The following is a 141,672-nucleotide window of genomic DNA, read 5'->3' on the forward strand; positions in this document are numbered from 1 at the left end:
TGGGACTCCCACAGACTAGTCAAGCAAATTCCTGATGTAGTCATACTTACCGAATCGTACCTTACAGCCAATGTCCCAGACTCCTCCATCATCATCTTCCCTGGGTATGTCCTGTCCCACCGGCAGGGCAGACCCATCTGAGATGGTGACACAGTTGGGAGGGAGTGGCCCTGGGAGTCTTCAAAATTGAGTCCAGACCCCATGAAGTCTCTTAGTATTACATCAAAATAGACAAGGGCACAATAGTTATTCTGTATCTGCAACTTCTGCACATTATCAAGAGTGGCTCGGTAGCACCACGACTGACCGAGCTGGCGGAGTCCTGATGGACATAGCTGTCAGACTGGGCATGTGGCAGGTGGTAAGAGAGCCAACACAAGGGAAAAGCCTACATGACCTCTTCCTCACCAACCTGCCTGTCGCAGATTCATCTATCCATGACAGTAGCCACTGCACAGTCCTTGTGGAGACCAAGGGTCAGGTTTTCCCAGGCCACAGGAGGTGAGTTTGGGGGGAGGGGGGCACAGGAAAATTGTAGAAAATTACGTCCAGTCGGGATCCTGTCCCTTTCTGGTTTTCTCAGAGGTGGTTGGGAGTGCATTGGGAAACCCCCATGGCTGAGGCGGGAAGCCAATTTAAGTACTTAGAAAGATAATTAGGAGCAATCTTTTGCATGGATTCTCTCTTTCCCGACAGTGCAGGAGTTTCATACTGTAGCTGCAACCTGGCAGGTTGGAGAAGGCAAGTGCACAGCGGGAAAAACGTCCTCAGTGAAACTGACAAGCTGTGAAGGTTTTGATCAGTTACACCGAAGAGGTCCAGCCATGGCCATTGAGAGACTGCTGTGCAAAGCACTCATTCTGTCAAAGAGTGCTATCACTACTTCACAGGTGATTACCAATTGCTTGGAAGGTACTTCACCTGTCCAGCACCTCACCCACCTTCAGCTGCACTTCCCTCCTGCCAGACTTTACAGTGGCATGGGAACTGGTTATGCTGCTTCCTTGGCCACCTCTGCTGAGGGTCAAGGGCAGGGTACTTACCACTGCCAACTGCTGCAACAGCAGCACCAGCTGTCTTCTCCTCAGCCACATGACCCTCCACAAGGCACAAGGCATGGACACTAAGATACAGCCGACAGAAGAGGAGACCCCTAACAGAGGATCTACAAGCAGAGGATCAGCTCTCAAGATATATCTGAGCACTACTGCCTCAGGAAGCTTAGGCTATCATGGCAGGCCATTGCTGACATCTGCATCTTCATGGAACAAGACCTCCTTCCCAGTGGACCAGGTATGCATGCATTGCCAGTGTCTGCCAAGGTGTCCATCACTGGAGGCCCTTCCCTCCATCTCCCTCTAACCACTTGCTACATGTTGAAGAAAATCCAGATTGTGCCCAATTGTTGAACAAATTCTCCGGACTCAGACGTTGAGAACAAACTTTTTATTGCATGATATCATGGGGGAGCACACCTTACCTAAATGCAGTCCAGTGCTGCTCCCGCCAACTACAAATCGCCTTGGACTTATATAGTATAAAAGAAGCAGAGCTAGCAGTTTCACAATTAAGCATAGACCACAGGACAACCACAAGACCACCTGCAGCTCTGTGCCCTTTGCAATGTCCGAGGTCAGTAGAGCGTTAGTTCGAGCATAACAAGCTATTGTTCCCTATTTAACGTACACACTCCAGGTACTATATTTGGCCGTTACTTCTGGCTAGGTTGCACAAACATGATAAAAACGGAAGAGTCAGTAACGAATACTCTGCTTTCACTTCCCCAAAATCCATCATGAGCTCTGTCCCTTCCTAAGCCAGATGATTGTGGTCAGTTGCTCTGTCTACATTTCCTGATCATTGGTTAGGTTAGCTACAAGCTGCGTCCTGTTTCCCTATTTTTACAAAGTTAAGAAATAATTAGCAAAGCTCAGAAAATTCTCCAACACTGCATAAAGAAGTTTTTCCTCATCTCGCCATTTGTTCTTTTTCCATTCACCTTATATTGGTGTCCTCTGGTCCTTGATCCTTCCACCAATGGAAACAGTTTCTCTCTATTTACTCTGCCTAGACCTCTCATGATTTTGAACACCTCTGTCAAATCTCCTCTTAACATTCTCTTCTCTAAAGAGAACAACCACAGCTTCTCCAATCTATTCGCGCAATTGAAGATCTTCATCCCTGGAACCATTCTCGTAAATCTTTTCTGCACCCACTCTAAAGCATTCACATCCTTCTTAAAGTGCAGTGCCCAGAATTGTACAGAATACTCTAGTTGAGGTTGAACCAGTGTTTTATAAAGGTTCAACATAAGATCCCTGTTTTTGCACTCCATGCCTCTATTTATAAAGCCCATATGATTGTTTTGGATTGGATTGCCAATAGTTGAGTTATACTGTCTGTGGGGCAAGGTTGATTATCTCAGTTGGCTAGACGGTTGGACTGTGATGCAGAAAGATGCCAACAGCGTGGGTTCAGCGCGCGTATTGGCTGTGGTAGTTCATGAAGGCCTGCCTCCTTGCCTTACCCCATTCTTGCAGAGTGGTGACCCTCAACCAACTGTTTCTTTCTAATGGGGGAGATGCCTATGGTCCTTTGTGACTTGTTGTCGTTGGCTGCCCCTCGACTCGAGGATGACATCTACTTAAGGTCACTAGTTTCTGCCTTCGGTCTTCAGGTGACTGAACAGGTCGATTCTCGACCCGAGCACATGGGCACATGGAGCAGGACGTCCCACAAGGTAGTGGGATCTGGAGTGCAGGATTTGCTTCCTTTTCTTTCCTTCTCTGCCACCACTCTGCCTCATCACTAAGGCATTTGGACTTAAAAGCATGTCGCAGCATGATGGACAAGTTGTCGCCATTTTGAACGATTGGTAGCTTATACTTAAACTCTAATTTGGTTAACGCCTACAGATACATGCCACGCCCCATGTCAGCATGCCTACAAGATACGCACATGCAAATAGGGACAGAAAAGAGCAGAAGAAAAATAAAATGAAGAGGTTTAAGGCAATATCAGAAGAGTTTCTTGTTTGCTGTGCTTTGAGCTTACTGTCGTCATTTTGTAAGTAGTCTTTCTTTTCATTGGGGTACAGTATTCTTCTTAAACCTTGTTCACTGTAGGAGATTTTTCTCTCTTTGGGTTCATATGTCTTCAATGGTTTCTGAAGCTGGTGAGAACGAGATGGGGCAGATGGAGAGAGGTCTTTTTAATCCAGGAGCAAACAGCTTTCTGAGTTTACAATTCTGTTGGAAGTTCAAATTCAAAAAACGCCAACAGTCAGTTAGTCATATGACCCAAACATGTCTGACCACGTCTGTTTGTATATTCGGCCATCTTAACAGTTAACCTGGAATGCTAGCCTTTCCACCTTCAATGTCTGCTAATCAAAAGTCCTTTGTGGATTAAATTGGAGCAGGAAATAGCCCCTTTGCCCTTTGAAGTACTGTCTGTTGATATGCTAATGCCTCTCTCCAGCCAAAGTCTTCAATTGTTTTTTAAAGCAAATTCTTTCTTCACCAACAACAGTCCAAAATCAATGTTCATGGGGTGAAATTAATGTTCCTCATTCTTGGCAGGTGTGGGGCTTGCCTGACAATATATTGTTAGTCTATACCCATGCACAAATTTTGTGAGCATAGTGTCATAGTGTAGTTTTTTCAGAATATGCAGTTTGCCTTTAAGGCTTGCAAGTGATCAGTATTGCTTTAAGAGCCAGCAAGCCTTAGGAATTATAGGAAGGTGCATCTTCGTTGCCTTAGAAACAGCCATTTGGAGACTGCGATTCAAAGGGTGCATTCTCGATTTCATGGAAACAACCACTGGGAGTGAACCTGATGCGATACGTTTGTTACAATTCAGTTTTGAACTGGCAATTGAAGACAGTTTGTCCAAACTGAACACAGACAGAAGACACAGACAGCTGTGGTGTCAGCAATGAAAAAGAGCTCTCAACCGTTTAAACTGAAGGAAATAGGATTTTAGTCTGATTATTATTATCTCTTGAAATTCTAAAAACATCAAGCAAAGGCAGAGGTGTCTGGTAATTTAAATTGAAGAAAGGGAAGTTAGACGGTGACAATCTTTTATCCCTTAAAAAACTCTAAAGTCAGATTGATTCCATTGAAAGTGTTTGCAAGTTGTTAATTGTTGAAATTTGCTGGACTTCGAACAACATTCTGTGAGGACTTCGAAAACATTCTGCATGGACTTGGACAACATTGGACTGTAAATTTGCAACAACTCTAATTTTTCTATTTTTAAATGTTCATAGTATTTAAGAATTTAATTTAAGAATTTAAGAAGTTCTTTTAATTAAATAGTTAATTTGTTGATTTAAAGACACCTGGCTTGGTTAGCCTAATTCGGGGGTTAATAGATGGTACAATTTGGCTTGGTCTTTCTTTAATTTGAAAAGTTTTAAATGGTATGTCAGGCAATCTGTGGAGTGACGGGATTGAAATATCAGTGCGTCTCTCCAAACACAATTAGAATCGTATATTTCGATTGGGGGGCTTTGACAGGAACAGCCGGTCATAACAATAGAACCAACAATATTAATGTGCGAGGACAATAAATTAGTTTAAATAGAACAAGTACAATTGAGTCTCATGACAAGCAGGCAGGCCCCCACCTGCCAAGAATGAGGCACATTAATTTTGCCACATGGACTTTAAACTTCAAATTGTTGCTGGTAAGAAGAGAAGGCCTGTTACAAGTGTTATGATCCTGTAGATTTTTTTTTCCTGGAAGAATGCGGTGTCCTTTCAGGCTGGAAAAAGAGCAGTACTGCTTTAAGGCAACAAGCTCCAGAGACGGAGTCAAAGAATGCATTCTCGTTGCCCTGGAATACAGCCACTCAGAGATGAGGATCGAGAGATACATTGTTGCTAATTGACATTTGAAACTAGTTGAAAAACTGGCTTTTGAGTTACAGTTAACAGAGACAGACACAGAATGTCAGCCAGCATATACTAAAGGAAAAGAGAGCTCGCTCTTGGTTTATTTAAACTTTATTTATTATACTTGAGATGGCTTGGCCATGTGAGCCGCATGGAAGATGGCAGGATCCCCAAAGACACATTGTACAGCGAGCTCGCCACTGGTATCAGACCCACCGGCCGTCCATGTCTCCGTTATAAAGACGTCTGCAAACGCGACATGAAATCGTGTGACATTGATCACAAGTCGTGGGAGTCAGTTGCCAGCATTCGCCAGAGCTGGCGGGCAGCCATAAAGACAGGGCTAAATTGTGGCGAGTCGAAGAGACTTAGTAGTTGGCAGGAAAAAAGACAGAGGCGCAAGGGGAGAGCCAACTGTGCAACAGCCCCAACAAACAAATTTCTCTGCAGCACCTGTGGAAGAGCCTGTCACTCCAGAATTGGCCTTTATAGCCACTCCAGGCGCTGCTTCACAAACCACTGACCACCTCCTGGCGCGTATCCATTGTCTCTCGAGATAAGGAGGCCCAAAAGAAGAATTTATTATACTGTCAGAATTCTGATATCAAGCCTGATTAATTTCTTAAAAGAAAATAACCAAATTCCTTTAACTACTGAACTGTAATTGTTGAAATTCATCGCTGGTAAATAAGAGCATCAATTCAACTGCTGTATTTTACGGACTCTAAAAGACAGAAGAAGAAAAGGTTAAAATGTGTGCAACACAGGAATTTGGCAATGTTAAAGGGTATTTATTTAAATGGAAGGAGTATTGTAAATAAAGCAGATGAGTTGAGATCACAGACAGACACATGGCAACAAGATAGCATTGCTATCATGGAAACTTGGCTTAAGGAAGGGCAAGAAGGGCAGCTCAACATCCCTGGATATAGAGTATTCAGGTGCGATAGAGAAGGAGATAAAAAAGGGGGCGGGGGTGTAGCATTATTAGTCAAGGAATCAATACAGCTTTGAGGAGGGATGATATGCTAAATAAATCATCAAACGAGGCCATATGGGTGGAGCTCAGAAATAAAAAAGGGGGCAGCCACATTACTGGGAGTGTACTATAGACCCCCAAATAGTGAGAGGGAGATAGAGGAACAAATATGTAGGCAAATTTCTGAGTATAATAACTTCAGGGCGGTGATGGTTGGGGATTTCAACTACCCCAGTATCGACTGGGATACAAAAAGTGTGAAGGGCACATAGGGACAAAATTCTTGAACTGCATTCAAGAGAACTTTTTTAGCCAGTATGTAACAAGCCCAATGAGAGGGGGCGCAATTCAAGATTTAGTTTTCGGTATTGAAGCTGGGCAAGTGGATGAAGTGACAGTGGGTGACCATTCTGGAGATATTGACCATAATACAGTAAGTTTTAGCATAATCGTGGAAAAGGACAAAGATAAAACAGGAGCAAAGGTTCTAAATTGGGGGAAGGCAATTTTTATGAAACTGAGAGGTGACCTGGTGAAGGTGGACTGGATACAGCTACTTGAAGGAAAATAACCAAATTCTTTTAACTACTGAACTGTAATTGTTGAAATTCATTGCTGGAAAAGAAGAGCATCAATTCACCTGCTGAATTAGACTATGGACCATTCTACTGTTGAAGAACCTTTCTTCCCCCCATCGGCTGGCTGTGAGAACTTCAAGCAACCTTGGAATGTTTCACATTCGAAGATTTCACTTCAGCAGGAGTGTAAATATGCAAGGATACTAATTGGCTTTGATTTTCTTTAATTTGGAAAGTTTAAAATGATATGTTAGGCGATCTGTGGAGGGGCAGGACTGAATCAACAGTGTGTTTCTCCCACCAAAATCAGAATCATATATGATGATTGGGGGCTTTGACTTGAGCAATCGGTCATAACAAAGGCATGGCCAGGCCCCTGGCCAGAAATATATTTTTGCATATTGACAGACAGTGTTGGAACAAAGGAGCTATCCCCTGCTCCCAATATACAGAACAGACCTGGTCAGACCAGTTTAGTAACATGACTAACTGGCTGTTGCAGAGTTTGAACTGAGAGTTTTAAATTGGAGAAACAGTGTTTGAAGACAGAAAGCTCTTGGCTCCTGGATTGAAAAGAGCCTCTCCTGTTTGCTCCCATCTCTTTCTCACCAGCTTCTGAATCCATTGAAGACACATGAACTTCAAGAGAGAAAAGTCTCCTGCAGTGAACAAGGTTTAAGAATACTAGGTCCCAACAAAAAACAAGAATTACCTACAAGCAAGGATACTACAGTGAGCTCGAAGAACTGTAACAATTCTTCAGCTATTGCCTCAAACCTTTCCACTTTATTTTTTTCTTCTGCTCTTTTCGGTCCCTATCTACATGTGTGTATCGCATATGCATGCTAGAGTGGGCGCATCGTGTATCCGTAGCCGACAGCCGAATTAGAGTTTAAGTTTTCATAAAATTTCACCTTTATTCTTTAAACCTAAGAATGCCTATATGTGCTCATTTCTTACACGGTGTGTTTAAAATTAAACCCTGTTACAGTAAGACCAGGTGAAGGCGATTGGGACCCCTAGACACCTCACCTAGTTTTAACATTCATCTTATATTCTAATGTTGAATATGATTTTGTTTACACAGCTCCATCAACTGCTCCTACTATAACTACTCCTGCTGAGACGCCTTCTGCACCTGTACAATCAACAACTACAACACCAATCCTTACATCCACTTCAGCACCAACAAACACACCAGAACCAACAACTACAGAGAGATCCACTCAGCCAGCAACAAGTGAATCCACAACAACAAGCTCAACCACAGGGATTAGATCCACAACAGGAATTAGTAAGGATTGGACACTTTCTATCAACTATACCACACTGTTGGCAGTGTAACTAATTCAACTCATGTCAGAGTTTCTGTTTGAGTTAAAAACTGGTTATATTTTGTTACTTTATACTCACCGTTGGAATAAGAATGCTTAACAATGAAAGTATACAAAGGCATCCAGATAGGAAATTGTAATATTGTATTTGTCAGATTTAACATCCTACCATTTATGTTGGACAAGTAAGATTGAGTCTCATGTTATATTCTATAGCTGAATTTTGATTTTGTTTACACAGCTACATCAACTGCCCCTACAACTACTCCTGCTGGGACATCATCTGCACCTGTACAATCAACAACTACAACACCAATCCTTACATCCACTTCAGCACTAACAAGCACACCAGAACCAACAACTACAGAGAGAACCACTCAGCCATCAACAAGTATATCCACGACAACAAGCTCAACAATAGGGATCAGTTCCACAACAACAGGAGGTACTGAGCGAGAAAAATTGTCTTTGTGTGGCATTTTAAACTTCATGTCCTGGGTAGAAACCTATTGACAAATGACTTTGATCAGAAATGTAAATAGTATATAGATTTTTGTTCTATACTCATGCTCATATTTTATGAGTATGAAATCAACAACATAAATGTGTGAGGACATTAATGTAATTTACAAAGAAGAAGTAAGATTGAGTCTCATCTTAAATTCTAAGGCTGAATTTCCATTTTGTCGACACAGCTCCATCAACTGCGGGATAGCACGTTTCAGGAGGTAGTCAACTGGATGCCTAAGTGAGCGCAGTCAGAGAGAGACTGGATAGCTGCCAGATGGACAAGAAAGTCAGGGCAGGTAGTGCAGGAGTCCACGGAGTGTATCCCACTTTGTAACCGGTATTCAGTTCTGAGTACCAATGGGAAGGAGGGTTCCTCTGTAGAGTGCAGTGAGGGTCATGACCGGAACATCGTGGGTCACTCAGCTGTGCAGGGAGGGAGGAAAAAGGACAAGACAGCAAAAGTGATAGGGGATTCTATGGTTAGAGGAACAGGTAGGTGTTTTTGTGGTCGCAGACATGATTCCAGGATGGTTGTCTCCCTGGTGCAAAGATCATAGATATCACTGAGCGGCTACAGAGGATTCTGGAGGGCAAGGGTGCACAGCCGGACGTCGTGGTCCACATTGGTACCAACGATATAGCAAGAAAGAGGGATAGGGTCCTGCAAGCTGAGTTTAGGGAGTTGGAAAAGAGATTAGCAAGCAGGAAACCAAGGGTAATAATCTCCGGATTACTCCCAAGGCCACGTGTTAGTGAGTTTTGTAATAGGAGAATACACCAGATGAATGCGTGGCTGGAGAGATGGTGCAGGAGGGAGGACTTCAGATTTCTGGGACATCGGGAGCAGTTCTGGGGTAGGTGGGACCTGTATAAGCTGGATGGTCTGCACCTGAACAGGACTGAGACAAATATCCTTGCAGGAAGGTTTGCTCGTGCTGTGGGGGATGGTTTAACCTAGATTGGCGGGGGGATGGGAACCTGAGCGTGTCTTAGATTGGACAATTTCAGTGCAGGGAACAGGATGCAGAAAATTAGTGAAATTGGCGAGTGACTCTAAAAGACAGAAGAAGAAAAGTTTAAAAAGTGTGCAACACAGGAATTTGGCAAAGTTAGAGGGTAGTTATTTAAATGCAAGGAGTATGGTAAATAAAGCAGATGAGTTGCGATCACAGACAGACACATGGCAACACGATCTCGTTGCGAAAATGGAAACTTGGCTTAAGGAGGGGCAAGAATGGCAGCTCAACACCCCTGGATTTAGTGTATTCAGGCGTGATAGAGAAGAAGATAAAAAAGGGGGAGGGGTGTAGCATTATTAGTTAAGGAATCAATAACAGCTTTGAGGAGGGATGATATGCTAAATGAATCATCAAACGAAGCCATGTGGGTGGAGCTCAGAAATAAAAAAGGGGGCAGCCACATTACTGGGAGTGTACTATAGACCCCCAAATAGTGAGAGGGAGATAGAGGAACAAATATGTAGGCAAATTTCTGAGTACAATAACTTTACGGCGATGATGGTTGGGGAATTCAGCTACCCCAATATCGACTGAGATACGAACAGTGTGAAGGGCACATGGGGACAAAATTCTTGAACTGCATTCAAGAGAACCTTTTTAGCCAGCATGTAACAAGCCCAAGGAAAGGGGGTGCAATTCTAGTTTTAGTCTTCAGTAATGAAGCTGGGCAAGTGGATGAAGTAACAGTGGGTGACCATAATACAGTTAGTTTTAGCATAATCATGGAAAAAGACAAAAATAAAACAGGAGCAAAGTTTCTAAATTGGGGGAAGGCAAATTTTAAGAAACTGAGAGGTGACTTGGTGAATGTGGACTGGATACAGCTACTTGAAGGAAAATCAGTGGCAAACCAGTGGGAGGTATTCAAGAGCAAGATACTACAGGCACAGTGTAGGCATATCCCCACAAAGATAAAGGGTACTGCCAAATTTAGAGCTCCCTGGTTATCTAGAAGCTTACACGGTAAGGTAAAGCAAAAAAAGAAAGCTTATGATGATCACAAATATTTTAATACTTTAAAAAGCCTAGAGGAGCATAGAAAGTGCAGGGGTGAAGTAAAAAAGGAAATTAGAAAAGCAAAGAGAGGACATGAAAAATTATTGGCCAGTAAAATCGAGGAAAGCCTGAAGTTGTTTTATCAGTACATTAAGAGTAAGAAGATAACTAAGGAAAGGGTAGGGTCTATCAGAGATGCACAGAGGAACTTATGCATGGATGCAGAAGATGTGGGCAGGGTTCTTAATGAGTTTTTTGTCTCTGTCTTCACAAAGGAGAGAGTTGATGCAGACATTGTAGTTAAAGAGGAGGAGTGTGAAATATTAGATAAGATAAACATAATGAGAGAGGAAGTGCTTGAGGGTCTGACATCCCTGAAAGTGGATAAATTTCCCAGACCGGATGTGTTGCATCCCAGGCTGTTAAAGGAAGCCAGGGAGGAAATAGTGGGTGCTCTGAGGATCATCTTCAAATCCTCATCAGAAACAGGCAAGGTACGAGATGATTGGAGTCTGCAAACATTGTACCATTGTTAAAAAAGGGTGCGAGGGATAAGCCAGGTAATTATAGGCCAGCCATTCTGACTTCGGTGATGGGTAAGTTGTTAAAATCTATTCTGATGGACAGGATAAACTGTATTTAGAAAGGCACGGATTAATCAGGGATCGTTAGCATGGATTTGTTAAGGGAAGGTTATAAGGTCTTACTAACTTGATTGAGTTTTTTGAGGAAGTAACAAGGAGGATTGATGAGGGTAGTGCAGTGGATATGCGTTACATGGATTTTAGTAGGGCATTTGACAAGGTCCCGCATGGCAGATTGGTCAATAAAATGAAAGCCCATGGGATACAGGGGAATGTGACAGATTGGATCCAGAATTGTCTCAGTGACGGGAAACAAAGGGTAGTAGTCGACGGATGTTTTTGTGAATGGAAAGCGGTTTCCAGTGGTGTTCCACAGGGATCAGTGTTGGGTCCCTTGCTGTTTGTGGTATATATTAATGATTTGAACTTAACTGTGGGAGGCATGATTGGGAAATTTGCTGGTGACACAATAATTGGTCGTGTAGTCGATAGTGAGGAGGGGAGTCGTGGACTCCAGAATGATATCAATGGTTTGGTTGGGTGGGCGGAAAAGTGGCAAATGGAATTCAGTCCTGAGAAGCGTGAGGTGATGTATTTCGAGAGGGCAAATAAAGTGAGGGAATATACAATAAATGGCAGGATATTGAGAGGTGTAGAAGAAGTGATAGATCTTAGAGAGCATGTCCACAGGTCCCTGAAGGTGGTAGGACAGGTAGATAAAGTGGTAAAGAAGGCATATGGATTTCTTTCCTTGATTGGCTGAGGTTTGGAGTACAAAAGCAGAGATGTGATGCTGGAGCTGTATAGAGCGCTGGTTAGGCCACAGCTGGAGTATTGCGTGCAGTTCTGGTCACCACATTACAGAAAGGACATAATTGCTCTGAAGACAGTGCAGAGGATATTTGCAAGAATGTTGCCAGGGCTTGAGGGTTGCAGCTATGAGGAAAGATTGGATAAGTTGGGGTTGTTTTCCCAGGAATTGAGAAGGCTGAGGGGTGACTTGATTGAGGTGTACGAAATTATGAGGGGCCCAGATGGAGTGGACAAAAAGACCTGTTTCCTCTGGCAGGGAAGTCGATTACAAGGGGACACAGATTTAAGGTGATTGGCTGAAAGATTAAAGGGCACATGAGGAGAAACTCTTTCACCCAGAGGGTGGTGGGTGTCTGGAATTCAATGCCAGGATCGGGGATGGAGGCAGAGATCCTCAAGTGGTTTAAAAGGTACCTGCACCTAAGATGCTGTAAGCTGCAGGGCTATGGACCAGGTGCTGGAAGGCGGGATTAGTTTGGGTAGATAGCTATTCAGCCGGCGCGGACACGATGGGCTGAATGGCCTCCTTCTGTGATGTATTTTGTTCTATGTTCCAATTGCTCCCTCTATGACTTCTCCTGCTGTGAAATCTTCTGCAGCTGTACCATCAACAACTACAACATCAATCTTTACATCCACTTCAGCACCAACAATCACACCAGAACCAACAACTACAGAGAGATCCACTCAGCCATCAACAAGTGAATCCATAACAACAAGTTCAACAACGGGGATCAGTTCATCAACTACAGGAGGTACTGAGCAAGAGAAATGGTCTTGGTCAGGCATTTAACACGTCAGGCTCTGGAAGGAAATCTATTGCAGGATGACTTTTATCAGAGACATAGTAAGAACATGTATTGTTAGTCTATTCCCATGCACGAATCTTGTGAGCAGAGAATCAACAATATTAATATGTGCAGACAATAATGTAGTTTAAATAGAACAAGTACAATTCAGTCTCATCTTACATTCTAATGCGGAATATGGTTTTGTTTACACAGCTACATCAGCTGCTCCTACGACAACTACTCCTGCTGTGACATCTTCTACACCTGGACCATCGACAACTACAACACCAATTCTTACATCCACTTCAGCACCAACAAGCACACCAGAACCAACAACTGTAGAGACATCCACTCAGCCATCAACAAGTGTATTCACAACAACAAGCTCAACAACAGGGATTAGTTCCACAACAGGAATTAGTAAGGATTAGACAATTTATATCAACTATACCACACTGTCGGCAGTGTAAATAATTCAACTCGTCAGAGTTTCTGTTTGAGTTAAAAACTAGTTATATTTTGTTGCTTTATACTCACAGCTGGAATATGAATGCTTAACAATGAAAGTATACAAAGGCATCCAGATAGGAAATTGTAATATTGTATTTGTCATATTTAACATCATGGTATTTATTTAGGACAAGTAAGATGAAGCCTGAAGTCATATTCTACAGCTAAATTTTGATTTTGTTTGAACAGCAACATCAGCTGCTCCTGTGACAACCAGTCCTGCCTTGTCATCTTCTACACCTGGACCATCAACAACTACAACACCAATCTTTACATCCACTTCAGTACCAACAAGCACATCAGAACCAACAACTACAGAGAGATCCACTCAGCCATCAACAAGTGAATCCACAACAACAAGCTCAACAATGGGGACCAGTTCATCAACAACAGGAATTAGTAAGGAATTGACCTTTTCTTTAAAAGCTATATCAGACTAATAGTGCTGAAAATAATTTTCAAGTCATGTCTTACTTTATGATAAGCTTAAAAACCAGTTATTTTTGCTTTGTAATCGCAACAGGAATAAGAACACTTAAAAAAAAAATATACAAAGTCATCCCGATTGAAAATTGCAATATTATATGTGCCAGATTTAACATCATGCAATTTATGTAGGACATGTAAGATTAAGTCTCAAGTCATATTCTAAGGCTAAATTTTGATTTTGTTTACACTGCTACATCAGCTGCTCCTACGGCAACTACTCCTGCTGGGACATCTTCTCTACCTATACCATCAACAACTACAACACCAATCCTTACATCCACTTCAGCACCAACAAGCACACCAGAACAACCAACTACAGAGAGATCCACTCAGCCATCAACAATTGTATCCACAACAACAAGCTCAACAACGGGGATCAGTTCATCAACAACAGGAGGTACTGAGCAAAAGAAGTTGTCTTTTTCAGGCATTTAACATTTCATGTTCTGGAAGGAAATCCATTACAGGATGACTTCTATCAGAGATGTAGACAGAACATTTATTGTTAGTCTATACCCAGGCACAAATCTTGTGAGCATAGAATCAACAATATTAATGTGTGAGGACAATAATTTTGTTTAAATAGAACCAGTACATTTGAGTCTCACTTACATGTTAATGCTGAATATGATTTTGTTTACACAGCTACATCAGCTGCTCCTCCGACAACTACTCCTGCTGAGACATCTTTTCCACCTGTACCATCAACAAATACAACACCAATCCTTCCAGCCACTTCAGCACCAGCAAGCACACCAGAACCAACAACTGTAGAGACATCGACTCAGCCATCAACAAGTGTATCCACAACAACAAGTTCAACAGGGATTAGTTCCACGACAGGAATTAGTAAGGATTAGACACTTTATATCAACTATACCACACTGTTGGCAGTGTAACTAATTCATCTCATTTCAGAGTTTCTGTTTGAATTAAAAACTGGTTATATTTTGTTGCTTTATACTCACCGTTGGAGTAAGAATGCTTAACAATGAAAGTATACAAAGGCATCCAGATAGGAAATTGTAATATTGTATTTGTCAGAGTTAACATCATGGGATTTATTTAGGACAAGTAAGATGAAGCCTGAAGTCATATTCTACAGCTGAATTTTGATTTTGTTTACACAGCTACATCAACTGCTCCTGTGACAACCAGTCCTGCCTTGTCATCTTCTACACCTGGACCATCAACAACTACAACACCAATCCTTACATCCACTTCAGCACCAACAATCACACCAGAACCAACAACTACAGAGAGAACCACTCAGCCATTAACAAGCGAATCCACAACATTGACCTTAACAACAGGGATCAGTTCATCAACAATAGGAGGTACTGAGCAAGAGAAATTGTCTTGGTCAGGCATTTAACCCTTCAGGCTCTGGAAGGAAATCTGTTGCAGGATGAGTTTTATCAGAGATGTAGATAGAACATGTATTGTTTGTCTATACCCATGCACAAATCTTGTGAGCACAGAATCAACAATTTTAATGTGTGAGGACAATCATGTAGTTTAAATAGAACAAGTACAATTGAGTCTCATCATACATTCTAATGGTTAATATGGTTTTGTTTACACAGTTCCATCTGCTGCTCCTACGACAACTACTCCTGCTGGGACATCTTCTACACCTGTACCATCAACAAATACAACACCAATCCTTCCATCCACTTCAGCACCAACAAGCACACCAGAACCAACAACTGTAGAGACATCCACTCAGCCATCAACAAGTGTATCCACAACAACAAGCTCAACAATAGAGATCAGTTCATCAACAGTAAGAATTAGTAAGGAATAGACCTTTTCTTTAAAAGCTATATCAGACTAATAGTGCTGAAATTAATTTTCAAGTCATGTCTTACTTTATGATAAGCTTAAAAACCAGTTATTTTTGCTTTGTAATCGCAACAGGAATAAGAACACTTCAAAACAAAAGTATACAAAGCCATCCCGATTGAAAATTGCAATATTATATGTGCCAGATTTAACATCATGCCATTTATGTAGGACATGTAAGATTAAGTCTGAAGTCATATTCTACAGCTGAATTTTGATTTTGTTTACACAGCTACATCAGCTGCTCCTGTGACAACCAGTCCTGCCTTGTCATCTTCTACACCTGGACCATCAACAACTACAACACCAATCCTTACATCCACTTCAGCACCAACAATCACACCAGAACCAACAACTACAGAGAGAACCACTCAGCCATTAACAAGTGAATCCACAACATTGACCTTAACAACAGGGATCAGTTCATCAACAATAGAAGGTACTGAGCAAGAGAAATTGTCTTGGTCAGGCATTTAACCCTTCAGGCTCTGGAAGGAAATCTGTTGCAGGATAAGTTTTGTCAGAGATGCAGATAGAACATGTATTGTTTGTCTATCCCCATGCACAAATCTTGTGAGCATAGAATCAACAATATTAATGTGTGAGGACAATCATGTATTTTAAATAGAACAAGTACAATTGAGTCTCATCATACATTCTAATGCTGAATATGATTTTGTTTACACAGCTACATCAGCTGCTCCTACGACAACTACTCCTGCTGGGACATCTTCTACACCTGTACCATCAACAACTACAACACCAATCTCTACATCCACTTCAGCACCAACAATCACACCAGAACCAACAACTACAGAGAGATCCACTCAGCCATCAACAAGTGAATCCATAACAACAAGTTCAACAACGGGGATCAGTTCATCAACAACAGGAGGTACTGAGCAAGAGAAATGGTCTTGGTCAGGCATTTAACACGTCAGGCTCTGGAAGGAAATCTATTGCAGGATGACTTTTATCAGAGACATAGTAAGAACATGTATTGTTAGTCTATTCCCATGCACGAATCTTGTGAGCAGAGAATCAACAATATTAATATGTGCAGACAATAATGTAGTTTAAATAGAACAAGTACAATTCAGTCTCATCTTACATTCTAATGCGGAATATGGTTTTGTTTACACAGCTACATCAGCTGCTCCTACGACAACTACTCCTGCTGTGACATCTTCTACACCTGGACCATCGACAACTACAACACCAATTCTTACATCCACTTCAGCACCAACAAGCACACCAGAACCAACAACTGTAGAGACATCCACTCAGCCATCAACAAGTGTATTCACAACAACAAGCTCAACAACAGGGATTAGTTCCACAACAGGAATTAGTAAGGATTAGACAATTTATATCAACTATACCACACTGTCGGCAGTGTAAATAATTCAACTCGTCAGAGTTTCTGTTTGAGTTAAAAACTAGTTATATTTTGTTGCTTTATACTCACAGCTGGAATATGAATGCTTAACAATGAAAGTATACAAAGGCATCCAGATAGGAAATTGTAATATTGTATTTGTCATATTTAACATCATGGTATTTATTTAGGACAAGTAAGATGAAGCCTGAAGTCATATTCTACAGCTAAATTTTGATTTTGTTTGAACAGCAACATCAGCTGCTCCTGTGACAACCAGTCCTGCCTTGTCATCTTCTACACCTGGACCATCAACAACTACAACACCAATCTTTACATCCACTTCAGTACCAACAAGCACATCAGAACCAACAACTACAGAGAGATCCACTCAGCCATCAACAAGTGAATCCACAACAACAAGCTCAACAATGGGGACCAGTTCATCAACAACAGGAATTAGTAAGGAATTGACCTTTTCTTTAAAAGCTATATCAGACTAATAGTGCTGAAAATAATTTTCAAGTCATGTCTTACTTTATGATAAGCTTAAAAACCAGTTATTTTTGCTTTGTAATCGCAACAGGAATAAGAACACTTAAAAAAAAAATATACAAAGTCATCCCGATTGAAAATTGCAATATTATATGTGCCAGATTTAACATCATGCAATTTATGTAGGACATGTAAGATTAAGTCTCAAGTCATATTCTAAGGCTAAATTTTGATTTTGTTTACACTGCTACATCAGCTGCTCCTACGGCAACTACTCCTGCTGGGACATCTTCTCTACCTATACCATCAACAACTACAACACCAATCCTTACATCCACTTCAGCACCAACAAGCACACCAGAACAACCAACTACAGAGAGATCCACTCAGCCATCAACAATTGTATCCACAACAACAAGCTCAACAACGGGGATCAGTTCATCAACAACAGGAGGTACTGAGCAAAAGAAGTTGTCTTTTTCAGGCATTTAACATTTCATGTTCTGGAAGGAAATCCATTACAGGATGACTTCTATCAGAGATGTAGACAGAACATTTATTGTTAGTCTATACCCAGGCACAAATCTTGTGAGCATAGAATCAACAATATTAATGTGTGAGGACAATAATTTTGTTTAAATAGAACCAGTACATTTGAGTCTCACTTACATGTTAATGCTGAATATGATTTTGTTTACACAGCTACATCAGCTGCTCCTCCGACAACTACTCCTGCTGAGACATCTTTTCCACCTGTACCATCAACAAATACAACACCAATCCTTCCAGCCACTTCAGCACCAGCAAGCACACCAGAACCAACAACTGTAGAGACATCGACTCAGCCATCAACAAGTGTATCCACAACAACAAGTTCAACAGGGATTAGTTCCACGACAGGAATTAGTAAGGATTAGACACTTTATATCAACTATACCACACTGTTGGCAGTGTAACTAATTCATCTCATTTCAGAGTTTCTGTTTGAATTAAAAACTGGTTATATTTTGTTGCTTTATACTCACCGTTGGAGTAAGAATGCTTAACAATGAAAGTATACAAAGGTATCCAGATAGGAAATTGTAATATTGTATTTGTCAGAGTTAACATCATGGGATTTATTTAGGACAAGTAAGATGAAGCCTGAAGTCATATTCTACAGCTGAATTTTGATTTTGTTTACACAGCTACATCAACTGCTCCTGTGACAACCAGTCCTGCCTTGTCATCTTCTACACCTGGACCATCAACAACTACAACACCAATCCTTACATCCACTTCAGCACCAACAATCACACCAGAACCAACAACTACAGAGAGAACCACTCAGCCATTAACAAGCGAATCCACAACATTGACCTTAACAACAGGGATCAGTTCATCAACAATAGGAGGTACTGAGCAAGAGAAATTGTCTTGGTCAGGCATTTAACCCTTCAGGCTCTGGAAGGAAATCTGTTGCAGGATGAGTTTTATCAGAGATGTAGATAGAACATGTATTGTTTGTCTATACCCATGCACAAATCTTGTGAGCACAGAATCAACAATTTTAATGTGTGAGGACAATCATGTAGTTTAAATAGAACAAGTACAATTGAGTCTCATCATACATTCTAATGGTTAATATGGTTTTGTTTACACAGTTCCATCTGCTGCTCCTACGACAACTACTCCTGCTGGGACATCTTCTACACCTGTACCATCAACAAATACAACACCAATCCTTCCATCCACTTCAGCACCAACAAGCACACCAGAACCAACAACTGTAGAGACATCCACTCAGCCATCAACAAGTGTATCCACAACAACAAGCTCAACAATAGAGATCAGTTCATCAACAGTAAGAATTAGTAAGGAATAGACCTTTTCTTTAAAAGCTATATCAGACTAATAGTGCTGAAATTAATTTTCAAGTCATGTCTTACTTTATGATAAGCTTAAAAACCAGTTATTTTTGCTTTGTAATCGCAACAGGAATAAGAACACTTCAAAACAAAAGTATACAAAGCCATCCCGATTGAAAATTGCAATATTATATGTGCCAGATTTAACATCATGCCATTTATGTAGGACATGTAAGATTAAGTCTGAAGTCATATTCTACAGCTGAATTTTGATTTTGTTTACACAGCTACATCAGCTGCTCCTGTGACAACCAGTCCTGCCTTGTCATCTTCTACACCTGGACCATCAACAACTACAACACCAATCCTTACATCCACTTCAGCACCAACAATCACACCAGAACCAACAACTACAGAGAGAACCACTCAGCCATTAACAAGTGAATCCACAACATTGACCTTAACAACAGGGATCAGTTCATCAACAATAGGAGGTACTGAGCAAGAGAAATTGTCTTGGTCAGGCATTTAACCCTTCAGGCTCTGGAAGGAAATCTGTTGCAGGATGAGTTTTATCAGAGATGTAGATAGAACATGTATTGTTTGTCTATACCCATGCACAAATCTTGTGAGCACAGAATCAACAATTGTAATGTGTGAGGACAATCATGTAGTTTAAATAGAACAAGTACAATTGAGTCTCATCATACATTCTAATGCTGAATATGGTTTTGTTTACACAGCTACATCTGCTGCTCCTACGACAACTACTCCTGCTGGGACATCTTCTACACCTGTACCATCAACAAATACAACACCAATCCTTCCATCCACTTCAGCACCAACAAGCACACCAGAACCAACAACTGTAGAGACATCCACTCAGCCATCAACAAGTGTATCCACAACAACAAGCTCAACAGGGATTAGTTCCACAACAGGAATTTGTAAGGATTAGACACTTTATATCAACTATACCACACTGTTGGCAGTGTAAATAATTCAACTCATGTCAGAGTTTCTGTTTGAGTTAAAAACTGGTTATATTTTGTTGCTTTATACTCACAGCTGGAATATGAATGCTTAACAATGAAAGTATACAAAGGCATCCAGATAGGAAATTGTAATATTGTATTTGTCAGATTTAACATTATGCCATTTATTTAGGACAAGTAAGAGGAAGTCTCAAGTCATATTCTACAGCTAAATTTTGATTTTGTTTGAACAGCTACATCAGCTGCTCCTCCGACAACTACTCCTGCTGGGACATCTTCTACACCTGGACCATCAACAACTACAACACCAATCTTTACATCCACTTCAGCACAAACACGCACACCAGAACCAACAACTACAGAGATATCCACTCAGCCATCAACAAGTGTATCCACAACAACAAGCTCAACAATAGAGATCAGTTCATCAACAGTAAGAATTAGTAAGGAATAGACCTTTTCTTTAAAAGCTATATCAGACCAATAGTGCTGAAATTAATTTTCAAGTCATGTCTTACTTTATGATAAGCTTAAAAACCAGTTATTTTTGCTTTGTAATCGCAACAGGAATAAGAACACTTCAAAACAAAAGTATACAAAGCCATCCCGATTGAAAATTGCAATATCATATGTGCCAGATTTAACATCATGCCATTTATGTAGGACATGTAAGATTAAGTCTGAAGTCATATTCTGCAGCTAAATTTTGATTTTGTTTACACAGCTACACCAGCTGCTCCTACGACAACTACTCCTGCTGGGACATCTTCTACACCTGGACCATCAACAACTACAACACCAATCTCTACATCCACTTCAGCACCAACAAGCACGCCAGAACCAACAACTGTAGAGAGATCCACTCAGCCATCAACAAGTGTATCCACAACAACAAGCTCAACAACAGGGATTAGTTCCACAACAGGAATTAGTAAGGATTAGACACTTTATATCAACTATACCACACTTTTGCAGTGTAACTAATTCAATTCATGTCAGAGTTTCTGTTTGAGTTAAAAACTGGTTATATTTTGTTACATTATACTCACCGTTGGAATAAGAATGCTTAACAATGAAGATATACAAAGGCATCCAGATGGGAAATTGTAATATTGTATTTGTCAGATTAACATCTTGGTATTTATTTAGGACAAGTAAGGTGAAGCCTGAAGTCATATTCTACAGCTGAATTTTGATTTTGTTTACACAGCTACATCAGCTGCTCCTGTGACAACCAGTCCTGCCTTGTCATCTTCTACACCTGGACCATCAACAACTCCAACACCAATCCTTACATCCACTTCAGCACCAACAATCACACCAGAACCAACAACTACAGAGAGAACCACTCAGCCATTAACAAGTGAATCCACAACATTGACCTTAACAACAGGGATCAGTTCATCAACAATAGAAGGTACTGAGCAAGAGAAATTGTCTTGGTCAGGCATTTAACCCTTCAGGCTCTGGAAGGAAATCTGTTGCAGGATAAGTTTTGTCAGAGATGCAGATAGAACATGTATTGTTTGTCTATCCCCATGCACAAATCTTGTGAGCATAGAATCAACAATATTAATGTGTGAGGACAATCATGTATTTTAAATAGAACAAGTACAATTGAGTCTCATCATACATTCTAATGCTGAATATGATTTTGTTTACACAGCTACATCAGCTGCTCCTACGACAACTACTCCTGCTGGGACATCTTCTACACCTGTACCATCAACAACTACAACACCAATCCTTACAACCACTTCAGCACCAACAAGCACGCCAGAACCACCAACTACAGAGACATCCACTCAGCCATCAACAATTGTATCCACAACAACAAGCTCAACAACGGGGATCAGTTCATCAACAACAGGAGGTACTGAGCAAAAGAAGTTGTCTTTTTCAGGCATTTAGCACTTCATGTTCTGGAAGGAAATCCATTGCAGGATGAGTTTTATCAGAGATGTAGATAGAACATGTATTGTTAGTCTATGCCCAGGCACGAATATTTTGAGCACAGAATCAACAATTTTAATGTGTGAGGACAATCATGTAGTTTAAATAGAACCAGTACATTTGAGTCTCATCTTACATTCTAATGCTGAATATGATTTTGTTTACACAGCTACACCTGCTGCTCCTACGACAACTACTCCTGCTGGGACATCTTCTACACCTGGACCATCAACAACTACAACACCAATCTCTACATCCACTTCAGCACCAACAAGCACACCAGAACCAACAACTGTAGAGAGATCCACTCAGCCATCAACAAGTGTATCCGCAACAACGAGCTCAACAGGGATTAGTTCCACAACAGGAATTAGTAAGGATTAGACACTTTATATCAACTATATCACACTGTTGGCAGTGTAAATAATTCAACTCATGTCAGAGTTTCTGTTTGAGTTAAAAACTGGTTATATTTTGTTGCTTTATACTCACAGCTGGAATATGAATGCTTAACAATGAAAGTATACAAAGGCATCCAGATAGGAAATTGTAATATTGTATTTGTCAGATTTAACATTATGCCATTTATTTAGGATAAGTAAGAGGAAGTCTCAAGTCATATTCTACAGCTAAATTTTGATTTTGTTTGAACAGCTGCATCAGCTGCTCCTACGACAATTACTCCTGCTGGGACATCTTCTACACCTGCACCATCAACAACTACAACACCAATCCTGACAGCCACTTCAGCACCAACAAGCACACCAGAACCAACAACTGTAGAGACATCCACTCAGCCATCAACAAGTGTATCCACAACAACAAGCTCAACAACAGGGATTAGTTCCACAACAGGAATTTGTAAGGATTAGACACTTTATATCAACTATACCACACTTTTGCAGTGTAACTAATTCAATTCATGTCAGAGTTTCTGTTTGAGTTAAAAACTGGTTATATTTTGTTACATTATACTCACCGTTGGAATAAGAATGCTTAACAATGAAGATATACAAAGGCATCCAGATGGGAAATTGTAATATTGTATTTGTCAGAGTTAACATCTTGGTATTTATTTAGGACAAGTAAGGTAAAGCCTGAAGTCATATTCTACAGCTGAATTTTGATTTTGTTTACACAGCTACATCAGCTGCTCCTGTGACAACCAGTCCTGCCTTGTCATCTTCTACACCTGGACCATCAACAACTCCAACACCAATCCTTACATCCACTTCAGCACCAACAATCACACCAGAACCAACAACTACAGAGAGAACCACTCAGCCATTAACAAGTGAATCCACAACATTGACCTTAACAACAGGGATCAGTTCATCAACAATAGAAGGTACTGAGCAAGAGAAATTGTCTTGGTCAGGCATTTAACCCTTCAGGCTCTGGAAGGAAATCTGTTGCAGGATAAGTTTTGTCAGAGATGCAGATAGAACATGTATTGTTTGTCTATCTCCATGCACAAATCTTGTGAGCATAGAATCAACAATATTAATGTGTGAGGACAATCATGTATTTTAAATAGAACAAGTACAATTGAGTCTCATCATACATTCTAATGCTGAATATGATTTTGTTTACACAGCTACATCAGCTGCTCCTACGACAACTACTCCTGCTGGGACATCTTCTACACCTGTACCATCAACAACTACAACACCAATCCTTACAACCACTTCAGCACCAACAAGCACGCCAGAACCACCAACTACAGAGACATCCACTCAGCCATCAACAATTGTATCCACAACAACAAGCTCAACAACGGGGATCAGTTCATCAACAACAGGAGGTACTGAGCAAAAGAAGTTGTCTTTTTCAGGCATTTAGCACTTCATGTTCTGGAAGGAAATCCATTGCAGGATGAGTTTTATCAGAGATGTAGATAGAACATGTATTGTTAGTCTATGCCCAGGCACGAATATTTTGAGCACAGAATCAACAATTTTAATGTGTGAGGACAATCATGTAGTTTAAATAGAACCAGTACATTTGAGTCTCATCTTACATTCTAATGCTGAATATGATTTTGTTTACACAGCTACACCTGCTGCTCCTACGACAACTACTCCTGCTGGGACATCTTCTACACCTGGACCATCAACAACTACAACACCAATCTCTACATCCACTTCAGCACCAACAAGCACACCAGAACCAACAACTGTAGAGAGATCCACTCAGCCATCAACAAGTGTATCCGCAACAACAAGCTCAACAGGGATTAGTTCCACAACAGGAATTAGTAAGGATTAGACACTTTATATCAACTATATCACACTGTTGGCAGTGTAAATAATTCAACTCATGTCAGAGTTTCTGTTTGAGTTAAAAACTGGTTATATTTTGTTGCTTTATACTGCTTAACAATGAAAGTATACAAAGGCATCCAGATAGGAAATTGTAATATTGTATTTGTCAGATTTAACATTATGCCATTTATTTAGGATAAGTAAGAGGAAGTCTCAAGTCATATTCTACAGCTAAATTTTGATTTTGTTGCCACAGCTGCACCTGCTGCTCCTCCGACAATTACTCCTGCTGGGACATCTTCTACACCTGTACCATCAACAACTACAACACCAATCCTGACAGCCACTTCAGCACCAACAAGCACACCAGAACCAACAACTGTAGAGAGATCCACTCAGCCATCAACAAGTGTATCCACAACAACAAGCTCAACAACAGGGATTAGTTCCACAACAGGAATTTGTAAGGATTAGACACTTTATATCAACTATACCACACTTTTGCAGTGTAACTAATTCATCTCATGTCAGAGTTTCTGTTTGAGTTAAAAACTGGTTATATTTTGTTACATTATACTCACCGTTGGAATAAGAATGCTTAACAATGAAAATATACAAAGGCATCCAGATGGGAAATTGTAATATTGTATTTGTCAGAGTTAACACCATGGTATTTATTTAGAACAAGTAAGATGAAGCCTGAAGTCATATTCTACAGCTGAATTTTGATTTTGTTTACACAGTTACATCAACTGCTCCTGTGACAACCAGTCCTGCCTTGTCATCTTCTACACCTGGACCATCAACAACTCCAACACCAATCCTTACATCCACTTCAGCACCAACAAGCACGCCAGAACCACCAACTACAGAGAGATCCACTCAGCCATTAACAAGTGAATCCACAACAATAAGCTCAACAACAGGGATCAGTTCATCAACAACAGGAATTAGTAAGGAATTGACCTTTTCTTTAAAAGCTATATCAGACTAATAGTGCTGAGAAAGATTTTCAAGTCATGTCTTCCTTTATGATAAGCTTAAAAACCAGTTATTTTTGCTTTGTAATCACAACAGGAATAACAACGCTTAAAAACAAAAGTATACAAAGGCATCCTGATTGGAAATTGCAATAATATATTTCCCATATTTTACATCATACAATTTATTTAGGATAGCTAAGATTAAGTCTCATGTCATAATCTACAGGTGAATTTTGATTTTGTTTGCACAGCTACATCAACTACTCCCCTGACAACTACTCCTGCCGTGTCATCTTCTCCACCTGGACCATCAACAACTACAACACCAATCCTTTCATCCACTTCAGCGCCAATAATCACACCAGAACCAACAACGACAGAGAGATCCACTCAGCCATCAACAAGTTTATCCACAACATCAAGCTCTACAATAGAGATCCGTTCATCAACAATAGGAATTAGTAAGGAATTGACCTTTTCTTCTATCGCTGTGTCAGACTAATAGTGCTGAAAATAATTCTACTCATGTCTGACTTTATGACTCGCTTGAAAAACATTTTTTTTTGCTTTTTAATCCTTTTGGCCTCCTTGTCTTGAGAGACAATGGGTAAGTGCCTAGAGTTGGTCAGTGGTTTGTGGAGCAGCACCTGGGGTGGCTATAAAGGTCAATTTCTAGAGTGACAGACTCTTCCACACGCGCTGGAGATAAAATTGGTTGTCGGGGCTGTTACACAGTTGGCTCTCTGCTTACACTGCTGTCTCTTTTCATGCCAACTGCTGAGTCTCTTCGACTTGCCTTCCTTCAGCCCGGCCTTTATAGCTGTCGGCCAGCTCTGGTGATCGCTGGCAACTGTCTCCTACAACTTGTGGCCAATGTCGCAAGACTTGATGTTGCGTTTGAAGCGGAGACATAGACGGCAGGTGGGTCTGATACCAGTGACAAGCTCACTGTACAATTCGTCCTTGGGGATCCTGCCATCTTCCATGCGGTTCACATGGCCAAGCCATCTCAAGGGCTGACATACGCTGTCAAGGCCTCGCTGCCGTAGAGCAAGGTTTTGAGGACACAGGCTTGAAACACTCGGATTTTTGTGTTCTGTGACAGTGTGCCATTTTCCCACACCTTCTTGGCCAGTCTGGACATAGCAGCAGACACCTTTCCCATGCGCTTGTTGATTTATAATCGAGAGACTGGTTACTGGTGATGGTTGCGCCCAGGTAGGTGAAATTTTGAACCACTTCCAGAGTGTGGTCACCGATACTGATAGATGGAACATTTCTGACGTCCTGTCCCATGACGTTTGTTTTCTTGGTTAGGCCAAATTCGTTGCAGGCAGCCGCAAGCCTGTCGATGAGTCTCTGCAGACACTCTTCTGTGTGGGATGTTAATGCAGCATCGTTAGCAAAGAGGAGTTCCCTGGTGAGGACTTTCCATGCTTTGGTCTTTGCTCTAAGACGGGCAAGGTTGAACAATGTGCCACTTGATCTTGTGTGGAGGTAAATTCCTTCTTGTGAAGACTTGAACGCGTGAGAGAACAGCAGTGAAAAGAAGATCCCAAACAGTGTAGGTGCGAGAACACAGCTCTGTTTCACACCACTCAGGATAGGAAAGGAGTCTGATGATGCACCGCTATGCTGAATTGTGCCTTTCATATTGTCATGGAATGAGGTGATGATACTTAGTAGCTTTGGTGGACATCTAATCTTTGCTAGTAGTCTGAAGAGACCACATCTGCTGACGAGGTCAAAGGCTTTGGTGAGATATGTGAAGGCAACGTAGAGGGGCATCTGTTGTTCGCGCCATTTATCCTGTAGCTGGCGAAGGGAGAACAGCATGTCAATAGAGGATCTCTGCTCGAAAGCCACACTGTGCCTCAGGGTAGACACGCACAGCCAGCTTCTGGAGTCTGTTTAAAATGAATCGAGCGAAGGCTGTCCCCACTGTGCTGATCAGGGAGATTCCATGATAGTTGTTACAGTCACCTTGTTCTTATAGAGGGTGATGATATTGGCACCGCGCATATCCTGTGGTAATGCTCCCTCATCCCAGCATAGGCAAAGCAGTTCATGGAGTACTGAGGGTATAGCAGGCTTGGCACTCATGATTTTTTCAGGGGTAATGCCATCCTTTCCAGGGGCTTTTCCTCTGGCTAGACAATTATTGGCGTTACTGAGCTCCGAATTTGTTGGCTGTTCGTCCAGCTCATCCATGACTGGCAGAGACTGGGCTGCTTTGAGGGCGATATCAGTGACATCATTTTCCCTGGAGTACAGTTCTAGGTAGTGCTGCACCCAGCAGTCCATTTGTTTGCGTTGGTCAGTTTTTCCCTAATTTAGACTTGAGGGGGGCGATCTTCTTGATGGTTGGCCCAAAAGCTCTCTTAATGCCATCATACATTCCTCTGATTTTTCCCGTGTCGGAGGCCAGCTGAATACGACTGCATAGGTGTTGCCAGTAGTCATTTGCACAGCACCTGGCTGTTCTTTGTGCAGTGTTTTTGGCGGCTTTAAGTGCTATGGATGTTAACTTGCTGGGGGCTTTCTTGTAGTTCAGCAGTGCAGTGCGCTTAGCGGCTATGGCAGGTTCCAGCTCTTGAGATTGAAATCAGTCCACATTCTGCTTCTCACATTTGCCAAAGGTGGTCACTGCTCAGTCATAGATGGCGTCTCTGATGTGGGCCCACTTGGTCTCTGCATCCCCTGCAGCAGTGTTTTGAAGGGCTTTTTCAAGCGAATTGAGAAACTTTTGTGACAGCTGTGGATAAGAAATTCTGGTAGTGTTGATGCGTGCGCGGCCGTTCTCCTTGGAGTTATGTAACTTCTTTGGTTTGAGTCTAACTTTGCCGCACACCAGGGAGTGGTCAGTGTGGCAGTCCACACTGTGGAAGCTGCGTGTGATTAGAGCACTGTTTATGGACGCTCGCCTTGTGATGATGAGGTCCACTGGTGCCAACGACATGATCTGAAGAAGGGTCACTGACCTGAAACGTTAACTCTGCTTATCTCTCCACAGATGCTGCCAGACCTGCTGAGTATTTCCAGCTTATCTTGTTTTTATTTCAGATTTCCAGAATCTGCAGTTTTTTGCTTTTATGCCAATGCCATGATGTTGGGTGTCTCCATGAAACCTGGTGACAGGATTTAGTTTGAAAGAACGAGTTGGTGATGCAGAGGTTGTGGTAGATACACAACTCCAGCAGTCTCTGTCTATTATCATTCATCCTTCCAATGCCAGAGCACCTGAGGCAGGAGTGCCATGTCTCATGGTCGGCCCCTAACCTGGCGTTAAAGTCCCCCAGCAGGAACAAATGTTCAGTATTAGGAATGCTACTAATGATATTTTGGAGTTCCGTGTAGAACTGGTCTTTAACTTCAGGTGGGGAGCAGAGTGTTGGAGCATAGATGCGGAGTAGGTGTACTGGACCAGAGGTGGTGAGCAGTCGGATGGACAGTATGCGTTCCGAGCCATTTGTAGGTGGCTCTATCATGCTGAGCAAAGAGTTTCTGATGGCGAAACCCACTCCATGCTGTCTTGGTTCTTCTGGATCCCTACCCTGCCAGTAGAAGGTGTAGTCTTGCTCCCTTAGTGATCCACTCGCAGGGAGGCGTGTCTCCTGAAGTGCTGCAATGTCCACATTGAGTCTACTAAGCTCGTTGTTAATGCTGGCGGTCTTCCAAGAGTCGTCGATTTGTGTAAGATCTTCTGACAGACCAGGGCACATAGTTCTGACGCTCCAGCTTGCAAAACGAAGGGCTGGTACCTTCTTTCCTTTTTTTGTCGTGCTGTTTGGTGCGGTATTACAGTCCACTTGTCAGGCAATGACCCTGAGTCCAAGCACCCATTGAAGCAGGTGGACTGTGGCGGGACAGAACCTTTCCGAACGGGAGCTGCCCAGTTTGAGGCAGGCGGTAGCCGTCCAATGAGATGTGACGACCTCTCCCACCGACAAATGCAACCTGTGATGTCCAATCTCTACGCCAATTGAGCTGGACTTAAAACCCGTAACTGCTGCCTGGCATGTTGTTTTGGTTGCTGTGACGCGACTATGGAGTGACCTCTCCATGGCGCATGCCAGGGTGGAATATATGGAGGTTGTGAGTTGACCAAGCCTCAAAGTTCCCCTCTCGGTCTTCCTTGTGGGATCCAAAGGAGTGCAGAGCACGATGTTTGGCACAAGTTTGCCTGCAGGAACTGCAAGAAACATGCCAAAGGTGGCACATGACGGCCTTAAGGGCTCTGCTCCGGATTTTCTGTTAGGGTTTAATCCCTTAGCCTTAGTCTCTCCCAAGATGCCCACAAGGCAGTGGGGTTGTTAGCTCATATTCCTGAGCAGGGGCCCTAACAAGTAGAGTACACACTCTATGCTGAAATACCCTCCACCATCCACAATCTTTGGCCTCCTTGTCTCGAGAGACAATGGGTAAGCGCCTGGAGGTGCTCAGTGGATTGTGAAGCAGCGCCTAGAGTGGCTATAAAGGCCAATTCTAGAGTGACAGACTCTTCCACAGGTGCTACAGGTAAAATTGGTTGTCGAGGCTGTTACACAGTTGGCTCTCCCCATGCGCTTCTGTCTTTTTTCCTGCCAACTGCTAAGTCTCTTCGACTCGCCACACTTTAGCCCCACCTTTATGGCTGCCCGCCAGCTCTGGCGATCGCTGGCATCTGACTCCCATGACTTGTGATCAATGTCACAGGACTTCATGTCGCGTTTGCATATGTCTTTAAAGCAGAGACATGGACGGCCGGTGGGTCTGATACCAATGACGAGCTCGCTGTACAAAGTGTCCTTGGGGATCCTGCCATCTTCCATGCGACTCACATGGCCAAGCCATCTCAAGTGCCGCTGGCTCAGTAGGGTGTATATGCTGGGGATGTTGGCCGCCTAGAGGACTTCTGTATTGGAGATACGGTTATGCCACCTGATGCCAAAGATTCTCCAGAGGCAGCGAAGATGGAATGAATTGAGACGACGCTCTTGGCTGACATACGTTATTCAGGCCTCGCTGCTGTAGAGCGAGGTACTGAGGACACAGGCTTGATATACTCGGACTTTTGTATTCTGTATCAGTGCGCCATTTTCCCACACTCTCTTGGCCTGTCTGGACATAGCAGTGGAAGCCTTTCCCATGCGCTTGTTGATTTCTGCATCGAGAGACAGGTTACTGGTGACAATAGTCCTAGCAAAAGCCCCGAATATCCACGGCCACTTGGCCCATCGAGTCTTTGCTATCCCCGGACATAATTTGAGTCAAATGAGCGCTGAATGAAGAGAATCTGCCTTCACCCGGAGACATTTCCCCAGCAAAGCCGCCCCCTGCATCCCGGCTCACCGAGCCCTCGAAATACGACTCCCAGACCCGGCCCCGGAATCACGGTCGCACTGGAAGCTGCCGAGACCCCAGACGAAGTTGGTACAGTGCTGGGAGAAGGTGGGCTTGGTCAATGTCACTTTCCTCAGGTGGTGCCCTGCTGGCGGTGGCCGCTACACATACAACGTATGTAAACAAAGGCATCCCGATTGGAAATTGCAATATTATATGTGCCAGATTTATTATCATGCCATTTATGTATGATCTGTAAGATTAAGTCTCATGTTATATTCTACAGCTGAAATTTGATTTTGTTTACACAGCTACATCAGCTGCTCCTATGACAACTACTCCTGCTGGGACATCTTCTACACCTGGATCATCAACAACTACAACACCAATCCTTACATCCACTTCAGCACCAACAATCACACCAGAACCAACAACGACAGAGAGATCCACTCAGCCATTAACAAGTCACTCCACAATAAGACCAACAACAGGAGGTAATAAGCGAGTGAAATTGCCTTTGTCAGGCATTTTAAACTTCATGTTCTGTGTCAAAATTTATTGCAGGTTGAGTTGAACCTGCCAATATGAAAATATATAACCTTCTTCTCCTGTGCTAAGACTTTACTGAATCAGAAAAGACAATGGGCTGAATTTTACCGGCCCCTCAATGCCGCGGGTCGTGACGTGGGGGCCGGTTAAATCCTGTGGGGAGAAGCCCGCCTCCACCCGTGATGTCGTGAAGGGCCCGTCGCATATTACCGGCAGTGGGGGGACCTTAGTGCGGCCCCCCGCATCGCCTGGCTGCGGGCTCTTCATCTTAATATTCAAATTGACATTAAAGAGATGCAAATGAATTTACCTGCTGCCAGTGGCCGTCCCACGCCGATATTACGGCCGCTGTTTATACTCTGCGCGCCTTCAGAACTCCGTACAGGGACGCAGCAGCCACTCCCTCTATGTCATCAGGGGTGGCCGCTCTGCTCCCTCTATTAAAAAAGCCCCCATGCACTCGTAAAATTCAGCCCAACATGTACATAATGCATTAGTTAGTATTCCACTCTGATTTTTCTGTTTTGTTCAATCAGCCACATCCATCACTGCAACTATAGATACCTCTTGTTCCTCTCTCCCATCAGCAACTGCATCACTGTTCTCGACAGTACCTTTAGTCAAACCAGTACTAACAACTACAGTGAGCAGCACTCAACCATTGACAGCACAGTATACGACAAGCCCAACGACTGCTCAGTTTGGCAACAACAGTTAGTTATGAGCATCAAATCCTATCTATAACAGCTATTTCTTGCTGATGGTGCTGAAAATAATTGGACTCATGCAAGATTTTTTTTTTATTTCCAAAATATACTTTATTCATAAAAATCTGTAAAAAATACATTGCCAAACAGTTTCAAACAGCACCAAAAAATACAAACATTGCAAGGGAGATCAGTTTCCTTCCATACAATCATGAGTTGCTTCACAACCCTTCCATTTCACCTTTATCATGCCAATTACATTTTTACATTTACAGCAAATGAAGATTTTCCCGATACAGTTCGAGGGGTTTCCCATGGGTCCAGCCCCTCAGTTCAGCTTGGTGGGTGACCTTACACTGTGGTCTTTCCCCATTGAGCCTTTGCTGCAGCTGCCTGAAGCTTTAGTGCGTCCCTCAGCACGTAGTCCTGGACCTTGGAATGTGCCAGTCTGCAACAGTCGGTCGTGGACAACTCTTTGCGCTGGAAGACCAGCAAGTTTCAGGCAGACCAAAGGGCGTCTTTCACCGAATTGATAGTCCTCCAGCAGCAGTTGATGTTTGTCTCGGTGTGCGTCCCTGGGAACAGCCCGTAGAGCACAGACTCCTGTGTTACAGAGCTGCTTGGGATGAACCTCGACAAAAACCACTGCATCTCTTTCCACACCTGCTTTGCAAAGACACGTTCCAGGAGGAGGTGGGCAACCGTCTCTTCCCCACCACAGCCACCGGGGGGCATTGCGCGGAGGGGGCGAGACTTCGGGTGTGCAGGAAGGATCTGACGGGGAGGGCCCTTCTCACCACCAGCCAAGCTACTTCTTGGTGCTTGTTTGAAAGTTCTGGTGATGAGGCATTCCGCCAAATGACTTTGGCGGTCTGCTCGGGGAACCATCTGACAGGATCCCTCGTCTCCTTTTCCCGTAGGGCCTTGAGGACATTCCGTGCAGACCACTGCCTGATGGATCGGTGGTCAAAGGTGTTTTCCCGCAGAAATTGCTCCACGAAGGATAGGTGGTACGGCACGGTCCAACTGCATGGAGCGTTCCGCGGCAATGTGACCAGGCCCATCCTTTGCAACACCGGGGACAGATAGAACCTCAGCACGTAGTGACACTTGGAGTTTGCGTACTGGAGGTCTACACACAGCTTGATGCAGCTGCACACGAAGGTGGTCATCAGGATGAGGGCCACGTTGGGTACATTTTTCCTGCCCTTATCCAGAGCTTTGCCCTCCGGACCCGGTCCATTTTAGTGGCAGAGCAAAGTGTGCAGATGACTGTGAAACTTTGCAGAGGAACATAGATACATTGAGTGAGTGGGCAAAGGTCTGACAGATGGAATACAATGTTAATAAATGTGAAGTCATTCATTTCGGTAGGAGTAACAGTAAAAAGGATTATTACTTGAATGGTAAAAAGTTGCAGCATGCTGCTATGCAGAGGGACCTGGGTGTCCTTGTGCATGAATTGCAGAAGGTTGGTCTGCAGGTACAGCAAGTAATTAGGAAGGCAAATGGAATTTTGTCCTTCATTGCTAAAGGGATTGAGTTTAAAAGCAGAGAGGTTATGTTGCAGCTGTATAAGGTACTGGTGAGGCCGCACCTGGAGTACTGTGTGCAGTTTTGGTCTCCTTATTTGAGAAAGGATGTACGGGCACTGGAGGGGGTGCAGAGGAGGTTCACTAGGTTGATTCCGGAGTTGAGGGGGTTGGCTTATGAGGAGAGACTGAGTAGATTGGGATTATATTCATTGGAGTTCAGAAGAATCAGGGGGGATCTTATAGAAACATATAAAATCATGAAGGGAATAGATAAGATACAAGTAGAGAGGATGTTTCCACTGGCAGGTGAAGCTAGGACAAGAGGGCATAGCCTCAAGATTAGAGGGAGCAGATTTAGGACTGAATTAAGAATGAACTTCTTCACCCAGAGGGTTGTTAATCTATGGAATTCCTTGCCCAGTGAAGTAGTTGACGCTACTTCAGTAAACGTTTATAAAGCTAAGGTAGATATCTTTTTGAACAATAAAGGAATTAAGGGATACGGTGGGAGCGCGGGTAAGTGGATCTGAGTCCACGAAAAGATCAGCCATGATCTTATTGAATGGCGGAGCAGGCTCGAGGGGCCGGACGGCCTACTCCTGCTCCTAGTTCTTATGATCTTATGATCTTATAATCCCTAGATGAAGCAGAAAATGGCTCGGGTGACTGCCACAGCACAGGAGTGGGGTATGGGCCAGACCTGTGCCACGTACAGCAACAACGTGAGCGCCTCGCACCTGATGACCAGGTTCTTACCCACAATGGTGAGAGATCGCTGTCCCCACATGCTCAACTTTTGTTGTACCTTGGCTACTCGCTCCTCTCAGGTTTTGGTGCATGCCCCGGCCCTTCCGAACCATATCCCCAGCACCTTCAGGTAGTCAGACCTGACGGTGAAGGGGACAAAGGATCGGTCAGCCCAGTTCCCAAAGAACATGGCCTCGCCCTTGCCCTGGTTAACTTTGGCTCCCGAGGCCAGTTCGACTGGTCGCAGATGCTCATCAGTCTGCGCACAGACAGCGGATCCGAGCAGAAGACGGCAACGTCATCCATGTACAGGGAGGTTTTGACCAGAGTGCCTCCACTGCCTGGGATTGTCACCCCTCTTATGCTCGCATCCTTCCTAATAGACTCAGCAAAGGGTTCAATACAGCAAACAAACAAGACCGGGGAGAGAGGACAGCCCTGTCTGACTCCAGATTGGATTGGGAAACTTTCCGATTCCCACCCATTGATTGAGACTGCGCTAGTGATGTTTGTGTAGAGCAGTTTGATCCAATTGCAGATTCCCTCCCCAAACCCCATTTTGGAAAGCACGTCCATCATATAGGTGTGCAATATCCTGTCAAAAGCCTTTTCCTGGTCCAGGCTGATGAGGCAGGTGTCCACCCTCCTGTCCCGCACATAGGCGATCGTATCCCTGAGTAGCGCGAGACTATCAGAGATCTTCCTGCCGGGTACAGTACAGGTCTCATGCAAGATATATGAGCAATTTTAAAATCTGTCAACTTGGTGTTCCATAAGATGTTAAAGGTTAGGGCAGTCAAAGCAATAGCCCTGGAACCCCTTTAAGGTAAATACAATTCCTGTTGAAGATGTTGTGACAGGATGTAAGTCATGATTTTGAACTTTGAGGGCTGGTAAATTCTGACAGGACCAAGTCTCACCAAGGTTCTACTGTAGAAGCACCCTGACAAATTCAGTTTCTCTTTCAGGACAGGCTGAAGAAACATCCATCTGTACAAGTGGCACCTACATGCAAATGTAAAAGTTAGGATGTGATGACATCAGTCATCCTAAATTTCACGACTTCCAACTTCCCATGTGCTCCGGAGAATGTGCTTCACTGATTAAAAGGTGAAGTTTTCCAGGTCCTTTTCATTATGGCGGAAGATTTGGTTAAAGGGGCACTGCTGAACTGCAATTGCATCTTGGGAGTTTTGGCCATTTCTTAGAACTCACCAGTTGAATTGAAAAAAACAATTTCTCATCAGCTGAGGGTATTCTCTTTCAAAGGAATTACTGAGTTCAGAACTGAAGCTGACCAATGGGAATGCCACTTTACATGACCAAGTATTGGGGAGGGAAGGAGCTGCAGGAGGCTCAGTCCAGAGAGCTATGAAGAACTTTTGCCTGATCAGCCAATTTACGGTGCACTGCTCCATAATGCAAATCACTAACGCTCTTTTTGCCAAGGCAGTTTATTTTTTACAATTTGTCAATGCTGCCACATAGATGCTCTGGAGAACCATCAAATTTGTCAGAATTACTAAATTCCCCAGGGTTGTCAGAGTTATTGATTGCACTCATGCGGTACTGCGTTCCCCAACTGGTCCTAACATATTTATCTGAACTGCAAAGGCTTTGGTTCCCTAAATGTGCAGCTCATTTGTGATAGCAGGCACAGCTTCTTATATGTGAGTTCTCAACACCCTGGAGCTGTCATGGTGCTTTTAAACTTAGCAATCCTGTGTCTCAGGTCTATTTGAACTAGTTGACAAGGGATACTTTGTACTCTGGCTCATAACAACTCTTCATAGACCACCAGTGCTGCAGAGCAGTACTACAATGCAGCACACATAAAGGCAAGGATGAAAATTTAGTAAGCGGGGATTGTAGCATGCTAGTAGACTAGTAATCCAAAAGACTGGATTAATATTTCAGAGACTTGAGGTCAAATCACACCAAGGCAGCTGAGGAAATTTAAATTCAATAAATCAATAAATTTGGAATAAAATGCTAGTCTCAGTAATGTTGATTGTAAAATGACTGGGTTGTCGTAAAAACCCATTTGGTTCACTAATGCCCTTCAGGAGAGGAAATCTGCTGTCCATACCTGGTCTGGCCAGCATGTGACTCCAGACCAACAGCAATGCGGTTGACGCTTAATGGCACTCTGAAATGGCCTAACAAGCCATTCAGTTGTATCAAACTGCTACAGAAAAGTTGAAAAAGAATAAAACCGGACAAACCACCCAGTATTGACCTTGGTACTGGAAACGATAAAGGCACACCTTGGTCAGTTGACCCTGCAAAGTCCTCCTCACTAACATTTGGAGACTTGTGCCAAAACTGGGAGAGCTGTCTCACAGTCTAATCAAGCAACAGTTTGACATAGTGATACTCACCAAATCATACCTTACAGTCAATGTGCCAGACTCTTCCATCACCATCCCTGATTGTGACACAGTGGTATACAGTCAGCAGGAAGTGGCCCTGGGAATTCTCAACATTGATTCCATGAAGTCGCATTGCATCCGGTCAAACACAGGAAACCTCCTGCTGATTACTACCTACCGCCCTCCCTCAGCTGATGAATCAGTACTCATCCATGTTGAAGACCACTTGGAAGAAGCACTGAGGGTAGCAACAGCACAGAATGCCTACCATCTACAAGCACAAGTCAGGTGTGTTTTGGAATATTCTTCATTTGCCTGGATGAGTGCAGCTCCAACAACACTGATGAAGCTCGACAACATTCAAGACAAAGCAGCCTGCTTGATCAGCACCCCGTCTACCACCTTAAAATTTCATTCAAGCCACCAGTGGTGCACAGTCGCAGCAGTGTGTATAATCTACATGATGCGCTGTAGCAACTTGTCATGGCTCCTTCGACAGCACCTTTCAAACCCGTGACCTCTACCATCCAGATGAACAAGGGCAGCAGATGCATGGGAAATCACCTGCAAGTTCTCCTCCAAGCTACACACCATCTTAAGTTGGAACTATATCACTGTTCCTTCATTGTCGCTGGATCAAAATCCTGAAAATCGTTCCCTAATAGCACTGTGAGTGTACCGACAGCGCAAGGACTGCAGCGGTTCAAGAAGGTGGCTCACCACCACCTTCTCAAGGGATGCTCAAAGGAAGTGTCTGGTGTCTGGATAAGTTTAGGGAAGCTTTGCAGGATGCTGTCAGCAATGTCCTGCAAATTGTAATAGCATGTTATGTGTTTCACAAGTTTTCAATTAAGAAAGGACTGTCCCAGAGAATGCCTCAGAGCTGATGATCATGCTGCTGATGCTGTAGAACCTGACCTATGAAGAAAATAAAGCAGGTACATGGCAGCAGCTGTTAAACACCTGAAAGACAGACTCACTCAGCACATCTTCACAGATGAATAGAGCACTATTATCAGCCCATCAAAGATCTGTCTCCTTTCAACGAAGACTCCATGATCTATGTAAAATCCTTGAATCTCATATTTAGCCATCATATTCTAATCCTGAGCATCGATATCAACATATTACCTGTTCCCAAATAAAAACAGAAAATACTGGAAATACTCAGCAGGTTTGACCTGAAGGGTCATCGACCTGAAACGTTAGCTCTGTTTCTCCCGCCATAGCTGCTGCCAGGCCTGCTGAGCATTTCCAGCATTTTCTGTTTTTATTTGAGATTTCCAGCATCTGCAGTATTTTGCTTTTGCACTACCTGTTCCCCATTTCCATAATAATGAATCAAACACCAAGTAATCCCGACATCAAATATGACAATGATTTATCATAACTACTTTCAAAAATATGATTTGGTTCTGTTATGATGCACCTAACCACCACCCCCCACCTTGTGATCACAGGCCACCTTATGACCTGGCTTCTAAGATGTAGATGACTGCTGCAAAATAGCAAGAATCTCTTATCATGGAGGTAGCTCTTCTTTGATGTCCCCCAAGTTCTGGGATGAACATAGGAAAGTTTGGTCCTGGTCCTGCTCCTGCTCCTGCAAAGATGTGTGCAGATGCATAATTCAAAGATCTGCAGCAAGGAACTGCTTTGAGGCGAAGCAGCCTCTGAGGCACACATGCAAGCTTCTGAACTGTTACTGGGAATAAGTTTCTGGTTACCAATGATCTGTGGGAAAATGGACCTCACAGAATCAAATTGGTATGAAAAGTTTGTTTTTCATGTTAAGTTCTGATGAATGAGATTTAAAGGGAAATGTGCATATTTCCTCAAGGTTTCTGACATTTTCACATTGCCTTAAATTCCCACAAATACAGCTGGCATAAAAGCATCAAAGGAAGCCAGCAGAGTTCAAGAGGGGAAAGGATGAGTAGATAGCCTACAGAAATCCGGAGTAGTAATAGCAATGTAGGCTGTATGCCGTTAAAAGATCAGTTGCTCCTTATTGAACAAAGCTTAACTTTTCATGGTCTTTACAGTGAGAATAGTAGGTAATTAGTTGAAGTTCATGACAAATCAGGTGATTTCTGTTTTGGTTCTATCTGCAAAGACTAAAATAGCGCACCCTGTGGAGGAGCAGGTTATATCTGACAGCAACTTCCAGATTTCCGCATTTAACGGTGCATGTGCAGATTCCAGCTGTTGCTGTCAGTTTTACTCAGTAACAACAACGAACACTGACAGTCTCACCGTTATTACTAGCAGCAATTCCGGTGAAAACAGAATGCAAGCGGCTATTGCTGCCTATACATTAAATTCTTCATAAACAGCTTAAAATGAGACACATTTGTGAAGCAGACGCATTGGGCTGGATTTTAAAGCCCCTCCGCCATTGGGAACATTGGTGTGGGGGGGGGAGGGCAATGAAGATTGGACCCCCATTTAAATATGTAAACTAATTTACATAGCTAATTTAATCACCTCCTTAATCGTCGCACCGATTTTCATTCAGGCGGCCGACAGTGCTGCGCCTTCGAATCCCCGTTCAGGGAAATGTGGCGCGACACCTGTAGGGAGGGGGAAGAGGATTTTTCCTCTGTGCGGGTGGGGAGGAACAGGGTTAAAATGCAGCGGATTGTTCAGGCGGGGTGGTGGAAGTGGGTAAAGGGCAAAAGTGCCGAAATTTTGGGGGGGGGTGGGGAAACGGTCAAATATTTTATATCTGTATTCTGGGAGGGAAAAGGGTGGGAATGTTGTGATTTACCATTGAGGGGTGGGAGAGTGCATGGTACATTTATTTTATTTAGTTTTAGGAAACTTAAACTTACCTGTCCCTTTAAATTTTAAATATGAATTGAGGGCTGTAAGCCCTTTAAAAATGGCACCAATTCCTGCGCATTGGCGCCGGACGTCATTGCCTATGGCGGCTTGCCCATCCCTCCACATCATTGCAGGGAGTGGGTGCCACGGCCATGCAAATGAGCCACCGTGTTTGAATTCACGGCGGCTCTGTGACGCGGCGCCGGTGCGGGCGGGATGAACGTTTTTACGTCTGTCGCCTACTTTGGCGGCGGGCTGTAAAAGTGCAGCGCATTATCTATAGGCCCTTAAATCAATGACTCTAAAGAGTGCAATAATTCACGGGTAACTTATAGAATGATCCAGAATAAATTGGTTGAATAATTATAGTTGTGTAATTCTGAAAAATATTTGAGCTGAAAGAGGTGTATGCTTTCTTGCTGAAGTGGAATACCAATGAGCCAATCCCAAGAACAAGATGAGGCAAACACAGACCCATTGTAGCAATATGCACACTGGCTGAATTGACAGTACGAAGAGCACTCGTTAAAGCTTTTTCCCCAAGGAACCTGCATGGGACTCTCTCGGCAATCTCGCAACATGATAACACTGACCATATTTTAATAAGTTCTTCATTGACTGAGAAGCATTTGGATATCTATTAGATGTAAAAGGTACTATATAAATACAAGTTCTTTCCTTTCTTCTGGACTAACATCAGAAGCTTGCAATTATAACTTACCACAAGAGATCTTGAGATTTCTGTTATATAGTTTTGTTTTATCACAATCTTAAGTTTTATATTTTCAAATTAGGCAAAAAGTAATGCCTACAATATTGATACCATTGAACGCTTAACAACTTCCGATCCATCCTTCATCTGGATCTACAATGTTAGTCAGTGTATATTTTAAATTATTATTAAAAATAGAAATGAATTGAGAAATTCCGCAGTATTTGCCACTTTTCTACAACTGGAATTTCATTTACAATCAGAACGTATGCAATTGGAGACATCATTTAAATATGATTATAAATTGGTAACTTTTATAATTCATTTTAACATCTTAAAGAAAGTAGGAAGGAACTTAAGCAAGGAGTCAGGAGGGCTAAAAGGGGTCATGAAAAGTCATTGGCAAACGGGATTAAGGAGAATCCCAAGGCTTTTTATACGTATATAAAGAGCAAGAGGGTAACCAGGGAAAGGGTTGGCCCACTCAAGGACAGAGGAGGGAATCTATGTGTGGAGCCAGAGGAAATGGGCGAGGTACTAAATGAGTACTTTGCATCAGTATTCACCAAGGAGAAGGACTTGGTGGATGATGAGCCTAGGGAAGGGAGTGCAGAAAGTCTGGGTCATCTCATTATCAAAAAGGAGGAGGTGTTGGGTGTCTTGCAAAGCATTAAGGTAGATAAGTCCCCAGGGCCTGATGGGATCTATCCTGGAATACTGAGGGAGGCAAGGGAGGAAATTGCTGGGGCTTTGACAGAAATCTTTGTATCCTCATTGGCTACAGGTGAGGTCCCAGAGGACTGGAGAATAGCCAATGTTGTTCCTTTGTTTAAGAAGGGAGGCAAGGATAATCCAGGAAATTATAGGCCGGTAAGCCTTAGGTCAGTGGTAGGGAAACTATTAGAGAGGATTATTCGGGATAGGATTTACTCCCGTTTGGAAACAAACGAACTTATTAGCGAGAGACAGCATGGTTTTGTGAAGGGGAGGTTGTGTCTTACTAATTTGATTGAGTTTTTTGAGGAAGTGACGAAGATGATTGATGAAGGAAGGGCAGTGGACATTTTCTATATGGACTTTAGTAAAGCCTTTGACAAGGTCCCGCCTGGCAGACTGGTACAAAAGGTGAAGTCACACGGGATCAGAGGTGAGCTGGCAAGATGGATACAGAACTGACTCTGTCATAGAAGACAGAGGGTATCAGTGGATGGGTGTTTTTCTGAATGGAGGGATGTGACTAGTGGTGTTCCGCAGGGATCGGTGCTGGGACCTTTGCTGTTTGTCGTATATATAAATGATTTGGAGGAAAATGTAGCTGGTCTGATTAGTAAGTTTGCGGACGACACAAATGTTGGTGGAGTTGCGGATAATGATGAGGATTGTCAGAGGATACAGCAGGATATAGATCGGTTGGAGACTTGGGCGGAGAAATGGTAGATGGAGTTTAATCCGGACAAATGTGAGGTAATGCATTTTGGAAGGTCTAATGCAGGTCGGAGGTAGACAGTAAATGGCAGAACCCTTAGGAGTATTGACAGGCAGAGAGATCTGGGCGTAGAGGTCCGCAGGTCACCGAAAGTGGCAACGCAGGTGGGTAAGGTAGTCAAGAAGGCATACGGCATGCTTGCCTTCATCGGTCGGGGCATAGAGTATAAAAATTGGCAAGTCATGTTGCAGCTGTACAGAAACTTAGTTAGGCCACACTTAGAATATTGCGTGCAATTCTGGTCGCCACACTACCAGAAGGACGTGGAGGCTTTAGAGAGGGTACAAAGGAGGTTTACCAGGATGTTGCCTGGTCTGGAGGGCATGAGCTATGAGGAGAGGTTGGAAAAACTCAGATTGTTTTCACGGAACGACAGAGGTGGAGGGGCGACATGATAGAGGTTTACAAAGTTATGAGCGGCATGGACAGAGTGGATAGTCAGAAGCTTTTTCCCAGGGTGGAAGAGTCAGTTACTAGGGGACATAGGTTGAAGGTGTGAGGGGCAAAGTTTAGAGGGGATGTGCGAGGCAAGTTTTTTATACAGAGGGTGGTGAGTGCCTGGAACTTGCTGCCAGGGGAGGTGGTGGAAGCAGATACCATAGCGACGTTTAAGAGTCATCTTGACAAATACATGAATAGAAAGGGAATAGAGGGATATGAGCCCCGGAAGTGCAGAAGGTGTTAGTTTAGGCAGGCATCAAGATCGGCACAGGCTTGGAGGGCTGAATGGCCTGTTCCTGTGCTGTACTGTTCTTTGTTCTTTGTTCTTTGTACTCACAGAATCATACCTTACAGACAATGTCCCAGGCATTGCCATCACCATCCCCGGGTGTGTCCTGACCCACCAGCAGGACAGACCCACCAGACGTGGTGGCACAATGGTATACAGTAGGGAGGGAGTTGCCCTGGGAGTCCTCAACATCAACTCCGGACCCCATGAAGTCTCATGGCATCAGGTCAAACATGGGCAAGGTAACCTCCTACTGATTACCACCTACTGCCCTCCATCAGCTGATGACTCAGTACTCCTCCATGTTGAACACCATTTGGAGGATGCACTGAGGGTGGCAAGGGCACAAAATATACTCTGGGTGGGGGACTTCAATGTCCATCACCAAGAGTGGCTCGGTAGCACCACTACTGACCGAGCTGGCCGAGTCCTAAAGGACTGGGACTGCGGCAGGTGGTGGGGGAACCAACACAAGGGAAAAACATACTTGACCTCGTCCTCACCAATCTGCCTGCCGCAGATGCTTCTGTCCATGACAGTATTGGTAGGAGTGACCACCGCACAGTACTTGTGGTGATGTAGTCCCGCCTTCACATTGAGGATACCGTCCATCGTGTTGTGTGGCACTAACACCGTGCTAGATGGGATAGATTTCGAACAGATCTAGCAATGCAAAACTGGGCATCCATGAGGTGCTGTGGGCCATCAGCAGCAGCAGAATTGTACTCATGCACAATCTGTAACCTCATGGCCCGGCATATCCCCCACTCTACCATTACCATCAAGCCAGGAGACCAACCCTGGTTCAATGAAGAGTGCAGGAGGGCATGCCAGGAGCAGCACCAGGCATACCTCAAAATGAGGTGTCAACCTGGTGAAGCTACAACACAGGACTATCTGCGTGCCAAACTGCATAAGCAGCATGCGATAGAGCTAAGCGATCCCATAACCAATGGTTCAGATCTAAGCTCTGCAGTCCTGCCACATCCAGCCGTGAATGGTGGTGGACAATCAAACAACTAACTGGAGGAGGTGGCTCCACAAATATCCACATCCTCAATGATGGGGGAGCCCTGCGCATCAGTGCAAAAGATAAGGCTGAAGCATTTACAACAATCTTCAGCCAGAAGTGCCGAGTTGATGATCCATTTCGACCTCCTCCTGAAGTCCCGATCATCACAGATGCCAGACTTCAGGCAATTCGATTCACTCCGCGTGATATCAAGAAACGACTGAAGGCACTGGATACTGCAAAAGCTATGGGCCCTGACAATATTCCGGCAATAGTACTGAAGACCTGTGCTCCAGAACTTGCCGCGCCCCTAGCCAAGCTGTTCCAGTACAGCTACAACACTGGCATCTACCCTGCAATGTGGAAAATTGCCCGGGTATGTCCTGTACACAAAAAGCAGGACAAGTCCAACCCGGCCAATATACCGCCCCATCAGTCTACTCTCAATCATCAGTAAAGTGACGGAAGGTGTCATCAACAGTGCCATCAAGCGGCACTTGCTTAGCAATAACCTGCTCAGTGACGCTCAGTTTGGGATCCGCCAGGGCCACTCAGCTCCTGACCTCATTACAGCCTTGGTTCAAACATGGACAAAAGAGCTGAACTCAAGAGGTGAGGTGAGAGTGACTGCCCTTGACATCAAGGCAGCATTTGACCGAGTATGGCATCAAGGAGCCCTAGCAAAACTGAGGTCAATGGGAATCAGGGGGAAAACCCTCCGCTGGCTGGAGTCATACCTAGCGCAAAGGAAGATGGTTGTGGTTGTTGGAGGTCAATCATCTGAACTCCAGGACATCACTGCAGGAGTTCCTCAGGGTAGTGTCCTCGGCCCAATCATCTTCAGCTGCTTCATCAATGACCTTCCTTCAATCATAAGGTCAGAAGTGGGGATGTTCGCTGATGATTGCACAATGTTCAGCACCATTCATGACTCCTCAGATACTGAAGCAGTCCATGTAGAAATGCAGCAAGACCTGGACAATATCCAGGCTTGGGCTGATAAGTTGGAAGTAACATTCGCGTCACACAAGTGCCAGGCAATGACCATCTCCAACAAGAGAGAATCTAACCATCTCCCCTTGACATTCAACGGCATTACCATCGCTGAATCCCCCACTATCAACATCCTCGGGGCTACCATTGACCAGAAACTGAACTGGAGTAGCTATATAAATACCGTGGCGACAAGAGCAGGTCGTAGGCTAGGAATCCTGAGGCGAGTAACTCACCTCCTGTCTCCCCAAAGCCTGTCCACCATCTACAAGGGACAAGTCAGGAGTGTGATGGAATACTCTCCACTTGCCTGGATGGTTGCAGCTCCAACAACACTCAAGAAGCTCGACATCATCCAGGACAAAGCAGCCCGCTTGATTGGCACACCATCTACAAACATTCACTCCCCCCACCACTGACGCACAGTAGCAGCTGTGTGTACCATCTACAAGATGCACGACAGCAATGCACCAAGGCTCCTTAGACAGCACCTTCCAAATGCGCGACCTCTACCAACTAGAAGGACAGGGCAGCAAATACATGGCAACACCACCACCTACACGTTCCCCTCCAAGTCACACACCATCCTGACTTGGAACTATATCGCCGTTCGTTCACTGGGTAAAAGTCCTGGAACTCCCTTCCTAACATCACTGTGGATCTACCTGCCCCAAATAGACTGCAGTGGTTCAAGAAGGCAGCTCACCCCCACCTTCTCAAGGGCAATTAAGGATGGGCAATAAATGCTGGCATAGCCAGTGATGCCCACATCCCATGAATGAATATAAAATAAAAAGTAAGGATAATCCAGGAAATTATAGGCCGGTGAGCCTTACGTCAGTGGTAGGGAAATTATTAGAGAGGATTCTTCGCGACACGATTTACTCCCATTTGGAAACAAATGAACCTATTAGCGAGAGGCAGCATGGTTTTGTGAAGGGAAGGTCGTGTCTTATTAACTTGATTGAGTTTTTTGAGGAAGTGACGAAGATGATTGATGAAGGAAGGGCAGTGGACGTTGTCTATATGGACTTCAGTAAAGCCTTTGACAAGGTCCCTCATGGCAGACTGTTGCAAAAGGTGAAGTCACACAGGATCAGAGGTGAGCCGGCAAGATGGATACAGAACTGGCTCGATCATAGAAGACAGAGGGTTGCAGTGGAAGGGTGTTTTTCTGAATGGAGGGCTGTGACTAGTGGTGTTCCGCAGGGATTAGTCCTGGGACCTTTGCTGTTTGTATTATATATAAATGATTTGGAGGAAAATGTAGCTGATCTGATTAGTAAGTTTGCGGACGACACAAAGGTTGGTGGAGTTACGGATAGTGATGAGGATTGTCAGAGGATACAGCAGGATATAGATCGGTTGGAGACTTGGGCGGAGAAATGGCAGATGGAGTTTAATCCGGACAAATGTGAGGTCATGCACTTTGGAAGGTCTAATGCAGGTGGGAAGTATACAGTAAATGGCAGAACCCTTAGGAGTATTGACAGGCAGAGAGATCTGGGCGTAGAGGTCCACAGGTGGCAACGCAGGTGGATAAGGTAGTCAAGAAGGCATAGGGCATGCTTGCCTTCATCGGTCGGGGCATAGAGTATAAAAGTTGGCAACTCATGCTGCAGCTGTACAGAACCTTAGTTAGGCCACACTTACAATATTGTGTGCAATTCTGGTCGCCACACTACCAGAAGGATGTGGAGGCTTTGGAGAGGGTACAGTAGAGGTTTACCTGGATGTTTGCCTGGTCTGGAGGGCATTAGATATGAGGAGAGGTTGGATGAACTCTAATTGTTTTCACTGGAACGACGGAGGTGGAGGGGCGACATGATAGAGGTTTACAAAGTTATGAGTGGCATGGACAGAGTGGATAGGCAGAAGCTTTTTCCAGGGTGCGAGGGGAAAAGTTTAGAGGTGATGTGCGAGGAAAGCTCTTTACACAGAGGGTGGTGAGTGCCTGGAACTTGCTGCCAGGGGAGGTGGTGGAAGCAGGTACGATAGCGACATTTCAGAGGCATCTTGACAAATACATGAATAGGATGGGAATAGAGGGTACGGTCCCCGGAAGTGCAGAAGGTTTTAGTTTAGACAGGCATCAAGATCGGCGCAGGCTTGCAGGGCCAAATGGCCTGTTGCTGTGCTGTACTGTTCTTTGTTCTTTGTTCTTTATTATTGGTAATTTCAAGTAAAGTTAATTGTTTTCAATCTTGTGAGCTGAAAATTGAACATTTTTTTCAGTGCTAGTCCTGTACATACAAATTTAAATTAATAGCTGAATAGGAAATAGCCCACTGGACAAAATATCATTTGCTTTGGTCAGAATAAATCATATCAGTTGGATTCACAAAACCTTCTGTCACAATTGATTGAGGAATCATTTAATTTCATATATTGTCGAATGTTTGGCAAACACATTGGGTGTAATTTTCAACAATAGCAGGGGCAATAGCGAACATTTCTGCACCCGACTTGAGATTCTTTACCAATGAATCCAATGGAGAGAAAACTAATCGGATGCATAACAGGAGTCTGATCTGCTGCAGAATGTTTGAACCCTTTCCAAGTTCATATTTACCCCATCATCCTATCAGCTGATCTGCAACACTATAACAGGAAGCTTTAACTGCTGGTATCACAGTGGCTGCAGGATCAGACTTCCATTTGTGATGGCAAAATGCTTCACCCTTAGATTCATGGACGATTTATTTAATGCCATATTTGCCTATCAAACAAAATGCAAAATCTGAAGCCTATGGTTGAAATGAAAATAGTGAACTTGATAATACTTCATTGGAGTAGGTCCAATTATAGAGATCAGTTTAGGTTTACAACATGCCCTGCAACTCCTGGAAAAAAATTGATCAATGATGTTATTTGTGTATCCAGATTTCAGCGAATGTGCAATCAATATATTGACCTCATCAAAAAACTCCAGCAAGATAGTTTAACACGATTTGCCCTTAACAAATCCATGCTGCCCTTCCTTAATTAACCCACATTTGTCCAAGTGACTATTAATTTTGTCCTGAATTATCATTTCTGGAAGCTTGCCCACCACTGAGGTTAAACTGACTGGCCTATAGTTGCAGGCCTTATCTTTACAGCTTTTTTTGAACAAGGATGTAGCATTTGCAATTCTCCTAATCAGCCCCACTCCTCCTTTTACCACCTTTTTACGATTGATATGTCCATAGAAGACTTTTGAATTCCTTTTTATGTTAGCTGCCAGTCTCTTTTCAGACTCTGTCTTTGCTTCTCTTATTTGCTTTTTCACTTCCCCTCTGAACCTCCGATTTTCAGCCTGGTTCTCAGTTGCATTATCCACCTGACATCTGTCATAAGCATACTGGAGGATGGTAGACAGTGAGGTTCCCCAAGGTTCAGGGCTGGGACCACTGCTTTTTTTGATATACATATAAATGACTTGGATATTGGAATACAGAGTAGAATTTCAAAATTTGCTGCTGATATGAAACTTGGAGGTGTGGTAAACAGTGAGGATGCTAACAATTGACTGCAACAGGACATAGATATGCTAGCAGAATGGGCAGACAAGGGGCAGATAGAATTTAATACAGAGAATTGTGAGGTGATGCATTTTGGCAAAAGGGAGAGGGAGAGACAAGAAAGACTAAATGCTGCAGTTCTAACGAGTGTACAGGGATAGAGGAACTAAGGTTCATGTGCATAGCTCCTTGAAGGTGGAAGGACATATTGAGAGAGTAATTAGCAAAGCTTATGGGTTCTTGGGCTTCATGAATTAAGGTATTGACTCCAAAAGCAGGGATGTTATGCTGAACCTTTATAATGCTCTGGTTAGGCCACAACTGGAGTATTGCATCCAGTTATGGTCACACTTTAAGAATGATGTGAGGGTCCATGAGTGGATGCAGAGGAGATTTACCAGAATGGTCCCAGAGATGGGGGATATTTGTTAAAAGGTTAGGTTGGAGAAGCTAGGGTTGTTCTCTTGGGAGCAAAGGAAATTAAGGAGAGATTTGATAGAGGTGTACAAGACTATGATAGGTTTGGATAGGTTAGACAAAGATAAGCTGTTCCAATAGCTGATGGCACAAGAACTAGGGGACACTGATTGGAGGTTTTGGGCAAGAGATGCTAGAGGGATGTGAGGAAGAACTTTGCAACGCAGTGAGTGGTAATGACCTGGAACCCGCTGCCTATGAGTGTGGTGGAAGCATAGACGATGAATAATTTCAAAAGGAGGTTGGATGGGCACTTGAGTCAAGAGTGGAGGAGTGGGACAGATTGGATTGCCCTGTGGAGAGTCGGCATGGACTCAATGGCCTCCTTTTGTGCCAATATGACTCTATGACTCCTCAGCCTGGTGCCTCATCATCTCTGTCATCGTGAAGGACATATGGGAGATGAAAGACAAGAGTTCGCACTGACAGTGACAAGGGGTACAAACTCAGCATGATGCATATCATGACATTTTAATTAATGATGCCATCAATTCAACATAAGTGACAGTTAAGTGCCAAGTGGCAGTGCATCATTAAATATTGTCACCAGGTCTCTGGGTCAACCACTCCAACCCCCCTTCCCGCACCTTGTATCATTAACACCCAGTACTTGTGCCACCCTGCCGAACTCCAGGGCATCCTCCTCCATCAGGTTCAGGGTGGCTACGACTGTAGGTTCGCCCCTTGTTCTCTGCATCTTGCTGGAGTTGTATGCTCTCTTCTCCTGTAATGAGAGAAAGCAGAGCATTATGAGCTTGAGAAGTGGAGTGTGAGAAGTGTGTTGAGGATGGAAAGAGAACATTTGCTGATGGCGACTGTGATGAATGGGTACAAGAGGGCAATAGGACAATGGTGAATGCAAGTGCTATCAGTTGAGATGGAGACTTGAGGAAGAGTCTGGAGAGAAAGAAATGTGTGTAATTGCAAAGTGTGTCAGTAACTGGAGTACTGTGCAGAAGAATGTGAGGGAGGCGAGAGAGTTCTGGGATATTTTGATTATATAATATGGTATCCACTGGGGTAAATCAATAAGTTACTTGGAAATTGCAAGTAAGTTTCACAATCCCTGCTCAAAGGCTGTGCAATGCATCTCTGGCCATGCCATTACTCAATGCTGCTGTCATTTAATATAAGTGGGGGCAGAAGAATGTTATGGCCAATCGCATCCTTAAATATGCAAGGTTACATAATGCCAATTTTATATTTTAATGAAAAAGAACCCCAATGATATTGCTGTTGTATGTTCAGAAGAATTTAACTTTATATAGTCCAATAGGATGAAAATAGGTGAAGTAGGTTGATACTGTACAGTCCACTGTCAATCAAAATGAGCGCTAAGAAATTGGAGGTTTTTCTGCACCAATACAAAAGGAAGCTTCGCATGCAGTTGCTATCCTGGTTTCAGCATCAACATGATGATCATTTCTCTTTGTGATGGTAGGAAATCTTCAAACACACAGATTTAGTGCAACTGATGATTTCAAATTACACAATGTTACAGACTGGGGAAATGGTGTGTGACTTTCACTTCTCACCTCTTAACTGAATTCAGATAACTTTTGAAAAAATATAGTGTATTAGTCGCTGAGTGTTTTAAGCATCAAATAAACAAACCAAGGGCAGATTTTCTTGTCAGTTGAAAAGTAATGATAACTATTTATTAAAACAATACTGTAAAATGTTTGCCAGCTCACTCACTCAATCAATCATTCATGCACATGCACATGCACACACAAAAGAAAAGGTAGAGAGTAGAGGGTAGCATGCAACTAGAGTTCGATTGTTTTAAAGAGAATTCACTTTGAAACCTTCTTCGATTTCTGCGAGTGATTTTTAACAGTGTTGCATGCCTGAATGTTCCTTGTCTTGGAAATGAAGCAGTGTCGTTGACTCCTTTGGTTCAATGTCAGTCTGAAGTTGGTGGCGGAAGTCAGGTTCAGTATCTTAGACGGGGGGGTTTTCACCGTCACCTTTCAATTTCTCTACCTCAGTAGTTTCAAGATAGTGCTTGCAGGGCTCCTTGCTCAGCTGGATTGATCTTACAGCTTCTCTTGCTGAATAATTTTCTGTCTCCCCCTCTCTCTCTGTGAAGTTACTTCTTTAAAGGTAAAAACTCACCGGGTTGTGGTTTCAGTCAGGCGATTCAAGACACTCTTCCCTGTGGTATTCGTACAATGTCCCAGGATGTGGGGACCATGGTTACAAAATGGCATCTGAATGTGATCCATTTTGATAAATAGGTGTTAATTTGCACCTATTACCTTGACCTTGGCTTTGGAGTAATTCTGCCTGCAAAAGCCTTTGCGAGCCCGATCTTTGATGATAGGAGTCATTAACATGGAATGGGCTGTTTTACATGTCAATGTGCCTTCTCAAGGCAATTCCAGATGTTAATAATGGACATGTCTTTAACAGACAAACATGTTGACTGGTAGAGCAGGACTAGATCACCTGACCTCACCCTCCCTGTTGCTGGGTAACAAAGTGTGAATTTTCTTTTAGCTTTGTTCAACGGCTACGCTTTCTCATAATTCCTCCAGCTCATTTCATGTTTCAACACTGTTCTCTCTATGAGCCTGGTAACTCCATCTAAAAGCTCTCAATGCCCTGCAGAATCGCGATGACTTTAAGCAAAGTCGTTCGTGCACCTGAATAATTGAACAATCAGTGTCTCCCTGCTATATTCTGTGCCGCAGTGCAATAGGGATGTTCCGATTGCAGAATATTTGAATCATAGGATGGCTACAGCACAGAAGGAGGCCATTTGGCCCATCATGCCAGTGCCAGCTGTCTGCAGGAGCAACTCAGCAATACGATATCAGTTGAGGTAAATCAAACAGTTCCTCTGAAATTGCAAGTAGGGTTCACAATATCTGCTCAGAGCCTTATGATATGCATCTCCAGACATGCATTTCTTCAATGCTCCTGTCATTTAACATAAATTGGGGCAGGAAGATTGTGGTTGCTGACGGCAAGAGAGGAAAGTCATTTGTCAATAGCTTCCATACATTAATAAGTTTATATGCCAGTTTTATATTGGAAAACAAAACACCAGTAATGATATTGCTGTTGACTGTAAAGAGGAATCAAAAATTGTAAAGTGCATCATGATGTCTTGAAAACACATGATGTGGTAGACAATGTATCGTTTAATGCGCATCTAACTGAGCGAGGGATAACTGGACATTTCTCTGCAGATATCGATGAATGTGCAACAAACACATCAACTTGTCAACAAATTTGCACCAATACAAATGGAAGCTTTACATGCAGTTGCTCTCCTGGCTTCAGCATCAACATGATGAACATTTCCCTTTGTGATGGGAGGAAATCTTCAAACACACAAGTTCCCTGCAATTGATGATTTGAAGTTACAGACCATCCTATAAGTCTGAATGCCCTGCAAATTCTAGATGAATTGAAGCACCTCAATGTGCTCCTTCATAATTAAAGATTCAGAGGCTGAATACAACAATCTGTACCTGTATGCAACAGAGTTATTTTGACTGCAGAATATGATATACTTTGTGGCAAATTAATAATTGTCGCAGAAACTGAAAGTAAGAATCACAGTTTCCGATCAAAGGCTTGTGCTTTGCAATTAAACAACCTTCCTGTTGTTTAGCCGAAATGAGAGCAGGACCCTGAGCCTCCGGTTGCTTGACATTTCAACACTCCCCCCTGCTCTCATGCTCACATCTCTGTCCTGGGATTGCTGCAGTGTTCCAGTGAACATCAACGCAAGCTCGAGGAACAGCATCTCATCTACCGATTAGGCACACTACAGCCTGCCGGACTGAACATTGAGTTCAATAATTTCAGAGCATGACAGCCCCCCATTTTACTTTCATTTTTAGGTATTTTTTCTTCCTTTTTTCTACATTCTTTTTTACATTTTTTACAATCTTTTTTTGCATTTATTTCATTTCATCTTAGTTTGTTCAGTTTGCTTACCCAGTGTTTTTTTCAGGTTTGCACTTGCTGCTGTTCACTATTCAGTGTATTTACACCTAATCTGTACTAATGCTTTGTCTTTCAACACACCATTAACATATTGTTTGCCTTTGCTCCGTGACCTTTTGGTCAGCTAAGTGGCCTGGTCCAATCTACACCTTCTCCTTTGTTATCTCTTGCCCCACCCCCACCTCACTTGCTTATAATCTGTGACTTTTCTTATATTTGTCAGTTCCGAAGAAGGGTCACTGACCCGAAACGTTAACTCTGCTTCTGTTTCCACAGATGCTGCCAGACCTGCTGAGTGATTCCAGCATTTCTTGTTTTTATTTCAGTAACATTATAGTTTGGCGATGGCTGGAGAGGAATGTCATGGCCAGTAATAGCCATACATTTGTAATTTTATGTAATGCTCATTATATGCTTGTAAAAATAACAACACCCATGTTATTTCTGTTGAATGTAAAGAGGAATCGAAGAGTGTCGTAGTGCATCATGATGTTTTGAAGACATGTGCTATCGATTGACAATGTACGGTAGAATGTTAATCAGATTGAGTGGAGAATAATTGGACGTTTTTCTGCAGATATTGATGAATGTGCAACCAACACATCAACCTGCCAGCAAATCTGCACCAATACAAATGGAAGCTTTACATGCAGTTGCTATCCTGGCTTCAACATCAACATGACAACCACTTCTCTTTGTGATGGTAGGAAATCTTCAAACACACAGATTCATTGCAACTGATGATTTCAAATTACACTCTGTTACAGACCGGGGAAATGGTGTGTGTGACTTTCACTTCTCACCTTTAGAGATACAGCACTGAAACAGGCCCTTCAGCCCACCGAGTCTGTGCCGACCATCAGCACCCTTTTATACAAATCATACACTAATCCCATATTCCTACCTATACTAGTGACAATTTATAATGGCCAATTTACCTACTAACCTGCAAGAGTTTTGGCTTGTGGGAGGAAACCGGAGCGCCCGGAGAAAACCCACGCAGACACAGAGAGAACTTGCAAACTCCACACAGGCAGTACCCAGAATCGAACCTGGGTCCCTGGAGCTGTGAGGCTGCAGTGCTAACCACTGCGCCACTGTGCCGCCCTCTTGACTGAATTCAGATAGCTTTTGAAAAAATATAGTGTCTTAGTCCTTGAGTGTTTTAAGCATCAAATAAACAAACCAAGGGCAGATTTTCTTGTCAGTTGAAAAGTAATGATAACTATTTATTAAAACAACACTGTAAAATGTTTGCCAGCTCACTCACTCAATCAATCATACATGCACATGCACATGCACACACAAAAGAAAAGGTAGAGAGTAGAGGGTAGCTTGCAATTAGAGTTCGATTGTTTTAAAGAGAATTCACTTTGAAACCTTCTTCGATTTCTGCGAGTGATTTTTAACAGTGTTGCATGCCTGAATGTTCCTTGTCTTGGAAATGAAGCAGTGTCGTTGACTCCTTTGGTTCAATGTCAGTCTGAAGTTGGTGGCGGAAGTCAGGTTCAGTATCTTAGACGGGGGGGTTTTCACCGTCACCTTTCAATTTCTCTACCTCAGTAGTTTCAAGATAGTGCTTGCAGGGCTCCTTGCTCAGCTGGATTGATCTTGCAGCTTCTCTTGCTGAATAATTTTCTGTCTCCCCCTCTCTCTCTGTGAAGTTACTTCTTTAAAGGTAAAAACTCACCGGGTTGTGGTTTCAGTCAGGTGATTCAAGACACACTTCCCTGTGGTATTCGTACAATGTCCCAGGATGTGGGGACCATGGTTACAAAATGGCATCTGAATGTGATCCATTTTGATAAATAGGTGTTAATTTGCACCTATTACCTTGACCTTGGCTTTGGAGTAATTCTGCCTGCAAAAGCCTTTGCGAGCCCGATCTTTGATGATAGGAGTCATTAACATGGAATGGGCTGTTTTACATGTCAATGTGCCCTCTGAAGGCAATTCCAGATGTTAATAATGGACATGTCTTTAACAGACAAACATGTTGACTGGGAGAGCAGGACTAGATCACCTGACCTCACCCTCCCTGTTGCTGGGTAACAAAGTGTGAATTTTCTTTTAGCTTTGTTCAACGGCTACGCTTTCTCATAATTCCTCCAGCTCATTTCATGTTTCAACACTGTTCTCTCTGTGAGCCTGGTAACTCCATCTAAAATTCTCAATGCCCTGCAGAATCGCGATGACTTTAAGCAAAGTCGTTCGTGCACCTGAATAATTGAACAATCAGTGTCTCCCTGCAATATTCTGTGCCGCAGTGCAATAGGGATGTTCCGATTGCAGAATATTTGAATCATAGGATGGCTACAGCACAGAAGGAGGCCATTTGGCCCATCATGCCTGTGCCAGCTGTCTGCAGGAGCAACTCAGCAATACGATATCAGTTGAGGTAAATCAAACAGTTCCTCTGAAATTGCAAGCAGGGTTCACAATATCTGCTCAGAGCCTTATGATATGCATCTCCAGACATGCATTTCTTCAATGCTCCTGTCATTTCACATAAGTTGGGGCAGGAAGATTGTGGTTGCTGACGGCAAGAGAGGAAAGTCATTTGTCAATAGCTTCCATACGTTTAGTAAGTTTATATGCCAGTTTTATATTGGAAAACAAAACACCAGTAATGATATTGCTGTTGACTGTAAAGAGGAATCAAAAATTGTATAGTGCATCATGATGTCTTGAAAACACATGATGTGGTAGACAATGTATAGTTTAATGCGCATCTAACTGAGCAAGGGATAACTGGACATTTCTCTGCAGATATCGATGAATGTGCAACAAACACATCAACTTGTCAACAAATTTGCACCAATACAAATGGAAGCTTTACATGCAGTTGCTATCCTGGCTTCAGCATCAACATGATGAACATTTCCCTTTGTGATGGTAGGAAATCTTCAAACACACAGGTTCTCTGCAATTTTTGATTTGAACTTACAGACCATCCTATAACTCTCAATGCCCTACACATTCTAGATGAATTGAAGCACCTCAATGTGCTCCTTCATAATTAAAGATTCAGAGGCTGAATACAACAATCTGTACCTGTATGCAACAGAGTTATTTTGACTGCAGAATATGATATCCTTTGTGGCAAATTAATAATTGTCTCGGAAACTGAAAGTAAGAATCATAGTTTCTGATCAAAGGATTGTGCTTTGCAATTAAACAACCTTCCTGTCGTTTAGCCAAAATGAAAGCAGTAACATTATAGTTTGGCGAAGGCTGGAGAGGAATGTCATGGCCGGTAATAGCCTTACATTTGTAATTTTATGTAATGCTCATTATATGCTTGTAAAAATAACAACACCCATGTTATTTCTGTTGAATGTAAAGAGGAATCGAACAGTGCCGTAGTGCATCATGATGTTTTGAAGACATGTGCTATCGATTGACAATGTCCGGTAGAATGTTAATCAGATTGAGTGGAGAATAATTGGACGTTTTTCTGCAGATATTGATGAATGTGCAACCAACACATCAACCTGCCAGCAAATCTGCACCAATACAAATGGAAGCTTTAAATGCAGTTGCTATCCTGGCTTCAACATCAACATGACAAACACTTCTCTATGTGATGGTAGGAAATCTTCAAACACACAGATTCATTGCAACTGATGATTTCAAATTACACTCTGTTACAGACAGGGAAAATGGTGTGTGTGACTTTCACTTCTCACCTCTTAACTGAATTCAGATAGCTTTTGAAAAAATATGGTGTCTTATTCCCTGAGTGTTTTAAGCATCAAATAAACAAATCAAAGGCAGATTTTCTTGTCAGTTGAAAAGTAATGATAACTATTTATTATAACAACACTGTAAAATGTTTGCCAGCTCACTCACTCAATCAATCATTCATGCACATGCACATGCACACACAAAAGAAAAGGTAGAGAGTAGAGGGTAGCATGCAATTAGAGTTCGATTGTTTTAAAGAGAATTCACTTTGAAACCTTCTTCGATTTCTGCGAGTGATTTTTAACAGTGTTGCATGCCTGAATGTTCCTTGTCTTGGAAATGAAGCAGTGTCGTTGACTCCTTTGGTTCAATGTCAGTCTGAAGTTGGTGGCGGAAGTCAGGTTCAGTATCTTAGACGGGGGGGTTTTCACCGTCACCTTTCAATTTCTCTACCTCAGTAGTTTAAAGATAGTGCTTGCAGGGCTCCTTGCTCAGCTGGATTGTTCTTACAGCTTCTCTTGCTGAATAATTTTCTGTCTCCCCCTCTCTCTCTGTGAAGTTACTTCTTTAAAGGTAAAAACTCACCAGGTTGTGGTTTCAGTCAGGCGATTCAAGACACTCTTCCCTGTGGTATTCGTACAATGTCCCAGGATGTGGGGACCGTGGTTACAAAATGGCATCTGAATGTGATCCATTTTGATAAATAGGTGTTAATTTGCACCTATTATCTTGACCTTGGCTTTGGAGTAATTCTGCCTGCAAAAGCCTTTGCGAGCCCGATCTTTGATGATAGGAGTCATTAACATGGAATGGGCTGTTTTACATGTCAATGTGCCTTCTGAAGGCAATTCCAGATGTTAATAATGGACATGTCGTCAACAGACAAACATGTTGACTGGTCGAGCAGGACTAGATCACCTGACCTCACCCTCCCTGTTGCTGTGTAACAAAGTGTGAATTTTCTTTTAGCTTTGTTCAACGTCTACACTTTCTCATATTTCCACCAGCTCATTTCATGTTTCAACACTGTTCTCTCTGTGAGCCTAGTAACTCCATCTAAAAGCTCTCAATGCCCTGCAGAATCGCGATGACTTTAAGCAAAGTCGTTCATGGATCTGAATAATTGAACAATCAGTGTCTCCCTGCTATATTCTGTGCCGCAGTGCAATAGGGATGTTCCGATTGCAGAATATTTGAATCATAGGATGGCTACAGCACAGAAGGAGGCCATTTGGCCCATCATGCCTGTGCCAGCTGTCTGCAGGAGCAACTCAGCAATACGATATCAGTTGAGGTAAATCAAACAGTTCCTCTGAAATTGCAAGTAGGGTTCACAATATCTGCTCAGAGCCTGATGATATGCATCTCCAGCCATGCATTTATTCAATGCTCCTGTCATTTAACATAAATTGGGGCAGGAACAATGTGGTTGCTGACGGCAAGAGAGGAAAGTCATTTGTCAATAGCTTCCATACGTTTAGTAAATTTATATGCCAGTTTTATATTGGAAAACAAAACACCAGTAATGATATTACTGTTGACTGTAAAGAGGAATCAAAAATTGTATAGTGCATCATGATGTCTTGAAAACACATGATGTGCTAGACAATGTATAGTTTAATGCGCATCTAACTGAGCGAGGGATAACTGGACTTTTCTCTGCAGACATCGATGAATGTGCAACCAACACATCAACTTGTCAACAAATTTGCACCAATACAAATGGAAGCTTTACATGCAGTTGCTATCCTGGCTTCGACATCAACATGATGAACAGTTCCCTTTGTGATGGTAGGAAATCTTCAAACACACAGATTCATTGCAACTGATGATTTCAAATTACACTCTGTTACAGACCGGGGAAATGGTGTGTGTGACTTTCACTTCTCACCTCTTAACTGAATTCAGATAGCTTTTGAAAAAATATAGTGTCTTATTCCCTGAGTGTTTTAAGCATCAAATAAACAAACCAAGGGCAGGTTTTCTTGTCAGTTGAAAAGTAATGATAACTATTTATTAAAACAACACTGTAAAATGTTTGCCAGCTCACTCACTCAATCAATCATACATGCACATGCACATGCACACACAAAAGAAAAGGTAGAGAGTAGAGGGTAGCATGCAATTAGAATTCGATTGTTTTAAAGAGAATTCACTTTGAAACCTTCTTCGATTTCTGCGAGTGATTTTTAACAGTGTTGCATGCCTGAATGTTCCTTGTCTTGGAAATGAAGCAGTGTCGTTGACTCCTTTGGTTCAATATCTGTCTGAAGTTGGTGGTGGAAGTCAGGTTCAGTATCTTAGATGGGGGGGGGTTTCACCGTCACCTTTCACCTTCTCTACCTCAGTAGTTTAAAGATAGTGCTTGCAGGGCTCCTTGCTCAGCTGGATTGATCTTACAGCTTCTCTTGCTGAATAATTTTCTGTCTCCCCCTCTCTCTCTGTGAAGTTACTTCTTTAAAGGTAAAAACTCACCAGGTTGTGGTTTCAGTCAGGTGATTCAAGACACTCTTCCCTGTGGTATTCGTACAATGTCCCAGGATGTGGGGACCATGGTTACAAAATGGCATCTGAATGTGATCCATTTTGATAAATAGGTGTTAATTTGCACCTATTATCTTGACCTTGGCTTTGGAGTAATTCTGCCTGCAAAAGCCTTTGCGAGCCCGATCTTTGATGATAGGAGTCATTAACATGGAATGGGCTGTTTTACATGTCAATGTGCCTTTTCAAGGCAATGCCAGATGTTAATAATGGACATGTCTTCAACAGACAAACATGTTGACTGGTCGAGCAGGACGAGATCACCTGACCTCACCCTCCCTGTTGCTGGGTAACAAAGTGTGAATTTTCTTTTAGCTTTGTTCAACAGCTACGCTTTCTCATAATTCCTGTAGCTCATTTCATGTTTCAACACTGTTCTCTCTGTGAGCCTGGTAACTCCATCTAAAAGCTCTCAATGCCCTGCAGAATCGCGATGACTTTAAGCAAAGTCGTTCGTGCTCCTGAATAATTGAACAATCAGTGTCTCCCTGCAATATTCTGTGCCGCAGTGCAATAGGGATGTTCCGATTGCAGAATATTTGAATCATAGGATGGCTACAGCACAGAAGGAGGCCATTTGGCCCATCATGCCTGTGCCAGCTGTCTGCAGGAGCAACTCAGCAATACGATATCAGTTGAGGTAAATCAAACAGTTCCTCTGAAATTGGAAGTAGGTTTCACAACATCTGCTCAGAGCCTTATGATATGCAACTCCAGCCATGCATTTATTCAATGCTCCTGTCATTTAACATAAATTGGGGCAGGAAGATTGTGGTTGCTGACGGCAAGAGAGGAAAGTCTTTTGTCAATCGCTTCCATACATTAATAAGTTTATATGCCAGTTTTAGATTGGAAAACAAAACACCAGTAATGATATTGCTGTTGACTGTAAAGAGGAATCAAAAATTGTATAGTGCATCATGATGTCTTGAAAACACATGATGTGCTAGACAATGTATCGTTTAATGCGCATCTAACTGAGCGAGGGATAACTGGACTTTTCTGGGCAGATATCGATGAATGTGCAAGCAACACATCAACTTGTCAACAAATTTGCACCAATACAAATGGAAGCTTTACATGCAGTTGCTATCCTGGCTTCAGCATCAACATGATGAACAGTTCCCTTTGTGATGGTAGGAAATCTTCAAACACACAGGTTCTCTGCAATTTTTGATTTGAACTTACAGACCATCCTATAACTCTCAATGCCCTACAAATTCTAGATGAATTGAAGCACCTTAATGTGCTCCTTCGTAATTAAAGAATCAGAGGCTGAATACAACAATCTGTACCTGTATGCAACAGAGTCATTTTGACTGCAGGAAATGATATCCTTTGTGGCAAATTAATAATTGTCTCAGAAACTGAAAGTAAGAATCACAGTTTCCGATCAAAGGTTTGTGCTTTGCAATTAAACAACCTTCCTGTTGTTTAGCCGAAAAGGGAACAGTAACATTATAGTTTGGCGATGGCTGGAGAGGAATGTCATGGCCAATAATAGCCATACATTTGTAATTTTATGTAATGCTAATGATATGCTTGTAAAAATATCTACACCCATGTTATTTCTGTTGAATGTAAAGAGGAATCGAAGAATGTCGTAGTGCATCATGATGTTTTGAAGACATGTGCTATCGATTGACAATGTATGGTCGAATATTAATCAGATTGAACGGAGAATAATTGGACTTTTTTCTGCAGATATTAATGAATGTACAACCAACACATCAACCTGCCAGCAAATCTGCACCAATACAAATGGAAGCTTTAAATGCAGTTGCTATCCTGGCTTCAACATCAACATGACAAACACTTCTCTTTGTGATGGTAGGAAATCTTCAAACACACAGATTCATTGCAACCGATGATTTCAAATTACACTCTGTTACAGACCGGGGAAATGGTGTGTGTGACTTTCACTTCTCACCTCTTAACTGAATTCAGATAGCTTTTGAAAAAATATAGTGTCTTATTCCCTGAGTGTTTTAAGCATCAAATAAACAAACCAAGGGCAGATTTTCTTGTCAGTTGAAAAGTAATGATAACTATTTATTGAAACAACAATGTAAAATGTTTGCCAGCTCACTCACTCAATCAATCATACATGCACATGCACATGCACACACAAAAGAAAAGGTAGAGAGTAGAGGGTAGCATGCAATTGGAGTTCGATTGTTTTAAAGAGAATTCACTTTGAAACCTTCTTCGATTTCTGCGAGCGATTTTTAATTGCTTTGCAGGCCTGAATGTTCCTTGTCTTGGAAATGAAGCAGAGTCATTGACTCCTTTGGTTAAATGTCAGTCTGAAGTTGGTGGCGGAAGTCAGGTTCAGTATCTTAGACGGGGGGGTTTTCACCGTCACCTTTCACCTTCTCTACCTCAGTAGTTTAAAGATAGTGCTTGCAGGGCTCCTTGCTCAGCTGGATTGATCTTACAGCTTCTCTTGCTGAATAATTTTCTGTCTCCCCCTCTCTCTCTGTGAAGTTACTTCTTTAAAGGTAAAAACTCACCAGGTTGTGGTTTCAGTCAGGTGATTCAAGACACTCTTCCCTGTGGTATTCGTACAATGTCCCAGGATGTGGGGACCATGGTTACAAAATGGCATCTGAATGTGATCCATTTTGATAAATAGGTGTTAATTTGCACCTATTATCTTGACCTTGGCTTTGGAGTAATTCTGCCTGCAAAAGCCTTTGCGAGCCCGATCTTTGATGATAGGAGTCATTAACATGGAATGGGCTGTTTTACATGTCAATGTGCCTTTTCAAGGCAATTCCAGATGTTAATAATGGACATGTCGTCAACAGACAAACATGTTGACTGGTAGAGCAGGACTAGATCACCTGACCTCACCCTCCCTGTTGCTGGGTAACAAAGTGTGAATTTTCTTTTAGCTTTGTTCAACGGCTACGTTTTCTCATATTCCTCCAGCTCATTTCATGTTTCAACACTGTTCTCTCTGTGAGCCTGGTAACTCCATCTAAAAGCTCTCAATGCCCTGCAGAATCGCGATGACTTTAAGCAAAGTCGTTCGTGCACCTGAATAATTGAACAATCAGTGTCTCCCTGCTATATTCTGTGCCGCAGTGCAATAGGGATGTTCCGATTGCAGAATATTTGAATCATAGGATGGCTACAGCACAGAAGGAGGCCATTTGGCCCATCATGCCAGTGCCAGCTGTCTGCAGGAGCAACTCAGCAATACGATATCAGTTGAGGTAAATCAAACAGTTCCTCTGAAATTGCAGGCAGGGTTCACAATATCTGCTCAGAGCCTTATGATGTGCATCTCCAGCCATGCACTTATTCAATGCTCCTGTCATTTAACATAAATTGGGGCAGGAAGATTGTGGTTGCTGACGGCAAGAGAGGAAAGTCATTTGTCAATAGCTTCCATACATTAATAAGTTTATATGCCAGTTTTATGTTGGAAAACAAAACACCAGTAATGATATTGCTGTTGACTGTAAAGAGGAATCAAAAATTGTATAGTGCATCATGATGTCTTGAAAACACATGATGTGGTAGACAATGTCTAGTTTAATGCGCATCTAACTGAGCGAGGGATAACTGGACTTTTCTCTTCAGACATTGATGAATGTGCAACCAACACATCAACTTGTCAACAAATCTGCACCAATACAAATGGAAGCTTTACATGCAGTTGCTATCCTGGCTTCAGCATCAACATGATGAACAGTTCCCTTTGTGATGGTAGGAAATCTTCAAACACACAGGTTCTCTGCAATTTTTGATTTGAACTTACAGACCATCCTATAACTCTCAATGCCCTACAAATTCTAGATGAATTGAAGCACCTCAATGTGCTCCTTCATATTTAAAGAATCAGAGGCTGAATACAACAATCTGTACCTGTATGCAGCAGAGTCATTTTGACTGCAGAAAATGATATCCTTTGTGGCAAATTAATAATTGTCTCAGAAACTGAAAGTAAGAATCACAGTTTCCGATCAAAGGTTTGTGCTTTGTAATTAAACAACCTTCCTGTTGTTTAGCCGAAAAGGGAACAGTAACATTATAGTTTGGCGATGGCTGGAGAGGAATGTCATGGCCAATAATAGCCATACATTTGTAATTTTATGTAATGCTAATGATATGCTTGTAAAAATATCTACACCCATGTTATTTCTGTTGAATGTAAAGAGGAATCGAAGAATGTCGTAGTGCATCATGATGTTTTGAAGACATGTGCTATCGATTGACAATGTATGGTCGAATATTAATCAGATTGAACGGAGAATAATTGGACTTTTTTCTGCAGATATTAATGAATGTACAACCAACACATCAACCTGCCAGCAAATCTGCACCAATACAAATGGAAGCTTTAAATGCAGTTGCTATCCTGGCTTCAACATCAACATGACAAACACTTCTCTTTGTGATGGTAGGAAATCTTCAAACACACAGATTCATTGCAACTGATGATTTCAAATTACACTCTGTTACAGACCGGGGAAATGGTGTGTGTGACTTTCACTTCTCACCTCTTAATTGAATTCAGATAGCTTTTGAAAAAATATAGTGTCTTATTCCCTGAGTGTTTTAAGCATCAAATAAACAAACCAAGGGCAGATTTTCTTGTCAGTTGAAAAGTAATGATAACTATTTATTGAAACAACAATGTAAAATGTTTGCCAGCTCACTCACTCAATCAATCATACATGCACATGCACATGCACACACAAAAGAAAAGGTAGAGAGTAGAGGGTAGCATGCAATTGGAGTTCGATTGTTTTAAAGAGAATTCACTTTGAAACCTTCTTCGATTTCTGCGAGCGATTTTTAATTGCGTTGCAGGCCTGAATGTTCCTTGTCTTGGAAATGAAGCAGAGTCATTGACTCCTTTGGTTAAATGTCAGTCTGAAGTTGGTGGCGGAAGTCAGGTTCAGTATCTTAGACGGGGGGGTTTTCACCGTCACCTTTCACCTTCTCTACCTCAGTAGTTTCAAGATAGTGCTTGCAGGGCTCCTTGCTCAGCTGGATTGATCTTACAGCTTCTCTTGCTGAATAATTTTCTGTCTCCCCCTCTCTCTCTGTGAAGTTACTTCTTTAAAGGTAAAAACTCACCAGGTTGTGGTTTCAGTCAGGTGATTCAAGACACTCTTCCCTGTGGTATTCGTACAATGTCCCAGGATGTGGGGACCATGGTTACAAAATGGCATCTGAATGTGATCCATTTTGATAAATAGGTGTTAATTTGCACCTATTATCTTGACCTTGGCTTTGGAGTAATTCTGCCTGCAAAAGCCTTTGCGAGCCCAATCTTTGATGATAGGAGTCATTAACATGGAATGGGCTGTTTTACATGTCAATGTGCCTTTTCAAGGCAATTCCAGATGTTAATAATGGACATGTCGTCAACAGACAAACATGTTGACTGGTAGAGCAGGACTAGATCACCTGACCTCACCCTCCCTGTTGCTGGGTAACAAAGTGTGAATTTTCTTTTAGCTTTGTTCAACGGCTACGTTTTCTCATATTCCTCCAGCTCATTTCATGTTTCAACACTGTTCTCTCTGTGAGCCTGGTAACTCCATCTAAAAGCTCTCAATGCCCTGCAGAATCGCGATGACTTTAAGCAAAGTCGTTCGTGCACCTGAATAATTGAACAATCAGTGTCTCCCTGCTATATTCTGTGCCGCAGTGCAATAGGGATGTTCCGATTGCAGAATATTTGAATCATAGGATGGCTACAGCACAGAAGGAGGCCATTTGGCCCATCATGCCTGTGCCAGCTGTCTGCAGGAGCAACTCAGCAATACGATATCAGTTGAGGTAAATCAAACAGTTCCTCTGAAATTGCAAGTAGGGTTCACAATATCTGCTCAGAGCCTTATGATGTGCATCTCCAGCCATGCACTTATTCAATGCTCCTGTCATTTAACATAAATTGGGGCAGGAACATTGTGGTTGCTGACGGCAAGAGAGGAAAGTCATTTGTCAATAGCTTCCATACATTAATAAGTTTATATGCCAGTTTTATGTTGGAAAACAAAACACCAGTAATGATATTGCTGTTGACTGTAAAGAGGAATCAAAAATTGTATAGTGCATCATGATGTCTTGAAAACACATGATGTGGTAGACAATGTATCGTTTAATGCGCATCTAACTGAGCGAGGGATAACTGGACTTTTCTCTTCAGACATTGATGAATGTGCAACCAACACATCAACTTGTCAACAAATCTGCACCAATACAAATGGAAGCTTTACATGCAGTTGCTATCCTGGCTTCAGCATCAACATGATGAACAGTTCCCTTTGTGATGGTAGGAAATCTTCAAACACACAGGTTCTCTGCAATTTTTGATTTGAACTTACAGACCATCCTATAACTCTCAATGCCCTACACATTCTAGATGAATTGAAGCACCTCAATGTGCTCCTTCATATTTAAAGAATCAGAGGCTGAATACAACAATCTGTACCTGTATGCAACAGAGTCATTTTGACTGCAGAAAATGATATCCTTTGTGGCAAATTAATAATTGTCTCAGAAACTGAAAGTAAGAATCACAGTTTCCGATCAAAGGTTTGTGCTTTGCAATTAAACAACCTTCCTGTTGTTTAGCCGAAAAGGGAACAGTAACATTATAGTTTGGCGATGGCTGGAGAGGAATGTCATGGCCAATAATAGCCATACATTTGTAATTTTATGTAATGCTAATAATATGCTTGTAAAAATATCTACACCCATGTTATTTCTGTTGAATGTAAAGAGGAATCGAAGAATGTCGTAGTGCATCATGATGTTTTGAAGACATGTGCTATCGATTGACAATGTATGGTCGAATATTAATCAGATTGAACGGAGAATAATTGGACTTTTTTCTGCAGATATTAATGAATGTACAACCAACACATCAACCTGCCAGCAAATCTGCACCAATACAAATGGAAGCTTTAAATGCAGTTGCTATCCTGGCTTCAACATCAACATGACAAACACTTCTCTTTGTGATGGTAGGAAATCTTCAAACACACAGATTCATTGCAACTGATGATTTCAAATTACACTCTGTTACAGACCGGGGAAATGGTGTGTGTGACTTTCACTTCTCACCTCTTAACTGAATTCAGATAGCTTTTGAAAAAATATAGTGTCTTATTCCCTGAGTGTTTTAAGCATCAAATAAACAAACCAAGGGCAGATTTTCTTGTCAGTTGAAAAGTAATGATAACTATTTATTGAAACAACAATGTAAAATGTTTGCCAGCTCACTCACTCAATCAATCATACATGCACATGCACATGCACACACAAAAGAAAAGGTAGAGAGTAGAGGGTAGCATGCAATTGGAGTTCGATTGTTTTAAAGAGAATTCACTTTGAAACCTTCTTCGATTTCTGCGAGCGATTTTTAATTGCGTTGCAGGCCTGAATGTTCCTTGTCTTGGAAATGAAGCAGAGTCATTGACTCCTTTGGTTAAATGTCAGTCTGAAGTTGGTGGCGGAAGTCAGGTTCAGTATCTTAGACGGGGGGGTTTTCACCGTCACCTTTCACCTTCTCTACCTCAGTAGTTTAAAGATAGTGCTTGCAGGGCTTCTTGCTCAGCTGGATTGATCTTACAGCTTCTCTTGCTGAATAATTTTCTGTCTCCCCCTCTCTCTCTGTGAAGTTACTTCTTTAAAGGTAAAAACTCACCAGGTTGTGGTTTCAGTCAGGTGATTCAAGACACTCTTCCCTGTGGTATTCGTACAATGTCCCAGGATGTGGGGACCATGGTTACAAAATGGCATCTGAATGTGATCCATTTTGATAAATAGGTGTTAATTTGCACCTATTATCTTGCCCTTGGCTTTGGAGTAATTCTGCCTGCAAAAGCCTTTGCGAGCCCGATCTTTGATGATAGGAGTCATTAACATGGAATGGGCTGTTTTACATGTCAATGTGCCTTTTCAAGGCAATTCCAGATGTTAATAATGGACATGTCGTCAACAGACAAACATGTTGACTGGTAGAGCAGGACTAGATCACCTGACCTCACCCTCCCTGTTGCTGGGTAACAAAGTGTGAATTTTCTTTTAGCTTTGTTCAACGGCTACGTTTTCTCATATTCCTCCAGCTCATTTCATGTTTCAACACTGTTCTCTCTGTGAGCCTGGTAACTCCATCTAAAAGCTCTCAATGCCCTGCAGAATCGCGATGACTTTAAGCAAAGTCGTTCGTGCACCTGAATAATTGAACAATCAGTGTCTCCCTGCTATATTCTGTGCCGCAGTGCAATAGGGATGTTCCGATTGCAGAATATTTGAATCATAGGATGGCTACAGCACAGAAGGAGGCCATTTGGCCCATCATGCCAGTGCCAGCTGTCTGCAGGAGCAACTCAGCAATACGATATCAGTTGAGGTAAATCAAACAGTTCCTCTGAAATTGCAGGCAGGGTTCACAATATCTGCTCAGAGCCTTATGATGTGCATCTCCAGCCATGCACTTATTCAATGCTCCTGTCATTTAACATAAATTGGGGCAGGAAGATTGTGGTTGCTGACGGCAAGAGAGGAAAGTCATTTGTCAATAGCTTCCATACATTAATAAGTTTATATGCCAGTTTTATGTTGGAAAACAAAACACCAGTAATGATATTGCTGTTGACTGTACAGAGGAATCAAAAATTGTATAGTGCATCATGATGTCTTGAAAACACATGATGTGGTAGACAATGTCTAGTTTAATGCGCATCTAACTGAGCGAGGGATAACTGGACTTTTCTCTTCAGACATTGATGAATGTGCAACCAACACATCAACTTGTCAACAAATCTGCACCAATACAAATGGAAGCTTTACATGCAGTTGCTATCCTGGCTTCAGCATCAACATGATGAACAGTTCCCTTTGTGATGGTAGGAAATCTTCAAACACACAGGTTCTCTGCAATTTTTGATTTGAACTTACAGACCATCCTATAACTCTCAATGCCCTACAAATTCTAGATGAATTGAAGCACCTCAATGTGCTCCTTCATATTTAAAGAATCAGAGGCTGAATACAACAATCTGTACCTGTATGCAGCAGAGTCATTTTGACTGCAGAAAATGATATCCTTTGTGGCAAATTAATAATTGTCTCAGAAACTGAAAGTAAGAATCACAGTTTCCGATCAAAGGTTTGTGCTTTGTAATTAAACAACCTTCCTGTTGTTTAGCCGAAAAGGGAACAGTAACATTATAGTTTGGCGATGGCTGGAGAGGAATGTCATGGCCAATAATAGCCATACATTTGTAATTTTATGTAATGCTAATGATATGCTTGTAAAAATATCTACACCCATGTTATTTCTGTTGAATGTAAAGAGGAATGGAAGAATGTCGTAGTGCATCATGATGTTTTGAAGACATGTGCTATCGATTGACAATGTATGGTCGAATATTAATCAGATTGAACGGAGAATAATTGGACTTTTTTCTGCAGATATTAATGAATGTACAACCAACACATCAACCTGCCAGCAAATCTGCACCAATACAAATGGAAGCTTTAAATGCAGTTGCTATCCTGGCTTCAACATCAACATGACAAACACTTCTCTTTGTGATGGTAGGAAATCTTCAAACACACAGATTCATTGCAACTGATGATTTCAAATTACACTCTGTTACAGACCGGGGAAATGGTGTGTGTGACTTTCACTTCTCACCTCTTAACTGAATTCAGATAGCTTTTGAAAAAATATAGTGTCTTATTCCCTGAGTGTTTTAAGCATCAAATAAACAAACCAAGGGCAGATTTTCTTGTCAGTTGAAAAGTAATGATAACTATTTATTGAAACAACAATGTAAAATGTTTGCCAGCTCACTCACTCAATCAATCATACATGCACATGCACATGCACACACAAAAGAAAAGGTAGAGAGTAGAGGGTAGCATGCAATTGGAGTTCGATTGTTTTAAAGAGAATTCACTTTGAAACCTTCTTCGATTTCTGCGAGCGATTTTTAATTGCGTTGCAGGCCTGAATGTTCCTTGTCTTGGAAATGAAGCAGAGTCATTGACTCCTTTGGTTAAATGTCAGTCTGAAGTTGGTGGCGGAAGTCAGGTTCAGTATCTTAGACGGGGGGGTTTTCACCGTCACCTTTCACCTTCTCTACCTCAGTAGTTTCAAGATAGTGCTTGCAGGGCTCCTTGCTCAGCTGGATTGATCTTACAGCTTCTCTTGCTGAATAATTTTCTGTCTCCCCCTCTCTCTCTGTGAAGTTACTTCTTTAAAGGTAAAAACTCACCAGGTTGTGGTTTCAGTCAGGTGATTCAAGACACTCTTCCCTGTGGTATTCGTACAATGTCCCAGGATGTGGGGACCATGGTTACAAAATGGCATCTGAATGTGATCCATTTTGATAAATAGGTGTTAATTTGCACCTATTATCTTGACCTTGGCTTTGGAGTAATTCTGCCTGCAAAAGCCTTTGCGAGCCCGATCTTTGATGATAGGAGTCATTAACATGGAATGGGCTGTTTTACATGTCAATGTGCCTTTTCAAGGCAATTCCAGATGTTAATAATGGACATGTCGTCAACAGACAAACATGTTGACTGGTAGAGCAGGACTAGATCACCTGACCTCACCCTCCCTGTTGCTGGGTAACAAAGTGTGAATTTTCTTTTAGCTTTGTTCAACGGCTACGTTTTCTCATATTCCTCCAGCTCATTTCATGTTTCAACACTGTTCTCTCTGTGAGCCTGGTAACTCCATCTAAAAGCTCTCAATGCCCTGCAGAATCGCGATGACTTTAAGCAAAGTCGTTCGTGCACCTGAATAATTGAACAATCAGTGTCTCCCTGCTATATTCTGTGCCGCAGTGCAATAGGGATGTTCCGATTGCAGAATATTTGAATCATAGGATGGCTACAGCACAGAAGGAGGCCATTTGGCCCATCATGCCAGTGCCAGCTGTCTGCAGGAGCAACTCAGCAATACGATATCAGTTGAGGTAAATCAAACAGTTCCTCTGAAATTGCAAGTAGGGTTCACAATATCTGCTCAGAGCCTTATGATGTGCATCTCCAGCCATGCACTTATTCAATGCTCCTGTCATTTAACATAAATTGGGGCAGGAACATTGTGGTTGCTGACGGCAAGAGAGGAAAGTCATTTGTCAATAGCTTCCATACATTAATAAGTTTATATGCCAGTTTTATGTTGGAAAACAAAACACCAGTAATGATATTGCTGTTGACTGTAAAGAGGAATCAAAAATTGTATAGTGCATCATGATGTCTTGAAAACACATGATGTGGTAGACAATGTATCGTTTAATGCGCATCTAACTGAGCGAGGGATAACTGGACTTTTCTCTTCAGACATTGATGAATGTGCAACCAACACATCAACTTGTCAACAAATCTGCACCAATACAAATGGAAGCTTTACATGCAGTTGCTATCCTGGCTTCAGCATCAACATGATGAACAGTTCCCTTTGTGATGGTAGGAAATCTTCAAACACACAGGTTCTCCGCAATTTTTGATTTGAACTTACAGACCATCCTATAACTCTCAATGCCCTACACATTCTAGATGAATTGAAGCACCTCAATGTGCTCCTTCATATTTAAAGAATCAGAGGCTGAATACAACAATCTGTACCTGTATGCAACAGAGTCATTTTGACTGCAGAAAATGATATCCTTTGTGGCAAATTAATAATTGTCTCAGAAACTGAAAGTAAGAATCACAGTTTCCGATCAAAGGTTTGTGCTTTGCAATTAAACAACCTTCCTGTTGTTTAGCCGAAAAGGGAACAGTAACATTATAGTTTGGCGATGGCTGGAGAGGAATGTCATGGCCAATAATAGCCATACATTTGTAATTTTATGTAATGCTAATGATATGCTTGTAAAAATATCTACACCCATGTTATTTCTGTTGAATGTAAAGAGGAATCGAAGAATGTCGTAGTGCATCATGATGTTTTGAAGACATGTGCTATCGATTGACAATGTATGGTCGAATATTAATCAGATTGAACGGAGAATAATTGGACTTTTTTCTGCAGATATTAATGAATGTACAACCAACACATCAACCTGCCAGCAAATCTGCACCAATACAAATGGAAGCTTTAAATGCAGTTGCTATCCTGGCTTCAACATCAACATGACAAACACTTCTCTTTGTGATGGTAGGAAATCTTCAAACACACAGATTCATTGCAACCGATGATTTCAAATTACACTCTGTTACAGACCGGGGAAATGGTGTGTGTGACTTTCACTTCTCACCTCTTAACTGAATTCAGATAGCTTTTGAAAAAATATAGTGTCTTATTCCCTGAGTGTTTTAAGCATCAAATAAACAAACCAAGGGCAGATTTTCTTGTCAGTTGAAAAGTAATGATAACTATTTATTGAAACAACAATGTAAAATGTTTGCCAGCTCACTCACTCAATCAATCATACATGCACATGCACATGCACACACAAAAGAAAAGGTAGAGAGTAGAGGGTAGCATGCAATTGGAGTTCGATTGTTTTAAAGAGAATTCACTTTGAAACCTTCTTCGATTTCTGCGAGCGATTTTTAATTGCGTTGCAGGCCTGAATGTTCCTTGTCTTGGAAATGAAGCAGAGTCATTGACTCCTTTGGTTAAATGACAGTCTGAAGTTGGTGGCGGAAGTCAGGTTCAGTATCTTAGACGGGGGGGTTTTCACCGTCACCTTTCAATTTCTCTACCTCAGTAGTTTAAAGATAGTGCTTGCAGGGCTCCTTGCTCAGCTGGATTGATCTTACAGCTTCTCTTGCTGAATAATTTTCTGTCTCCCCCTCTCTCTCTGTGAAGTTACTTCTTTAAAGGTAAAAACTCACCAGGTTGTGGTTTCAGTCAGGTGATTCAAGACACTCTTCCCTGTGGTATTCGTACAATGTCCCAGGATGTGGGGACCATGGTTACAAAATGGCATCTGAATGTGATCCATTTTGATAAATAGGTGTTAATTTGCACCTATTATCTTGACCTTGGCTTTGGAGTAATTCTGCCTGCAAAAGCCTTTGCGAGCCCAATCTTTGATGATAGGAGTCATTAACATGGAATGGGCTGTTTTACATGTCAATGTGCCTTTTCAAGGCAATTCCAGATGTTAATAATGGACATGTCGTCAACAGACAAACATGTTGACTGGTAGAGCAGGACTAGATCACCTGACCTCACCCTCCCTGTTGCTGGGTAACAAAGTGTGAATTTTCTTTTAGCTTTGTTCAACGGCTACGTTTTCTCATATTCCTCCAGCTCATTTCATGTTTCAACACTGTTCTCTCTGTGAGCCTGGTAACTCCATCTAAAAGCTCTCAATGCCCTGCAGAATCGCGATGACTTTAAGCAAAGTCGTTCGTGCACCTGAATAATTGAACAATCAGTGTCTCCCTGCTATATTCTGTGCCGCAGTGCAATAGGGATGTTCCGATTGCAGAATATTTGAATCATAGGATGGCTACAGCACAGAAGGAGGCCATTTGGCCCATCATGCCTGTGCCAGCTGTCTGCAGGAGCAACTCAGCAATACGATATCAGTTGAGGTAAATCAAACAGTTCCTCTGAAATTGCAAGTAGGGTTCACAATATCTGCTCAGAGCCTTATGATGTGCATCTCCAGCCATGCACTTATTCAATGCTCCTGTCATTTAACATAAATTGGGGCAGGAACATTGTGGTTGCTGACGGCAAGAGAGGAAAGTCATTTGTCAATAGCTTCCATACATTAATAAGTTTATGTGCCAGTTTTAGGTTGGAAAACAAAACACCAGTAATGATATTGCTGTTGACTGTAAAGAGGAATCAAAAATTGTATAGTGCATCATGATGTCTTGAAAACACATGATGTGGTAGACAATGTCTAGTTTAATGCGCATCTAACTGAGCGAGGGATAACTGGACTTTTCTCTTCAGACATTGATGAATGTGCAACCAACACATCAACTTGTCAACAAATCTGCACCAATACAAATGGAAGCTTTACATGCAGTTGCTATCCTGGCTTCAGCATCAACATGATGAACAGTTCCCTTTGTGATGGTAGGAAATCTTCAAACACACAGGTTCTCTGCAATTTTTGATTTGAACTTACAGACCATCCTATAACTCTCAATGCCCTACACATTCTAGATGAATTGAAGCACCTCAATGTGCTCCTTCATATTTAAAGGATCAGAGGCTGAATACAACAATCTGTACCTGTATGCAACAGAGTCATTTTGACTGCAGAAAATGATATCCTTTGTGGCAAATTAATAATTGTCTCAGAAACTGAAAGTAAGAATCACAGTTTCCGATCAAAGGTTTGTGCTTTGCAATTAAACAACCTTCCTGTTGTTTAGCCGAAAAGGGAACAGTAACATTATAGTTTGGCGATGGCTGGAGAGGAATGTCATGGCCAATAATAGCCATACATTTGTAATTTTATGTAATGCTAATGATATGCTTGTAAAAATATCTACACCCATGTTATTTCTGTTGAATGTAAAGAGGAATCGAAGAATGTCGTAGTGCATCATGATGTTTTGAAGACATGTGCTATCGATTGACAATGTATGGTCGAATATTAATCAGATTGAACGGAGAATAATTGGACTTTTTTCTGCAGATATTAATGAATGTACAACCAACACATCAACCTGCCAGCAAATCTGCACCAATACAAATGGAAGCTTTAAATGCAGTTGCTATCCTGGCTTCAACATCAACATGACAAACACTTCTCTTTGTGATGGTAGGAAATCTTCAAACACACAGATTCATTGCAACTGATGATTTCAAATTACACTCTGTTACAGACCGGGGAAATGGTGTGTGTGACTTTCACTTCTCACCTCTTAACTGAATTCAGATAGCTTTTGAAAAAATATAGTGTCTTATTCCCTGAGTGTTTTAAGCATCAAATAAACAAACCAAGGGCAGATTTTCTTGTCAGTTGAAAAGTAATGATAACTATTTATTGAAACAACAATGTAAAATGTTTGCCAGCTCACTCACTCAATCAATCATACATGCACATGCACATGCACACACAAAAGAAAAGGTAGAGAGTAGAGGGTAGCATGCAATTGGAGTTCGATTGTTTTAAAGAGAATTCACTTTGAAACCTTCTTCGATTTCTGCGAGCGATTTTTAATTGCGTTGCAGGCCTGAATGTTCCTTGTCTTGGAAATGAAGCAGAGTCATTGACTCCTTTGGTTAAATGTCAGTCTGAAGTTGGTGGCGGAAGTCAGGTTCAGTATCTTAGACGGGGGGGTTTTCACCGTCACCTTTCACCTTCTCTACCTCAGTAGTTTCAAGATAGTGCTTGCAGGGCTCCTTGCTCAGCTGGATTGATCTTACAGCTTCTCTTGCTGAATAATTTTCTGTCTCCCCCTCTCTCTCTGTGAAGTTACTTCTTTAAAGGTAAAAACTCACCAGGTTGTGGTTTCAGTCAGGTGATTCAAGACACTCTTCCCTGTGGTATTCGTACAATGTCCCAGGATGTGGGGACCATGGTTACAAAATGGCATCTGAATGTGATCCATTTTGATAAATAGGTGTTAATTTGCACCTATTATCTTGACCTTGGCTTTGGAGTAATTCTGCCTGCAAAAGCCTTTGCGAGCCCGATCTTTGATGATAGGAGTCATTAACATGGAATGGGCTGTTTTACATGTCAATGTGCCTTTTCAAGGCAATTCCAGATGTTAATAATGGACATGTCGTCAACAGACAAACATGTTGACTGGTAGAGCAGGACTAGATCACCTGACCTCACCCTCCCTGTTGCTGGGTAACAAAGTGTGAATTTTCTTTTAGCTTTGTTCAACGGCTACGTTTTCTCATATTCCTCCAGCTCATTTCATGTTTCAACACTGTTCTCTCTGTGAGCCTGGTAACTCCATCTAAAAGCTCTCAATGCCCTGCAGAATCGCGATGACTTTAAGCAAAGTCGTTCGTGCACCTGAATAATTGAACAATCAGTGTCTCCCTGCTATATTCTGTGCCGCAGTGCAATAGGGATGTTCCGATTGCAGAATATTTGAATCATAGGATGGCTACAGCACAGAAGGAGGCCATTTGGCCCATCATGCCTGTGCCAGCTGTCTGCAGGAGCAACTCAGCAATACGATATCAGTTGAGGTAAATCAAACAGTTCCTCTGAAATTGCAAGTAGGGTTCACAATATCTGCTCAGAGCCTTATGATGTGCATCTCCAGCCATGCACTTATTCAATGCTCCTGTCATTTAACATAAATTGGGGCAGGAACATTGTGGTTGCTGACGGCAAGAGAGGAAAGTCATTTGTCAATAGCTTCCATACATTAATAAGTTTATATGCCAGTTTTATGTTGGAAAACAAAACACCAGTAATGATATTGCTGTTGACTGTAAAGAGGAATCAAAAATTGTATAGTGCATCATGATGTCTTGAAAACACATGATGTGGTAGACAATGTATCGTTTAATGCGCATCTAACTGAGCGAGGGATAACTGGACTTTTCTCTTCAGACATTGATGAATGTGCAACCAACACATCAACTTGTCAACAAATCTGCACCAATACAAATGGAAGCTTTACATGCAGTTGCTATCCTGGCTTCAGCATCAACATGATGAACAGTTCCCTTTGTGATGGTAGGAAATCTTCAAACACACAGGTTCTCTGCAATTTTTGATTTGAACTTACAGACCATCCTATAACTCTCAATGCCCTACACATTCTAGATGAATTGAAGCACCTCAATGTGCTCCTTCATATTTAAAGAATCAGAGGCTGAATACAACAATCTGTACCTGTATGCAACAGAGTCATTTTGACTGCAGAAAATGATATCCTTTGTGGCAAATTAATAATTGTCTCAGAAACTGAAAGTAAGAATCACAGTTTCCGATCAAAGGTTTGTGCTTTGCAATTAAACAACCTTCCTGTTGTTTAGCCGAAAAGGGAACAGTAACATTATAGTTTGGCGATGGCTGGAGAGGAATGTCATGGCCAATAATAGCCATACATTTGTAATTTTATGTAATGCTAATGATATGCTTGTAAAAATATCTACACCCATGTTATTTCTGTTGAATGTAAAGAGGAATCGAAGAATGTCGTAGTGCATCATGATGTTTTGAAGACATGTGCTATCGATTGACAATGTATGGTCGAATATTAATCAGATTGAACGGAGAATAATTGGACTTTTTTCTGCAGATATTAATGAATGTACAACCAACACATCAACCTGCCAGCAAATCTGCACCAATACAAATGGAAGCTTTAAATGCAGTTGCTATCCTGGCTTCAACATCAACATGACAAACACTTCTCTTTGTGATGGTAGGAAATCTTCAAACACACAGATTCATTGCAACCGATGATTTCAAATTACACTCTGTTACAGACCGGGGAAATGGTGTGTGTGACTTTCACTTCTCACCTCTTAACTGAATTCAGATAGCTTTTGAAAAAATATAGTGTCTTATTCCCTGAGTGTTTTAAGCATCAAATAAACAAACCAAGGGCAGATTTTCTTGTCAGTTGAAAAGTAATGATAACTATTTATTGAAACAACAATGTAAAATGTTTGCCAGCTCACTCACTCAATCAATCATACATGCACATGCACATGCACACACAAAAGAAAAGGTAGAGAGTAGAGGGTAGCATGCAATTGGAGTTCGATTGTTTTAAAGAGAATTCACTTTGAAACCTTCTTCGATTTCTGCGAGCGATTTTTAATTGCGTTGCAGGCCTGAATGTTCCTTGTCTTGGAAATGAAGCAGAGTCATTGACTCCTTTGGTTAAATGTCAGTCTGAAGTTGGTGGCGGAAGTCAGGTTCAGTATCTTAGACGGGGGGGTTTTCACCGTCACCTTTCAATTTCTCTACCTCAGTAGTTTAAAGATAGTGCTTGCAGGGCTCCTTGCTCAGCTGGATTGATCTTACAGCTTCTCTTGCTGAATAATTTTCTGTCTCCCCCTCTCTCTCTGTGAAGTTACTTCTTTAAAGGTAAAAACTCACCAGGTTGTGGTTTCAGTCAGGTGATTCAAGACACTCTTCCCTGTGGTATTCGTACAATGTCCCAGGATGTGGGGACCATGGTTACAAAATGGCATCTGAATGTGATCCATTTTGATAAATAGGTGTTAATTTGCACCTATTATCTTGACCTTGGCTTTGGAGTAATTCTGCCTGCAAAAGCCTTTGCGAGCCCAATCTTTGATGATAGGAGTCATTAACATGGAATGGGCTGTTTTACATGTCAATGTGCCTTTTCAAGGCAATTCCAGATGTTAATAATGGACATGTCGTCAACAGACAAACATGTTGACTGGTAGAGCAGGACTAGATCACCTGACCTCACCCTCCCTGTTGCTGGGTAACAAAGTGTGAATTTTCTTTTAGCTTTGTTCAACGGCTACGTTTTCTCATATTCCTCCAGCTCATTTCATGTTTCAACACTGTTCTCTCTGTGAGCCTGGTAACTCCATCTAAAAGCTCTCAATGCCCTGCAGAATCGCGATGACTTTAAGCAAAGTCGTTCGTGCACCTGAATAATTGAACAATCAGTGTCTCCCTGCTATATTCTGTGCCGCAGTGCAATAGGGATGTTCCGATTGCAGAATATTTGAATCATAGGATGGCTACAGCACAGAAGGAGGCCATTTGGCCCATCATGCCTGTGCCAGCTGTCTGCAGGAGCAACTCAGCAATACGATATCAGTTGAGGTAAATCAAACAGTTCCTCTGAAATTGCAAGTAGGGTTCACAATATCTGCTCAGAGCCTTATGATGTGCATCTCCAGCCATGCACTTATTCAATGCTCCTGTCATTTAACATAAATTGGGGCAGGAACATTGTGGTTGCTGACGGCAAGAGAGGAAAGTCATTTGTCAATAGCTTCCATACATTAATAAGTTTATGTGCCAGTTTTATGTTGGAAAACAAAACACCAGTAATGATATTGCTGTTGACTGTAAAGAGGAATCAAAAATTGTATAGTGCATCATGATGTCTTGAAAACACATGATGTGGTAGACAATGTATCGTTTAATGCGCATCTAACTGAGCGAGGGATAACTGGACTTTTCTCTTCAGACATTGATGAATGTGCAACCAACACATCAACTTGTCAACAAATCTGCACCAATACAAATGGAAGCTTTACATGCAGTTGCTATCCTGGCTTCAGCATCAACATGATGAACAGTTCCCTTTGTGATGGTAGGAAATCTTCAAACACACAGGTTCTCTGCAATTTTTGATTTGAACTTACAGACCATCCTATAACTCTCAATGCCCTACACATTCTAGATGAATTGAAGCACCTCAATGTGCTCCTTCATATTTAAAGGATCAGAGGCTGAATACAACAATCTGTACCTGTATGCAACAGAGTCATTTTGACTGCAGAAAATGATATCCTTTGTGGCAAATTAATAATTGTCTCAGAAACTGAAAGTAAGAATCACAGTTTCCGATCAAAGGTTTGTGCTTTGCAATTAAACAACCTTCCTGTTGTTTAGCCGAAAAGGGAACAGTAACATTATAGTTTGGCGATGGCTGGAGAGGAATGTCATGGCCAATAATAGCCATACATTTGTAATTTTATGTAATGCTAATGATATGCTTGTAAAAATATCTACACCCATGTTATTTCTGTTGAATGTAAAGAGGAATGGAAGAATGTCGTAGTGCATCATGATGTTTTGAAGACATGTGCTATCGATTGACAATGTATGGTCGAATATTAATCAGATTGAACGGAGAATAATTGGACTTTTTTCTGCAGATATTAATGAATGTACAACCAACACATCAACCTGCCAGCAAATCTGCACCAATACAAATGGAAGCTTTAAATGCAGTTGCTATCCTGGCTTCAACATCAACATGACAAACACTTCTCTTTGTGATGGTAGGAAATCTTCAAACACACAGATTCATTGCAACCGATGATTTCAAATTACACTCTGTTACAGACCGGGGAAATGGTGTGTGTGACTTTCACTTCTCACCTCTTAACTGAATTCAGATAGCTTTTGAAAAAATATAGTGTCTTATTCCCTGAGTGTTTTAAGCATCAAATAAACAAACCAAGGGCAGATTTTCTTGTCAGTTGAAAAGTAATGATAACTATTTATTGAAACAACAATGTAAAATGTTTGCCAGCTCACTCACTCAATCAATCATACATGCACATGCACATGCACACACAAAGGAAAAGGTAGAGAGTAGAGGGTAGCATGCAATTGGAGTTCGATTGTTTTAAAGAGAATTCACTTTGAAACTTTCTTCGATTTCTGCGAGCGATTTTTAATTGCGTTGCAGGCCTGAATGTTCCTTGTCTTGGAAATGAAGCAGAGTCATTGACTCCTTTGGTTAAATGTCAGTCTGAAGTTGGTGGCGGAAGTCAGGTTCAGTATCTTAGACGGGGGGGTTTTCACCGTCACCTTTCACCTTCTCTACCTCAGTAGTTTAAAGATAGTGCTTGCAGGGCTTCTTGCTCAGCTGGATTGATCTTACAGCTTCTCTTGCTGAATAATTTTCTGTCTCCCCCTCTCTCTCTGTGAAGTTACTTCTTTAAAGGTAAAAACTCACCAGGTTGTGGTTTCAGTCAGGTGATTCAAGACACTCTTCCCTGTGGTATTCGTACAATGTCCCAGGATGTGGGGACCATGGTTACAAAATGGCATCTGAATGTGATCCATTTTGATAAATAGGTGTTAATTTGCACCTATTATCTTGACCTTGGCTTTGGAGTAATTCTGCCTGCAAAAGCCTTTGCGAGCCCGATCTTTGATGATAGGAGTCATTAACATGGAATGGGCTGTTTTACATGTCAATGTGCCTTTTCAAGGCAATTCCAGATGTTAATAATGGACATGTCGTCAACAGACAAACATGTTGACTGGTAGAGCAGGACTAGATCACCTGACCTCACCCTCCCTGTTGCTGGGTAACAAAGTGTGAATTTTCTTTTAGCTTTGTTCAACGGCTACGTTTTCTCATATTCCTCCAGCTCATTTCATGTTTCAACACTGTTCTCTCTGTGAGCCTGGTAACTCCATCTAAAAGCTCTCAATGCCCTGCAGAATCGCGATGACTTTAAGCAAAGTCGTTCGTGCACCTGAATAATTGAACAATCAGTGTCTCCCTGCTATATTCTGTGCCGCAGTGCAATAGGGATGTTCCGATTGCAGAATATTTGAATCATAGGATGGCTACAGCACAGAAGGAGGCCATTTGGCCCATCATGCCTGTGCCAGCTGTCTGCAGGAGCAACTCAGCAATACGATATCAGTTGAGGTAAATCAAACAGTTCCTCTGAAATTGCAAGTAGGGTTCACAATATCTGCTCAGAGCCTTATGATGTGCATCTCCAGACATGCATTTATTCAATGCTCCTGTCATTTAACATAAATTGGGGCAGGAACATTGTGGTTGCTGACGGCAAGAGAGGAAAGTCATTTGTCAATAGCTTCCATACATTAATAAGTTTATATGCCAGTTTTATGTTGGAAAACAAAACACCAGTAATGATATTGCTGTTGACTGTAAAGAGGAATCAAAAATTGTATAGTGCATCATGATGTCTTGAAAACACATGATGTGGTAGACAATGTCTAGTTTAATGCGCATCTAACTGAGCGAGGGATAACTGGACTTTTCTCTTCAGACATTGATGAATGTGCAACCAACACATCAACTTGTCAACAAATCTGCACCAATACAAATGGAAGCTTTACATGCAGTTGCTATCCTGGCTTCAGCATCAACATGATGAACAGTTCCCTTTGTGATGGTAGGAAATCTTCAAACACACAGGTTCTCTGCAATTTTTGATTTGAACTTACAGACCATCCTATAACTCTCAATGCCCTACACATTCTAGATGAATTGAAGCACCTCAATGTGCTCCTTCATATTTAAAGAATCAGAGGCTGAATACAACAATCTGTACCTGTATGCAACAGAGTCATTTTGACTGCAGAAAATGATATCCTTTGTGGCAAATTAATAATTGTCTCAGAAACTGAAAGTAAGAATCACAGTTTCCGATCAAAGGTTTGTGCTTTGCAATTAAACAACCTTCCTGTTGTTTAGCCGAAAAGGGAACAGTAACATTATAGTTTGGCGATGGCTGGAGAGGAATGTCATGGCCAATAATAGCCATACATTTGTAATTTTATGTAATGCTAATGATATGCTTGTAAAAATATCTACACCCATGTTATTTCTGTTGAATGTAAAGAGGAATCGAAGAATGTCGTAGTGCATCATGATGTTTTGAAGACATGTGCTATCGATTGACAATGTATGGTCGAATATTAATCAGATTGAACGGAGAATAATTGGACTTTTTTCTGCAGATATTAATGAATGTACAACCAACACATCAACCTGCCAGCAAATCTGCACCAATACAAATGGAAGCTTTAAATGCAGTTGCTATCCTGGCTTCAACATCAACATGACAAACACTTCTCTTTGTGATGGTAGGAAATCTTCAAACACACAGATTCATTGCAACTGATGATTTCAAATTACACTCTGTTACAGACCGGGGAAATGGTGTGTGTGACTTTCACTTCTCACCTCTTAACTGAATTCAGATAGCTTTTGAAAAAATATAGTGTCTTATTCCCTGAGTGTTTTAAGCATCAAATAAACAAACCAAGGGCAGATTTTCTTGTCAGTTGAAAAGTAATGATAACTATTTATTGAAACAACAATGTAAAATGTTTGCCAGCTCACTCACTCAATCAATCATACATGCACATGCACATGCACACACAAAAGAAAAGGTAGAGAGTAGAGGGTAGCATGCAATTGGAGTTCGATTGTTTTAAAGAGAATTCACTTTGAAACCTTCTTCGATTTCTGCGAGCGATTTTTAATTGCGTTGCAGGCCTGAATGTTCCTTGTCTTGGAAATGAAGCAGAGTCATTGACTCCTTTGGTTAAATGTCAGTCTGAAGTTGGTGGCGGAAGTCAGGTTCAGTATCTTAGACGGGGGGGTTTTCACCGTCACCTTTCACCTTCTCTACCTCAGTAGTTTCAAGATAGTGCTTGCAGGGCTCCTTGCTCAGCTGGATTGATCTTACAGCTTCTCTTGCTGAATAATTTTCTGTCTCCCCCTCTCTGTGAAGTTACTTCTTTAAAGGTAAAAACTCACCAGGTTGTGGTTTCAGTCAGGTGATTCAAGACACTCTTCCCTGTGGTATTCGTACAATGTCCCAGGATGTGGGGACCATGGTTACAAAATGGCATCTGAATGTGATCCATTTTGATAAATAGGTGTTAATTTGCACCTATTATCTTGACCTTGGCTTTGGAGTAATTCTGCCTGCAAAAGCCTTTGCGAGCCCGATCTTTGATGATAGGAGTCATTAACATGGAATGGGCTGTTTTACATGTCAATGTGCCTTTTCAAGGCAATTCCAGATGTTAATAATGGACATGTCGTCAACAGACAAACATGTTGACTGGTAGAGCAGGACTAGATCACCTGACCTCACCCTCCCTGTTGCTGGGTAACAAAGTGTGAATTTTCTTTTAGCTTTGTTCAACGGCTACGTTTTCTCATATTCCTCCAGCTCATTTCATGTTTCAACACTGTTCTCTCTGTGAGCCTGGTAACTCCATCTAAAAGCTCTCAATGCCCTGCAGAATCGCGATGACTTTAAGCAAAGTCGTTCGTGCACCTGAATAATTGAACAATCAGTGTCTCCCTGCTATATTCTGTGCCGCAGTGCAATAGGGATGTTCCGATTGCAGAATATTTGAATCATAGGATGGCTACAGCACAGAAGGAGGCCATTTGGCCCATCATGCCTGTGCCAGCTGTCTGCAGGAGCAACTCAGCAATACGATATCAGTTGAGGTAAATCAAACAGTTCCTCTGAAATTGCAAGTAGGGTTCACAATATCTGCTCAGAGCCTTATGATGTGCATCTCCAGCCATGCACTTATTCAATGCTCCTGTCATTTAACATAAATTGGGGCAGGAACATTGTGGTTGCTGACGGCAAGAGAGGAAAGTCATTTGTCAATAGCTTCCATACATTAATAAGTTTATATGCCAGTTTTATGTTGGAAAACAAAACACCAGTAATGATATTGCTGTTGACTGTAAAGAGGAATCAAAAATTGTATAGTGCATCATGATGTCTTGAAAACACATGATGTGCTAGACAATGTCTAGTTTAATGCGCATCTAACTGAGCGAGGGATAACTGGACTTTTCTCTTCAGACATTGATGAATGTGCAACAAACACATCAACTTGTCAACAAATCTGCACCAATACAAATGGAAGCTTTACATGCAGTTGCGATCCTGGCTTCAGCATCAACATGATGAACAGTTCCCTTTGTGATGGTAGGAAATCTTCAAACACACAGGTTCTCTGCAATTTTTGATTTGAACTTACAGACCATCCTATAACTCTCAATGCCCTACAAATTCTAGATGAATTGAAGCACCTCAATGTGCTCCTTCATATTTAAAGAATCAGAGGCTGAATACAACAATCTGTACCTGTATGCAACAGAGTCATTTTGACTGCAGAAAATGATATCCTTTGTGGCAAATTAATAATTGTCTCAGAAACTGAAAGTAAGAATCACAGTTTCCGATCAAAGGTTTGTGCTTTGCAATTAAACAACCTTCCTGTTGTTTAGCCGAAAAGGGAACAGTAACATTATAGTTTGGCGATGGCTGGAGAGGAATGTCATGGCCAATAATAGCCATACATTTGTAATTTTATGTAATGCTAATGATATGCTTGTAAAAATATCTACACCCATGTTATTTCTGTTGAATGTAAAGAGGAATCGAAGAATGTCGTAGTGCATCATGATGTTTTGAAGACATGTGCTATCGATTGACAATGTATGGTCGAATATTAATCAGATTGAACGGAGAATAATTGGACTTTTTTCTGCAGATATTAATGAATGTACAACCAACACATCAACCTGCCAGCAAATCTGCACCAATACAAATGGAAGCTTTAAATGCAGTTGCTATCCTGGCTTCAACATCAACATGACAAACACTTCTCTTTGTGATGGTAGGAAATCTTCAAACACACAGATTCATTGCAACTGATGATTTCAAATTACACTCTGTTACAGACCGGGGAAATGGTGTGTGTGACTTTCACTTCTCACCTCTTAACTGAATTCAGATAGCTTTTGAAAAAATATAGTGTCTTATTCCCTGAGTGTTTTAAGCATCAAATAAACAAACCAAGGGCAGATTTTCTTGTCAGTTGAAAAGTAATGATAACTATTTATTGAAACAACAATGTAAAATGTTTGCCAGCTCACTCACTCAATCAATCATACATGCACATGCACATGCACACACAAAAGAAAAGGTAGAGAGTAGAGGGTAGCATGCAATTGGAATTCGATTGTTTTAAAGAGAATTCACTTTGAAACCTTCTTCGATTTCTGCGAGCGATTTTTAATTGCGTTGCAGGCCTGAATGTTCCTTGTCTTGGAAATGAAGCAGAGTCATTGACTCCTTTGGTTAAATGTCAGTCTGAAGTTGGTGGCGGAAGTCAGGTTCAGTATCTTAGACGGGGGGGTTTTCACCGTCACCTTTCACCTTCTCTACCTCAGTAGTTTAAAGATAGTGCTTGCAGGGCTCCTTGCTCAGCTGGATTGATCTTACAGCTTCTCTTGCTGAATAATTTTCTGTCTCCCCCTCTCTCTCTGTGAAGTTACTTCTTTAAAGGTAAAAACTCACCAGGTTGTGGTTTCAGTCAGGTGATTCAAGACACTCTTCCCTGTGGTATTCGTACAATGTCCCAGGATGTGGGGACCATGGTTACAAAATGGCATCTGAATGTGATCCATTTTGATAAATAGGTGTTAATTTGCACCTATTATCTTGACCTTGGCTTTGGAGTAATTCTGCCTGCAAAAGCCTTTGCGAGCCCGATCTTTGTTGATAGGAGTCATTAACATGGAATGGGCTGTTTTACATGTCAATGTGCCTTTTCAAGGCAATTCCAGATGTTAATAATGGACATGTCGTCAACAGACAAACATGTTGACTGGTAGAGCAGGACTAGATCACCTGACCTCACCCTCCCTGTTGCTGGGTAACAAAGTGTGAATTTTCTTTTAGCTTTGTTCAACGGCTACGTTTTCTCATATTCCTCCAGCTCATTTCATGTTTCAACACTGTTCTCTCTGTGAGCCTGGTAACTCCATCTAAAAGCTCTCAATGCCCTGCAGAATCGCGATGACTTTAAGCAAAGTCGTTCGTGCACCTGAATAATTGAACAATCAGTGTCTCCCTGCTATATTCTGTGCCGCAGTGCAATAGGGATGTTCCGATTGCAGAATATTTGAATCATAGGATGGCTACAGCACAGAAGGAGGCCATTTGGCCCATCATGCCTGTGCCAGCTGTCTGCAGGAGCAACTCAGCAATACGATATCAGTTGAGGTCAATCAAACAGTTCCTCTGAAATTGCAAGTAGGGTTCACAATATCTGCTCAGAGCCTTATGATGTGCATCTCCAGCCATGCATTTATTCAATGCTCCTGTCATTTAACATAAATTGGGGCAGGAACATTGTGGTTGCTGACGGCAAGAGAGGAAAGTCATTTGTCAATAGCTTCCATACATTAATAAGTTTATATGCCAGTTTTATGTTGGAAAACAAAACACCAGTAATGATATTGCTGTTGACTGTAAAGAGGAATCAAAAATTGTATAGTGCATCATGATGTCTTGAAAACACATGATGTGGTAGACAATGTCTAGTTTAATGCGCATCTAACTGAGCGAGGGATAACTGGACTTTTCTCTTCAGACATTGATGAATGTGCAACCAACACATCAACTTGTCAACAAATCTGCACCAATACAAATGGAAGCTTTACATGCAGTTGCTATCCTGGCTTCAGCATCAACATGATGAACAGTTCCCTTTGTGATGGTAGGAAATCTTCAAACAGACAGGTTCTCTGCAATTGATGATTTGAAGTTACAGACCATCCTATAAGTCTGAATGCCCTACAAATTCTAGATGAATTGAAGCACCTCAATGTGCTCCTTCATATTTAAAGAATCGGAGGCTGAATACAACAATCTGTACCTGTATGCAACAGAGTCATTTTGACTGCAGAAAATGATATCCTTTGTGGCAAATTAATAATTGTCTCAGAAACTGAAAGTAAGAATCACAGTTTCCGATCAAAGGTTTGTGCTTTGCAATTAAACAACCTTCCTGTTGTTTAGCCGAAAAGGGAACAGTAACATTATAGTTTGGCGAAGGCTGGAGAGGAATGTCATGGCCAGTAATAGCCATACATTTGTAATTTTATGTAATGCTAATTATATGCTTGTAAAAATAACAACACCCATGTTATTTCTGTTGAATGTAAAGAGGAATCGAAGAATGTCATAGTGCATCATGATGTTTTGAAAACATGTGCTGTCGATTGACAATGTATGGTCGAATATTAATCAGATTGAATGGAGAATAATTGGACGTTTTTCTGCAGATATTAATGAATGTGCAACCAACACATCAACCTGCCAGCAAATCTGCACCAATACAAATGGAAGCTTTAAATGCAGTTGCTATCCTGGCTTCAACATCAACATGACAAACACTTCTCTTTGTGATGGTAGGAAATCTTCAAACACACAGATTCATTGCAACTGATGATTTCAAATTACACTCTGTTACAGACAAGTGGGAAATGGTGTGCATGGCGTCCACTTCTCACTTCTTAACTGACCTCAGATAGTATTAAAAATTAATTGTTTTTTAATCCCTGAGTGTTTTAAGCGTCAAGCAAACAGACCAATGATAGGTTTTCTTGTCAGTTTTTAAAGAATGATAATTATTTATTAAAACAATACCATAAAATGTTCGCTATCTCACTCACTGATGCATCCATGCACATGCACACACCAAAGAAAAGGTGGAGAGTAGAGGGTAGTATTCAATTCGTGTTTGATTGTTGTAAATAGAATTGACTTTGAAATCTTCTTCGATTTCTGAGAGCGGTCTTTAACATCGTTGCATGCCTGAATGTTCCTTGCAATGGAATTGCAGCAGTGTCGTAGACTCTTTGGTTTAAGTGTCAGTCTGAAGTTAGTGGTGGAAATCATGGTTCAATATCTTAGATGGGGAGTTTTCAAGGTCACCTTTCAATTTCTCTGCCTCAGTAGTTTAAAGAGAGTGCTGGCAGGGCTCCTTGCTTATCTCGACGGATCTCACAGCTTGTCTGGCTGAATGGCTTTCTGTCTCCACCTCTCTCTCAGAGAAGTTACTTCTTTTTAGGTACAAACTTATCAGTTTGTGCTTTCTGTCAGGTGATTCAAGGCACTATACCCTAGTTCGTACAATGTCCGAGGATGTGGGGACCATTGTTACAAAATGGCATCTGAATGTGATCCATTTTCATAAATAGTTGTTTCACACCTATTAACTTGGCCTTAGCTTTGGGGTAATTCTGCCTGCAAAAGCCTTTGCTCGCCCAATCTTTGATGATAGGAGTCATTAACATGGAGTGGGCTGTTTTACATGTCAATGTGCCTTCTCAAGGCAATTCCAGATGTTAATAATGGTCCTGCCTTCAACAGACAAACATGTTGATTGGTGGAACAGGATGGGATCATCTGACCTCACCCTCCATGTTGCTGAGTAGGAAAGTGTGAATTTTCTTTTATCTTTGTTCAACAGCTACCCTTTTTCATTACTTCCTCCAGTTTATTTCATATTTCAACACCGTTCCATCTGTGAGCCTGGTAACTCCATCTAAAAGCTCTCAATGCCCTGCAGAATCTAGGTGACTTTAAGCAAAGTCTTTTGTGTGCCTGAATAATTGAACAATCAGTGTCTCCCTACAATATTCTGTGCCACAGGGCAATAGGGATAGTTTGATTGCAGAATAATCAAATCATAGATTGGCTACAGCACAGAAGTAGGCCATTTGGCCTATCGTGTCCATGCCGGCTATCTGTGGGAGCAGCAGAGCAATGCAATATCAGTTGTGGTAAGTTAAAGATTTACTCCATGTCAATGTGCCTTCTCAAGACCATTCAAGAAGTTAATAATTATCCTGTGCTTAACAGACAAACATGTTGATTGGTAGAACAGGACCGGATCACCTGACTTCTCCTTCCATGTTCTCTGGGGCAAATAGTCTATTTCTTGTAGCTTAGTGAATCTCTAGTCGAGCAAGACTACACCTTCTTCTGGCAGGGCAGGGATCCTGAAGAACCAAGACAGCATGGAGTGGGCTTCGCCATCAGAAACTCCTTGCTCAGCATGATAGAGCCTCCCTCAAATGGCTCGGAATGCATAATGTCCATCTGACTGCTCACCACCTCTGGTCCAGTACACCTACTCAGCATCTATGCTCCAACACTCTGCTCCGCACCTGAAGCTAAAGACCAGTTCTACGAGGAACTCCATAATATCATTAGTAGCATCCCCAATACCGAACACATGTTCCTGCTCGGGGACTTTAATGCCAGGGTTGGGGCCGACCATGACTCATGGCCCTCCTGCCTTGGGCGCTCTGGCGTTGGAAGGATGAATGAGAACGGGCAGAAACTGCTTGAGTTGTGTACCTATCATAACCTCTGCATTACCAACTCGTTCTTTCACACTAAACCCTGTCACCAGGTTTCTTGGAGGCACCCAAGATCGCGTCGTTGGCACCAGCTGGACCTCATCGTCACAAGGCGAGCCTCCTTAAACAGTGTTCAAATCACACGCAGCTTCCACAGTGCGGACTGCGACACCGACCACTCCCTGGTGTGCAGCAAGGTTAGACTCAGACCAAAGAAGTTGCATCATTCCAAGCAGAAGGGCCACCCGCGCATCAACACGAGCAGAATATCTCATCCACAGCAGTTACAAAAATGTATAAATTCACTTGTAACAGCCCTTCAAAACACTCCCACAGGGGATGCTGAGACCAAGTGGGCCCACATCAGAGAAGCCATCTATGAGTCAGCTTTGACCACCTACGGCAAACGTGCGAAGAGAAATGCAGACTGGTTTCAATCTCATAATGAAGAGCTGGAACCTGTCATAGCCGCTAAGTGCACTGCACTGTTGAACTACAAGAAAGCCCCCAGCGAGTTAACATCCGTGGCACTTAAAGCAGCCAGAAGTACTGCACAAAGAACAGCCAGGCGCTGCGCAAATGACTACTGGCAACACCTATGCAGTCATATTCAGCTGTGCCGACCAACAACCACCCATTTGTACTAACCCTACAGTAAGCCCATATTCCCTACCACCTACCTACACTCGGGGCAGTTTACAACAGCCAATTTATCTATCACCTGCAAGTCTTTGGCTGTGGGAAGAAACCGGAGCACCCGGCTAAAACCCACCCGGTCACAGGGAGAATTTGCAAACTCCGCACAGGCAGTACCCAGAATCGAACCCTGGTCCCTGGAGTTGTGAGGCTGCAGTGCTAACCACTGCGCCACTGTGCCGCCCAACTGACCAATCATGGACAGTCTGAGGATGGAGCTCATTTATGGACTTCTGTTGTGTAACTTCAGTCCTGATCTAGTGAGATGACACTAGTCCCCATTCATGATGTCATAGAATTTACTATCCTCACACCACGCTGAAAAGTTACACGTAAAATATCTATTTCCAAGCTATTTTCGCTCGCAGGTTTTGGTTTCCACCCTACTTAACCAGACTTACGCTTCATTTAAAATAGGAGTCAAAATCTGAAATCTATAACTTGTTGAATGGACCTTCTGGTGTTTTCAGAATCAACAAAACATAATCTGTGTGATGCAATCAGTTGCCCGATGTCTGTGGTATGGGGAAAATTGTGTCAAGTTAGTCTAACTTTTTTTCGCAATGAGCTGCGAGCACAAGTCAGCTGCCGACTGAGTCATAAAAACCACCAGTTTCAACCTGTCCTTGAATGTTCGGGACTTGCCCAGATGTTTGGAGGACACGAGCTGAAACTATGTTTTGTGCTCATTTTAAAAATAATTATTCAACAAAGTAATTTTCAGAAGTTCACAACACACAGACTGTGTTGTTGGAAAGCAGCACACAAGAAAAGGAAAAAAAAGATTAAAACTGGCTTGAAAATCGAAATTAAAATTGGAATATGTTGAGTAACAGATTCTGTTGCTATGCAGAGATTGGAGCTCTTATTCACTGTCATCTCCAGCTGTGGCTCCGTTTGCTTATGTGATGAGTTCTTGATTTCAGCCAAGCCAACAGAGAAAGACGATAAGAGACTAAGGCATATGCAGAAGCGTTTAAGACGAAGGTTGGGGAAAAAAGTTTTTTCAGCCCCCACCTTCCTCTAAACCTCACCCCCCCCCCCCCCCCCCCCCCAACCATTACTTCCCATTGGCTGGTTTCAGAACATGGCTCATGGCGATGGAAACAGGTCAGCTACCTTCTACCACATCAGATGAAAGGCACATAGTGGTAAGGTAAAATCATTGGCTCACTACAATATTCTGCACCACAATGCAATCAGGATATTGTGATTGAAAGATATAATGGTTACAGCACAGATGGAGGCCATTCGGCCCATCGTGTCAGTGCCAGCCAACTGCGAGAGCAACTCAGCGATACGGTGTCTATTGTGGTAAATCAATAAGTTACTCCGAAATTGCCAGTTGGTTTCATAATATCTGCTTGTGATATGCATTTTTGATCATGCCATTATTCAATGCTCCTGTCATTTCACATAAATGTATCAGGATGCTGTGAAAACATGTGCCGTAGGTTGACAATGTATGTTCGAATGTTAATCAAACTGAACAGGAATATTTGACATTTTTCTGCAGATATCAATGAATGTGTAACCAACACATCAACATATTAAACTCACAATGGATGTTTATCACTGGACAGTGAGGGGATGGGCAAGTGCATTCCGGGGCCTGCTGGGGTGGTCACATGACTAACTGGCTGTTCCAGGTTTTTTTGCACTAGCCACCAAGTTTGAACTGAGAGTATCTGTTTGCTCCTGGACTGAAGATACATCTCCTGGCTGGCTCACCACAGCCTCTCCTGTCTGCTCCCATCTGTTTCTCACAAGCATCTGAATCCGCTGAAGATACATGAACCCCAAGAGAGAAAAGTCTGCTACAGCGAACAAGGGTTAAGAAGAATACTGGACCCCAACGACAAGCAAGAACTACCTACAATCAAGGACTCTACAGAGCTCGAAGAACCGTAACAAAATCTCTTCAGATATTGCCTCAAACTTTTCAACTTTATTTTTCTTCTGCTGTTTTCTGTCTCTATTTGCATGTGTGTATCGCATATGCATGCTAGTGTAGGCGCATCATGTATCCGTAGGCATCAACTGAATTAGAATTTAAGTTTAAGTTTAATAAATTTCAACCTTTCTTCTTTAAACCTAAGAAAGCCTGTTTGTGCTGGTTTCTTTGCCTTATAATAGGAAAGCAGTGAACAAGGACTCACCAAAGGGGAAGCTAAAAACAGGCTGTGTTTAAAATAAAACCCTGTTACGGTAAGACCAGGTGAAGGCTGAGAGGGACCCCGAGACACCTTTTTCACCTGGTCGCAACAATGGTCTAATATCAATCAAACTGACTGGCAAATAATTGGACTTTTTTCTACAGATATCGATGAATGCGCCACCAACACAGCAACCTGTCAGCAAATCTGCACCAATAAAATTGGAAGCTTTACATGCAGTTGCCGTCCTGGTTTCAGCACCAACCTGACAAACACTTTTTTGTGTGATGGTAAGAAATTGTAAATCTAGGAGACTTCAAGCAATGTCTTTGTGTTCCTTAATAATTAAGTAATCAGAGGCTGTCGACAACAATCTGTGCCTGTATACAGTAGGGATATTTTGGTAGCAGAGTACAGTATCTAATGTACTAAATTAATAAATTACTAGGAAACTGCAAGTAGATTCACAAAAACAAAGTAGATGCACTTTTGGACTTTGCGTTAATCAATGTTCCTGTCATTTAGCTTAAATGGGGCAGGAGCATGGTGCTTTGGCAAAGGCAGGAGAGGAAAGTCATGGCCAATAATATCCATACATATGTAATATAATGCCAATTTCATCCTTGAAAGCAAAACAACACTAACGATAATGCTGTTGAATATAAAGAGGAATCTAAAATTATATAGTGCACCATGATGTTTTGTAAACATTGTCATGTAGGTTGACAATGTATAGTCTAATGTCAATCAAAATTGACAGAGAATAATTGCATAGTTTTCTGCAAATATCGATGAATGTGCCACCAATCTGACTTTGCATAGACTACAGAAAGGTCAATGCGGTAACGAAGGCAGACTCCTTTCCAATTCCACGTTTAGAAAACTGTATTGACAGAGTGCGAGTGCCTTACAGAGATAAATGTGTTGAAGGGAAACTGTCAAATTCCTTTGACATGCCAAAATGAGGAAGGATCAGTTGCTGTTACACTGGAAGGGGTTTTTCGGTATCACATGATACCGCTTAATGGGTACGCGAGAAATTTCTCAGATAATAGTGAACCCAGTAGTAGCCAGTGTTCCTAACTATGCAGTTCACCGGGCTGAGGTGATGGTCTAAAGGACACTTGGAAGGGAAACATGAAACAACTAGGAGACTATGTTTGGAAAGTTGGAGTTGGCTGATGGGAACACCCTTTGTGAAAAAAAGTTTAACACTGAAATGCCATAGAGTCTAAGAGTTATACAGCACAGTAACAGGCCCTTTGGCCCCACCGTGTCTGCACCGGCCATCAAGCCTATCTATTCTAATCCCATTTTACAACACTTGGCCCATAGCCTCATCTGCTATGGCTTTTCAAGTGCTCATCTAAATGCTGCTTAAATGTTGTGAGGGTTCGTGTCTCTACCACCCCTTCAGGCAGTGTGTTCCAGATTCCAACCACCTTCTGGGTGAAAATCTTTTTCCTCAAAACCCCTCTAAACCTCCTGCCCATTACCTTAAATCTATGCCCCCTAGTTATTGACACCTCAGAGTTTATTGTTATAGTCTTATCATTCGAAAATTGTACACATTTCAGGAAAAGATAATGTTATCACTGATGCTTTGTCATGAGTTTAACCTTGTTGAGTTACATGAATAACAACGATGCAAAGCCAAAATTGTGTTAACTATCAGTAGAATGAATGGGGGCATGCATGTGAAAATATGTTTAAATGTTTTTTTTTTCAATTTTTATTTTACATTGTAATGAAACACATTCAAGAATGGCATTACATTTTGCCAAGGGCAGAGGTGTCACTGAAATTGTCTGTGTGCCTTTAATACTGAGAAAAAAAAGGATTTCTCTGGGAATGGTGGGTGAGTGCTGAACTGGGTGGGGCAATTGCAAGGCAAGCTGTTTTTCTAAGCCACTCAGCAGAGAGAAATGACTGTCACATGACTGGCTGCTGGGGAGTTTTTAGCTTCTCTTTTGGCAAGACCAGACCAGTTTTGGGCTGGAACCAGTTGGAGACCAGAGAAAGAGTTCTCTCTCTGATGGAAATTAAAAGACCAGTTTGCAGCTATAAACTGGGTAAGAATACAGCCCAGAAAGCTCTTTCTCTTGGGGAATAATTCCTGTATTAAGTGAAATTGGAATTTCTTCATGAAGTTAAAGGAACTTTGAAGGAATTGCACATCTAAGGTATGGAAGCTAAAACCCTTGTTGCTGTTTGTGCCTGAAGAGAGAGGGGAGACCCAGGAAGAGGAGTTACAACACTCTGTGGAGAATCCCTGCTTTGGAGAAAGGCTCCTTTGCTGATAGGAAACCTTGCATTGTTAAGGTTGGAAATATTCCTGTTGTCTCCATTCTCTGAAAACTCTCTGCCTCAAAAAGTGAGTCCTATTGCCTTTTGTGTGTGTTTGAAAGATCCTAAAACCTCAGGAAAGTTTCTGCTGTTGGACTGCTACTTAGAAATCCAAGTAGACCTGTTACTGCAACCTTTTGCTGGGAGATCTGTCTGACACCTGCTGCAGACAAATTGCCTTGAAAGCCGAACCACCACAGACTGTTCATTAATTTCACCTGGAGACATTGGGGTAGTCTTGACTCCAGGGTAAATTCTGGTCAGGAAGAATCTGAATGCAGCCCAGGACCCAACGAAAAGCTCCTTAAGTTCATATAAGTTCTTCTGAAGTTTGAGGCAAGGGACGGGGAGGCATTTTTCATATATTTTGAAAAAATAGCCAAACAAATGAAATGGCCAAAGGAAAGCTGGACACTGTTTATGCAAAGCAGGTTGATGGGCAGAGCTCATGAAGTTTAAGTCATGCTTCCTGAAAAGGCTTCTGCAGATTATGAAGTAGCAAAAAAGGCTATTCTCGCTGCCTATGAGTTAGTCCCTGAAGCTTACTGACAGAAGTTTTGGAACTTATGGAGAATGGCTGGGTAGACGTATGTAGAATTTGAGAGAGTGAAGCAAATTAATTCTAATCGTTGGATATGGGCATTTAAGATAGAAACAATGTGTGACAACCTTAGAGAAATAATTTTCTTGGAAGAGTTTAAGAATTCAATCCCTCCAGTAGTGAGAACTTATGTAGATAACCTAAAAGTGTTAAAAGAGAGGCAAGCAGTGGAAATTGATGATGATTTTGAGTTTGTGAATAAGCCAAAACTTTTGTCTGTCACCTCATAAACCCGAGAAGGATAGAAAGTGGGAGAGTGAAAGGAAGGTAAGTAGCCGGGGACAAGAAGGAACAGTTGGGAATGCCCCAGGATCACCTCCTCAGGCCAGAAAGGAAGGTGCTGAGGGTAGAAGTGAGGTTCGCAAGCCAAACTGTTATCATTACCGCAAGATGGGACATCTTCGTTCAGAATGCTGGAAGTTACAAGGTACACCCATGGGACTTGTTGGGGTACACAAAGCTAATGCTGAGAAAGAGCTCTGTCTCTAATTGAAAGTACAGCAGACCAGACTGTAGCTTTAACAGCAGCTGTAAAACCAGACACAGAAACTAAAGTGAGTGTAGAGATTAAGAATAAGATACCCAAAAGTTATTATGAATTCTTGTCAACGGGAAAAGTAACTCACATCCCTCAAGTGAGGGAGGCAAACCTATCGTTATACTTAGGCATACAGGAGCAAACCAAACTCTTTTGCTGGCGAAAGGTATAACATTTCCACCAGAGAGCGCCCTGAACGCTAAAGTTTTAGTTAATGGAATAGGCGGGGAGTAAATACCCATACCCGGCTTCACAATTTCTGCTCAAAATTTTGCGATATGCATTTCTGGACATTCTATTATTCAATGTTGTTGTCATTTAACATAATAGGGGCTAGGAACATCATATTTTGCTGAGGAAGGAGAGGAAAGTCATGGTCAATAGTATCCATACATTTAGTAAGTTTATGTGCAATTTTATACTTGAAAGAAAAACAACCCTAAAGATATTGCTGTTGAATGAATAGAGGAATCTAAGATTATATAGGGCATCATGATGTTTTGAAAGCATGTGCTGTATAATGACAATGTGTGGTCTAATATCAATCAAACAGACTGGAAAATAATTGGACTTTTTACTGCAGATGTCGATGAATGCGCCACCAACACAGCAACTTGTCAGCAAATCTGCACCAATAAAATTGGTGGCTTTAACTGCAGTTGCCACCCTGGCTTCGGCACCAACATGATGAACACTTCTCTTTGTGATGGTAGGAAATCTTCAAACACACTGCTTCTCTGCAATTGATAATTTAGAAATTACTCTCTGTCCACCTGTCCTGAATGCTCTGCAAATCTTGATGGTTTCAAGCAGTCTTTTGTGTTCCTTAATAATTAAACAGTTGGATACTTGCTACAATATTCTGTATATCAATGCAATAGGGATATTTTGACTGGAGAATACACTCAAAATTGTGATGAATTAGTAATTAGGGATGGTCACCCAATGTCCTCTTGCCAGTGACAATTACATCCCATGAATAAATAAAGTTAACAAATCACTAAGTGACTTGGAAATTTCAAGTAGATTTCACAACTTCTGATCAAAACCAGGTGCTTTGCCATTCTGGACTTGCCATTACTCAACAATCTTCCTGTTGTTTAATATAAATGAGGAGAGGATCTTTGTAGTTTGGTGAGGGCAGAAGAGAAAAGTCACTGGTAACAGTATCCATATATTTAGTAAGCTTATATGACAATTTTATATTTGAATGATATTGATGATTGCTGTTGAATGTATAGAGGAATCTAAGATTGTATAGTGCATCATGATTTTTTTGAAAACATGTGCTGTAGATTGACAATATATGGTCTAATACCAATCAAATTGATTGGCGAATAATTGGACCTTTTTCTACAGATATCGATGAATGTGCAACCAACGCATCAACCTGTCAACAAATCTGCACCAATACAAATGGAAGCTTTACATGCAGTTGCTCTCCTGGTTTCAGCGCCAATGTGATTAACACCTCTTTATGTGATGGTAGGACATTGTCAAATAAACAGATTCTCTGCAATTACTGATTTTGAAATTACACTCTATCTAACTGCTCTATGATTTCAAGCAATCACTTTGTGCTCCTTGATAATTAAGCAATCAGAGGCTTGCTACAAAAATCTATTGTGTATGCAATCGGAATATTTTGATTGTGGAATATGTAAGATCTGGGTTTCGCTTTAATTTTATCATAAGATTTAACTCAAATACAATTACAAATCAATAAAATAAAAGCAAAATACTGTGGATGCTGGAAATCTGAAATAAAAACAAGAAATTCTGGAACCACTCAGCAGGTCTGGCAGCATCTGTGAAAAGAGAAGCAGAGTTAACGTTTCGGGTCAGTGACCCTTCATCGGAACTGACAAATATTAGAAAAGTCACAGGTTATAAGCAAGTGAGTTGGGGGTGGGGCAAGAGATAACAAAGGAGGTCTAGATTGGACCTCAAATACAATTACAAATCAAGTTGGGAGAGTGGATCTCAAAAATAGAAAAAATAATTCGGGACAAAATCAATAGTCACATGGACAAATGTGAGTTAATTAAGGAAAGCCAGCATGGATTTCTTAAGGGAAAAATCATGTTTAACTAACTTGCTGGAGTATTTTGCGGAGGTAACAGAGAGGGTTGATGAGGGCAATGCTGTTGATGTGGTGTACATAGACTTTCAAAAGGTGTTTGATACGGTGCCACACATGATATGAAGCCCACCGACTCCCACAGCTACCTCGACTACACTTCTTCACACCCTACCTCCTGTAAGGACTCCATTCCATTCTCCCAGTTTCTCCGTCTCCGACGCATCTGCTCTGATGATGCTACCTTCCATGACGGTGCTTCTGATATGACTTCCTTTTTCCTCAACCGAGGATTTCCCTCCACTGTGGTTGACAGGGCCCTCAACCGTGTCCGACCCATTCCCCGCACCTCTACCCTCACCCCTTCCCCTCCCTCCCAGAACCGTGACAGGGTTCCCCTTGTCCTCACTTTTCACCCCACCAGCCTCCATATCCAAAGGATCATCCTCCGCCATTTCCGCCACCTCCAGCGTGATGCCACTACCAGTCGCATCTTCCCCTCCCTTCCCCTGTCAGCATTCCGAAGGGATCGTTCCCTCCGTGACACCCTGGTCCACTCCTCCATTACCCCCACCACCTCGTCCCCTTCCCATGGCACCTTCCCCTGCAATCGCAGGAGGTATAATACCTGCCCATTTACCTCCTCTCTCCTCACTATCCCAGGCCCCAAACACTCCTTTCAGGTGAAGCAGCGATTTACTTGTACTTCTTTCAATGTAGTATACTGTATTCGCTGCTCACAGTGTGGTCTCCTCTACATTGGGGAGACCAAGCGCAGACTGGGTGACCTCTTTGCGGAACATCTCCGCTCAGTTCGCAAGACCATTTCAACACTCCCCCCTGCTCTCATGCTCACATCTCTGCCCTGGGATTGCTGCAGTGTTCCAGTGAACATCAATGCAAGCTCAAGGAACAGCATCTCATCTACCGATTAGGCACACTACAGCCTGCCGGACTGAACATTGAGTTCAATAATTTCAGAGCATGACAGCTCCCCATTTTACTTCCATTTTTAGTGATTTTTTTTTCTTTCTTTTTACATTCTTTTTTACATTTTTTACAATCTTTTTTTTGCATTTATTTCATTTCATCTTAGTTTGTTCAGTTTGCTTACTCACTGTGTTTTTCAGGTTTGCACTTGCTGCTGTTCAATATTCAGTGTATTAACACCTAATTTGTACTAATGCTTTGTCTTTCAACACACCATTACATATTGTTTGCCTTAGCTCCGTGACCTTTTGGTCAGCTATGTGGCCTGGTCCAATCTAGACCTCCTTTGTTGCCTCTTGCCCCACCCCCACCTCTTATAACCTGTGACTTTTCTAATATTTGTCAGTTCCGAAGAAGGGTCACTGACCCGAAACGTTAACTCTGCTTCTCTTTACACAGATGCTGCCAGACCTGCTGAGTGGTTCCAGCATTTCTTGTTTTTATTTCAGATTTCCAGCATCCGCAGTATTTTGCTTTTATATTATTATGTGAGGAGTCTTGTAGCTCATGGAATAAAAGGGACGGTAGTAACATGGATACGAAATTGGCTGAGTGACAAGAAACAGAATAGTGGTTAATGGATGTTTTTCGGGCTGCAGGAAGGTTTGTAGCGGAGTTCCCCAGGGATCAGTTTTGAGACCCTTGCTTTTCCTGATCTATATTAATGACCTAGACCTTGGTGTACAGGGCACAATTTCAAAGTTTGCAGATGATACGAAACGTGCAAGCATTGTGAACTATGAGGAGGATAGTGTGGAACGTCAAAAGGTCATAGACAAGTTGGTGGAATGGACAGACAGGTGGCAGATAAAGTTCAATGCAGAGAAATGTGAAGTGATTCATTTTGGTAGGAAGAACATGGAGAGACAATATCGAATAAAGGGTACAATTCTAAAGGGGATGCAGCAGCAGAGGGACCTAGGTGTATATGTGCATAAATCATTGAAGGTGGTAGGACAGGTTGAGAGAGCAGTTAATAAAGCATACAGTATCCTGGGCTTTATTAATAGGGGCATAGAGTACAAGAGCAAGGAAGTTATGTTGAACTTGTATAAGACACTAGTTCGGCCTCAGCTGGAGTATTGCGTCCAATTCTGGGCACCGCACTTGAGAAAGGACGTGAGGGCATTGGAGAGAGTACAGAAAAGATTCACGAGATTGGTTCCAGGGATGAGGAATTTCAGTTATGAAGATAGATTGGAGAAGTTAGGACGGTTTTCCTTGGAGAATAGAAGGCTGAGAGGTGATGTGGTAGAGGTATTCAAAATCATGAGGGGTCTGGACAGAGTAGATAGAGAGAAACTGTTCCCACTCCTGAAAGGATCAAGAATGAGAGGGCACAGGCTTAAAATATTTGGAAAGAGAAGCAAAAGTGACATGAGGAAAAACTTTTTCATGCAGCGAGTTGTTAAGATCTGGAATGTGCTGCCTGAGAACGTGATGGAGTCAGGTTCAATTGAAGTATTCAAAATGGAATTAGACAGTTATATGAAAAGGAAGAATGTGCAGGGTTATGGTGAGGAGGCAGGGGATTGGAACTGATGGAGTTGCTCTTTCAGAGAGCCAATGCGGACACGATGGGCCAAATGGTCTCCTTCTCCACGGTAATGATTCTGAGTTTCAGTTCAGACTAGCTAGAAACCATGCTGGTTACGAATGTGTTTTCACAGGCTTCACAAAATTTATTAAGTTTATCACAATGAGTACAAAAACATGATACTTAACAAAATGCAGTGGTAAGCAGTCACATTCCTTGACCTGTGGTTGACTGCAGCACATATCTCTTCACTATTGACTGATGATCTTTGATTCTTCTTCTGTTGGTGTATGCCAATGTGTCTCTCAGCACCTTTCTTTTATCCCTCACCGAGAGTTTCTTCATTCCTTTTTTGGTCCATATTCCAACTTAACCCTTTCATTTGATCAGGAATGACCTCACCTTCCATACATTGTCTCTTCTTGATTAGTTTATAATAATTAGATTGGTCAGTAATGAACTCACCCTCTATATATTGCCTCTACAGATGGTTTGATGACCTAAGTAATGGTCACATTATGGGGAATGTTTGTTATCCCCATCAATATTCCAGTTATGAATAGTCTCCATATAGCCTTATTTATATCTTAGTCCTCACGAGGCCTGCAATCTATCAATCGTTGTTACTCTGGCTCTCTCTCTTAATTGAAATGGAGAGAGATGGTCATCAGACATCCTGCCTTATCTCAAAAGCCACCTCTGCTATTGTCCCTACAGTAGATACCCTGCCTTTCACCATCTTTCCAGTACAGCATACTGTTACGACCGAGGCGGGAGTATTGCACTGTCAATTCAGTCCCATCACTCCACAGTTCGCAGCATATTATTAAAGTTTTCCCACCTACTGGAAATTAGCCAAATTAAACACTTTAGTAACACCCCCCTCCCCACCCCGCAGAATAAAACAGACTAAACCAGGTATCTTTAAACAACAACAAATTAACTATTTATTAATAAACTGAATCGTAAACACTCTTGAGATAAACTTATGCCTAAAGACCTTATAACTTCGTATTTCTCTTAACCCCAAGCACACACACACACATTCAAAAATCAATGGCTAACCAGTTTTAGAAATGGTGTTTCTTGGGAATAAAATAAGTAGCTGGTTGTACGTCCTGGTGGGTTACGTTCCCGATTGATGAGGTGTCTCAGAGTATAATAATCAGATGCCACTTGGAAGTCTTCAGGCGAATTCAGCGAAACAGTCTTTTAATAGATAGGCATTCAAAGTATTTCAGTTGCAGCAGGCGTCATACAGTTCTTCCAACGAGGAGCACAGCAATAGGCCCACTTGAGTTTAAAAATTCAATCCCTCCGGTAGTGAGAACTTATGTAGATAACCCAAAAGTGTTAAAAGCCAGGCAATCAGTGAAAATTGTTGATGATTTTGAGTTTGCGAATAAGCCAAAACATTTTGTCCCTCACCCCCATAAACCCGAGAAGGATAGAAAGTGGGAGAGTGAAAGGAAGGCAAGTAGTCGGGAACAAGAAGGAGGTTGGGAATGCCCCAGGATCACCTCCTCAGGCCAGAAAGGAAGGTGCTGAGGGTAGAAGTGAGGTTCGCAAGCCAAACTGTTATCATTGCCACAAGGTGGGATATCTTTGCTCAGAATGCTGGAAGTTACGAGGTAAACCGATGGGACTTATTGGGGTACACAAAACTAATGCTGAGAAAGAGCCTCTGTCTCTGATTAAAAGTTCAGCAGACCAGGGCTGTAGCTTTAATGGCAGCTGTAAAACCAGACACAGAAACTAAAGTGAGAGTATAGATTAAGAATAAGATACCCAAAGGTTATAATGAATTTCTGTCAAAGGGAAAAGTAACTCAACATCCCTCAAGTGAGGCAGGCAAACCTATCATTATACTTAGGCATACAGGAGCAAACCAACCTCTTTTGCTGGTGAAAGGTACAACATTTCCACCAGAGAGCGCCCTGAACGGTAAGGCTTTAGTTAATGGAATTGGCGGGGAGTAAGTACCCAATTTCTGCTCAAAATTTTGTGATATGCATTTCTGGACATTCCATTATTCAATGCTCTTGCCAGGTAACATAATTGGGGCCAGGAACATTGTACTTTGCTGAGGAAGGAGAGGAAAGTCATGGTCCATAGTCTCCATACATTTAGTAAGTTTATATGCAATTTTATACTTGAAAGAGAAACAATCCTAAAGATATTGCTGTTGAATGAATAGAGGAATCTAAGATTATATAAGGCATCATGATGTTTTGAAAGCATGTGCTGTATAATGACAATGTGTGGTCGAATATCAATCAAACTGACTGGAAAATAATTGGACTTTTTACTGCAGATGTCGATGAATGCGCCACCAACACAGCAACTTGTCAGCAAATCTGCACCAATAAAATTGGTGGCTTTAACTGCAGTTGCCACCCTGGCTTCGGCATCAACATGATGAACACTTCTCTTTGTGATGGTAGGAAATCTTCAAACACACTGCTTCTCTGCAATTGATGATTTAGAAATTACTCTCCATCCAACTGTTCTCAATGCCCTGCAAATCTAGTTTGAGAATCAGTTGCAGATCCGGTGAATTTTGCCTATTTATGTGGGCCTTTTGAAATTTCCTGTAACAGCCAGCTGAGGAGGGGGTCACAGTCACCCTCTTGCCCTTCCTCTTATTTTACCGCATCAGGGTTTCTTCCTTTTTAAACAGTGGTTGTGTTTACCACCTCAGTGAGTGTTTTACCTTTTACCTTTAATGTGATCGTGCAAGAACCAATCGGACAGGTTTTCTTGAGTTTAAATAAGAAAACAGTAAATTTATTATACTCAACAAGCCAAACCCGTTTTTATAAATAATATGCTATACATTCACGCAGCTGGAAAAAGTTAGCTGTCTCATGCGAAAGGCTGTCGCATGAGAATCACACACACACAAATAGATTACAGAGTGGAAATAGTTTTTTTGGTTGGATTAAAGTCCAAAATAAATATATGTTAAATACACAGTCTGAGGTGAGGTGATTTGGTGGTGTTCCAGCTGGAGTTGTACTCTTGAAGTCTTTGCCTGATCAAAGTGCACTTTGTGGCTGGCCCACTTGGCTCATGGTTTTCTTGGAGGCAGTCTTGTAGGTGGCTTTCTTCCCCTGGTTTCGGCAGCAATCTTTAGGCTTGGAGGGTCCACAGTCACAGATGGTTTTCAAACATGATGTTTCCTGGAGAGAGAAAGGGAGGCACACTGCCTTCTCTGCTGTTGTAGTCTCAGTTCCAGCCTTTCTCTTTTTTGTGTTATAAAACTCCCAGTTTTACACAGCCTGGGGAGGTGGTCACATGGTTCTCTCAATCCCCTTTGTTTTTAATGATGTCCAAAGTCGAAAAGCCCAAAACCCCTCCCAGGTGGTATTATCAGTGTTTTTCCCCTGGTGGGACATCTCCACTCATGAATGTCTCATGATGGCTTTGAATGTACTGCTAACGAATGTGATCTGGATAATGTACTCAGCTAGACAAAGCATTGTCCTGGCTGGGCTTCTTGTTAGACTTGTGTCTCAATTCGATGTTCTGGAATGTGAGGTATTTCAGAAGCAAATTGCTGTGGTCATTTTGGCTGTCATTTTTTTTAAGTTAACTGTAGGATTTCTTTCCACTAAAAATTTAATGTATGTTTCCAACTGATGAATTAATATTTCTCATTTGGCATATTGTGTTTTCTTGACAGTCCCCATGAACAAATTATTAGTAAATGTTGCTACTTCGTAATTTTTAAGATTGTGGACTGAAGGTGATCCAGCTCGTAGGTTAACATAATTGAAAGAATGAACCAGAGTTTACAAATAAGGTTCATTAGGGGAGAATGTCAGAATTTGCTTTGTGTCCCATCAAAGTTGATTACATCTCGATGTGATTATCGGATAAGGATTTTTGTTATCATCAGAGGTATGCTGGAACACTGGAGTTTTCTTACTGCCAGTCAGTCATCACATTGTCTATCTGGGATGCCCAGGGCGTCTCCTGTCCCTTTGCATTGCCAGAGAGGAGACATTGGGTTAAACTGATTAACAATCAAATTGTCAAGATTATGTTGGCATCTGGAGGCTTGGTAAGAAGAAACCTCACTGCAATATACATTCTGGGCATTATGTGAGAGGACTCACATTAACGCTGCAATGAGTGTGAAGAAGGGAGTTTGGTAAGTGAGTAAATTTTAAGGGTTAATCTCTCAAGACTAGTTTTTGTTTTGTTTACATCTAACAATTAATTGAAATTCCTTATTTAGTAAAGAGGTAAGTTAGGTTTCTTGCAGTTTTAAACAGGGGTACACTAACACTCCAAGAGTAGCTGTAGCTAGTTAATTAGATAGCTAACGTCAGCTGGTTTCTGAGCTCTAGCAGAGCTGACACGGCATTGTTTTCAGTGTATAAATTCAGGGGACTCTCAATACTGCTTGTCTGCATTGAGTGCTGCTGGAGGGCACAGAGTGTTAAGAAGGGAGTTTTGTAATTGAGGGAGTTTGGTAAGGAGGGAAACTATAAATTACGAAGAAAATAAATTTGAGTGCACAGAGTGTAAAGTGGGAGTTTAGTGTGTGAGGGAGGGGCTTCTTTCTTTCTTTCTTTCTTTCTTTCTTTCTTAAAATACTTCCGGGAGAGGCCTGTCACAGGCCTCAATGCCGGGAAGGCTCCTCCCCATTTAACCGGCAACGATGAGGCCTTGGGGCAGCTCCCTGTCGCTCAATGGTGGAACCTGAATTTAAATATTTAAATAAATGTTGATGCATGCATAAACATTTACCCTATCCAGACAGCCATCCCATGCCAATATTCCAGCCGGTGACTGGAACTCCGGTGCCTTCGTATCTCCATTTGGAGATTCAAGGCGTGACACTGGTGGGGAGGGGGGAAGGAGTGAATTTTACAGGGTGGGGGGGGCAGCATAACACAATGTGATTGGTTAAGGGGTTGGTGGGAAGGGGTTGAAGGTTAAAAGAAAGTAAGTTTGGTGGGGAAAGCTCGTGAGCGAAAACTTACTTTTTGGGGGGGGGGAAGAGGACAAATAATAAATGGATTATTCATTTGGGGGGGGCAAGGAGAGGGGATTGAAAGTGTGTGTGCAATTTTATTTTAATCTTTTGCCAAACCTGTCCCTTTAAACATTTGAATGGCACTGAAGGGCTTGAAGCCCTTTTAAAATGGCACCGGATGCCATTGCCGGGGATGTTGCATCCGCCCGCTCTACATCATCGGGGGTGGGCGGTCTGCTCCCTCCATGTTAATGAGCCACCACGTGAAATATCGTGGAGGTTACATGGCGCATGTCTTGCGCGTGTGCCGTGCATGTTTTAAAGCTCGCTACAACCATGAAAATGCAGCCCATAAATTCCATTGTCTGCATTTATAATGGGAACTGGCTCTGCAGAAATCTCAGTAGTTGCACCATCTCACCACTGATAACACTGGAACATCTTCAATCTTCATTGTCCAGTTCTATTTCCAGTAGTGTCCCTGTAACACTTATTGCCTTTTCCTAACTATTAAATTGGCAGCTTTCCTGGTGGCCTCACTTCATTGCCCTCCTCTCAATGATGTAAAATGCTAGTCTTCAGGCACCATTCCAAGAAACACCATTTTGTTGAATGGTTTGCCACATTTTTGAGCCCTGGCAGAGCTCTGTGCTCCAAGTTTTTAAACAAATATGTTTAAAGAGCCTAACCTTCTTGCTATATTTGCCATCACAGCAAGAACATTTCCTTCCGTAATTAAAATGCCTACTTGCAAATGTTCTGGCACACAAATTCGCACCCTGCTTACAGATCTCCCTCCTCTGACATAGGAATTTCAGCCACTCCGTTGCCACAGAGAACACAATCTCTATTCTAGTGTAATGTCAGCTGTAGACCCAAGGCATTAAATCCACAGGTTCCAGACTGCCAAGAAACCAGGAGAAGTCATAAATGAAGGGTGAGAAAAAGCAAAGGAAAAATTAAGAGAAATGAGAGAAAATAAGGAAGGAAAGATTGAAATGGAAAGGTAGAGACATAAAATGGAGGAAATTGCTTGGAAAAGAGAGATGGCAGAGGTATTAGTAAAAGATAGAGAAATCGGGACAAAAAGAGATAGCTAGAGATAGAAAAATGGGAGAGAGACAGAGGGAAAGGCCAGGGTCGGATCAAATGGAGAAAAAAATACTGGGGGCATAGAAATCAGAATTACAGAGACTGAGATCAAGGGACAGAAACTTTTTTTTTTCCAAAATATACTTTATTCATAAAAATCTGTAAAAAATACATTACCAAACAGTTTCAAACAGCACCAATTCAAAAAATACAAACAGTGCAAAGGAGGCCAGTTTCCTTCAATACAATCATGAGTTGCCTCACAACCCTTCCATTTCATTTGTCATGCCATGTACATTTTTACATTTTGCAGCAAATGAAAATTTTCCTGATACAGTTCAAGGGGTTTCCCATGGATCCAGCCCCTCCGTTCAGCTTGGTGGGGGGGCCTTACACTGTGGTCTTTCCCCATTGAGCCTTTGCTGCGGCTGCCCCAAGCTTTAGTGCGTCCCTCAGCAGGTAGTCCTGGACCTTGGAATGTGCCGGTCTGCAACATTCGGTCGTGGACAACTCTTTGCGCTGGAAGACCAGCAAGTTTCGGGCAGACCAAAGGGAGTCTTTCACTGAATTGATAGTCCTCCAGCAGCAGTTGATGTTTATCTTGATGTGCGTCCCTGGGAACAGCCCGGAGAGCACAGACTCCTGTGTTACAGAGCTGCTTGGGATGAACCTCGACAAAAACCACTGCATCTCTTTCCACACCTGCTTTGCAAAGACACATTCCAGGAGGAGGTGGGCAACCATCTCTTCCCCACCACAGCCACCGCGAGGGCATTGTGCGGAGGGGGTGAGACTTCGGGCGTGCCGGAAGGATCTGACAGGGAGGTCTCTTCTCACCACCAGCCAAGCTACATCTTGGTGCTTGTTTGAAAGTTCTGGTGATGAAGTATTCCACCAAATGACTTTGGCGGTCTGCTCGGAGAACCATCCGACAGGATCCACCGTCTCCTTTTCCCGTAGGGCCTTGAGGACATTCCGTGCAGACCACTGCCTGATGGATCGGTGGTCAAAGGTGTTTTTCGCAGAAACTGCTCCAGGAAGGATAGGTGGTACGGCACAGTCCAACTGCATGGAGCGTTCTGCGGCAATGTGACCAGGCCCATCCTTTGCAACACCAGGGACAGATAGAACCTCAGCACGTAGTGACACTTGAAGTTTGCGTACTGGAGGTCTACACACAGCTTGATGCAATCGGCACGAAGGTAGTCATCAGGATGAGGGCCACGTTGGGTATATTTTTCCCGCCCTTATCCAGAGGTTTGAACATCGTGTCCCTCCAGACCCAGTCCATTTTGGATCCCCAGATGAAGCGGAAAATGGCTCGGGTGACCGCCACAGCACAGGAATGGGGTATGGGCCAGACCTGCGCCACATACAGCAACAACGTGAGTGCCTCGCACCTGATGACCAGGTTCTTACCCACAATGGAGAGAGATCGCTGCCCCCACATGCTCAGCTTGTGTTGTACCTTGGCTACTCGCTCCTCCCAGGTTTTGGTGCACGCCCCGGCCCTTCCGAACCATATTCCTAGCACCTTCAGGTAGTCTGACCTGACGGTGAATTGGACAAAGGATCGGTCAGCCAGTTCCCAAAGAACATGGCCTCGCTCTTGCCGTGGTTGACTTTGGCTCCCGAGGCCAGTTCGAACTGGTCGCAGATGCTCATCAGTCTGCACACAGACAGCGGATCCGAGCAGAAGACGGCGACGTCATCCATGTACAGGGAGTTTTTAACCTGAGTGCCTCCACTGCCTGGGATTGTCACCCCTCTTATGCTCGCATTCTTCCTAATAGACTCAGCAAAGGGTTCAATACAGCAAACAAACAAGACCAGGGAGAGAGGACAGCCCTGTCTGACTCCAGATTGGATCGGGAAACTTTCCGATTCCCACCCATTGATTGAGATGGCGCTACTGATGTTGGTGTAGAGCAGTTTGATCCAATTGCAGATTCCCTCCCCAAACCCCATTTTGGAAAGCGCGTCCATCATATAGGTGTGCGATATCCTGTCAAAAGCCTTCTCCTGGTCCAGGCTGATGAGGCAGGTGTCCACCCTCCTATCCTGTACATAGGCGGTCTTATCCCTGAGTAGCGCGAGACTATCGGAGACCTTCCTGCCGGGTACAGTACAGGTCTGATCGGGGTGAATCACCTACTCCAGAGCAGACTTTGCTCGACTGGCTATGACTTTGGACAGAATCTTGTCGTCAACATTCAGCAGTGAGATGGGCCGCCAATTTCTGATTTCTGCCCTCTCCCCCTTCCGCTTGTAGATGAGGGTGATGATGCCTTTCCTCATGGATTCTGACATGCTGCTGGCCAGGAGCATACTTTCGTACATTTCCAGCAGGTCTGGGCTGATCCAGTCCCACAGAGCCGAATACAACTAAACCGGTAAGCCATCGCTTCCGGGAGTTTTACTCGTCTCGAAGGACTCGACGGCCTTTGTCAGCTCGTCCAGAGTTAGCGGCTTGTCCAGTCTCTCCCTCATGCTGTCATCTAAGACCGCTGTGGTAGATGACAGGAAGGACTGGGAGGCTCTGCTGTCTGTGGGCTTCGCATCATAAAGCCCAGCATAAAAGGATTTACTCATCCTTAGTATGTCGGACTGCAAAGACGTTACCGAGCCATCCTCTTCCTTCAGGCTGCTGATAACAGAGCTCTCTGTGTGTACCTTTTGGAAGAAGTAACGCGAGCAAGTCTCATCCTGCTCAATGGAGCGGACTCTCGACCGGAAGATGATCTTGGAGGCCTCCGTGGCAAAGATCAAGGCCTGCTGGCTCTTCACCTCTTGGAGGTCCTCCTTGACCTCGACCCCCCATCGACTGCAGCCGGAGCAGATTTTACACAATTTTCTGGAGTCGGGACGTTTCTCTCTGTCTCTCTCTCGCCCTCTGAACACCTTTTGAGGATAAGAACTTCTTGATGTTCTCCTTGATCGCTTCCCACCAGTGCACCGGAGACTCAAACAGGGGTTTCACGGATCTCCAACCTTTGTAATCCCTTTTGAGTTCCTCAGCGTTCTCTGGGGTTAGCAGTGTAGCATTGAGCTTCCATGTCCCCCTGCCAACCCGCTGGTCATCCTGTAAGTGACAGTCGGCCAGTAAGAGGCAGTGGTCGGAGAAGAACACCGGCTTGACGTCGGTGGAACCGACCGTGACAGCATGGGACACAAACAGGAAGTCAATCCTGGAACGGGCAGACCCGTCCGATCTTGACCATGTGTATCTACACTGTGCTCCGTCTGCAGGTTTGCTGAAGACGTCGTGTGGTTTGACATCTTTTACTGTTTCTATTAGGAATCTGGATGTAGCGTCCAGTTTGCTGTCGTCAAGGGACAGAAACAAAGAGATTAAGACCAGAGAAAAAGAATGATTGAGGGAATAGCTAAAATTCACATTGACAAAGTTGTTGAAATAAACATACATTAAGGTCAGATAGCGAGGGAAAGTCACAAGGCCAAGGAGGGAATAAAAATAAATATCAAGGTTGAAAAGAGCTCAAGACATTATGTCAGGCAAACCCCAACTGCTAAGACTGAGGCACACATTATCTCACCACATAAACATTAAAACTTAAAAAATTGCAAACCCTGACTGGAAGGACATTTATATAGTACCAGACAATGTTGAAACAATTGGGCCTCAGCAGTGCTTCTCCAATACACAGAAGTGGTCAGACCAGTTTTGGTCACATGACTGACTGGCTGTTGCAGAGTTTGAACTCCCAAACAAAGGAATTGACAGAGAGACAAAGCTGTGTGTTCATGGGGTAAAGACCGTCTCCTGGACTGAGAACATCTCCTGCTCTACCTGTCTGTCTGCCTGCCTTCATCTCTTCCCATGGAGCTGAATCTTGTGAAAACACGTGAAACTAAAAGACAGAAAGATTTCCTACGTGAACAAGGTTTTAAGAAGACTAATACTGGGCCCAAACAAAACGCCAGACCATATCGTCAATCAAGGACTACAGCAAGCTTGAGAAACAGTAACAAGAGGTTGCCTGAAACTGTTCTACTTATCTTTTCTTCTGTTATTTTCTATTCCTATCTGTATGTTTATATCGCGTGTGCATGCTAGCGTGAGCGCATCGTATATCCGTAGACATGAACCGTATTAGAGTTTACGGTCTAATAAATTTCCTCTTTCCGCTTTAGACCAAAGAAAGCCTGTGTGTGCTCAGTTCTTTGCTTGATAATTGGAAACTGTGAACAAGGATTCACAAAAAGGGGAGCTCAAAACACAATGTGTTTAAAATTAAACCCTGTTACAATAAAACCAGGTAAAGACAGTGAAAGACCCATCGACATATTGTTCACCTGGTCGTAACAATTATAAAACACAGTACTCTTGCACCCCAAACCACTCTCAAATTTCATGCATGCACTTCATTTTGTTCACATCCTAATAGATACCTCATATTCACACACTACATCGCCTAACCCCTACTCTTACTTTTTCTGTCCAGCACTTGCCTCTCCCTACTTGGCACCAGCAGCAGCAGCAGCATTTACACCCATTCCCCTGCTGTCTTATTATTTTTTGCTATTTCACCCTGAACGCGATGTCACAGCATGGGTTTGTGAAGGGGAGGTCGTGTCTTACTAATTTGATTGATTGAGTTTTTTGAGGAAGTGACGAAGATGATTGATGAAGGAAGGGCAGTGGATGTTATCTATATGGACTTCAGTAAAGCCTTTGACAAGGTCCCTCATGGCAGACTGGTACAAAAGGTGAAGTCACACGGGATCAGAGGTGAGCTGGCAAGATGGATACAGAACTGGCTCGGTCATAGAAGACAGAGGGTATCAGTGGATGGGTGTTTTTCTGAATGGAGGAATGTGACCAGTGGTGTTCCGCAGGGATCAGTGCTGGGACCTTTGCTGTTTGTAGTATATATAAATGATTTGGAGGAAAATGTAGCTGGTCTGATTAGTAAGTTTGCAGGCGACACAAAGGTTGGTGGAGTTGCGGATAATGATGAGGATTGTCAAAGGATACAGCAGGATATAGATCGGTTGGAGACTTGGGCGGAGAAATGGCAGATGGAGTTTAATCTGGACAAATGTGAGGTAATGCATTTTTGAAGGTCGAATGAAGGTGGGAGGTATACAGTAAATGGCAGAACCCTTAGGAGTACTGACAGGCAGAGAGATCTGGGCGTACAGGTCCACAGGTCACTGAAAGTGGCAACGCAGGTGGATAAGGTAGTCAAGAAGGCATACGGCATGCTTGCCTTCATCGGTCGGGGCATAGAGTATAAAAATTGACAAGTCATGTTGCAGCTGTACAGAACCTTAGTTAGGCCACACTTAGAATATTGCGTGAAATTCTGGTCGCCACACTACCAGAAGGACTTGGAGGCTTTGGAGAGGGTACAGAGGAGGTTTACCAGGATGTTGCCTGGTCTGGAGGGCATTAGCTATGAGGAGAGGTTGGAAAAATGCGGATTGTTTTCACTGGAACGACGGAGGTGGAGGGGCGACATGATAGAGGTTTACAAACTTATGAGTGGCATGGACAGAGTGGATAGTCATAAGCTTTTTCCCTGGGTGGAAGAGTCAGTTACTAGGGGACATAGGTTTAAGGTGCGAGGGGCAAAGTTTAGAGGGGATGTGCGAGGCAAATTTTTTACAGAGGGTGGTGAGTGCCTGGAACTTGCTGCCAGGGGAGGTGGTGGAAGCAGGTACGATAGCGACGTTTAAGAGGCATCTTGACAAATACATGAATAGGAAGGGAATAGAGGGATATGGGCCCCGGAAGTGCAGAAGGTGTTAGTTTAGGCAGGCATCAAGATCGGCGCAAGCTTGGAGGGCCGAATGGCCTGTTCCTGTGCTGTACTGTTCTTTGTTCTTTGTTCATTCACACTTACTATTCCCTATGCCATCTCCTGCACAAGCACCTAGATGTTACCTCATTCTTGCTCCCTTCTCGCCTTTTCCAGATTCCACTCTAAGCACCAACTAACCCCACTACCTCCTGCACTATTTTCCCTTATCTTCCCCCTTTCTCATTCTCCCCTACTACCTTTTGCATGTCCCATCCTGAACACCCATCCATCTCCTCCACGGTACTTCCTGGGTACTCTAGCACCTTCCAAGATTACCAGCTCCAGCATCTGCAAAATCTAACATTATTGTATAGAAATCTCTTGAACTCATTTAAGTGATTCCTCACAGTTCAGGCTCCAGTGTGTTGTCCAAATGCAAATTTATTGCTCAGACACAAAATGCAGTAATTATTAGTTACACAATAAACTCATATAACCTAGTTTCCTGCAGACCCAAGGTGATTGGGCTTGGTTTCTGTAGGCTGGAGTTCCAACTGTCCACTTTAACCAAAAGGCCTGTTACTTGTTCTTATGTCTTCCCCTTAATAGGAATATAGGAACAGGAGTAGGCCATTCAGCCCATCGAGCCTACCCTGCCATTCAATATGATCAAGGCTGATCTTCCACTATCCTTATATCCCCTTATTCATTTGTATTTAGAAATCTGTCAATCTCTGCTTTAAACATACTCAATGACTGAACTTCCACAGCCCTCTGGGGTAGAGAAGTCCAAAGATTCACAAACCTCTGAGTAATGAAATTTCTCCTCATCTCTGTCCTAAGTGGCTTTCCCCTTAATTTGAAATTGTGTCCCCTGGTTCCAGACTCCGCAACCAGGGGAAACATCTTAGCTGCATCTACCCTGTCTATCCCTTTTAAGTATTTTGTAGGTTTCAATGAGATCACCTCTCATTCTTTGAAACTCGAGAGAATACAGGCCCAGTTTCCCCAATCTCTCTTCATAGGACAGTCCCACCATCCCGGGAACAAATCTGGTAAACCTTCATTGCACTCCCTCTATGGCAATAATATCTTTCCTAAGGTAAGGGGACCAAAACTGCACACAGTACTCCAGGTACGGTCTAACCAATGTTCTATACAATTGAAGCAAGACTTCACTACTCCTGTACTCAAATCCTCTTGCGATAAAGGCTAACATACCATTAGCCTTCTTAATTGCTTGCTGCACCTGCATGTTAGCTTTCAGTGACTTATTGATGAGGACACCCAGGTATATCTACACTTTCTAATCTCTTACCATTTAAGAAATACTCTGCACATCTACTCCTCCTATCAAAGTGGATAATCTCACATTTTTCCACATTATATTCCATCTGCAATGTTCTTGCCCACTCACTAAGTCTGTCCAAATCCCCTTGAATTAACATTGCATCTTCCTCACAACACATATTCCCACCTAGTTTTGTGTCATCTGCGAACTTGGAAATACTGCATTTGGTCCCCGCATCCAAATCATTGATATATATTGTGAACAGCTGGGCCCAAGCACTGATGCCTGTGGTACCCCACTCGTCACAGCCTGCCAAGACGAGAATGACCCGTTTATTCCTACTCTCTGCTTTCTGCCTGTTAACCAATCCTTAATCCATGCCAGTATATTACCTCCTATCCCACGTGCTTTAATTTTGCTAACCAACCTCCTGTGGGGGACTTTATAAAAAGCCTTCTGAAAATCCAAGTATACCACATCTACCAACTCCCCTTTATCAATTCTGTTCGTAACATCCTCAAAAAACTCCAATGGGTTTGTCAAGCATGATTTCCCATTCATAAATCCATGTTGACCATGCCCAATCAGATGATTATTATCCAAGTATCCATTTACCACATCCTTCCGAATAGATTCTGGCATGTTCCCAACGACTGATGTAAGGCTAACAGGTCTGTAATTCCGTGTTTTTTCTCTCCCTCCCTTCTTAAACTGTCAGGTGCCATTTGTGACCTTCCAATCTGCAGGAACTGCTCCAGAATCTATGGAATTTTGAAAGATGATCACCAATGCATCCACTATCCCCATAGCTACCTCTTTCAACACTCTGGGATGTAGAATATTAGGTCCTGCGTACTTATCAACCTTCAGCCCCATTAATTTCTCTAATACAACCTAATAATTTCCTTCAATTTCTCATTCCCCCTAATCCCTTGGATCTCTAATTCTGGGAGATTTCTTGTATCTTCCTCAGTGAAGACAGACACAAAGTAATCATTTAGCTTCTCTGCCATTTCTCTATTCCACATTATAAATTCTCCTGACTCTGCCTGTAATGGACCCACATTTGTCTTAGTCAAATGTTTCCTTTTTACCTACCTGTAAAAGCATATAGTCTGTTTTTATGTTTTTTGCTAACTTACATTCATATTCTATTCTCCCTTTATTTATCAGTTTCTTTGTCCTCCTTTGCTGTCTTCTAAAATCCTCCCAATCCTCAGGTTTACTACTATTTCTGGCAACTTTATAGGCCTTTTCTTTTAATCTTATACAATCCTTAACTTCCTTGTTATCCTTGGTTGACTGTCTTTACTTTTGGAGTCTTTGTGCCTTGAAGGAACGTATAGTTGCTGTAAACTATGTAATATTTCTTTAAAGACTATCCATTGCCGATGTTCTGTCATACCTTTTAATGTATTTTCCCAATCCACCTCAGCCAATTTGCCCTTCATAGCTTTACAATTTCCTTTGTTCAAATTTAACACCCTGACTTCAGATTGAACTACCTCACTTTCAAACATAATATAAAATTCCTAATCATCCCTAAAGGTTCTTTTACAAGAAAATTATTACTTTGCCCTTTCTCATTACATAATACTAGATCTAAAATAGCCTGTTCTCTAATCGGTTCCTCAACATACTACTCTAGAAAACCATCCCTAACACACTCCAGAAACTTGTCCTCCACAGCATTAGTGCCATTAGGTTTACCCAGTCTATATGCAGATTAAAGTTACCCATGATTACTGTATTACCCATGCTACATGCTTGACTTATCTCATGATTAATACCATCCCCCACACTACCACTACTGTTTGGTAGCCTATAAATGACTCCTACCAATGTTTGCTGCCCCTTGCTGTTTCTTAGCTCCACCCAAACAGATTCCACATTTTGTTCTTCCAATCTGAGATCCTCACTAACGTACTGATCCCATCCCTTATTATCAGCGCAGCACCACCTCCTTTTCCTTTTTGCCTGTCCTTCCTAAATATCGAATATTCTTGAATATTCAGTTCCCAGTCTTGGTCATCCTGTAGCCATGTTTCCGTTATGGCAATTCGATCCATACCCATTTACCTCTATTTGGGCCTTTAAATCATCTACCGTGTTGCGAATGCTGCATGCATTCAGGTAGAGTGCCCTTAACCTTGTCTTCTTGACATTCTGCATTCTAAGCTTAGTTGATGCTCGGCTTCTTAAAGTTTATAAAACACTGGTTTGACCGTAGCTGGAGTATTGTGTCCAATTGTGGGGGCCAATCTTTAGAAAGAATATCAAGGCCTTAGAGAGATTGCAGAGAATATTGACAAGAATGGTATCAGAAACGTGGGACTTTAGTTATGTAGAGAAACTGCAGAAGCTGGAGCTGGTTCTGATGAAGGGTCATCAACTTGAAACATCAACTCTGTTTCTCCCTCCACAGATGCTGCCTGACCTGTTGAGTATTTCCAGCATTTGCTGCTTTTATTTCAGATTTACAGCATCCACAGTATTTTGCTTTGGTATTATTGTAAGAGTTCTGATGAAAGGCCATTGACATGAAACATTAACTCTGTTTCTCCGCAGATGTTGCCTGATCGGCCAAGTATTTCCAGCATTTTCTATTTTTATTGTGCTATAGAAGCTGGGGTTGTTCTCATTAGAGAAGAGAAGGTTAAGAGGTGATTTATTAAAAGTGTTCAAAATCATGAAGGAATTTGATAAAATAAGTAAGGAGAAATTGTTTCCAGTGACAGGTCGGTAATCAGAGGACACAGATTTAGCGTGTTATGATCAAGGTGGGAGGAGTGCACTGTCTTTTCTAGTCCCACTTCTCCACAGGTCACAATGTGTATTTTAACTCTGCTCTTTATCCCAGAATAAAATACAGTAACCAGGTTTCTTGAATAAAAAACAAAATTATCAATTTATTGTAAAAACAAGACTTATCCAGTTACGGAGCAAGCATTAACGCACAGATTGAAATATGAAAGTTCAATTTTCCATCCCCCACACGCAAACCCACACACACACACTGAAAAATAAAGAAATCCTCTCTGCAGAGCTCTGTTACAAAAAAAAAGACAAAGAAAGAAGACTTTGGCCAAATACTTGCGAATTCTTGAAGAGGAAAGTAAAGATGATATGGAAAGATATCAGTTGTTCCTTTTTATCTGGCATCCGAGCACATGTAAATGGGTCAGTGGGATCTTTTCTGGAGCAGTTCTTTTCAGGCGGTGTCGAGAATTAATGTGGCAGGTTTTTTCCAGCTTCTCAGGAGAAATGTGACATTGATGGTTTCGGTTATCAAACTGAATATGCAGAGTTTTTTCAGCATCAGGAGGAAAGAGATGAGTTAGGTGTTTTTTTCCTTGACGGGCTAACCTTCAACTGTCTTCAACACAGCTCGCACCCCAACTGAACTGTAAACAATGTCCAAACTCAAAACAGAACATCAGCCTCTTGACCTCCACAAACCTTGACATGTGGCTTCTCTGTAAACATCTCCCCTTAGTCCAAGGTTCCTGTTGTTTATTTAGCTTAAGGCAGGTGATCTCCAGTAAAGCTTGTTTTTAGCACTCCTTGATTCTTCCAGTAATTATTTTCAGTCAAGTGTCCTTTCAATGACCCCAGTGAAAAAAAAAGTCCAGCATTTCTTCAGACTTCCAAATGAATCCATTTGCACAATTTAAATATGAGTCCTTAAAAACATATTTTTTTAAAAATAGAAGCACTCTCATAATAAGCATAATTGGAAAAGAACCAGAGTCATGATGAGAAGTTTTTAATGCAACAAGTTGTTATGGAATCCACTGCCTGAAAGGATGGTGAAACAGATTCAATAATAACTTTCAAAAGGGAATTAGATAAATATCTGAAAGGAAAAATTTTGGAGGGCTTTGGGAAATGAGCAGGGGAGTGGGACTAATGGATTAACTCTAATGAAAAACAGCATAGGCACAATAGGCTGAATGGCTTTCATTTTATGACTTTATGATGGGTTATACACCTCAAATGTGAAAGACCTTTCATTTCTCTTCACAGTTGCTGTTGTGTATTTACAGAATTTTCTGCTTTTATTATAGTATTCCAACATGTGCAGTTTTCCTTTTTCTTTTAGCTAGAATTTATTTGCACGACCACATGATTTACACTCACCAGTCAAGGAAGCAAATTACCATCATATTTCATTGAGCACCTTGTCTATCTATATCATAGTCAGAGAACTGAAATATTGAAGGAACATCCTGGCTATAGCTTGCTTCAATCATTAATCACTTCTTCACATTATGTGCAGCACAACGCCAAGTTATCCTGAAGTTTACTGTCACAAGTGAGGATCTGAATTTGGCTGATCAACAAATAAGAAGGGAAGTTCTTCAAAGTCTTCAAGATTTCATTCATCAACAAGTTAAGAGGTATGTTGTGGAAAATAACCATAAAATGTGTACATTCTGTGTTATTAACTGACCCTCCCACAACTGAACGACAGATATTTTACTTTATATTATTTTGTTAATGACTTTCTGCCTAAACTCAATGAGAATTTCTGGAAACAACTGAGATCAACCACAACCTTCATTATATTTTCATTAGAAAGGCACCATTTTGAGTTAGTGAAGGGCAATTATTAAGATGTAGAAAGTGTCATTTATGCTGTACATATAATTTGACAGCAATTACCATCGAAACATAGAAATAGCACAGAAGAATTCCAACAAGCCCACTGTGTCTAAGCTGCTGATTATTATCCCAATACTGTACTAGAAGCTAGTGCCTCCCAAATGCCGGGACACTTTATCCCAACAATACAATTGAGATGATACCTCACAGGACATAATTTGTTTAAATCGTTGTTTTTTTTTCATTTACCAGACTCTGCCTCTTTGAAAAACATTATTAAAATAACATTGTTTGCTATATATTTTTGTATAAGCTATAGAAGCAGGCCCACTAGAAAATAATTACTACAATAAGATATATTTCAGGTAATATTCTGACAAGTAATTTCATCAGTTCTTAAGTATAAACACAATTATATGTAAACTAAGCTCAATCAATATTGTACAAATGCTGTGATGTTGAATTTCTTTTAAGCAGCAAGATTGGACAAGGAGAGACTTCCAGCTGAGAAAAATGCACTTGATGTCTCAACCTGAATAACATTATGTGATCTTCGTTATTCCTCAAGTGGAACAAGAAAGCCTCATTATTGTACAGTTTAATTTCATATGACTTTTTATTGGGCTCCTTTCCTAGGACTCGACTACCTATACACTAATTGCATAATTGCTAATTGATCAATATGAATGGAAATTTTGCTTTACCAGATAGATTATTTCTACTAGTTTGGCTTATATTGTACTAATGCTGTGATATTGAATTTTTTTCAATGTGAACACTAGATAGGGAAAGATTTTCAGCTCAGTGAAATCTCTAAGGTACGCTACATGGTCTCAACCTGCATAACAGTGTGTGATGTTAAAGTGAAGGAAGAATGTTTCATTGTTGTACAGCTTAATTTTATATCAATTTTATATTGGACTCCATTCCTAGAATCCTAATTGTATAATTGTTGATCGATCAATATGAATGAAAATTTCATGATACCAGATAGACTCACATTTTCACTCGTTAGATGCACGAAGCAGCTCAAAACTGCCACATTGTTAAATTAATAAAACTAGTGCTAGAATATTTGAAAGGCTACTCCAAACAATTTTGTTACTTAGAAAGACCTGGATGTAGATTTTCAAATTACTACCTGGGTGTAAAACTGTCATTGTAGATTGGCCATTTCATTTTCATTTCCAATGAATCCAATGAAGTTACTCAATAGGAATTTCAAGTGGTATTAATTCCTTTTCTGTACTATCTTGGTGGAGGTATTATGGCGTCTGCTAGAATAGTGCACAAAGGTATTAAACATTTGCTTGCTAATTGCACAGTTTAAATTTGAAGTCTAAGTAAATGCTTTTGATTGTCTTTGCAAGTTGTATTTCAAAAAGTATTTTCTATAAAATTGCTATGCCAATTCATAGCTTCACGCAGCATTTGGGATGGGCACCGGATGGAATATTTGGCCCCCACCAACTTCATTCTCATCATCTCCCCCAGTCACTCATGCTTCTGCCCTACCCACTCACTTGCATTGTGCTCCCTACCCTTTCACCTTTCCATTACCTTGTTCTTCATCTACCAGCCCATCACTATCCCAACCTCTTCCCCTTTGAAAACAACTCAACTGCTGTATCCTCCCCTCCCCATTGCTGTGTTGTCACTCACCACCCTGAATCCTCTAATCTCTCCCACCAGCCTGCAGCATCTCTACTTAGGTATAATTACAATATTGCTAACTTACTTTGGCAAATTCAAGTTTTTATGTGGTTACAGTAATTTAAAATGCAGTAAATTGACAAGAGGTACATGCAAATGTAAGATTTTTAATATCTGTTATCTAATAATCTGATATATTAAATTGAGGATGTGAGGCAAACCTCCTCCAATAGAAAATCTTATATTAAATGTTTCTATAGTTATCTGTAATGCCTGCTGTGCATGTAGGTTGTACTGTGATGGGAATTTCAATGTGAAAGGTATAATGATATCCCTGTCACACAATACCTGGGGACATAATGTGGTAGATTTTAACTTCATGCAATAGTGTAAAATGGGTGATAGCAAATTAGCTGCCCATTCTACATCTCACCCAATTTTTATTTTCACTGACTTCAGATGATAGAGCTGAAGAGGCCCAACCAAGGTAAGTTTGGAATTATTCTTGTGAGACCCAGAGCTGAACAGAAGTACTCTTCCAGGCTCCAAAAATGTAATCTGGTCTGTTTCCATCCCAGGATCTCAACCCTCCGCAATTGCACTTATCTTTCTGGCAGCAGGGATGGCTGTGCCACCAAAGCTCAACAGGCTTGGTCTCTGTCAGGGCCTGAACTTCAGGAGGGTGAAGGGAGCTGGGAGGATATTAATCGATTTTCCCTTACATCAAGTCGGCTGCCATCACCAGCTCTTGAGGCGTGGCACCAATACATGAACAGCATGGTGTCTCATCACGCTGTCATCATGCAGACCCACTGCTCTCTTTAAGTTAGCAGTGGGTTAATATTAACACATAAACCCCAATTTTAACCTGGGATGGGAATCGTGCATACAGATGGTGGGGTCAGCGTCAAGCTCCCATGACACTTTTGGCTATGAGGTCTGGGGCATCTTAACTGCTATGACACATTTTAATAAGATTGACTGCCTGGTCACCTGCCCATATCATGCACTTAATTTACATTGTGATTCCCAAAGCAGCAATGCACTTCTTCAAGTGCTGTTGCATCCCTTCTTCTATTTTTCATTGCACAACTGTGGAACACATTTTTAGCTGGCAGATCCTCAGGGAGGAAGTGAGAAGGGTAAAACCTGCATGAAACAGACTGGGAGCAAAGTGACGTTAAAGGTATATGTCATTGACGTGATCCCCAGAATCTGGATACAGTGCAACAAGAGATTCAATAAACTCAACAGCAGCAGGGATAAGTAATACTCTACGTCTCTCACCAGCAAATGTCTAGCTGCTATGTGCCATACTACCCCTGTTTCTTTTGTCTCGTTCCTTCTTGGAAGGTTCTTGCACAAGAAGACATCTCAGAGGAAGATACCATCATGTACTTCATTCCACCCTGGCACCAGCACAAACTGAGGGTATACTTTATCCCCCAGAGGCATCCTGTCACATTGGAAACTTGAGCACTTGATCAACTTTGCTGTACATTGCTGAGCATCATCAATGCTGTACTGAGGAAGTGCTGCACTGTTGAATGTGAATCCATTAGTCAGTCCGTCTGTCAGTCCCGTCTGTCAGTCTATCAATCCACACATCCACCACTCTGTCCGCCCTGTTCTTTACTTGGCATGTATGATATACTCCAACAGGATGTAACTTGAAGCAGCAACTTCCAACTGATGCTCTTGAGACACTCAGATATTTAAACGCTTCACATATGGATAATGTATGATTACTCGCTGGCTCACAAGATGGACAACAGAATAGTCATATGGATATTATCAAAAGAAGAAAATCAATCATTTTTCTATTTATGGTAATACAACAAGCTTGTAGCATTGGACACCTGTGGTCAAAAATTTCCTCAGACTTGCTTTCACTCCGCTGCTGAAGTTTTGCCAGAGGTATTGCAGAAACCTATTTGTCGAATTTCTGCTACAATTCTGGGAAAGTTACAGCAGGGGTGCAGGAACCGCTCCAAGGAAATTCCTGGCCTACATCATTCCTTCCATAGAAAAGGAGATGATACTGCAGGCTGTAGTGATCACTTGTTTGATGCAAATGTGATCAGCACTTTGGCTGATACTCCACATGATCCTTATGCCAGTCTGCAAGGACCTGGAGGCAAAAGGCTGAGGAATATATTGATTGGCAGGTTGGCTGCACGTCCTTACAGACAATCACAAAGAATGCTGAGGGGAAGGGTTTAAACTAATTTAGCAGCGGGAGGGAGAACAGGATGAAGCATTGGAGAGGAGATACAACATACAGAGAAATGAAAGACACAAACAGCATTAGAAAATGGAGTCATTCAGAAAAATGAAGGATAGATTGGGGGAAATGTGTGGCAGACTAAGATGGGTTTAGGCTGTACGTGCATAAATGCATATAGTGTGGTAAATAAGGTTGGTGAGCTGCAGGCACAAATAGCCTCATGAGTTTATGCTATGATGGCGATAATGGAAACCTGGCTCATACAAGGGGAGGAGTGGGCACTTAATATTCCTGGCTGCAAAAAAGCAGAAAAGGGTGGCATTATTGATCAGAGATACTGTAACAGCATTAGAAAAGGATCATGTACTTTAGGGTGAAATAACATAATCTATTTGAAGGGAATTAAGGAACAACAGAGGAGCAATTGCACTGTTGATTGTATAATATAGGGCATCAAATATTGGGAAGGAGATAGAGCACCTAATTTGCAGGCAAATCATAGAAAGGTGTGAGAACTACAGACTTGTGATAATGGGGTCTTAAATTATTCAAAATAGACATGGAAACTAACTGTGTAAAAGTACTAAAGGTAGACGAGTACGGAATGATTTTTCCAGACTGGAGGGACATGTTCAGTGGAGTCCCCACTGGTCGTTATTGGGACCACTGTTCCTTTTGATATATATTAATGACATAGACTTGGTATACAGGGCATAAATTCAAAGTTTGCCAAAGACATGAAGCTCAAAACAGTAGAGGTGAACAGTGAGGAGGATAGTAATAGTGTTATCAACCAACACTTACTCACTATTAACCTCCTCACTAATGCTCAGTTTGAATTCCATCAGGGTCACTCTTCTCCAGATCCCATTATAGCCTTGGTCCAAACGTGGACAAAAGAACTAAATTCCAATGGTGAGGTGATAGTGACTCCCTTTGACATCAAGACTGCATTTGACTGAGTGCGCAATAAGGAGCCCTGGTAAAATTGAAGTCAATTGGAATCAGAGGGAAAACTCCTAATTGGCTGGAGTTATAATGAGCACAAAGAAAGGTGGTCTGCTTATTGGACACCAACCATTTCAGCCCCAGAACATCACTGCATGAGTTCCTCAGGGTTGTATCCTCACTTGACCATGTTCAGCTGCTTCATCAATGTCCTTCCATTCATCTTATGGTCAGAAGTGGGAATGGTCACTGATTTCAGTGTTCAGTTCCATTTGCATCTCCTCAGATAATGAGGTAGTCTGTATGTAGGATTTTTTCCATTAAAAGTTTAATATAAGTTTCAAACTGAGGGACTTAATATTTCTCATTTGGCATATAGAGTTTTCTTGACACAAGTAACATTTGTGCTAAAAAAAAAGTGACAAGAGGGAATCTAACCACCTCCCTTGACATTCAATGGCATTATCATTGTCAAAACCCCCACCATCAATATCCTGGGGATTACCATTGACCAGAAACTTAACTGCAGCAGCCACATAAATACTGTGACTACAAGAACTGGTCAGAGGCTGGGGTGTTCTGCAATGAGTAACTCACCTCCTGACCTCCCAAAGCCTTTCCACCATCTACATGCACAAGTCAGGAGTCTGATGGAATACTCTCCACTTGCCTGGATAAGTGCAGCTCCAACAACACTCAAGAAGCTCAACACCATCCAGGACAAAGAAACCCGCTTGATCGTCCCCCATCCACCACATTAAACATTCACTCCCTCCACCACCGCCACATTGTGGCAGCAGTATGTACCATCAACAAGTTGCACTGCAGCAACTCACCAAGGCTCCTTCAACAACATCTTCCAAACCTACGGCCTCTACCACCTAGAAGAACAAGGGCTGCAGGCGCATGAGAACACCACCACCACCTACAAGTTCCCCTTCAAGTCACGTACCATCCTGACTTGGAACTATATCACTGTTCCTTCACTGCCACTGGGTGAAAATCCTGGAATTCACTCCCTTTCAACACTGTGGGTATACCTAAACCACATTTATTTTCATTCTTTCATGGGATGTGAGCATCGCTGGCAAATTTCTTGCCCATTATTGAGGATGGGGATGTTTGTGGAGCCTCCTCCTCCTCCAGTTAGTTGTTTAATTGTTCACCACCATTCACAATTGGATGTGACAGACTGCAGAGCTCTTATCTGATCTATTGGTTGTGAGATCACTTAGCTCTGTCTAGCGCATGTTTCTTCCACTGTTTAGCATGCCTGTAATCCTGTGTTGTAGCGTCACTAGGTTGGCACCTAATTTTTAGGTATGCCTGGTGCTTCTCCTGACATACTCTCTTCTCTTCTTATTGAACCATTGTTGATCCCTGGCTTGATGGTAATTGTAGAGTGAGGGATATACTGGACCATGAAGTTACAGATTGTGGTTGAATACAATTCTGCTGCTGCTTATGGCCCACAGCCTCTCATGGATGCCCCATTTTGAGCTGCTAGATCTGCTCGGAATCTATCCCGTTTAGCACTGTGGTAATGCCACACAACACGATGGAGGGTATACTCAGTGTGAAGACAAGACTTTGTCTCCAGAAGGACTGTATGTTGGCCAATCCTACCAATACTGGTAGATTGGTGAGGGAGAGGTCAAGTAGATTTTTCCCTCTTGTTGGTTCTCTCACCCTTGCTGCAGGCCCAGTGTGGCAGTTTTGTCTTTCAGGACTCAGCCAGCTCAGTCAGTAGTGGTGCTACCGAGTCACTTTTGGTGATGGGCCTCGATGTCTCTCACTCAAAGTACATTCTGTGCCCTTGCTACCCTCAGAGATTCTTCCAAGTGGTGTTCAACATGGAGGAGTACTGATTTATCAGCTGAGGGGGGGGGGGGGGGGGTGGGCGGTGTAGGTGAATAATCTTAATTTTGCACATTCCAGGAAGTGAGACTTAAATGCACCATAAAAGGCAAATACACAACAGAAATAAAACCATAATTGAAGAATATTTACATACTATGGGCTTCTAATCATCTGACTGTGAAAAGCCGCAGACTAATATGCATTTGAATTCTGTATTCATTTCTCTGCTAGCCATTATGTGAAAATACATGTAACTGCAATTAAACGATCTTTATTAAAAAAACAGGAAAATATGTTCATATTCTATCTGCATTGCCTACTAGAAATATTACATCAATAACTATGATCAGTTGCTGCAGAAGCAAAATGCTCGTGAACATGTGTCGATGTGTAATAGTTGAAAAACTATGACAACAGCACAGATTTCCTCACGAGTCCTGCATTGGTTTTTAAACATGTGCAAGACAAACCTTGCAGCCAGAAGTTACAGCACTTACACGGTGGAGTCACCTTTGCAATTAAAGGACCACACCAAAAGCCGAAGATGGCAGAGGGGTGCTCTAGGGTGGCCCCACAGTGCAGCGAAGCCCCCCTGATCACACTCCTCCAGGCTGTGCGGGAAAGATAGGAGGTCCTTTGCACCAGCGATGGAAAAAAGAGGCCCTCCTGCCTGAACAAGGCAGTTTGGCTGGAGATGGCAGATGAGGTGAGTAGCCATGGGGCCATCCAGCGTCAAAGGGTCCAATACCAGAAGAGGATGAAAAAGCACTCCCCCAGTCAGCCGGGACCCTCTGGGCCTCATGCATACAGGGTACGAGCGCCAAAGTCAGACTTTCCTCCAGTCAGGCTGCTAGCGCAGTGGTTGCACTGAGAAGGGGATTCACAAGCGTTTACAGAGAACACACTAATACAAATGGGAATGCGCAGGTGTCACAGCAATGTAAATACATCTTTCACTAAATGTTCCTCACCAACCTGTGTGTCCTTTTCTCTGTGTGAATGATGTGTGCCAGCATGTAGTGCCAATGTCACATCCCTTTGCACCGTTGGCCCTTCAGGAGAGCCAACGTATACAATAACATCTTTGCCATGCCACCATTACTCGTGAGCATCTCCATGGATACAGTGAAATGGACATTGGCTCAGTCAGTTGTTGCCTCTAATGATTTACATAGGGATGCTGCAGATGTGGACTGGTGCACAGCAGGTGAGTGAGGGTGATGTGTGGCTTGCAGAGCTCATGTCAGTTCCTATGGAGCAGACAGCCTTTGTCTGATAAGCCACTACCATACATCCCTAGCTCGCTGCTAGCCCTGTGTGCAGAGCCTGGGTGCCATCTGCCCTCCCATGCGTCTTTCATATCGTAGGTCCTCAGCGTCCTCATAGTCCAAGGAGGAATCCTGTTGACATCTCTCCTCATCATGCCAGGCCTGGCCCCTATTGGGTGCATAGTTGTGCAGAGCACAGCGAGCAGCAAAGAAAGGAGCTGGCCTTTTCAGCCTGTAGTACAGGGCATCACCCTATCCATACAGGCATTGGAAGCGCTCTTTCAGCATGCTGATCGCCTGATCAACTGTGACTCGTAGCTCAGTGGCTGGCATTGTATTTCTCCTCTGCAGCAATGGTGAGTCTCTCACTGGTGTCGGAAACCATGTCTGCTAAGGATAGCCCCTGTCTCCAAGAAGCCATCCCTCCATCTGAGCCAGTTCAGTGACCAGCGGTGGTAGCTGGGACTGGCGCAGGAGCCAGGTGTCATGGCAATTGCCTGAGAAGTGGGCACAGATTTGCATGAAGCATTTCCAGTGATCACATACCAGCTTCATCAAAATTGAGAGGATCCCTTTTATGGTGACGCTGCAGGTGGTAGCCTGGCTGGAGGCCTGATGGCCACATGATTGCAGTCTATGAACCCTGAGGCCTATGGTTCTCCGGCAATGGTGCCAAGACTGATGACCCTCTGGGCCTGGCTGTGAGAGTCCATCCTGAAGCGGACATGCTCACTGGCGCTCCGGTGCAGGGCATCGGTGACCTTCCTGATGCAGCAGTGCAACGCTGACTGTGTGATCCCACAAAGGTCTCAAGTGGGCCCCTGAAATGCTGCATAGGCATCAAGCTTAAGAGCTGCTGTCACGATGAGGGCTGCAGGGACAGGATGTTCACCGAAGCCTCTCTACATGCGCAATTGCCTCTGACACTGGTGCCCTGACATCCAACGTCATGTCATGTGGAGTCTGTAGATGCACAGCGACTGTAATGGCGAGCTCCCCTTGGGGACTGTTGCTCATGACTGGGGGCGTCTATGTGCATCACACCTGCCTGTTGATTTTGCCTCCAGCGCATATGGATCTTCAGGAAGAGCGGATCGTACACTGCAGGATGAACCAGACCCATTTCTATGTGATAGATAAAATTGTATTCTTCATTTATTTGAAGGTTCCTAACAGGGCACAGACGTGTTGATGGGAACATCAGGTGCTAACATGGATCAACTACGTGGAATGGCAATGTCCATATTGGCTAACATTCAGAATGGCACTACATGACCAGACCAAGATCCTCCCAGCTGCATCAATTGCCCCCACCGTCCATATAACCTTAATGCTCCTACCCTTTCTGACACCCTCCCACATACACTGGGTGACTAGAGTGCCATTTCTCCTGCACAAACACAAACAAATGCAGAGAGTGCACTGTTTACAGAGGGAGGGTACACAGTACCTCCCTTCATGCTTGCAGAGCTTTCACTCCAGTAATCCCAAACCCTCTCCCTCCTCGCTTCCAGTATGCAGAGTGAGACCCCTGAATAGCAGAACTTCCCTTCGCTGGTGAAAACCTCTGCCTCTGATGACCCGCTGGTTTTTCTGTTTGGGAACGGGATGGCATGCGATGGCCGCCCGTTCAAAGTGAAATCCGGAAGTGTGCATGGAGAGGCGGCAGGCTGCACAATCTGCAGAGGTAGCAGGGGGGCCATACCGAGGTCTTCCCGCCACCTGTAATTTGCGGCGGGCCCTTCTCATTATTGGGGGTCAAGGAGGACCTCCCCCCGCAGAATTTTAATGGCCCCCGCACCGCAACCTGTGGCATCGAGGGGCCGGTAAAATTCAGCCAACTGTGTCAATACTGTCATGAGGTCTGACAACCCTCAGATCTTTGCACAGACAGGTAAAGAAACCTGAAGAAGGGATAGTTGAAACAGCCAGTGAATGTTGGTAGTATTTCTATAGATCACTCCACCTACAAAGCAACCAGCGTCCCCTTCCCATCCATCCACCCATTCAACCCCTTGACTGCAAAGGACCTGAAAGCACGTAGGGCCAGACTGGCCTTGCAGCAGCGAAATGCTTTAGCATGAAGCTGGTTTATCTTGTGTGCAAGCACATAAAGACCATGAAGTTCTGCTGCTTACAACTAGATACCCACAAATCACAGAAGATGAATTTAGGGACTGTCCATTCAAGTGTAAGTGAATTTTTAACAGTGTGATAAGTTTTAATTACAACCTCTCTGGCATTGAAAAATTAATTTTAGAAGCGTGGAATCTCATTCCTTCAGATTTTAATCATTGTGACGATTCAAAAAAATTACAATTAAATTAAATGAGTTTTTTTTACTTTTTCTGTCTTTTATCTCTCTTAATCTCATTTCTCATTCCCTCTCATTTCACTTTCTGTATATGATTTTAATTGAATTAATTATTGTAACTTATTCTTCCTGGTTTAAACATTGCATGCCTTAGTAACGAGTCTTCAATCTAATTGGTTGAGGAGTCACGCTGTTGCTTGTCCTGTTCACACAGGTCCCAAATCCCCTCTATTGGACGCTATGCTGTATTCGACACCCGATGGCCATAAGTTTCCCGGCAAAAGCCCATGAAAAGTATGTAGGCAGCTATAGTGTATTGAACAGTGAGCACCATTCGTTACCGCTTACTGCAAAATCTGGGTCATGGTTATTCTCACACCTGCTATTATTTATGCATTCGTATTCTAGAAATTGAGAACATGATGTAAAATGCTTATTTTTCTGGATGCCTTTAGAAGCTGTCACTTATTTCACATTCCTGGCAAAAATACCAAAAGAGATTAGATATAATTAGGGAAAAAATCAATTCTGAGAAAGCAGAACAGAATAAAATTCTACTAAAATGTATGGAAAGATACTATTGAACAAATAGAATATTGGAAACACAGGAATTAACCAAACTGAACTGCAAACCTGAGGTGAATTGAATTGGTTTTGTATGTATATGTATTTAGAGATACAGCACTGAAACAGGCTCTTCAGCCCACCAAGTCTGTGCCAACCAACAACCACCCATTTATACTAACCCTACAGTAGTCCCATATTCCCTGCCACCTACCTACACTAGGGGTAATTTACAATGGCCAATTTACCGATCAACCTGCAAGTCTTTGGCTGTGGGAGGAAACCGGAGCACCCGTCGAAAACCCACACGGTCGCAGGGAGAATTTGCAAACTCCACACAGGCAGTACCCAGAATCGAATCCAGGTCCCTGGAGATTTGAGGCTGCAGTACTAACCACTGCGCCACTGTGCCGCCATTAGTTGTGATGTATTTGGAAATATTTAAATCTGCCCAGTTTGAATTGCTATGGGTTAAAGGTGCCTGCCCTCTTAATAGTGGCATGCACATGTTTTAAATCTGCTCTGACTAGTGCTAAATTCACCATGTGACAGATGTCTCTTCTAATTCATTCCATTCCCTACTAATTGGTGAATTTGCTTATAATTTTTTTAACATTGGATAGATTATTTGAATTGTCAGAAATTTGTCCAAAGCCTAGATTTCTGATGAAAATATAATTCTCCACTCAATATAAAATAGAATTTGTGAACAACTGGACAATTTCATAATTCCCTGTTCCCAAGGATCAATATTGTGGTTTACCTATATTTTCCTGGGTAGGTTTTAGGAAGTATGTCTGACTGACGAAAATCATAATACAATAGGAATACCGGGTCATGCCAATTTAAAAAAGAAGTGGTATATTTTGAAAAATTTCTAGGGCTTGTCAATCGCGATGAATCATGAGCTTGAATGTCTGCCAGAGTTGTTCTGACATTCTATCAATTCCCCCACTGAAATTATGGTGGGGGAATTCTGACAGGTTCTGCAAAAAGGCAAGATTATGGAAGCAAGCACACTCACCACTGACCTCGAAGTAAGCCTCGATGAGAGATCTCGCGATCACTGTGGCAAGAACTATAACACTATTCCCCTGCAGTGGTAATACAACTGATAGTAGTATTCTTTAATGCAGATTCTCAGCATGGAGCTGGTGATGTCATCAGGTAGTCCAAGCAGCCAATCACATCAAAGGGTTCTCACAGACACCCAAACAGCAAATAAAAAGCACTAAAATAAAATCATTTAAAAATGTTTACGTACAGCAAATTAAAGATTAAGTCATACACGTTGGGTGAAGGTAGCAGCTGAAATGTTCTGGAATTTTTTTTAATTGTTTAAAATAGCCACTAATTAATCATAATGGAGACATTCACAAACACAACACAAATATAATTTTTTTAGGGCCAGTTTTGTTGTTCAGCAATAGTTATTACTTACATCATCATTGATTGATCAAGTGTATCTTTTTATGGGGGTTCTAACAGTGATGGGAGAGTGTAAGAGTGGAAGTTCTTGTTGATTTCAGTGATTGCTGGCTCGAGCAGGGGGCACAGCACAGTCTGTGGTGGAGCACTGAATGACAGACTGCAATATCAGGAACTTCACACTCATCTGCGCATGCACTACACCCTGAAGTTGCAACACTTTCAATGGGGTGAATGCTGACAGTTCGCCATCAATCCAGGCCATTTGATTGGCAAACAATACTGTCAGCCACCCCTGCTGTGTGCAGAGGTTGCAGGCAGCTTGGAAAAGCAAGCAGCACAGTGGCCACTCAGGCCAATGCTACAATCATGCAGATGAGGTGGATACATGAGAATTGCATGGTGCCCACCTCGATCTGTATGGGTGTGGGCAGGTCCGGAACACAACCCACAAGCACAAAAACCAGGGCAACTCAACCTTAAGCCTAATAATTCCAGTACAAGCCAAATGCTAAGTTCAAGCATACTCTTTGAGTTGGCCTTGAACAGAGCAGGTGTCCTTGCACATAAATAAAGTAAAACATTGTATTTACATAGCTCATTATTAGGGACTTTTGATAGGCTGAAAGCTGCACCTTTAAGGCCAAATAAAAATTCACTTTTTTGAAGTTGCTTCTGCCTCCCAAGTGAATGGGGAATGATGAGTGAAGAGGTGCAAGGTTTTACGATTTGTTTTTTTTCAACAAAAAAAATGGAATTGGCAGAAAAAAAGTTTAAAATTAAAGTTCTACCCTTCCGTTTTCTACACTAAATCAATGTGTTCCACTTTGTCATCAGTGAGCATTGGTTATTTGATCCCAGTCACAGGCAGCTTCCTACAGCAAGTATTCAGATCAGTATCTATCTTGATAAACCTCTCTATTGAACTTAGTGGTTAGAACTACATAAAATGAAGGTCCTTCCACACTGTTCTTCCTGAATACGGAGACATATTTTACTTTAATCGTATACATAATCTAATTCAATACCAGCCCAGCCTTTGTATCCTTTCCCACTTCAGGTTCCAATCACCTGTCAAAAATTTATTCCATTCCTTTCCTGTGTATTACTACCTAATTGTACATAACTGGACATGACTAGATACCTCTCAGCTTATATATGTGAGTGGTGGTGTCTTCTTGAAGACAGGCTGTACTTTAAAGAGAAGCTGTAGTAAAATACTGTGTAATATTGCAAAGCAGAAATCAACAAGCGCATGGGAAAGGCTTCCACTGCTATGTCCAGACTGGCCAAGAGAGTGTGGGAAAATGGCCCACTGACACGGAACACAAAAGTCTGAGTGTATCAAGCCTGTGTCCTCAGTACCTTGCTCTATGGCGGCGAGGCCTGGACAACGTATGTCAGCCAAGAGCGACGTCTCAATTCATTCCATCTTTGCTGCCTCCGGAGAATACTTGGCATCAGGTGGCAGGACCGTATCTCCAACACAGAAATCCTCGAGGCGGCCAACATCCCCAGTTTATACACACTACTGAGTCAGCGACGCTTGAGATGGCTTGGCCATGTGAGCCGCATGGAAGATGGCAGGATCCCCAAAGACACATTGTACAGCGAGCTCGCCACTGGTATCAGACCCATCGGCCGTCCATGTCTCCATTTTAAAGACGTCTGCAAACGCGACATGAAGTCCTGTGACATTGATCACAAGTCGTGGGAGTCAGTTGCCAGCGTTCGTCAGAGCTGGCAGGCAGCCATAAAGGCGGGGCTAAAGTGTGGCGAGTTGAAGAGACTTAGCAGTTGGCAGGAAAAAAGACAGAGGCGCAAGGGGAGAGCCAACTGTGTAACAGCCCCGACAAACAAATTTTTCTTCAGCACCTGTGGAAGAGCCTGTCACTCTAGAATTGGCCTTTATAGCCACTCCAGGCACTGCTCCACACACCACTGACCACCTGCAGGCGCTTATCCATTGTCTCTCGAGATAAGGAGGCCAAAGAGAAATTGCAAAGCGAACACCGGGGCAGAGGGTTCCAGAATGACGAATGTGGCACTGGAGGTATCAGCAGTGCAGCTGGGCAGGGGGAGAGGCACATGTTTCTGTGGGGGTACACAATAGAAGGAAGCAGAGCAGAACTAGCATGGGAGAAGGACCCCTGCATCTCCGGAGCCCTACGGATGAGGTTTTTGTCCACATCATGGGCCCGTGACATCCGGCGTCACTCAGAACATTGACAATGTTTCTGCCTTATGCCCCTTCCCATCTCCCAGCACACCCTCATCCTGCTATCTGGCATGAAGAGCAAGCTGTTGATGGTGTGACCATGGACCTCAACTCCAACTCCTTTTCTTCACACCAACCTCCCCTTTCTGACTTCCTGCTTTCAGACACCAAAGACGTGCCACCTGCCCAGACACAGCAGCTCCAGGAGGAGGAAAGAGAGCAACAACACAGCCCTGATGAAGAGTCCCCATCACTTGGTCTGACATTCGCAGCCACCACCAGCTCAGCCATTGGCACTGCATGTACCTTGGAGTCTAGAATGGAGTTGGGATCAGCACATGGTAAGTCATCGGGGCATGAGTGGCCTGCAGTCATGCCAGGGGTAAAGGACGGTTTGTTTGGGAGGGCGAGGTCACAGGCGAGTTCTGCTGCAGAGGACTCAGAAGAGGACCTCGATGGAGTGGCATACAGGACAACACTGATGGGCATGCACACCGAGATGTTGGGCACATTAGCTGGCCTTCCAAATAGCATGGAGGATTCTAGCTCTAACTTGGCAGAGGGCGTGATGCAAAGCTTGCCCTCTTCGCAGCCTCTGTTCCTGTTGTATTGCAGACCCTTGGGAGATGGAAGAGGAAAAGCAGGAATGAAGGAGGCATCCGGGAGATCATTACTCCGGACAGGCTGTGTGTAAGCAGCTCATTAAACTCTGGTTTCCTAAAAACATCCCCACATCGCCATTCCTCCACAGGTCAGGCCCTTTCCATCCCTCTGCTATGGGCCACCACAGTGTCTGGCTAAAATCCTGAAATACATCATCCCACAAAAACGTCATTCCATAGCAAATTTATCCAACACTTCCAATAATACATACAAAACTGAACTATTCATCCAAGTGCCTGTCTTGCGGGTGTCTTTGCCTGTCCTAGTTCTTGGAATTTTTGGTATCAGAGTCAATGAACCCTTTTAAACCCTTATTCTCAAGTTCTGAAATGAGTTAAAGTGATAACCCTTATTGGTGACAATGGTTATATTTTATTCAGTATGAGTAAGACTTGACACATGTTACTGTCTTAGCAGTAGTCTCAAAGTGCAACAGCATTACCCTTACACCCTAGGTAGAAGTGTGATCTCTATGTAATACTGCCTAGTTATGCCCCAGGTACTGTTGTGTCAGTCAATGCAGCACGCAATACTTTGACAATCTCTGTGCTCAGGGAATCCCTTTTGGAGACTGATTTAACCCAATCATTGCCTTGTTAGAAGTAGCTGTTCTACTCAGAACTTGGTCACGTCAGGAGACTTCCAGGAGGACAGTGGAAACACTTTAGAGATGTCCTTAAAGCATCCCTGAAGAGATCAAGCATGCCCATCGACTCGTGGTGGTCCCTGGCTCGTGACCATCCTAGATGGAGAAAGCTCATTCGGGAAGGCATCATACAACTCGAGGGACTTCGTCGGGAACATGTGGAGGCGAAGTCGAGGCGTCAGAGAGAGCGCACAAAAGTCCAAACTACTCATCTACTTGACCCTTCAAGCGCTACCTGCCCCTCTTGTGGCAGAGTCTGCAGATAAAGCATTAGATTTATCAGCTATCCCAGACCCCATCGAACCAGTGTGGAAGCAAGTCATCCTCGATCCTGAGGGGCTGGCTAAGAAGAAGATTATTTGAAGCCCAATTACAAAAGATGTCATTTACCCATCTGCCTGTAAAAGCCAGGTCAGTATCTCATGGTTCCTGACATCTGTTTTTTCCTACTCTCGGACCCTTACCACATTGACATTCCAATGCCAAGCTTGACTAAAGCAAGTAAAACATTATATCCTTATCTAGAATTTAAGGCACTATTGTTTTCTCCGCCTTCTATCAGTGCTTCTTGAATTCTGCCAAGGTGTTTATCTTTTAGTTCTCACACAGCTGGCTGCCTGTTTTCACTCTCTGGTAGATTTCTGCTGAAGTTTACCTTTTTCACAATCTGGTCCCTTTCAAACCCTTTGGGATCAAAAACACTCAGTCAACCAAGGCCCAAAACACAATTCCCCTTCAAGTCACCTCTCAGTTGCTTTTACCCAGAATTAAAAATAAAGTTCAGTATAAGATTCAGTATAACAACGAAATTAAAGAAGTATACAGTTAGTTACAGTATTGAAGTGAGGTTTCGTTAATTAGCAAGACATCTCAATGTAGTGATTTCCCAGGATTCTTATAAACTGGCTGTAGCATGGCTGGTGGAAGGGCACTGTCTTTCAATGGGGGAGACTACAGATGGTCTTGCAGGGCACTGCCAAGCAGCTCTGGGCCTGGAGGGCCTGGCTGCGGCCTGTACCATCTCGACTTGGGTGGCAGCAGTCTGGGCTGGCTGGCTGAGAGGCATCAGCAGGGGCTCTGGCAGGGCGGGAGCACAAATGCTGTCACCTTAAAAGAGACAGTAGGTTCATGTCCCGTGGAGCCACTGTCCCACCCCCAGGGCAGTGCCTCAGCAAACCACATAATCTGCTGGAGCACAGATTGCTGGACTGCTGTGAGAGCCTGCAAGTCCCTTTGAGCACTGAGATCCACAACCATGATAGCAGAACTCTATGTCTGCATGGCAGCAAGCATCCATCTCATGATCTCAGTTTTAGCATCCATCACAGCACTCAGATGTTGGGTGTCTTCTGCCTGTACTGCAATGCAAGTTGAGTCATCGGCTATCAGACACTGCACGATGGCTGCACCACCACTTTCAGATACGCCACCCCATTGGCAGAACTTGTCTGTGATTTCACCCTCTGGTTTCTGGCACACGTGCTATCCTTTCGCCCTGGCCTTGCTGCAGTCCACTTGGTGCCTGGTGACTCATCATATACCGATCCCACCTCTCGCACTGGTATCTGAGTTGGTAGTTGCAAATGCCAGATCAAATGTTGGTGCTTCTTCATCAGACATCTGTTCTTGTTCTTGGCCTTCATCACCTGGCTAGGTGGCAGTTCTTGGATATCTGAAAGCAGAAATGCAGAAGGGAAGGGTTAGAATGAGGGAAGGGGATGTTGGATGGAAAGCAAGGGTTCCATGGTCATACCGTTTGCAACTTGCACCTCATACCAGATTGTGGGATGAGGGTGAAGTGGGATTTGAGAAGGTGAATAAGGCAGGAATATACCATCACCCTGGATGGTTTCAATGATGCTGATTGCAATGGCCTCATTAGCTGCTGCACCAATAACTCGGAGCACCATCTCCTCCAAGGGGCTCAGGAGGTACAGGTGTGCCTAACCCCTGCTGGCTCTCTGCTGCTCCTTCCTGTTGTCATAGAGTCATAGAGTCGTACAGCATAGAAACAGGCCCTTCGGCCCACCGCGTCCCTGACGACCATAATGCCTATCTATACTAATCCCACCTGCCTGCATTAATTCCTCTTTGCCTTGCTCATTCAAGTAGCTGTCCAGATGCCTCTTAAATGTGTGCCAACTTGTTCTGCAAGGGAGAGGGAAGAGTGTAAGTGAGTGTGTTGAAGTGTGTTTGGGTGATGTGCCTGTCACAGCTGAACAGCTGGAAGTATTGGGAAGCTGTGAGATGTGGGTGTCAGTCTTACTACTACTACAACAACAACAACTTATATAGCACTTTTAACACAATAGACCATCCCAAGTATGACACCGAACAACAAAAGGAAATATTAGGTCAGATGACCAAAAGTTTGATCAAAGAGGTGGGTTATAAGGAGTGTCTTAAAGGAGGAAAGCAAGGTAGAGGTACAGCAGTGGCAAGTGTGTAAGGATGGGTGAAGTATATGAATGTTAGACATAATTTCTAGACAATGCTGACAAGTGAGTGACGGGGGTGTGGTGCACTGAGTGATGTGTGAGTTTGATGGTGCAGTGGGTAGGATATGGCATTTGAAGATGAATTCATTGACCTTGACCACTCCTGTGAGGTCATTGAAATTTTTGCAGCACTCAGTCAGGTGCTCAAGACCAGACTCCTTGGGCTGGAGCGGCGGGCAAAAAAAAGGCAGACCGCACAGCACGGCAGCTCATTTAAATATTCATCGGCAGCTGCCCCCACCCCTCCAATCACATAGTGAGGGCGGCCTTGGCGACACCATGAACGGCATCAGCTGTCTCTGCACAGGTGCAGGCGCTGGTGCCATTTTTAAAGGGCTGCCAGCCCAGCATGGAGAATGCAGAGTTGCCCCCATTCCCCCTCACCACTACGCTGAAAATAAATGTTTGCCCCCCCCCCATACACTGAAATTGAAGAGTTGACCTCTCTCCCCCCTACAACTGCACAAAGTGCAGAGGTCACCCCTTCCCCCGCACACTAAAAATGCAGAGTTGACCCCGTTTCCCCCCCACACACTAAAAATGCTCTGATCCCCCCTTCCCCACCTTGGTGGCGCCAGCTTTCCCTGAACGGGAAGGTGAAGGCACGTGAATACCACCCGCCATCCTGAAGGTCCGGATCCGACAGTAATATCGCGGGGAATTGGATTTAAATGTATGCATAAAGTTAATTGAAATATTTAAAGTCGGATCCCTTTGACGAACGGCAGGGGACAGCCATGGAGCCTCACCGCCACCGGGAAGATCGGGTCCGGCAATCCCGGCGTCGGGCCGTTCCCATGGCGATCCTCCAACCCCCCCCACCCCCCCCACCATGGAGCCCAACATTGGGAGCTCAACAAAATCCAGCCCTTGTGTTGACCTCTGCAGCTAACTGCTCCCATTCTCTTTGCAATGTCTGGAGATGCCTCTCCTCCATTCTATCTTCTGGACTAGGGCCTCAGCACTGCATCAGCCAACCTGGTAATCTGGGCTGCTGCTCCATTGGTATTCTTTATCCCTTTTGGAAACAGTCACAACACCTTCTCCAGACAGAATGCACCTCCCCTTTAAGAAGTGCAGGCTAGCTTTAACTGTGCTAGTCTCACACACACCTGAGCCCTGCAGAGCGTGCAGCAAGTCAGTTGTGTGTTTAGCGCTGGCCTGCTCACTGCAATTATGGAGATGAGCAGGCAGCACAACGTTTGCACGCTGCTTTCATCACTTCAATCGGGTGCAGGGTAATCGTGCATCGCCATCCTCACTCCGCAAACCAGCCATCTCGATTTTTTAGCCCAATAAGTAGAAAAGAAAATAGGTAGTGCTTTTCGGGCTGTGCTGACAACCAATGCAAGCCTCAAACCTTTAAAAATTATGACAACTGGTGGGACAAATCAGATTCTTCTGGAAATTGATGAGGCAGTGCAGCATTCAACCCACTCTTTGTTAGATAGCTAAACCAACATGCAGGTGCAGGAGATCGGTAAGAACATGGTCACCCTCTTTGGCACTTCAGGGCACCCTCTCCAGAGAATACCCGTGTATCATTCTTGCCGGCTGCTGCTAACCAAGCTCAAGGGTCTGCATACAACCTAAAGAATCTGGGAACAGATGCGTAACAGGACGACCCACTTAGGAAATTTAATAATGAAACCATTCAAGCACGCTGCAGGACATCACCTGCATCTCCCACCCTGCAACATGCAGCTGCATGAAACTGGTTGCCAAAACCCTTTAGGCCAGAACAAATCAGTGGATTTCAACAGCATGAATGAGAGAGCACTGGGATTTGCAGCAGCTGCCCATTTCTCTCATGTTCACTCATGCAGCTACCAGCTCGCCAAAAAGTAAACAAGCAGATTATGTGAACAGGAAGGCCATCGACTAATGTGCAATCACCATAAAAAGATAGTGCAAGTTTGCATAGGATTCACTGGCTGCTGCCACAAAGTCAGAGAGTTATAGAGTTTTACAGCACAGAAACAGGCCCTTCAGCCCAACGCGCCTGTGCCAACCATCAAGCACTCATCCTAACTAATCCCATTTCCCCGCACTTGTACGCTATGGCGTTTCAAGTGCTCATCTAAATATTTCTTGAATGTCGTGAGTGTTCCTGCCTCTACCACCCCTTCAGGCAGTGTGTTCCAGATTCCAACCACCCTCTGGGTGAAAACATTCCTCCTCAACTCCCCTCTAAACCTCCTGCCCCTTACCTTAAAGCTATGCCCCCTAGTTATTGACCTCTCCGCTAAGGGGAAAAGTTTCTTCCTATCTATCCTATCAATGTCCCTCATAATTTTGTATACCTCAATCAGGTCTCCCCTCAGCCTTCTCTGCTCCAAGGAAAACAACCCCAGTCTATCTAGTCTGCCTTCTGAAATGCTCCAGCCCAGGCAACATCCTGGTGAATCTCCTCTGCACCCTCTCCATTGCAATCACATCCTTCCTATGGTGTGACAACCAGAACTTTACACAGTACTCCAACTGATTAGTAAGTTTGCGGACGACACAAAGGTTGGTGGAGTTGCGGATAATGATGAGGATTGTCAAAGGATACAGCAGGATATAGATCAGATTAGATTAGATTAGATTAGATTAGAGATACAGCACTGAAACAGGCCCTTCGGCCCACCGAGTCTGTGCCGAACATCAACCACCCATTTATACTAATCCTACACTAATCCCATATTCCTACCAAACATCCCCACCTGTCCCTATATTTCCCTACCACCTACCTATACTAGTGACAATTTATAATGGCCAATTTACCTATCAACCTGCAAGTCTTTTGGCTTGTGGGAGGAAACCGGAGCACCCGGAGAAAACCCACGCAGACACAGGGAGAACTTGCAAACTCCACACAGGCAGTACCCGGAATCGAACCCGGGTCCCTGGAGCTGTGAGGCTGCGGTGCTAACCACTGCGCCACTGTGCCGCCCGTTGGAGACTTGGGCGGAGAAATGGCAGATGAAGTTTAATCCGGACAAATGTGAGGTAATGCATTTTGGAAGGTCGAATGAAGGTGGGAGGTATACAGTAAATGGCAGAACCCTTAGGAGTATTGACAGGCAGAGAGACCTGGGCGTACAGGTCCACAGGTCACTGAAAGTGGCAACGCAGGTGGATAAGGTAGTCAAGAAGGCATACGGCATGCTTGCCTTCATTGGTCGGGGCAGAGAGTATAAAAATTGGCAAGTCATGTTGCAGCTGTACAGAACCTTAGTTAGGCCACACTTAGAATATTGCGTGCAATTCTGGTCGCCACACTACCAGAAGGACGTGGAGGCTTTGGAGAGGGTACAGAGGAGGTTTACCAGGATGTTGCCTGGTCTGGAGGGCATTAGCTATGAGGAGAGGTTGGATAAACACGGATTGTTTTCACTGGAACGATGGAGGTGGAGGGGCGGCATGATAGAGGTTTACAAAGTTATGAGCGGCATGGGCAGAGTGGATAGTCAGAAGCTTTTTCCCAGGGTGGAAGAGTCAGTTACTAGGGGACATAGGTTTAAGGTGCGAGGGGCAAAGTTTAGAGGGGATGTGCGAGGCAAGTTCTTTACACAGAGGTTGGTGAGTGCCTGGAACTTGATGCCAGGGGAGGTGGTGGAAGCAGATACGATAGCAACATTTAAGAGACATCTTGACAAATACATGAATAGGAAGGGAATAGAGGGATATGGGCCCCGGAAGTGCAGAAGGTGTTAGTTTAGGCAGGCATTAAGATCGGCGCAGGCTTGGAGGGCCGAATGGCCTGTTCCTGTGCTGTACTGTTCTTTGTTCTTTGTTCTTTTGTTCTTTGTGGCCTAACCAGCATTTTATACAGCTCCATCATAACCCCCCAATCTTATATTCTATGCCTCGGCTAAGAAAGGCAAGTATCCGTATGTCTTCCTAACCACCTTATCTACCTCTGCTGCTGCCTTCAGTGATCTATGGACAAGCACCCCAAGGTCCCTCTGACCCTAGGGTCCCTCGGGTCCTACCATCCATTGTATATTCCATTGCCTTGTTAGACTCCCAAAGTGCATCACCTCACACTTCTCAGGATTAAACTCCATTTGCCACTGCTCCGCCCATCTTAGCAGCCCATCTATATCGTCCCGTAGTCTAAGGCTTTCCTCCACATTATTTACGAAACCATCAATTTTCGTGTCGTCTGCGAACTTACTGATCATACCTCCTATATTCACGTCTAAATCATTAATGTACACTACAAACAGTAAGGGTCCCAGCACCGATCCCTGTGGTACACCACTGGTCACAGGCTTCCACTCACAGAAACAACCCTTGACCATCACCCTCTGCCTACTGCCACTAAGGCAATTTTGAATCCAATTTTCCAAATTACCCTGGATCCCATGGGCCTTTACTTTCTTAACCAATCTCCCATGCGGAACCTTATCAAAAGCCTTACTGAAGTCCATGTAGACTACATCAACTGCTTTACCCTCATCTACACCTCTAGTCACCTCCTCGAAAAATTCAATCAAATTTGTTAAACATGATCTCCCCCTGACAAAGCCATGCTGTCTATCCCTGATTAATCCCTGCCTCTCCAAGTGGAGATTAATGCTGTCTCTCATAATTTTTTCCAGTAATTTCCCTACCACTGATGTTAGACTCACCGGCCTGTAATTACCTGGTTTATCCCTGCTACCCGTCTTAAATAATGGTACCACATTCGCTGTCCTCCAATCCTCTGGTACCTCTCCTGTGGCGAGAGATGACCTGAAAATTTGTATCAGAGCCCCGGCTATCTCGTCCCTTGCCTCACATAGCAGCCTGGGATACATCTCATCTGGGCCTGGGGATTTATCCACCTTCAAGCCTGCTAATACAGCTAATACTTCATCCTTTTCAATGCTAATTTGATCAAGTATATCACAATCCCCTTCCCTGATCACTACACTTACATCTTTCCTCTCCATTGTGAACACAGATGGAAAGTAATTGTCCAAAACCTCCCCTATGTCCTCTATGATCCCTAAAGGGCCTCCCTTTTCCCCTGGTTATCCTCTTGCCGCTAACATACTTATAAAATGCCTTGTGATTTTCCTTTATCTTGTCTGCCAGTGAGTTTTCATGCCCCCTTTTCGCTCTCCTAATTACTTTTTTAAGTACTCCCCTACACTATCTATACTCCTCTAGGGCCTCCGCTGTTTTCAGCACTCTGAATCTGCCATACGCCACCTTTTTTTTCCTTGTCCAATCCTCTATATCCCTTGACATCCAGGGTTCCCTTGTCTTGTTGGTCCTACTCTTCACCTTTACAGGAACATGCTGCACCTGAACCCTCACAATTTCCCTTCTAAATGACTCCCACTGGTCTGATGTACACTTTCCTGTAAGAAGCTGCTCCCAGTTCACTTTGGCCAGATGCTGTTTTATCATATTGAAATCTGCCTTCCCCCAATTCAGTACCCTTATTTCCGGTCCCTCTATGTCCTTTTCCATAACAATCTTAAATCTTACAGAGTTATGGTCACTAACCCCGAAATGCTCCCCCACTGCCACTTCTACCACTTGTCTAGCTTCATTCCCTAGGATTAAGTCCAGTACCGTTCCTCCTCTTGTAGGACTCTCTATGTGCTGGCTCAAAAAGCTCTCCTGAATACACTTGAAGAATTCTGCCCCCTTTAAGCTTTTTGCATGAAGACTCTCCCCTCTACTATTATTACCCTATTATTTTTGCACCTCTCTGAGATTTGCCTACATATCTGCTCCTCTATCACTGCCTGACTATTTGGAGGCCCGTAGTACACTCCCAGCCATGTGACTGCCCCCTTTTTGTTTTTAAGTTCTACCCATATGGCCTCATTAGAGGAACCTTCTAGGATATCATCCCTCCTCTTTTACCCCCTCCCCTATCACGTCTGAAGATTTTATACCCTGGAATATTAAGCTGCCAGTCCTGCCATTCCCTCAACCATGTCTCAGTAAAAGCAATAATATCATATTCCCATGTGTTAATCAACGCCTTCAATTCATCTGCCTTACTAGTAAGACTCCTTGCATTAAAATAGATACAATCCAGCCTTGCATTATTTGCCTGAGCTTTAACAGGTCTACATTTACTCTGTCCTCCGGACTGACTTAGCTTCACATTAATACTTGATTGTACATCACCCCCTACTGTGCCTCCACTCTGTATCCCATCCCCTTGCCAAATTAGTTTAACCCCCCCATCCTCCCCGCCAACAGCACTAGCAAACCTCCCAGCAAGGATGCTGGTCCCGTTCTGGTTCAGGTGCAACCTGTTCATCTTATACAGATCCCACCTTCGCCAGAAACAGGCCCAGTGATCCAAGAATCTAAAGCCCTCCCTCCTGCACCATCTCCCCAACCATGTATTTATCTTCTCTAACCTTCTATTCATATACTCACGAGCCTGTGGCGCCGGAAGAAACCCAGAGATTACAACCTTTGAGATTCTACTTTTTAATCTGCTGCCTAGCTCCCTAAATTCTTTTTGCAGGACCTCATTCTTCTTTCTACCTATGTCATTGGTACCAACGTGGACCACGACCTCCGGTTGTGCACCCTCACCCTCCAGAATACTTTGTAGCCGCTCAGTGATATCCAAGACCCTTGCACCAGGGAGGCAACATACCATCCTGGAATCACATCTGCGACCACAGAAACCCCTACTTGTTCCTTTAACCATAGAATCCCCAACC

General features: G+C 42.7%; 5 protein-coding genes across 5 annotated transcripts; all 5 read left to right on the forward strand.

The window, feature by feature from the left end:
* Window positions 1–12,488: 12,488 nt before the first annotated feature.
* LOC137375046 (uncharacterized) lies at window positions 12,489–14,367 on the forward strand. Its single transcript, XM_068041671.1, has 5 exons — window positions 12,489–12,564; window positions 12,722–12,928; window positions 13,208–13,417; window positions 13,707–13,904; window positions 14,153–14,367. The coding sequence occupies exons 1-5, from the start codon at window positions 12,489–12,491 to the stop codon at window positions 14,365–14,367; spliced, it is 906 nt and encodes a 301-aa protein (XP_067897772.1).
* A 121-nt stretch (window positions 14,368–14,488) lies between these two features.
* Window positions 14,489–16,197, forward strand: LOC137375047 (putative uncharacterized protein DDB_G0282499). Its single transcript, XM_068041672.1, has 5 exons — window positions 14,489–14,532; window positions 14,638–14,844; window positions 15,094–15,303; window positions 15,585–15,737; window positions 16,041–16,197. The coding sequence occupies exons 1-5, from the start codon at window positions 14,489–14,491 to the stop codon at window positions 16,195–16,197; spliced, it is 771 nt and encodes a 256-aa protein (XP_067897773.1).
* Window positions 16,198–16,263: 66 nt separating this feature from the next.
* On the forward strand, window positions 16,264–20,030 carry LOC137375048 (uncharacterized). Its single transcript, XM_068041673.1, has 9 exons — window positions 16,264–16,339; window positions 16,497–16,703; window positions 16,983–17,192; window positions 17,482–17,679; window positions 17,928–18,131; window positions 18,413–18,619; window positions 18,869–19,078; window positions 19,360–19,566; window positions 19,816–20,030. The coding sequence occupies exons 1-9, from the start codon at window positions 16,264–16,266 to the stop codon at window positions 20,028–20,030; spliced, it is 1,734 nt and encodes a 577-aa protein (XP_067897774.1).
* Window positions 20,031–30,531: 10,501 nt separating this feature from the next.
* Window positions 30,532–85,557, forward strand: LOC137375049 (fibrillin-1-like). Its single transcript, XM_068041674.1, has 25 exons — window positions 30,532–30,679; window positions 30,901–31,083; window positions 36,526–36,787; window positions 59,327–59,568; window positions 60,137–60,262; window positions 62,024–62,149; window positions 62,718–62,843; window positions 64,605–64,730; window positions 65,299–65,424; window positions 67,186–67,311; window positions 67,880–68,005; window positions 69,767–69,892; window positions 70,461–70,586; window positions 72,348–72,473; window positions 73,042–73,167; window positions 74,929–75,054; window positions 75,623–75,748; window positions 77,510–77,635; window positions 78,204–78,329; window positions 80,091–80,216; window positions 80,785–80,910; window positions 82,668–82,793; window positions 83,362–83,487; window positions 85,249–85,374; window positions 85,505–85,557. Exons 1-25 carry the CDS (start codon window positions 30,532–30,534, stop codon window positions 85,555–85,557), a joined length of 3,408 nt encoding a protein of 1,135 aa, XP_067897775.1.
* Window positions 85,558–85,991: 434 nt separating this feature from the next.
* Window positions 85,992–118,920, forward strand: LOC137375352 (fibulin-5-like). Its single transcript, XM_068042393.1, has 7 exons — window positions 85,992–86,068; window positions 91,044–91,169; window positions 94,948–95,073; window positions 95,724–95,849; window positions 101,286–101,411; window positions 116,389–116,509; window positions 117,192–118,920. The coding sequence occupies exons 1-7, from the start codon at window positions 86,044–86,046 to the stop codon at window positions 117,220–117,222; spliced, it is 681 nt and encodes a 226-aa protein (XP_067898494.1). The 5' UTR covers window positions 85,992–86,043; the 3' UTR covers window positions 117,223–118,920.
* The last annotated feature ends 22,752 nt before the right edge of the window (window positions 118,921–141,672 follow it).

The sequence above is a fragment of the Heterodontus francisci genome, chromosome 11 (genome assembly GCF_036365525.1).
Source record: "Heterodontus francisci isolate sHetFra1 chromosome 11, sHetFra1.hap1, whole genome shotgun sequence".
In the NCBI taxonomy this organism is placed as follows: domain Eukaryota; kingdom Metazoa; phylum Chordata; class Chondrichthyes; order Heterodontiformes; family Heterodontidae; genus Heterodontus; species Heterodontus francisci.

Excerpts from the sequence above, each read along its gene's own strand:
- LOC137375046 (XM_068041671.1), top strand. The coding sequence starts at position 12,489 with ATGGTCTTGGTCAGGCATTTAACACGTCAGGCTCTGGAAGGAAATCTA. Across the intron at positions 12,565-12,721 it reads TGACTTTTATCAGAGACATA|CTACATCAGCTGCTCCTACG; the intron begins GTAAGAACATGT and ends TTGTTTACACAG. Across the intron at positions 13,905-14,152 it reads CAGTTCATCAACAACAGGAG|CTACATCAGCTGCTCCTCCG; the intron begins GTACTGAGCAAA and ends TTGTTTACACAG.
- LOC137375047 (XM_068041672.1), top strand. The coding sequence starts at position 14,489 with ATGCTTAACAATGAAAGTATACAAAGGCATCCAGATAGGAAATT. Across the intron at positions 14,533-14,637 it reads AGGCATCCAGATAGGAAATT|CTACATCAACTGCTCCTGTG; the intron begins GTAATATTGTAT and ends TTGTTTACACAG. Across the intron at positions 15,738-16,040 it reads AACCACTCAGCCATTAACAA|CTACATCAGCTGCTCCTACG; the intron begins GTGAATCCACAA and ends TTGTTTACACAG.
- LOC137375048 (XM_068041673.1), top strand. The coding sequence starts at position 16,264 with ATGGTCTTGGTCAGGCATTTAACACGTCAGGCTCTGGAAGGAAATCTA. Across the intron at positions 17,193-17,481 it reads TTCATCAACAACAGGAATTA|CTGCTCCTACGGCAACTACT; the intron begins GTAAGGAATTGA and ends CTGCTACATCAG. Across the intron at positions 19,079-19,359 it reads TTCATCAACAGTAAGAATTA|CTACATCAGCTGCTCCTGTG; the intron begins GTAAGGAATAGA and ends TTGTTTACACAG.
- LOC137375049 (XM_068041674.1), top strand. The coding sequence starts at position 30,532 with ATGAAGAGAATCTGCCTTCACCCGGAGACATTTCCCCAGCAAAGCCGC. Across the intron at positions 62,150-62,717 it reads GAACAGTTCCCTTTGTGATG|ATATTAATGAATGTACAACC; the intron begins GTAGGAAATCTT and ends TTTTTTCTGCAG. Across the intron at positions 75,055-75,622 it reads GAACAGTTCCCTTTGTGATG|ATATTAATGAATGTACAACC; the intron begins GTAGGAAATCTT and ends TTTTTTCTGCAG.
- LOC137375352 (XM_068042393.1), top strand. The coding sequence starts at position 86,044 with ATGACAAACACTTCTCTTTGTGATG. Across the intron at positions 86,069-91,043 it reads AAACACTTCTCTTTGTGATG|ATATCGATGAATGCGCCACC; the intron begins GTAGGAAATCTT and ends TTTTTTCTACAG. Across the intron at positions 91,170-94,947 it reads AAACACTTTTTTGTGTGATG|ATGTCGATGAATGCGCCACC; the intron begins GTAAGAAATTGT and ends TTTTTACTGCAG.